Source organism: Trachemys scripta, chromosome 22, assembly GCF_013100865.1.
Source record: "Trachemys scripta elegans isolate TJP31775 chromosome 22, CAS_Tse_1.0, whole genome shotgun sequence".
Taxonomy (NCBI): Eukaryota; Metazoa; Chordata; order Testudines; family Emydidae; genus Trachemys; species Trachemys scripta.
Window position 1 is genome coordinate 149,505 of NC_048319.1, and position 121,896 is coordinate 271,400.

Here is a 121,896-nt window from a genome sequence, read left to right on the forward strand (position 1 = left end):
AGAAAGTTGTGGAAGCTCCATTGTTAGAGACTTTAAAAACTAGACTGCACAAAACACTAGTAAATGCAGCGTAGGGAACAATCCTGAGTATACAGGGAGATGGCTTGGATGATTTACTAAAGGGGTTTCAAACTCATTCTGAGGAAAGAGACAAATTACATTTTAGTTTTGATGCATTGGTTGTATTTACATAGGGTCATGTACTCCTCGCCATCCACCGCAGTTCACCCATTGTCTAAGACCAGAGGAGATTTGCACAAAGATCGAGGGCAGAATATAGGCTTTATGTTGTAACTAATCTTTTACATAGTAACCTTACTGTTACATTCAATATCAATCACTGGGAAAAATAATCCAGGACACTTTTAGGACCACTACTACTTCTGCCCTTTGGAGTTACCAATTTTGAACACACAGCTGAGGTAATTGTGGAAATGAGGAGCACAAACGTGCAAATAAATTGTTTTAAAATGTATCTCTTATAGTGTCGTCATTAGTCTTAAGAATCAACATCCTAATAATGCTACTGTGAGATGCATGCAGCAGCATATAGAGTTGTCAAATCAGGCTGGTTACATACTTGTAAAGACAGCACTTGAATCAGTTGCTCCAAGTTTATGTTTGGAAAGTTTTCTTCACAGCCATAAGTTCTAGAAACATACATTTTAAAAAGTGAAAGTTTGCACTTTGCAGACACTCTATGATGGGGCCAGACAAATACTTTTAAACAGCTGGATCCAGCCCGGGGTGCGGTGCTTGAAACCACTGATATAGCTGGGCGTTTCCATCTCTAACTAATAGAATGCCATGATTCTATGGCTTTCTTGTTGATTTGTAGAAGGTCTTTTGTGATTTTAAGCACTTCCAGACCACATGCCACCTGAGCCAAACCCATTGTGACTTGCTACCTGTCTACCTGAAAACCCACTTCCTCTCTCTCTCTTTGGTACCATTACAAGCAGCTGACTGTTATCTTTCTAAAGTGGTGTGATGCAAGGCACAGTCTGATTAGGAACTACATGCATTTCTTTATCCGGAATTTCTGAAGCCAATTAATTCCATAAAGCACAATTGTAGGCAGGTGCCTTCCCTTCTCATTGACCTCTCCATCCTTGAAATTAAGAGATTATTCTAGTGTACTTCAGTGAGTTCTTGGTGACATTTTAATCCATGTCTTCTGCTTGCCTCTTACAGTAATTACTTTTCATTTCCACAATATTTTTAAAAATATGTACATTTAGTTCATGTTTGTAAAATGCTCTGATGATGAAAAGAAGGCTAGAAATCCTAAATGTTACTATCAGCATTTTCAAGAGATATTTTATTCCATATTATCACAATGAAACATATTGTGGCCTCTGCACATGTTAAAATGGATGGTAAATATAATAAATTGTATATTTTGAGGAGTATCCATCAGGAAACTGAAAATTTAGAGCTTTATGAATATTAAACATTCCAGTATTTCAGACACACTTTCCATGAGGCTATTTTAATTGAATAGTAGACATGGAAAAGACCCATTTGTGCATCCAGTCCACCCCAAATGTGAATAAAGACATGGCTTTTTATCCTAAAAATCTTAAAGCAGGAACCCTTTAATTTAACTGGCAGAAGTTGCATGATAAGTGCCCACAAAGTGGCCAGCCAAGCTGGAATTTTCTCTGAAAGCCCAGACATCAGAGCAGTGAAAACCCAGATATAGGTACATATCTTGATTTTACTTAAGGTGGTGGTATATATATGTGTAAAGAAATCCCCTCTCGCCCCTTCATGGGCCTTATTTCTCCTTTCATGTACACCAGCGTTAATCTGGCATAACTACTGAAACCAGTGGAGTTACACTGGTGTGAGTGGAGAATGAGATCTTGTGTCTAATTTAATGTGCATCGTGGAGGGATCTCACATTCCTAAACACACAAAACCAAATAGAAACTTAAATGATAGATTCCACACCTCTCAATGGGGCCAACAGCAACCTACAGGCAGCTTGTCTCAGTTTCCTCTGATATTGTGGCGATTGGGACCATATAAAGATCTAGAGAGATAGCAACATACCCTGAAAAATCTAAAAAATTTGCCTTACTTAACCTGTCATCATGCATCAAACTATTCAGAAGTTCTCAGGCGGAATTAGGCTGCTTTGGACATTGCTGTTCAGATCTGGATTGTGAAAAGAATGTCTAAGCACCATTACAATTATAACTTTCTGCATAAATCTAGCCACTGTGAAAGCCATTTCTGCACCATAGACGTGCAGTCTTAGAACTCAGGAAAAGGGCAGCAGGAGCAACCTGCAGTCTTATAAAGAAAAATAAGATTTAAAAAACACACCCCTTCAAGTTTTTCTGCAGGTGGCCTCAGTTTCGAAAACCACTTGAGTCCCTGACTACTGAGTGTGTGGCTCTCCACAGCCCATTGAGGTTTACTGATCTACTGTTAAGCTACTGATGGTAATAACAATACTTTATAGAGCAAACACTGAGAATATTGACATTTCAGAGGCATGCACAACATACTTGATGCATTAAAATACTGATTAAAGATTAAATAGTTAAACAGCAACAAACTATACGAGCATTTAGTTTCAGGCTTTGAGATCATATTAAATGTATACCCCAAAATAAAAAGAATAGTAAGAGAGACAAAAAACAAACAAATAAACAAAGCTACTGTGACTAAACCACAGAGTAAAAGAAGACGTTGGACGCAAAAAGGCATCCTTTAAAAACTGGAAGTCAAATACTATTGAGGAAAATAGAAAGGCGCATATACTCTGACAACTCAAATATAAGTATGCAGGCCAAAAAAGAATCTGAAGAGCTACTAGTGTCAGACTCAAAAACTAACAGCAAAAATATTTGTAAGTACAGAAGCTGGAAGCCTGCCAAACAATCAGTGGATGTTTGGAGATGCTAAAGGAGCGCTCAGGGAAGACAAAGCCATTGCAGAGAAGCTAAATGAATTATTTGCATCGCTCTTCACTGCAGAGGCTGTGAGGGAGATTCCCACACTCGAGCCATTCTTTTTAAGTGACAAATCTGAGGAATTGTCCCAGATTGAGGTGGCAATAGCGGAGGTTTTTGGAACAAATTGATAAATTAAATAGTAATAAGTCACCAGGACCAGCTGGGATTTTAGGGTTGGAAGAGACCTCAGGAGGTCATCTAATCCAACCCCCTGCTCAAAGCAGGACCAAGACCAACTAAATCACCCCAGCCAGGGCTTTATCAAGCCAAGCCTTAAAAACCTCTAAGGATGGAGTTTCCACCACCTCCCTAGATAACCCATTCCAGTGCTTCACCACCCTCCTAGGGAAATAGTGTTTCCTAATATCCAACCTAGACCTCCCCCACTGCAACTTGAGACCATTGCTCCTTGTTCCGTCATCTGCCACCACTGAGAACAGCTGAGCTCCAGCTTCTTTGGAACCCCCCTTCAGGTAGTTGAAGGCTGCTATCAAATCCCCCCTCATTCGTCTCTTCTGCAGACTAAACAACCCCAGTTCCCTCAGCCTCTCCTCATAAGTCATGTGCCCCAGCCCCCTGATCATTTTCGTTGCCCTCCACTGGACTCTTCAATTTGTCCACATCCTTTCTGTAGTGGGGGCCCAAAACTGGACGCAATACTCCAGATGTGGCCTCACCAGTTCCAAAGAGGGGAATAATCACTCCCCTCGATCTGCTGGCAATGTTCCTACTAATGCAGCCCAATATGCCGTTGGCCTTTTTGGCATCAAGGGCACACTGTTGACTCATATCAAGCTTCTCATCCACTATAATCCCAAGGTCCTTTTCTGCAGAACTGCTGCTTAGCTAGTCAGTCCCCAGCCTGTAGTGGTGTATGGGATTCTTCCATCCTAAGTGCAGGACTTTGCACTTGTCCTTGTTGAATCTCATCAGATTTCTTTTGGGCCAATCCTCCAATTTGTTTAGGTTACTCTGGACCCTATCTCTACCCACCAGCGTATCTACCTCTCCCCCAAGCTTAGTGTCATCTGCGAACTTGCTGAGGGTGCAATCTATCCCATCGTCCAGATAATTAATAAAGATGTTGAACAAAACAGGCCCCAGGACCGACCCCTGGGGCACTCCACTTCATACCGGCTGCCAACTAGACATCCAGCCATTGATCACTACCCTTTAAGCCTGACAATGTAGTCAGCTTTCTATCCATTTTATAATCCATTCATCCAATCCATATTTTTTTTAACTTGCTGGCAAGAATACTGTGGGAGCCTGTATCAAAAGGTTTGCTAAAGTCAAGATATATCATGTCCACCACTTTCCCCATAGGCACAGAGCCAGTTATCTCATCACAGAAGGCAATCAGGTTGGTCAGGGATGACTTGTCCTTGGTGAATCCATGTTGACTGTTCCTGATCACCTTCCTCTCTGCCAAGTGCTTCAAAATCATTTCCTTGAGGATCTGCTCCATGATTTTTCCAGGGACTGAGGTGAGGCTGACCAGTCTGTAGTTCCCCAGATTCTCCTTCTTCCCTTTTTAAAAGATGGGCACTATATTTGCCTTTTTCCAATCACCCAGGACTTCCCCCGATCACCATGAGTTTTCAAAGATTATCTAGTTGCTCAGGAAGTGAACAAAGCATTCGCTTTCATGTCACTTTAATTAGTCAAAACTGATGCTGTTACATCTAATGTATAGTTTACTGATGGATCATAAAGAGAAAGAACAGACACAGCAGGACAGCTCGTATCTTAATGCCACCTTCCACCAGAACCGTAACGCCAAGATCCCCTTCTCCCCCAGTCAGCTGAAAATCTGGTCAGTTCTGATTTTCACAGGACTGATTACCCCACATCCTGGGAGTTGATCCCTGAACATATTTGTGTCCCTCTACACTGTCGTTACATTGCAAGAGCACCATGATAGGATGGGACAGTGACATCACATCTGGGGCACTGAAAGATGTGACAGTGCAAACAGCAGTTACAATTCAAAGCAGTGGCAGCCCTACCTGAACTCCCTCCTTCTCCAGGAACAAATTCAGGTGTCTCTTGAGCGTATATCTATACTCTGCTTCAGCTGCCTTCCCTTCTAACACACTTCATATGCTTATATATTTCCCTTTGCAGAAAGTAATTCTGTCCAAGTTCCTTACATTTTAGATTACATTCCCTTTTTTTTTTTTTTATCTTTTGCACAAAAAATTGCTCCCATATGAAGCTTAATAATGAGTTCTTAGTCCATCTGCCAGGCTTGTTATTTGGCATATCTAACCTATTAAGGTTCTAAAATTGCTTATTTACTTTCAGTTACATGCCAAAAATACTTTAAAATCAAGACAGTTTTTCGAGGTGTACAGTCAACAGAAATATCTTGCATCCATGCACTTCCATGGTGGTTCAATGCTCAAGCTGAAAATAGTCAAAATAACTTCTACAAAACTATGAAAAGTGTCCTGTCCCAGGCCAGAGCCCTCAGAAGCCCAGATTCAACCTCGGAATGAAAATTTGTGTCTAAAACTGAATAAAGATGCAAAGCGAGCTCAGCTTCCCTATTAGAGCAACAAGGGGGAAAAGGGGCCATTTATTACATTCAGTAAAACAAACTGCTATTTTTTTCTGATAATGTGGATGAGAAATAGGATTTTTCTTCTTGACATTTCTTTTTAATTGATTACTATTAATTTAACAATAGTGACAGCAGACACAATCTGCTTTTTCTCAGAGTGTGGGCAAAAGCCAGATTTCATCATCCCCGGAGCAAGGACCAAAGCCCTTTTTATTCATGGTGCAGAATAATAAAGCCTAATACTTTGTACTTGGATAGTACTGCTCAGCTGAAGAGCTTAAAGCACACCACAATTAAAGGTGTCAGTCCAGATTCCTTTCTCAAGCAAAACTCCCCTATAGATTTTAATGGGGTTTCATGGGCGTAATTCAGCGCAAAAGTTGGCTCTTTTGCCTACCAGCTAATTATATCAGGAAATTTTTCTGAAAAAAATCAGGTGCACATTATGCTACACTTGAAGATTGAGTAGCAAAAAATAAAAGATGATAAAAGCAAAAAGACATTTCCTTTGCAGTAGTAAACACCTAGACAGCAGCAAACATTATGTCCATTAACAGTGGACAGAACAGCCCCAACGTCTTTTTCCTTCTAGCACAGCAGAGGAATATAGTCTGCATTTGTAGGTTTACAGGTTTTTTTGGTAAGGCATATAGATTTAAAATGATATTGCAAGTAGAAATAGCACAATAAACCTTGAAAAGCTGAAATAAAAAAGAATCTGTGTTTTAACTTAGTGTTGAGTATTTATACAGCTGGCACCATTTAGTCCGGCATGTATGAGTGAGTGCAAGTTTGTGGTTGCAGTTGTATATAAAAATATTGTAGCCTGCGCCTGCTTTAGGAACTAAACTTCAGCTCCCAATAGCTCTCTCTGTAATTCTTTTTCCAAATAAAAGGAAGAACTATTCCTGGCTCGTAATGGTGTATTTCTGTGGCTTCTTGAACTATAATGAAGGGAGTCTGGAATGTTAAAAATTACACATTCAATGCCAGTTCTTAACCCAGTGTAATTTGAGCTTTAAATGTTTTTAAGTTTACATTTTGAGTCTGTTATTGTACAACTTTTTAATTAAAATGTTATTATACCTCCGATCACTAACAATGCTTGCTCAGAGATCCATTATTAACCATGCTAAAAATCAGATAAATATAGTAGTGAGGGCTAAACCCATCTGCTAAGAGAATGATTTGATTTTATTTGGCTGATTTCTATCAGTAGAAATGTAGACATACATTGGATGGTTGCTGGATTTCTACAATGATAATGCCAGTTCTTCCTTCACTGTAAATGCTGCCAGTGTTAGTCCATAAAGTGGACTAAACCCGGATGAGATTTAAGAAACAATTTAACCTGCCATGTTTGTCAGCATTTGAAAAAAATCAGCTAATCTGTATATTATAGCACCTCCTATATACCAGACTGATATGCCTATTGTATGTTTCTAACTATGTGTTTTTACATTGTCAAGCACACCAGATCTCAGCTGACACAGCTAGGTGCTATCATAATTCAAATAGAGGGGCACACACTTTGCAATGTGTGTAAGGTAGGTTGATTGCACCCACCAATTCCCTCTGTTCCCCTCTAAAGCGATCCATGTGCCATGCACCCATCCTCCTCTATTTCACAAATTCCCTGTAACTCCCCCAATCTTTGCCCAGCCAGAGGTTCTGTGTGCCACCCCTGCCCCATTCTCCCCTCTGCTCCTACCAGGTTCCTCCATTCCCCAGCCCTCACCGTGTGTTCTGTGTGCCCCCTCATTCTCACCTTCCCCTACCCCGGGGTCCCCAATTCTCCTCCTACACCAGGTGCACTTTCACACCCCTTTCCCATTTTCCCGCCATTAAGAGGCTCTGTATGCTCCCCATTTCCCCCATCACAGTTCAGATCAACTGTCCCAATCTTCCCCCTCTAGGGTCCAGCAAGGGCACCCACTTTTATGCTTCTGGCTCTCCAGCTGTCACTTCTCATGGGTGGAGGTGTTGCTTTCTCTCTCACTCTCTCGCCTGACTAGAGTATTTTCAGGCTGCACAGCTCCCTGCCTACAATGTGTTATTCACAGCAAGCCAGACTGCTTAAGCAGGCCAGCATCTGCACTTTGCTTACTCTTCAAAGGCGCTGAACAGCTGTAATGACCAGCTGTAGCGGGGTGGGCCCCCTACTCCTGCCTGGAAGGGCTTAAAACAGCCCTGGCAGAGGGCTGCAGCTCTAAAAGCTGGGCTGATTGGGGAAGCAGCCACAGTTGGCCTGTATAAAAAGTCTGGGAGCCAGGAGCTCAGCAGTCTCTCTCTGCGTTCAGAGAGAGAAGGGCCTGGCTGTAGGGAGCTAGAGGTAGGGTACCTGAGTGGAGCAGGTCTGGGGAAAGGCAAAGGAGCTGGGGAGCTCCAGCCTGGAAAGCCCCAGGCTGCGGCCTAGCATAAGGCCAACAGGTACTGGGGGCTGCAGAGGGCAGCCCAGGGGTAGGCCAAGGCAGCAGGTCCAAACCCTCCTTGCCAGTGATGAATAGGCTGATACTGCAGTCTGCCCCAGGCGTGGAGCTAGATGATGACTGGCAGTAGCCTGTTACTACAGGTGAGGTGGGGATAGTGGGTGGGGGTTCCCCAGGGAGGGGAGACCCTAAGACTGTGGGGTTACTGCCAGGGGGTACAAGGGCACTGGGGTCCAGGGAGGGAAATGGGGGCCAGAGGACAGGCTGGAAATCAAGATAATTCCCAGAAGAGACTAGCAGGAGGCGCTGCAGGGGTGAGTCCACTCTTCTACACCAGCAGACCCAAGTTTCCACACAGCTCTTTATAAGCAATTACATTTACTCTTAAGGTGAAAGCATTATAGAGCAACTATAACAAAAGAATAAAAGTTCTTATATACATGCTCAAGCACAGAATCACCCATCAGTCTTATGGGGCGTCAGTAGGTCAACATCCTTCCACCCTTCCCAGGAAGGATTGGGGCTCTCTTTCGACAGAAGAGCCTGCAGGTTGCTGCATCAGAAAGCAGGCCCTGTGTCAGTTTAAACTCAAGCTATTTAGCCCAAAGTCCTTTCTTTGGTTGTTGGGCCCTGGTGACTCCAATTTGAACCAATATATGCAAACCTCTGCGGGGTGGGGGAGCGGGGGCCTGTGCAGACACTTGACCTCTGTGAGTTTGAGGGGCAGTAACCAAGTCCACACCAGATCAGATACAAGAAGTTAAAACATGCTGTTCCTCTCAGATTGTGGTACCTGTCCCAGATTCTGAGCATTTGGAGTCTTAAAATGTAGATTTTTGAGCACATTGATGTAACATACTACAGAGTAACAAGCTCCAAACTTGTGTGACATAGTTATTAGAATGTGCTCTGGTTTCATAGTGATTTGATGCTTTTATCCACAATGACTCTCCTGATATGACAGGATTCTTACCCTTCTCGTGCCACAATTTATTTTTAGATACAAATTTTGTTTTGCAAGTTTAAGTAAAATTAAGTCTTTTATTTCCACATAATCAAGGCACAAACAGTTTCACTTTCTTTGAAGCTTTTTATCTCCCTACAACTGGATTTGAATCTCTATTTCACCACCACAACCCTGTAGCCATAACCACAAGGCCACATAGTCCCAGGGTTGTTTTTGGAGGTGGTAGTGATGTGAGCTATTTTAGAAGCTGCAAGATATAATTTCAGTTATATTTGAAGGAGGATTACTTAGCTTTGAAATTCTAAGGGAGCCTTGCCTCCAATGTTTAGGAGGCAATTGCTGAAACCATCAGCAAAATGCTTGAAGTAACAAACTACCCTCAAGTTCTAACATAAACCACTATGTACAAACAGCAGACACTAACTATAGGTGAACCAATTGTCCTTGCTGCTGTTACCTAGCACCTGTCTAGAGCAGAAGAAGATGGGCCATGACACAGAAAGCCAAGCTGTAGAGAGTCACTTTATCATTACAGGGAACACCAAATAGTATAAAACTAAGTTGCTTTTGGACTGCTGTTCTTCTGTGTGATAAATGTAATTCCAAAAATAACAATTTAAAAAAAATCCTCAACATGGCCCTCAGATGCTAACATTACATACCCAGCTCTCTGTTTCATGCCTGCCAGCTACCATCTGTGTCTGCAACTAATGGCAAAATTTCACTTGCAAAATTAGAGGCCATTTGTCAAAAACTAAGCCCTTAATTTACAAATTCTGTTCCCCCTTTAGCTCTGAGTATCAAGAGAAAGGTGCCATATCTCTGACCTTGCCAAGGCTCAAATGTTATTCATGCTGGAAAAGCAAAATGTGGGATTTGTCTTTTTAGTGTGACTAATTCCTATAATTTCAATTTAATGATTCTTTAATTACACCAGAGCTTTTCAACAATAAAAGTGAAGGAACATGAACTCGGGGAGGACCATAGGTAATTTTGGGACTAAAATGAGTGATGTCCCGCAAAATTAGGGTAATTTGAGAGATATAAATCATTACTCATCCCAGGTCCTGCTCCAGGCAGCCAGGCCCCAGAAGTTAATATCACATAATTATTGGCAAGGAGTTGATACAGTAATGATTTTCATTATTAATTCAGATTAATTATATTGATTAACTCAGCACTGGGCTGTCTGGGCAAAAACTCTGATTTCAGGCACAATGACTCAGCTGAAAGGAAAATTTGCAGTAGAACTAATTATTTCTGTCCACTTGACAGGAAAACTGCTGCTGTTGCATCCCAATAACAGCTACTCAGGTTGTCCTGAAAATAAGAGTGCTTTCTTCCTTCTACAAGGCTCAATTTAGTGGAGGGGGAAAAATAGGAGAGAAGTCCACAGGCCTCGCACAAGACCAGCAGGCACAACTGGTCACAACAGAGCTGGGGAAAAAGGAAAGAGCAAGCAGATTAGATTGCTGTTGTGAACCTATTGATTTGAGACACACGCTCCAATGTTTAGGATGGAGGAGGGCACCTAGTGACTAACGTATTATAAGTGGAGTTTATTCACTATGATCAATATATTATAGATAAGGTTTCCCTAGCTAGCAAAATGATGGGCTAGTCTAGAAATGCATCCGATGCAATGAAAATGGTGCTAGCATTTGTATTTTCCTCTTGATCTATTATTATTGTTACTACACACATTTTAAAGATGCTCATCGCCATAGCATTTGGGCATCTTTTTACATAATTTTGATTCGGTGTAAAAAAAAAATCCTCAAATTAGGAATCATACATTCAAGAATAGTCTCCTTTTCGCATACCTGCCACACCAAATCAACTACCCTACAGAGACCAGTGATGGGGAAATACCAACAGATTCCAAAACCTGCAGCTAGTTGCCATTCTAACACAGAGATACAGCTTACTTCCAAGTTAAGTGGCCAAATTCTGACTCAGCCATGTCTTGAATAGGAGCAAATTTCATCTGCAAATGTCCTGTTCCCAGAATATGAAAGTCCTACCCTTGGGAATGGCATCTAAAATGTTCCTGCCAGAGAGGCCAGGTGGTGTGGGCTATGAGACACTGGAACAGGAACTGTACTATTTAGGGCTTTAACCAGAACCTTACATTTCGCACCAAGATAAGCTGGTAGTCAGTGCAGAGTAGAGAACACAGGTATAATTTGCTCTTGCTGGTCTGTCCTGCTCACTTGGAGAGCAGCCACATTCTGTACTGGCTGAAGCACTTGTGTGACATGCAGGGGCAAAGAGGGCACTATAGAAGGGCAAAAAGCTACAAGAAACATTTTTTAATAAATGAAAAATTCCTCAGCTCAAATGTTTTGGGTGATTGTCAACAAATTCCAAAGAATTATTATCAGCCAACACAAAGTGAGGCATCACTTTACTATTTAATAATGATATCAGACAAATGTCTCATTAGGACAAAGCAGCATTTGCATACTCTTTAAGGTCATGCCTATTCTGAGTCTTTAATTTACTTTTTTATTTTTTGGAAACACAATTCTCCTTTTGCTGCAAGTAAAAACATGCCAACAAGAAAAAAAAATGAAAAGAATTACTGCTGAGTGTAAAATTAATGGGCTGAAGAAGCCATTAAATACAACCACCCCATCTCTGCCGTGATTTAACTTGAGACATCAGAATCTCTAAGCCCAGTTATGGTCATTATTACTGTTATTTAATATTTAGACTATGGTAGTGCCGAGTGGCTCAACCCATTCTGCTCAGTGCTATACAAACACAGAACAAGGCACAGGCCCATCACTGAAGAGCTCCCAATGGGCATCAGTTCTGGTTTTCAGTGAAGGCAAAGGTTGCTGTTGCATTCTAAGAAGAATGTCACAAGAAAACTAGAAGAAATATTTTGTCCCTGAAACCCATCTTTGTAAAATATCAAAATATTTTTCCATCCAGTGAAATAGCTATAAATAATGTTTTAAACTATTAAAAAGGTAAATGCAGAAAAAGGGCTATTTACATAGGAGCATTTCGTGTTGTTACAGTTTAATTTGTCACTGATCTAGGAGCCTCATACGTTAGCTGGAGGGAATCCAGAGCTTTCAAAGGTTTTCTGTCAGGGCTTGAAAAGTTGCCAGTATTTTTAATGGAGCCGAGCAGTCTCAGGCCTGTTGTTCTCAGCGATTTTGTGAGCCAGGGCCGCATGTTAGCAGGAAACAGAGCCAAGTGGGCTTCCTGAGCGTCTGAGAGAGGAAACACTGTAATAAGCATGGAGGCTGTGGTTAAAAATAACTCTGGTATATAAAGGCTACAGAGAATCCCCTCTCTCACTCATACACGCCGCGGCCTCTTGGCTGGCTGCTTCATGCTGATTTCATGTGAGTGAGACACTTTGACATCTACACAGAGCAGGTGGTTTTTAAGCAAATGGAGACAGAAAACAATTCTATGGAGAACTGAAGCCCAAGAATTTAGAGTATCAGGCATTTAATAGTTTACATGTTGCCAGAAAGCTGCATCCTAGCTTTTGTTTCAAAACCTTTGTGTGTAAGGATAGGATAAAGCTGTGTGTAGAACTCTTAAACCCCTAAGTTTTCATAGAAATTAAAAAACCTATATGGGAAAGTGACTGTATTGTTTTTCTGTGATCTGAAACTCACGAAAGAGAAGAATAGCCTGAATCACACAAGCCCTCTGTCCCCTCTGAAAGCGAACACAAACCCTGTGAGTGCTAGACCATCACAGCTAACATTGCAGTTGTTGCTTTGGCTTGAATCAGAGCTTTTGTCTTCTCATTCACTTTGAAGAACCTACCAGGAGAAAATACTAAGTTTGTAGGTATTCAACTATATTTGTAATTGAAATGCATGTTTTGCTGCCTAGCATTAGTGCATTATCAAACAGAACACTGTATACATTTTTCAATGGATTTATTTTGTGTACAATTCCATCCTCCTTTTCTTTATTGGAGGGGATGATTTCTCTTGCAATGTAAGACAAATTCATTCTGAGTATTTAGCAAATGAAAGCACCCTTGATACAAGTTGCCAGTAACTTGATACAAACCTGCTGCCTTCCAGTGAGCTCTGGTCTGAAAACATCCTTTGTAACCCACATGATGCCATAACTGGCAAAAACAGCCATCCCAGACTCATAACATTAGTTTTTATTATTACAAGCATTTATTTGGCACCCATCATGGTGGTAAATATAAAAAGTTATCCAAGTGATTTTAAAAGTTGCATTATATCAGACTGCCCCTTTCAAATTAATACTTAAAATGGATGTAATATTTAAAGAGATTTCAACAGAATTGTCTAGGCGAACTGGTATTTATTTACAATGGTACCTTGATATACTATAGTATCATAAATCCATAATCTTGGCTGACAAGGATTGTATTGAAGACTGGCACTCAGTGCCCTTCTAGAGTTCATCAACAGAAGTAGGTTTGATGCTTCTTGTGATTATCTGTCCTGGACACTTTGAAGTAAATTTTCAGGTATATGTAAAGAAGGGAAATTGAGAGTTCTGTACTTTCTACAAATTACTAAGTGGCATTTTTCATCCCAAACTTAACCAGGAATGTATATATGCAAGTGCTCTAAAATAGAGGCACAAATAATTGGAACAAAATGACACTCACAAAAATGGAGAGCAGTGATCTGAAAGAAGTCTGTCCCTAAATATGCTACTGCGCTTTCAAAAGTTTATGTAGTACTGTAATTATTTGTATTATTGGAGAAATCTGTACAATTTTGGATTCTTTAATTATCTAAGTCTGAACAGAACTTCAGGTTCCAGGAAGACAAATGAGATCAGCTACTCTGTATGTAAAGTATAATCTACAACGTAAAGATCCCTGTCTTCCTCTCCCTGGTTAATTCACCAGACTCTGATTCATACTTCCATGTATTCAAGTGGAGAAAGTCATTCCAGGCAGCAGCAGGTTGTGTCAATTAACAGTGTCACAGTTAGTGAAACTCTTTTTTCAACATTTTCCATTACTCAGCTCCAGATATGCAGGACATATGACTAATAAATAATACAGGTACTGTACAAAGATGATATTTTCTAAATGAGAACTAAACATATGTTTATCACTCCATATATGCTTTTCCCTTATGAACTCCATCTCTGTATAATTGGTTAATACACTTGCATCTATCTATTTAGCTAAAAATGTGAAACTATCAAGACTTTTGGACATTAGTGAAGAAACATCTTCACCTCCTAATTCCAGTTGTGGCTCAGTTCCCCACTTCTTTCCCCCCATCCCATCCCGCAAAGTTTGAAATGTTAAATTTCATGCTGACAAAATGATCTACTAAAATAATCAGCAATGCTTCTATGTGGGCTTTGGCTGTATCAAATCGCACAAGCTAAGGAGGCTTGGGTCTAGTTTGTAATTAGGTGGGAAACCCTTAAAGAAAACACTGGGGCTGTAGAGATGGTTTTGTTTTGTTTTGTTTTCAATTGTTGTTTAAGTGCTATACTAGTCTGATTTACACTTTCAGTCCTCAATACACCACAGTTTACACCTTATTCTTTGGGTTGCATGGCTGACAGGGAAAATAAACATTAGGTTTTTACCTGTTCAGTATTATTTATTGCCCCAAATGGCCACAAAAGACACAATCATTTTCCTTCTCACCTTGTCTTCTCACAGGCATTCTGTAACTTTTCTCACAATTCAGATAAAACATAATCTGCAAACAAAAGTTTGGGCAGCATCTGCTCATTAATGTAACAGAATTGAATGGGCTCATTTCCTGTGAAGATTCCGATAATTCTGACATTTGTAGATCTGATGTTTTTTTCCCCAAAGTCTCTAACATCTCTCCAGAGTAATGGAATTGCTTAACTCAGAGCTAAGCTTAGGAATCATAACGTTCAGAGAGAGTCATTGTGCCATATAAACATGTCCAGTCACATCCTCCTTGGTGGCTTGTCAGGCATCCAATTCCCCCCATCTAGCAATGTGACCCACCATCAAGCCCCACTTGCCACACTGACCATTTGATTCCCTCCCTCAAGTTGGATAGCAGGCATGCTTACAAATAGCAGCACTGTGAGTGGGATGTCTCTTTTAAAATCACTTTAATTTAGATACAACTTCCAGGCCAGGGATTATCTCTATCTGCCTTTGAGCTGTGCCCAGCCTAATGAAACCCCAATCCTGATGGATGCTACTGTAATATACATCTTTATAAAGAATAATAGTTATCTTTTTTAATGTAATGACAGAAACACTTTCTGCCCCACTCTATTATCACCCCAATGTACATTTGAATGTTTAACAAATTGCAGATTTCAAAAAGGAGCATTTGGCAAAGTTTGGAAGTCACTAATTGTGATCTGTTCCTTTGACTGTTTCGGTGGTTTCACAGCACAGGTTCCCATTTTGTGGCATTTGAGATTAGAAACTCTGCAGAATTTTTGAAGCTGTGGTCCACCCATTTTTCTATAAGATTAAAAAATGAAATAACTGGCAGAATTGGGTTCTTAATCCTTAATTGACAGATAAACATGAAATGCAGGCTACACACCCTCATGTGAATTCAAAATATATGCTGGCAAATGATGACAGGAACCAAACTGCAAATATCTAAGCAAAGCAGGTAACTAATAAACTGGCATAAGTATTTTTGTGCTGAAAGCTCCCTAAATAGCTTTATGAACAGACTGGTCTGAAAAACATTAAAGATTGCATCCATAGCTGCTTACTCTTCCAAACCAAAATCATCAGAAATCAGTTACTGTAGAAAACATTAATTCTGAATATATCAAATTAAGATTATTTAAAATACAAACTAATTTCCCTTCATGCAAACTTCCATCATGAAGGATTTGATTTACTCATGATAGTAAGATTCATAAACCACTTTAACAGTTAGATCACATTTTTCATACATATTTCTGGGCAACTTAATAATTTTGTTACAGTTAGAACTATTTGTGGAAATGTAGCCTAGTCCCATTTGTCCTCTAGATCAATAGAAGTCATCCTGGCTGGGTCTGTAATAACCAAAGCTGTCACTATCTGGCAGACGTTTGTGAGCCTTTGTGAAATTAGTTAGTAGTGGTCTCAGTGGACAGCACAAAAACCACCATCAGAAATGATGGAAAAGGTAGCACTGTTAATATTGCAGAAAAGGAAAAAAAGTGTTCAATAAATATTTCTGTCCTGTATTTGGGAAAAAAGCCAGATGATGTATTCATACCATATGATTCTGATGCCCCTGATAAAATACATTCCATTTCAACAGTAACTAGAGGATGTTAAATATCAGCTACTAAAATTGGACATTTTAAAATCAGCTAGTCTGAATAACTTGCATTAAAGAGTTTTAAACAACCTGGCCGAGGTACTCTCTGGACCATTCATGCTGATTTTCGGTAAGTCTTGGAACATTGAGGAAGAGTTCCAGAGGAGTGGAAGAAAGTTTGTGTTGTTCCAGTATTTAAAGAGGTAAACAGGATGAGCCAGGTAATTATAGATCTGTCAGCTGACCATCAATCCTGGGTAAAACAATGGAACAGCTGATACAGGACTCAGTTAATAAAGAATTAAAGGGAGTAATATGATTAATGCCAATCAACATGGGTTTAAGGAAAATAGATTTTGTGAAATTAAACTGGATTTTTTAATTAAATTACAGATTTGGTCAATAAAGGTAATCATGTTGATGTAATTTACTCAGACTTCTGTAAGGCATTTGACTTGGTACCACATATGGTTAAGAAATTAGAATGATCCAAAATCAACATGGCACATAGCTGAATTAAAAACTGGCTAATTGATAGGTCTCAAAATATAATTATAAACAAGGAATCATAATTCAGCAGGCATATGTTTCTCGTGGTATCCCAGAGGGATCAGTTCATGGCTTTATACTTTATAACATTTTTATATATGACTTGGAATAAAACATAAAATCATTACTGATAAAGTTTGCAGATGACACAGAGATTGGGAGAGTGATAATTAATGAAGAGGACAGGTCACTGATATAGAGGGATCCAGATCATTTGTTAAACTGGCACAAGCAAACAATAGGTGTTATGTCAATATGTTGTCAATATGGCCAAATATAAGGTCATGCATCTAGGAACAAAGAATATAGGCCATACTTACAAGATAGGGGACTCTATCCTGGGAATCAGTGACTCTGAAAAAGATTTGAGGTCATGATGAATAAGCAGCAGAACATGAGCTCCCAATGTGATGCTGTTGCTAAAAGGGCTAATGCATTCCTTGGATGTATAAAACAGGGGAATACCAAGTAGCAGTAAGGAGATTATTTTACCTCTGTATTTGGCACTGGTCCAACTGCTACTGAATACTGTGTCCAGTTCCGGTATCCACACTTCAAGAAAGATGTTGAAAAATTGGAAAGGATTCAGAGAAAACCTACAAGAATGATTAAAGATTTTAAAGTCATTTATAGTGAATGACTCATGGAGCTCAATCTATTTAGTTTGTCAAATAAAAGCTTAAGGAGTGAGTTGATCATAGTCTATAAGTACCTATACTGGGAACAGAGATCTGATAACAGAGGGCTCTTTAATCTAGCAGATAAATGTATAACAACATCCAATGGCTGGAAGCTGAAGCTAGAAAAATTCATACTAGAAATAAGGTGCAAATTTTTAACAGTGAGGGTAATTAACCATGGGAACAGATTATGAAGGGTTGTGTTGGACTTTGCATCACTGTAAATCTTTTACTCAAGATTGAAGATTTTTCTAAAAGACATGCTCAGTTCAGTGGCAGCTATTGGACATGACACAGCAATTAATCAATCAAAGATTTATGGCCCGTGTTATGCAAGCGGTCAAGCTAGATCAGGGGTCGGCAACCTTTCAGAAGTGATGTGCCGAGTCTTAATTTATTCACTCTAATTTAAGCTTTCGCATGCCAGTCAGTAGCATAGCTAGTGGGGTGCAGGGGAAGCAGCCGCTTCCCCTCAGCACATTTTCCAAAAGCGGCGTGCCTTAGTTAGGGGTTACCATGGTGCCAGCGGGCGGGGCCCACGCTCTGCTCTGAACCTTGGCCTGCCAGCCGGCGCTGAAGTCCTGCAACCAAGGGGGGGGGGCAGGGGCTGGTCCCTGCGGTGGGGCGGGGTGGCGCCGGGCACAGGAAGCAGAAAGCAGCGGGGCTGGTACCAGGAGCAGCATGGAGCAGCCGCGAGAGGTGGATGCGGGAGGCCCAGCTCCCCCTGCCTGGGGCTCCCCTCACCCGCCGCGGGACGCGGGCTCCTCCTCTGCAGCAGTGCCCGCTGCGAGGCTGGGGCTCTCCTGGGGCTCTGCCCTGCACGCGCCCAGCACCCCCGGGGCTGCTCCTGCCTCCCCGGGCTGGCCCCAGATCCTCTCCCCTGGGGGCTGGGGTCCTGCTGCGGCTTGCGACCCTCTGCCTCCTCCACGAGGCAGGCAGCCCCAGGGGGTTAAGGCCGTGCCACCCCTTCCCCAGCTTCTCCCTCCAGCAGCCCCTGCACTGCCCTGCCGGGCCTGTTCAGCCTTCGGCCCCACCGGGTCCTGCCCTGCCTCATGCAACCCGCCCCTACCGTGGGGCGGCCCAGCCCAGGGGGACGGGGGGAGCTGCAGCAAAGCCCCGCCCGGAGCTGGTGCAGGAGACGAGCCTGGATCTCTGCCCAGGTTCTGGCATCAGCCTGCAGCGGGGAGCGGAGCCACCCCCCACTGGCTCGGCTCAGCCCAACCCCACTCTTAAAGGGACATGGACCCCACCGCGGCTCGGCCCAGCCCGGGCCACGTGGGGGTGTCACCTCACCCCCCGCCTGGGGGACCTGGCGGGGGGGGTGCTTGGCACCGTAGAGGCGCAGAGGGGAGGCCAGCGCGGTGTGGACCCCATGAGGGTGGGGGGGCATGGAGCGGTCAGAGGAGGAGCCGGGGGGGGGCGCCTTTTTTATGTTTGCTCCCCCTGCTCTTGTTACAGAATGCCTGCTGTGCCACTGGTGCCAGTAATAATTTTAATGTTTTTAGAAGGTCTCTTCCTATAAGTCTATAATATAGAACTAAACTATTGTTGTATGTAAAGTAAATCAGGTTTTTAAAATGTTTAAGAAGCTTCATTTAAAATTAAATTAAAATGCAGAGCCCCCCGGACTGGTGGCCAGGACCCGGGCAGTGTGAGTGCCACTGAAAATCAGCTTGTGTGCCGCCTTCGGCACGCGTGCCATAGGTTGCCTACCCCTGAGCTAGATGATTACAATGGTCCATTCTGGCCTTAAAAAACAAAATCTATGAATTAGCACAACATGGCCCCCATGTTTTTTCACATTTTATTTTCAAAATGTTAACTATCCAGCTAGCTACCTAGATACCAACCAGAGTCTGTAGAGAAATAAAGAAGTTGTCAGACCCATAAAAGAGAATGGCATGATAATAAAAAGCTAGAGAAGCTGAAGAAGCATCAGTGAGATGTGACTCTAAGAAACTGCTTCAGGTGTGTAAACAATTATCAACACAGTTCCAGATTCACAGTGGTATCGCAAAAGGAAAAGGTGGAAGATTATAACAGTGGAAACAGAACAAAAGGAAAGATGATAGTACATGTTAATTTAGTTCTCAACCAACCAGAGCTAACAATTCCAACCAATTGATCTGAAGAAGATGACGAATTAAACATTTCACTGTTAAAAATTTCAGAAGCAGAAACAGAAAATGCAATTAAGCAGCTAAAAAATGGCAAAGTGCCTTGTGAAAATAAACTCACTGCTGAAATGCTTCAAGGTTGGGAGGATGTGGTAGTACATGAAATACATAAACTTTGCAATATCATTTGGGAGAAAGAACTCTGCCCAGAGGATTGGAAGAAAAGCGTGATCTGAAAACTACCAAAGAAAGGCAACCAACTGATGTGAGATCACTGTTGAGAAACATTACTTTCAGTATTTGGAAAAGTGTTCTGCAGTATACTGTTGAACAGAATCAAACTGGTCGCAGATGAAAAATTGCACAATGAGCAAGCAGGCTTTAGACTAAAAGATCATGTGTAGATCACATCTTTACAATTGATTGAGAAAGGGTCTGCCTACCAGAGAAAATTAGTCTTGAATATCATAGATTTCACCAAAGCTTTTCACTGCATTCATAGACAGTTGCTATGAAAGATTTTGTGACAAAATGGCCTTCCTAGAAAGATAGTGTCACTGGTCAAGATGCTGTATAAAGGTTCAAATGCTGTGTAAGGACAGAAAGTGGAGATATCAATTGGCTTGATATCATCACTGGAGTGTGGCAGAGTTATATGTTATCACTCCTTTTCTGCATTGTGATATATTATGTGATGCAAAGAGTAACATCAAAGGAAGATACAGGAGTTATGTGAAGTAGAGGAAATTTTCCAGATCTTGACTTCTCAGATCACATTGGACACAGATGATGATGCCAGGAATAAGACCACTATCAACATCAAACATGAGGCTGACAAAGTAGGATTAAGAATCAGCCAAAAGAAAACTAAAGTCATGATAATTGAAAGAGGAGTCAGCAATGAGGGTACATATGTTATATCTGGAAAGCACAATCAGTGTGGATGGACAACTTCGTAAGTAGTGAAAGCAAGAATTGGGAAGGCAAGTGGAGTTTTTTTGAGACTGGCAAATACTCGGAAAACTCAGGAGATTCACACAAGAACCAAGATAAAGTTACACAATGTTACTAGTGATACCCACTCTGGTATATGCTTCTGATACTTGGCAAATGTTATAAGCCAACAACAGGAAAACTAATGCACTCCATCAGAGATGCTTGGAGAGAATACTTGGTGTCAACTGGTGGAATAAAGTAACTAATGTTGATGTGTTAAAAGAACTGGCCAACAGATGGCAGGGAAAGTGATTTGAGAAAGAAAGCTGAGGTGGTATGGGCATGTTATACAAATGTCAAAAAAGTACCCTTATATAAGTCCTTGATTGGATACCACTTAGTGGAAGATGGAAAAGAGAAGACCAACAGATGGCACTGTCATGGAAGCAAACTACAATGAAGTAAGAAACATGGCACTTGACAGACAGAAGTGGAAACACTGAGTTGCCTTGCATGACAGTTTCTCGTAATAACAACAGCTACCTATTTGTACTGCACACATAATGTGACATCTGAACACCTTTCACAATAGCCTCTCAGCACCATGTCAACATACCTACATAATATGTATCAACATATACAATGCCCAATAAGACCATAAAGAAAAAACATCTGCCTTGTTGGCTGTTTTAGCAAGGTCTGAATGCAAATGAAAGGTCAAATTCATCTGATGTTGCTCCACTGAAATCAATGGAATTACACTGGGGATTAATTTGGCCCAAGGACAAGAGTTGTCCCTCTGGGACATGCTTGAGACACATTGGGAAGGAAGTTTATATAGTCATTACCTGGGCTTTACCTGGATAGATAAAATACTTTAGTCTTAGCATGGCTAGTCTCGTACCTTCCACAGGCACTAATTCAAGTGTGTAATTCAAAGCTAAATTAAAAAAAAACATATGAATACAAATTAATTAATCTACAATTGTTTGGTATATAGTTGAGGAAAAGTTACATTAATACATGTCTTTCCTGCTTACACAACATGTGAACAGTCAAGATATATTGCTGGTGCTGTAGTTTTGAGCAGAATAATGGTATGTAAAGGTAATGGGCCTGATTCTGATCTCACACCAATGTCAGTCCATGGAACATCAGGCTGAGACCATCTATGAACTGTCCAGTGAGAAAGGAGCGCTCTTGTTTGAATTCTGTGCTGACTAGAATGTTCGATAGACAAGGCATGTCCTTCTGCTGACCCAGGTGCAATCACCAACAGATCCAATTGCAGCCTTTCTGTATTGCTGCATTCCCTTTATACAGCAGTAGGTTTGACCCATTCAATAAAGTTTAGGGTCTTGATTACAATCTATTAAAAAGTTGGTGACAGGTCCCCTTTGATATAAAAAAACAACAACAGAGATCAGCAATAAGTTATAGAAAATCACCCTTGCCAACATAATATGCAGTTTTCCAACTGGAGTATCTTGTGTCCTATTCTAGCTGAAGGCCTCCCAAATCTCACCCATTAGCATTCTATTCACAGCAGATTAAAGAATACACTTTACAATAATTTCTTTCTAATTTCAGATACCCTGCTTTTTACACATTAGTGTAACTCCACTGGCTTCAGTGGCATTATTCCAAAATTACACTGGGGTAAATTAAATCAGTCTCATCTGGTTTTGGATATTTATTAAAAAGACTTCCATAGGGTGAGACACAAAGCAATTTCAACACAATGATAATGAAACAAGAGGAAGATTGTGGCAAATTGTTACAAGGCCCGCACGTAACTAGTGACTCACCACGTAAGTAAACTCTCTTCACATTCAACTCATGGAGTTTAATATACTGAATTTTTTTAGCTTAATGGCTCTACTGAGGACAAAGAGAAACTGGAGGCGGAGAGCTGATCATTTCATGTACTTGGCTTTCATCTTCAGCATCCACTTAATGTTTCTTTTATTCAAAGAAGAAAACACAATATACTTTAGGTGACACAGAGTGACTATGGAGTTGCATATTCATATGTGCTTCCAGCACATAATGGAAAACAGAATCTGACTAGAACTTTATAGTTAAACTTACACTTACAGTTGTCTACCCTAGAAACAAAATATTTTTGTAGCAGTTGTTGAAATCACAAGAATATAAACTGCCACAGACACTCGGCGTGTTATCCAGGGAACATACGCATTCATTCAGAATTCAACAGAGGACACTTTCTTGGCTGACTCATATCACCCTATATACATAGTGTGCACTTACAAATATTTTATTAGAGGAAAAGAGTTTGCATTTAAAGATTACACAAGTGTGACATTACATTGCAGTGAGTCATACATCTTTGTGTACTTTGTTACCATGCATTCAAGTGCATTGATTCTAGTCCATTCACAGGAGATTGACTGTTCCTCCTGGCCATTTTGTAAACTTTTAAATTCAAATGTAAAGATATAAATTATTCAACCAATTTTTTTTTATAATTTGTAGCTATTTCAAAACATCAGTTAATTACCACAGTTATTGTGTTTCCCAGAGACAGATGTCTACATGGACCCACACTTCTGAGATTAAAGCCCCCAGCACACAAACTCAGAATCCTGAGGCCAGTCTATCTTGCTCCCCATCTCTTACAGGGGTCTCAGGGTATAAAAGGGGGAGTTGGGCAGGAAGCATGGATCTGTCTGTGAGGATCATCTCGGAGAACCACAGTTACTGGGGTAAATCACCATTCTTCTCCTTTGAGAATTGCCCATATGGATCCCTGTTCTTGGATGATTGACAAGCAGCAGTGAGTCTCAGCATGACTCTGAGGAGTGTTAGTTAAAGGTGACTGGGAGGTAGCTCCCCCAAACTGGCATCAGATTAAGATGCCAAGGTGAAGACCAAAATGTATGTGATGCCGGTCAAACTACAGAAGTTACTAGGATTATTTTATTTCATAACGTCACTAGGCTTTGGCAATCTTTGTTCAGCCTAGTGAAGAACAGATGGAGACCTGAAATTCCAGTAAGGTAAAGAAAGTCTCTATCTCTTTTCCTTGCAGAGACAGTTATTTGCACAAAATAAATCCCCACTGCTTTTTGTTCATCTGGATGTGTGGTGGAACTGGTGGTATTCCTGGTGTAGGTAATGCTCTAGCAAATTCCCATGTTTTTTACCAGTTTGTTAATTAGGCCTTTCTCACGTGTGGTTCTGACCACATCACCCTCCTCTTTTAGTCGATCCACTGCCTCCTTCTTTTTCTCCATATCAAGATCAAGTTTCATGTCCTCACATTCAAAGCCTTTCACAGATCTGCCTGCCTCTCTCTATGCACCCCTGTATTTTACTAAACCATCCCACCTACTCTACTCAGTTGCTCTGATTGACCCTTCAATAGCTTCACACAAACATCTCTGTTCCTTCCATGCAGTGCCCTCCCTGAGACGTCTCCTCCTTCATGTCCCCTCTCAAGACCCATCTCTCCTGTGATGTCCACAATAAATTGCCAATACATGACTGTTCAGCTCTGAGTTGAGGGGATATATATTTGTACATTTAGGCCTGGTATACACTTAAAATTTAAGTGAAAAATCCACACCCCTCAGCGATGTAGCTATGGTGACCTAACCCCCCGTGTAGATACAGTGACATCAACTGGAGAATAGTTTTGTGAACCTAGCTACCATTACTCAGGGAGGTAATTTACTTACAGCAACCGAAACTCTCCCCTCTGAAAAAAATAACAACAACAAAACTTCAATTGATCTAGGCTGAATCTACACTATGGGTTTATGCTGGCATAGCAATGGTGCTGTAGCTATGCCACTATAGACCCCATGGTGCAGACATGCCTAAAAATTTTATATAACAATTGTGTATATATTGGGTTTCCCTCCCCACCCTCCATCTTCACCTACCCTTTGCAAATCGCTGGTCTAAATTGTGAGTTCTTTGGAGCCAGGACCATGTGTACATCTAGTACAGTGGTCCCCAATCCTGACTGAGACCTCTATACATTATTGCAATATAAGTAACAAACAATTACACTGTTAATTTTTAGACAATTTCAGAGCAAAAGCCCACAAAGGCAACATTCCAGCTGAAACCCTATGGTATGAGTCTTCTCTTACACAGCTGTGTCAGGCATACCTCCAAACATATGTCAAACTAGGGCATGAGTGGAGTCATAGATGTGATCTACGACATATACCTTATGGTTTGGAGGCTGAGGGCCAGCTCCAAGAGCAGCACTCAGCGATATGTAGGGCTGGATGGGAGCTCCAAAGGTCATCTAGTCCAGCCCCTCCTACCCCATGCTGAGGCAAGACCAAGTATACCTAGACCAGGGGTTCTCAAACTGGGGGGTGATACCCCTTAGGGGTTTGCAAGGTTATTACATGGGGGAGGGGGGTCACAAGCTGTCAACCTCCACCCAAAACCCCACTTTGCCTCCAGCATTTAGAATGGTGTTAAATATATTAAAAATATTAAATTATTTTTAATTTATAAGGGGAGGTCGCACTCGGAGGCTTGCTATGTGAAAGGGGTCACAAGTAAAAAGTTTGAGCCACTGACCTAGACCATCCCAGACAGATCTTTCTCCAACCTGTTCTCAAAAAAACTCCCATTAAGATTCCACAACTCCCTTGGTAACCTACTGCAGTACCTAACTATCCTGACCATTAAAAAGTTTTTCCTAAACCTAAACCTCCTTTGGTGCAGATTAAACAGCAGTGTGCATTGATAACTGGAGACAAGGCGGGGAGAATGCCATGCACTGGCCTATGGCAAAGTCCAGCTTGGGCACTCAGCAACCTGCATGCCTGTTTCAAACAAGACAGGCCAATACACGGCTGGGAGCCAGCCGGCTTTGCCCCGGTGAGGATGGACACGTAGCTGGTACAGTTTGGAGCTCAGGGGGTTATGGAATGGGGCCGAGCTGGGGGCTGGAATTCCAGCCCTGTGGAAGTATCTGAGCATTTTCCCCGGAGGGAGGCTCTCCTGTCTGGGGACGGGTTTACACCCAAGCAGATCCTTGTCTCTAGTCCCGGGCCTCAGCCCGGCTGAGAAATAAGAAAGTCAGAAATTAGACACGTATCAGAGGGGTAGCTGTGTTAGTCTGAAGCTGTAAAAAGCAACAGAGGGTCCTGTGGCACCTTTAAGACTAACAGAAGTATTGGGAGCATAAGCTTTTGAGGGTAAGAACCTCACTTCTTCAGATGCAAGAAACTAGACACGTTTGGGTCAAGGTTAGCGGTAAAGAAAGGACCCTGCTGGACACAGCGCTCCTGCCCCGCGGGAAGCCCTGATCCCCCCCCCTCCCCCCCACGCGAAACCCTGACACACCCCCCTCCTGCCCCCTAGGCGCCTCCCCCCCGGGGGGCTCCTCCTGGCCCCGGTGTTGGAGAACTGGTGCTCTCGGGCCCTGCGCGGGGAGGGAACTGTATGGGGGAAACTCGGATCCCGTTTCACTGGCACTCCAGCGGCGGCCCAGGCGGGGGGACCCAGGGGCCGAGGCCGAGAGCCGGCCGCTCCGCCCCGCTCAGGCTGGAGCTGCAGCTGCAGCAGCCGCCGCTGCCTCCTTTTATAGCGGGGCTAAATTTAGGTTGCGCTGGCTCGTTCCCTCCCGCCCCGTCCGGGACGCGTTTCCTCCGCTCCCTGCAATTGGCTTGAGGGCTCTGGCGGCCAGGGCTATAAGGCAGGGAGGGCCCGGGAGCCGCCAGCTCGCAGCCCCTCCAGCCATCGCCCCCCGGAGCAGCCGAGCCGGGACGCACCATGGCGCTGAGCGACACGACCCTGCCCTCGTTCGCCACCTTTGCCAGCCCCTGCAGGGAGAAAACTTTCCACGAAGTGAGTGTCCGCGAAGCGCCCGGGCAGGCCGGGGGCCCCCGCCGTGACGTGCCAGGCAGGGCAAGTCTGAGAGAGTGGGGGGCGCCCTTTTCCCCCAGACCCAAACTCCTCTGGCCGGGGCGGTCCAGAGGGATGCCGCGACCCACTGCTCCTGACAAGGGACAGCTGGATATTAATGACCTGACTTCTACAAAGGCTTGGGTGGGAAATGCTGTGAAGTGTCAGCGTGTGTGTGCAGCGCTTGGGGTCGGGGGTATGTGCAGGGGGAAGCCCCATGCAGTGCTGGGGCATTGCAGCATTTTGAGTAACACTAATTGATGGAGTAAACGCTAGCCCTGGAGGAGATGGGTTAACCCTGTCTATTAGCAGAGATTCCTGGATTCTCTCCCCTGAGCTCTAATCTTTTCTGCTTTGCTTTCTCAGAGATGGAAATGTGACCAGGAGGACAAGGCCCCTGTCAACAGCTGCACCATGCCAGAACTAAGGCCTGGACTGGGCAGCCTCTCTCCTCGCAAAGAGGATGAAGATCTCAACAACGTTTTGGATTTTATCCTTTCCATGGGCAATGACAACTTCAGCCAGAACTCACCTAGTGGGGACTATCCCTCAGCACAGACAGAGCCTAGCAGCTTCTACCAGACAAATCCATCTTCTGGATGCTACAGTTCCCTGGGCCAGAGCAATCCACCTCCTTACAACTCCAGCCTCATGTCAGAGATGATCAGATCTGAAATGGACTCAAACTTCTGTCTCCCTAACCATGTCCAGGGACGATTCTTTGTGACATCCAGCTTTGGGAGCCCACACTTTGTGGACAACATTAAACCAGAACCTGACATGGACAGTTATGGGCCCGTCATGGGTCTCGTCCCTCAGACATGCCCTAAGATCAAGCAAGAAGGCAATGCAACCTGCATGATGGCCTATGAGCAGCCCAGGATGGCCAGCTCACCCCAGATCCCTGGCACAGAGACACCCCCTCTGAGCCCTGATGACCTCATGGTGACTGACTGCCAAGCACAGATGATCTGCCCCTCGTCAATGTCATTCCAACAAAGCTATCACCCTGCCACAGGCTTCCACCATCACCAGACCCACTTCCAGTACCAGAGTGCCTCTCAGTTTGGCTTGTTTGAGGACAGCCTGCCCTTGCAACCCTCAGCTCCAAGAGGCATGCTAACTCCTCCTTCCTCTCCCTTGGAGCTGATAGATTCCAAGCCCAAAAGAGGGCGACGATCCTGGCCCAGGAAGAGGACAGCCACACACACATGCACCTATGCAGGCTGTGGGAAAACCTATACCAAGAGCTCCCACTTGAAGGCACACCTTAGAACACACACAGGTAAATACAACGCAATGCTTAGCTATATGGGGCAACCACAGGGTTTGCCATGTATGTATGCTAAGAAACCCCCTGCCACAGAATTAGTTCTAAGAGCAGAATGTAACCTGAATTGTGTGAGAAGTTCATTAATCCTATAGAGTCTGTAAGCTACATGCATGCATGCCCAGCTATAGTCTGAGAGGTTAATAACCCTGTCGTGGCTGGGAGATGTCTGCATGTGTTTTTGCTAAAGTTTTTCCAACATAACCAGGAGTGATACTTGCAACAATGGCCCTCCGCTCCAATCACCCCCAAAACAAAAACAAAACAAACAAACAAACAAAAAACAACCCTACTCCAAGCAGAGAGCGTCCTCTCTCCAGAGAAGGGAGAAGAGTTGCTACTGCAATTTAATTATCCTGGGAGGCACTTTGATACTATAGTACTGGGCACCAATATAAAATGCTATGCTAAGATAAATGTTAGGAATATGCTGAAACATAGTGAGAGAGTTTACAACCCTTCTGGTGTTTGGGAGCTGCCTTTATGTGGGAGGAATTCACTGAGTCATGGTCTGTCTGATTTTCCCAACAGGTGAGAAACCTTATCACTGTAACTGGGAAGGCTGCGGCTGGAAGTTTGCTCGCTCTGATGAACTGACTCGTCACTATCGCAAGCACACTGGCCACCGGCCCTTCCAGTGCCACCTCTGTGACAGGGCTTTCTCTAGGTCAGACCACCTGGCGCTGCACATGAAAAGGCACATGTAGCTATAGAGACTCTGTACTGCACATCAGACATTATTTAACTGCTCAGGTGCAGAATCGTTCAAAAATCTGTAGCTGGTACTACTTAGAGAGGCAACAAAGCTCTAGCCATGGATGGTAAGGAAGAATTTGACTCAAGGAGGTTTAGCCTGTCATCTCCTGAAGAGAATTTAAAGGGACTGTATCAGTGTGACTGTCCGCTTCACTCAAGAGAATATGGTTTATTTATAGAGCTTCTGTGAAGGGTAAACTCAACAAGACTCCATGCAGATTGTATAGAAGAAGCTGTAAATACTGTATCTCTGATTGTAATTGCCCAATACATAAGCTTTATAAGACAATGTTTGTATGGAAACTGCCTGAAGTCAACCCTAGATGGGATTAAATGAATGTTACTGTCACTGATGATATTTTTAGATTTCAGTTGAAGGCATGGCTAAGAGAAACACTCTGATTGTTAGACTATTTGTTTCATTGGTGCAATAATATTCTTGTCTGCCATGATCTACACTAGAAGTACAGGGCTTGATGTCTTGTAAAAAAAAATAACCTATTTTACTGATTGATTTTTTTTTAATATATTGTAAATAATTTTATAAATTGAGAAATGTTGTAATGTATTATGTAAATAAGACAAATGGGCATTTTGCCTATTTCTGTTTTTATAAAAAAAAGTAGCAATTTTTCAATGTTTTAAAACATTCTCCCTTTTTAATAAAATAAATGTTTAAGAGATGTGATCACACTTTAAATCCTTATTTGAGAGCCAGTCATTATCCTTCCCAACAGCTGGATCAGCAGCCTCCTGGAAATGTTTTAAACAACAACAAATTATAGGAGGACATTAAAAAAAATCAGGTCACTGTTCTAAAAACAGGACAAAATTAGGTGTAAAACTCATGCTCAATTATAGTTGAACTACATAAAATTCAAAGTTCTATCAAATAGGAAAGTGTTTCACATTCAACATGTACTTCCTAAAAATGTTTGTTCAGGTAAAAAGTAAGCAACACTGTAATTTCAGTCTCATTTCTAGTTTATGCTGGACTATTTTAATAGCATCCTTAATGTTTTCCAGATGTAGTCACAGTTTTGCCAGCAGTATGTGGGTTTTTACTATAAATTTAAACACTGCATTTTTGTAATTATGGAGGCTTATTTTAAGGCATCTTTGTACATAAATTACCCTTGCTCTCAAGAGCTGAGTGCAAAAGTCCTACAGAACAGTAGTTAAATGTTTAAACTTTTTTTCTTTTTAACACAATTCTCCCACAGAGTTTGGCTAAAGTTTCTTTTTAATACACTCCTAGAATAAAAGTTAATTGAATGCATTATAAAGATGCACAGATTACAAGAGTTAATAAACACATTTTTGTATTGGAGCTAGATAACCTAGTCAAGAGTCCCAATTACTGTAAACTAATTTAAAACAAACTGAGTATTGTGATTGTAACAGTGCAGAGGTGAATTCAGTCCACTGAAACCATAAGGAGTTACTCCAGACCTACATTGCTGTAAAAAAATATCAGAATCTGGCCCAATTTCTATATTCATGCACTTAGTCTAAAATTTATAGTGGATATACTTCATTTTTACTTTTTAGAGCTAGGATTTCACACTATTGGAGTAAAATTATAATAATTATTAATTAGTATAGTATTATGAAAATGTTTTTCCTAAAATGTGTACACTTGGATATTTTAGTATAAGAAATAGAGTTGGGATTTTTTTTCTGACTTTACAAGTTATACTGCACATGAATGAAATCAACAGGAATGTATTTAAAGTCATTACAAATATAGCTATTCTTCTGTGAAAGCAAAGTCTGGATTTGTTCATGTGGAACAGATGTATTTTGGGCTTCTAATCAGTGACATGGAAGAATGAGTTCCACATTTCACTTTTACAGCTCTTTCAAAGTGAAATTTGAGGTAAAGTAACTTATTTGCCAGAAATAATTGCTCAATATAATTCCAGAAAGTGAGGATGACTTAAGGATGTTCTAAAATTATCACACCCGTTGTTGCAATAGTTCTAGGTATTTCTTCCTCTTTTCTCATAGGCCAAGATTTCATATCTGAGAGTGTCTGTTGGTGTTTATAATGTCCTGAACAGAATTTTAAAATCAAATCTTAATCTAATCTTTCCATATTGAACTGGATACTTCAAGAATTTATCTTTTTAGAGTTTCAGAGTAGCAGCTGTGTTAGTCTGTATCCGCAAAAAGAACAGGAGTACTTGTGGCACCTTAAAGACTAACAAATTTATTAGAGCATAAGCTTTTGTGGACTACAGCCCACTTCTTCGATGCGCTTATGCTCTAATAAAGTTGTTAGTCTTTAAGGTGCCACAAGTACTCCTGTTCTTTTTAGAGTGTTCTCGTATATATTGCAACATAATAACTAGTTCCTAAAATACTCCCTTTGTCTCCATCGACTCACAATTTTTGTGCCTTCTTTTATCTCTCATCTTACACATGGTACAGTCTTCCAAATAACATTCTCTGGGTGAAACCCACCCTTGTACAGAGAACGAGAACAAGGCTTATTGTACCACATGTAAGCTCTGAGAAGCAATATCTTCAGCTCCCTCTGGCCAGGTTGCCTGTGCAGCATAGCTATGCCTACTACTACAGTTTATGGAGAGGAGTAGCAGCCAGAGCCACTGCTCTCTCTTGCCCCTGTGGATTCCCCATCTCACTAGTCCGCTTTCAGTTCCACCCACACACCTTGTAGAGCTCTGCTCCGTGGCATATGTGGGGAGGGGTTCAATACGTCCATGAAGAAACCATCTAATATGCACCATACGTTATTTAAAAGTGAACCGTTCACAATGTTTTTAGCTTTCATTTTGATGTAAACAAATGTTAGACTGTACAAAGCCATCCTGATACATACACAGGCCTCTACAAAGTAGGAGCCAACTAAACGTTAACAACGCCCCCTGACCACTATGATTTGAACTATCTGCTGGTTGCCATCTGTGACAGTTTCTATGTGGTCTTTACTGAGAGATTGCAGGTCCCTGTGTCTCAAGATATTCCTTCAATAAAGAGTAGTGTTGTTTATATTCCCTTCCACTTTATGTTAAGACTAACAGACAATCCTTACGAGATAGCAATGTTTTTAAATTGGTGGATCCATTGATGCACCTCCAGAGGGGTCTTCTAGAATAGAGCACAGCAATTGTGTGCTTTGCCATATGAGTCAATTCTTTCTTCAGTTGGAAGGAGCTCTCTTATGCTAAAACACCATCCCAACAACAGCACAATCACGTCCTATTTCTTTAAGTAATGTTCTTGGTTATGACTAGTACTGATTTCCAAGAATCCTGGCCAGGGGAGACCCCCTACCACTAACCATGCCGGAGAGAGTTAATTCCTCTCCCACATCCCCTCCAGCATGCTAATACCTGCAATCACTGATTTTATCATAATTATAAATACATAAATAAAAATCGGTCTTAGTCAAACTTACTAAGAGGAAATGTAGAGTCCGTTGTAAACAAGATTTTCACACACACACTTAAAAGATACCACAATGATGAGTGCACTATAAATGCAAGATAGATCAGTAGATTAGATAGAGCATGCTTAGAAACAAACAGATCCAGCACAATGTCCCAAGTCAGTTAGCTGTTAACATTTCTGAATATGAGACATTTTCCAGTGTAGTTACTGTTATAATAGCTCGGTTTCAGCCTGCAATATTTCACTCAATTGAAAACAGTCTTCTCTCACCTGTTAACTCAGAAGTGCCAGTTAAAGCCACATGATGGGAACTCAGACTTTAGCAAATACTATCCTAGCCTCAAAGTCTGTTGCTGCTGAAACAGCAACAAGAGCTTCCCTGCCATCCAGAGAAGCAGTTATTAAAGCCCTCCCATACTTCCAGCACTAAAGTGAAAACAATTATCCCAAACAGGCAAAACAATTTAAAATCAAGGGTCTAAAGACTAAAATAGAAGCATGGAAAGGAGCTCTTCCAGATTATCCTGCAGCAATCTGGGGAAGTTTCTAACAACAAAGGAGAGCTTATAACAAACACGGGACTTTGGGGCACCTATTCAGGCTTTAGCCAACCCCATGTAATGATGGGGCTACTAGTATTTCTGAGTGTATAAACCCTTGGTTACTTTCAGTAGTTTACAAGCAGGTTGTACAAATTTGTTCCAGGCTGAAATTCAGTCTCTAGGCATAAGCAGTGCCAAAAATAGTTTGTCAATTTTTAAAATAATAGGATTGTTAAGTTTTGTGGTTTCAACAACTATTTTGTGCACCAATAACACATCACTTTCATAAGCCTTGAGAAGGAGGAAGCGGTTAGAAATAAAACGGACACCATTTAAAATGTGTTTCCATGGATCTAGACTCTGCTGGCTCAATGTGGCAATGAGTGGGGTTTCCACAAATTCCCATGATCTTCTGATCCCAAACAACCAATTCCCTGAACTGGTGCTCCCTACCAAAAATTGTCATCTTGTGGGGGGTGGGAGGGTGCCCTAGTGCCCTGCTTCCTCATCCTGTGGTGTCTTTAGGGAAGGCTGGCAGGCACATTCCCAGCAAACCTTTCCTCCATTTTCTTCCTCAGCAGACATGACAGGCCCATTTGTTTACTTCCATCTGTCCACTGGATAGGTCCCAAGGGCATTTCCTCTCTTTCTTTCTCTTTAGGATATTCCCTGTGTGCCCTTTACCCATGTGGCACTCTCCGACCTCTTGCCCAAAGCTGCAGCATGTGTAACAATAATCCACATACTAAGAGCTACTGACCCCGCCCATGTAACAGGGCACTAACCATTGGAACCGTATCCAGGTCAGGTTTCCGGAACCAGGGAATGAAGTGAAATCGCTTCACAGCCCCCGTGTCACACCTTTATTGCTGCATGTGGTCCCTTTCCCCCTATGTGACACTGACCTTGTCCAGGTGCCTCCTCCCTATGTCCATGCATCCCTTTTTCCCATCTATGGCACCAAGAACCCTTCCTCATATATTTCTCACCTGTCCTTGCATGCGCTTGATGAAATGGTCTGTCCCCATCCTCACTCATTACAGCAAGGGGTGGTGTGCCTATTGACAGTTCCCTGCATGCTCTCATTGCACTTTATCTGCTATTCTCTGGTCCTCCTAGAGATTCTAAGGCAGGGGAGTAGCTGAGGCATGGAGGAAAGGGATCAGGAGCAGCCATCCCTCTCATCTATGCTGGACAATAAGCCTTAATAAGAGGAGGAAAACACACGCCTTGGCCTTCACTAGGCCTGTGAGCACCTGGGACTGGGTTCTCATATCTGGCCACCCCTATGCCCATTAGGCCAGATAGAACAGTACCACAATGAAGTGGTTATACTTCTTGCTTTCTCCACCCTCTGCTATACAAAATTGGGAAGGTGGTATAAAAGGGCTCCTGAGAGACTCTACAGGGTGGTATGCAGTCATGGTGGCTGAGGGTGTGTAGAGCATCTGAAAATGGATTTGTCTGCTCACACTATCCTCAGTTTGAGGTGCAGAGAGGTAGGGGGTGGGGATTTATCCTAAACTCGATGTGCAGGAAACAGGTTTGATTTAATCTCTCATGGTGTGAGTTTCAGCCACAATTATTTGATCTAACAATATTTTATGTGGACTCAAAATGAGTCATGTGCCCAGCTTTACAGAACGAAGTCTGTATGTTCACTTACAGCGTCTCCCCGCCTGCTGTGGCATCAGGGCCAATTGAGGTTTTATGCATTCTGCAAGTTTATTTATCTACCATCTGTTATTGGTGCCTATTGCTTATTTTATAAATTAAAAGTGCCCAGGAACTAGCACAACTTCAGCCTTTCACCTTCAACTCTGGTACCTACCCATCCAAATCCCTACTCTTATATTAGACCAAAAGAGACTTTTACACAGAAAGCTAGTAGCACAGACACTTTCTGCAGCTTTAATTAAGCATGTGACCATTCCTTGAATCAGAATTTTCTTACATTGTGAAGTTTTGGAGGTTGCTTACTGACAACCCAAAATAAAGTGATTAGATATTAATTTAATAGTGCACTTATCTAAAACAACATAAAACGTATAAAAATATTAAAGCAGCCAAACAGCTTTTTGGTGAGGCCATTCCTTTCCCACCTCCCTCTGAAGATCTGCATTGTAAGGGAAAGGGATTGTGCAGAAAAAGCAAAGTGGTGCTTCACTGTGAGGCTTTCACAGCAGCCCAACTGGGTGACCCACTTGCTTCAGAGTCAAGATAGCTGCCTAGAGCATCTTCCTTCAATAGCTATTCTTTGTCATGGTCTGGAATGCCAATGTCCCCAAAAAAACAATACTATATCTGTAGTGCTGTTGGAAAAACTTCTGTCTGCATCTCTTTGTGCCCTGTCTGTCCCTGTCAGACCAGTTCCCACTCACTCCCCTTTGCAGTCTTTCAGCTGAAGGTGTCCCCCCAGCGGCTGTGCAGCATGGGATATTCGGCTTAGTAATACTGACTGCAGCTCCCTATGCTCTCTCGCTACTTCTAGCCACAGTGTTGCTTGTTTTTCAGAGCACACAATACACATCAAATAGAAAAACTTCGAGTGTAATTTAACAGATTTAGCAATTTATTAATGGCAATGGACATCTTACCCAATTGCTTCCTTAGCAGGATTTGCTCCACAAGGCCCAAGAGTGACTGAAGAGTCTTGCTAAACATTTGAGTTGCCTCCCCTGTTCTGTTATGCCTGTTGATTGGTGGAAATAGTTCTTGTGCTTTGTGTGGGACACCAGTATGAAATATGCAGGAATACAGGATCACTCCCCCATCCACTGGAAAAAGGCAGCTAGGACTTTCCATGGAGTCTCAAAAAGCAGATGCGTCATACTCCCCCCACCAATCAAGTTTTATGTGACAGCTGGTGCCTTGGTAATAGTGATGGCTGCTGTACAAATGCCTAAGAGCCACGAGCGAGAACGCAGTTTGTGTGGAGGCCCTCTATTTGAATAGACCATCATTGACATCTTTCAGGGGATCAAGGTCAATATTTATATGCAACTAAATGCATATTTAATGGATATGCCTTTTACATGGCTTATTTATTTAATAGAATAAGGCAAAAAAATGTAAAAAGCTGGGTGCCTCCAGTTAGGTACCTAAGTCCCTATTTGGATACCTGCATCAGCAGCCTGATTTTCAGAGGGTCTGAGCACTCACACCGTTAACTGAAATCAATGGGAACCACAGCCACTGAGCACTTCAGGACACTTAGTGTATTATTTACTTATTTGTCTACCTCCTAAAGGTTTTTTTTTTAAATCAGAAATTAATTTTAAAAGTATGTGACAAAATAGCAATATCTGGACAAAAACCTCGGTTGTTATTTATTTATTTACCTGCTTCAGCCATCATTTGTTTGCAAATTAAAACATGGTATTAATTGGCCTGACCATGAATCCAATACATGTAGAGATTACTGCTGAAGACATTGATCTTTCTGGCGGATTTATGCTTAGATGTGGTATCCCTTTAAGTGGGCTTCACAGTATACTCTTGCAGTTATGTTCTTACACTTCAGAGTGTTCCTAGAGGGTTTGACCTATCACTATATCATCAGGAAACATCTGTAATAGAAGACTGAGTACTCCCTGGGACATTCTTGGTAAATGTAAAGAAATTGTTGCACCTTGAAGGTTTTCCACAGCAGGGCTGGCTCTGGCTTTTTTGCCACCCCAGGCAAAAAAGCCTCTCACTGCCCCCCGGCAGAGAAGTGGCAGGGGAGGGCGCCGAGCCTGGCCGTGGCCTCGGCCCTGCTCTCCCCGGCTGGCTGGAGCGCCAAGGGAGGGCGGTGAGCCCGCCGCGGCTCCGCTCTCCCTGGCAACTGGAGTGCTGGGGGGAGGGCGGCGAGCCCAGCCGGGACCCCACTCTCCCTGACCGGCTGGAGTGCCGGGGGAGAGCGTCCCCGCTCTTCCCGGCCGACTGGCGCACTGGGGGGAGGGCGGCAAGCCCGGCCACGGCCCCACTCTCCCCGGGTGAGCACCTCCCCCCTCCAGGTGCCGCCCCAAGCACATGCTTGGAGGGCTGGTACCTGGAGCCGGCCCTGTTCCACAGACTATTTTAGCACAGATGCATGATGCTGGTATAAATTACAAGTTATTTTTCATAAGTCTATGTTTTTATATACACACACCTCAAACCAAGGGAAGTAGGATACTCATTGCTGAGTAGCTTCAGAAGACCAGAAAATCATTGTTTAATTTATTGATCTGCAGAAGAGCCTCAGAGTTACAGATACCTCGGGAATGGAGTTTGGTATTAACTCTGAAATGTTTGTAATTCTGAGCAAAATGTTATGGTTGTTCTTTCAAAAGTTTACAACTGAACATTGACTTAATACAGCTTTGAAACTGTACTATGCAGAAGAAAAATGCATTTAATCGGCTTAATTTAAATGAAGGAAGCACAGAAACACTTTCCTGACCATCTCAAATCTTTTTTTAAACTTTCCCTTTATATTTAGTAGTTTACATTTAAACACAGTACTGTACAGTGGTTTTTTTGTTTTGTTTTGTCTCTGCTGCCTGATTTCATACTTCCAGTTCCAAATGAAGTGTGTGGTTCGTAACTCTGGTGTTCTATTGTACCTATTAAAAAAAAAAAAAAGTCAAAGCATTCCTAGAATCACTGACAGTCTCATTCACTGAAGAGATGAAGATGAAGCTGGGTGCAGAAACCATTTCCAAGAGTCAAGGGATTATTCCTAAAACAAGGGATGTTTACTGCTCCAGTGTATGGGCTCTTTCTATTGATATGTGGTCAGAAGCAGCTGAAAGACAAAATTGAGGGAGCACATCATCAGGAAAGGCTACAGCCTCTGCAGTCCTCGAATGCCAGATGTGGTCAGGATTTAAAATTGTTCCTGCGTCTTTGGATTGCACTAAACTATTTCCATAAACACTGAAGCTGCATCAAAAGTATGAATGTCCTTAATTTCTTATTCAAACATTAATTTGTTTACCTTCCATATCATTTGCCATGAAGATGGTGACTAGCACAGAGGGAGCGGTTGCAAACATTTTGTTTTGAAGTGATTGACTCAGAACAATGTCTATTGGCCCGGATGCTCAGTGACTGTCTTCTAACAGACTCCTCTGTCATCCATGCACTGCAGCTGTACTATCACTTTGGTATATGCTGGGAGGAAGAAGGGTTAGTGTGGCTTGCAACCACTAAAAACTACTGGACACCAACTAGGGTTAGGATCAGTGGCAAATCAGTATAGGACCTTCCACACACAATACACCATAGTGTTAGGTTGTGTTTGGGGGGGTGGGCAATCAGATTGTGGTGTGTTTTTTTATTAAGTTTTGGGAGCTGGTATTATTTTTACACTTAGTGTCCCACTTATCTTTCCCCCTCACTTCCTGACAACCCTCTTCCTCACTCCTTTATGTAAAGAAACAAAAAGACCTAAATGTCTCTGTACGGGATCACTGGTACAGCACATCCTATTAGATTGTTCATGCCCTGATGCAATGGAGTTTGGGGCATATAATATCATTTGAAGTGTACTTGACTACACTGTACTTCATAGTCCAAATAATTAAATGGAAGGAAGAGAGAGATCTGGGCCCCATGCCTGTAAGATTAAGAGGGGGCATTACAGGACGAGGGGATGTATAGTGGAGAGGATAGGAAGTTAGTTAAACCAGCTAAGGACATTGAAACTAAGACAAAATCTTGGCTTCAATAAAATTAGAAAGCTAAATATATTTCTGGGGAGTAGTTTCAAGAATAACAGATGGGACCTGAAATGGTACTCTATTGTTAACACACCACTATGTACAGACAGAGTAAATGAAACAAGCATATGGCAGAAATAAGGAGTCAGAATCAAAAGGATTAATCCTCTTTCAGGCCAGTGGACAAACACACTTCAGTGTAAGGGGCTGCCTGCAATGCTCTCATAACTCCTCCCTATGCTAATTCCCTGGAAGGTTTTAACATTATGGGACATAGTTTTTGTTGAAGGTGTGGTATAAGATCTTGGGACTGGATGGTATGTACCAAGTGTGGTTTTGGGGAGAGAGGGGAAATAGTGTGGACAGGCCAACAACCAGAAAAAAATATACAACCTAAAAATGTAATTCTAAACAAGATTCACAAGTCTGACCCAAGATAGTTTGTGAAATCAGGGACGCAGAACTCAAAAAAAAAAAAAAAAGTAATCTTTCATTTATTATATTAAACAATAACATTTCTCTTCTTATATTAAACAATAAACACATGGCATAGGTTAAAATTAAAACACCTTTTCCCAATTTGTTATATGATATTAAAAGGATATATATAACTACAGTAATGTACATATTTGGATAGACTAGTGAATTTCTGGTAAATGCTGCAGTTTCCACTTTATGTTTTCACGTTCTTAACCTGTAACTTCCATCAGACTAAACAAAGTCATATTAAGAGGGACATTAAGGAACATATCACTGTCATTATACTAACAGCAGAAGGAACCATTTATGTTTCCCTTTTAAAGTTATTTAGTTTTAAAGGGAAAAGCAGAAGTTGAAAAAAATGAAAATTCTATTTTAAATGACTGAGGCATTTATAACAATTCAGCCTTTTATTTATAAATCTTTCAAGTAAAAAGAACCATAAAATAGCAATTGATAAAACATATGTCAACAATTATTAAAAGTTAACTTGTTCATCCTAAAAAACCCTTAACGTTTCCATCATGTTCAAAGCAGAGTTTGTGACAAAATTTCCTTACTAAGAAAAAGTAAATGGATTTGATTGTGAATGGGGGGTCTGCAGAAAAGGTGTAAATGCTGGACCATAGAGATTTAACTATTACTGTTTGGTAATTTAATTGCATCTGGGACAGGTCAATGCATTTATAAGTACACAGTCTATTAGCACAGATCAAAACAAAACATCTGTTTGACAGAACTTATTTTGGAACATTGGAATTAAATAGAAATGCATTTTCTGAGAGTCGGGAATAAAGACAAATGGAAAATAGGAATGATCCTTATACATGGCGGAAATGATGATTCCTAACACTCAGACCAAAATTCCGTAAGTGCTGAATCTTCAGGACAAATATGGAGAAGTATTACAAAAATAAAATGGTAAACCCCAAAAGGGTTACAAGAAGAACCCTAGAAAAATACAATGTCTTTTAGCACAGCTGAAGTGATGACAAGGTGTCTACCAATAGGATTTCACATAGACCAGAAAGAAAAAAAAGTGCCATACTTTAACAGAAAAAGCTTGGAATTTCCTTGCATTTAAGAACACACTATATAAAACAAAATACATTACAGACTGATCACTTACCCCACCTAAAAATAATTAGGCCAGAGGTTTCATAAGAAAAACTATGCTGATCATATGAAGTCTCATACAAAAGTACAGAAGTACCAGTACATCCCTTAATATGATCTGTTCCTATGGTAGAATGGTTGGCAGACCCTACAAGAATATTTTGTAAAAGCCTAGTTTCAACTGGATAAAAGTCTTCTTCCATTTCTGTCTGAAATGCAGTGTAGTGTTGCTGTGGGGTAATCAATGGTTGCCATGAGTCACCCCAGCAGTGACTGCACTTCATAAATGCAGATGTATATACTAAATACACACATGCTACTATAGAACCTAGCACCTTCTTTGTGATTGTTTTACATTCTGTGGTCTAATGATTTCTCCCTGTAGAAAACTGAATCATCTTAATTCTTTCATTAATGCAATGCATAGTCACATCTCCTAAGGCAAAAATGTAGGTAGAAACTGAGAAACAAACAAAACACAGTTCGAACCCAGAGAAGAGTGACTGTGCAACCAAAATGACAGACAAGAGATTGAGGAAAACGGCATCTTCTACCACATTTCTACCTAACATCCAAATATGAAGATATGTGAAAGATTCTTTAATTCAACAATAAAATATTCAACAATAAACTAGGAGGCAAAGTTTTGTCTAACGCTGAGAGAAGGGAAGGAGATGCCTCCCAACACAGACACATGCCAGCAGACCGGAAATGGACAGCAAGTGCAAGTGGACAAAAGGTGATAATATCCAAACCACATTGTCAAACGTTTCTTTGGCAGATTGTACTCACCTTTGAGACACAAATCCTTCAGGTGTCTCTGACATCTGGCAAAACACACAGCTAGTTGTGCCAATAACAGTATTATTGAACAAAATATTTGGAAGAAGTTTTTTTCTTTTGCCAGAACTTTGAAATTCTAACCACAAAAGTCTCATTTCCCATTTCTATACAAAAAATGCACATAATGCATATAGACATATATACACATTTTTACAGTATATAGTAATATACTATATATTTACAGCATATGCACTTTATAGAGCACATATAATTATATACTACATACAGTTTGTGTGAACGTATACACAGTCTTTGTTATATAACTTATTGTATATTTACATACAGATGTACCTTATTTTTGGGTGCGCGCGCACTGATCTGCCCAAACTGAAGTGAATCTGTGGTTAAGATTTCAATGTTTGGTGGAAGAAGGAAAGATTAATGTGTTAAGATAAATTTTTGCTTTAGGATAAAAAGTGGAGTAATTTCTATAAAAAAATGTTGCTTCCAAGGTTAGGGAAGAATGAAGTCGACTGCTTTCTACAAGGAGAAACTTAGATATTACAGAAAGAAATCAGAGGGAAGTTTCCTAGACTTCAGCTTTCTAAAATTTATCCGTTCTCTTCCCAAATTAAAGCCATCTCAGAACAGTTTAGGGTTATTGCATGTTTGCAATTGTAAATGGATTAACTACATATTTTCTTGGATTCCTGATTGGTTAATTTGCTTGACCTTTTGCTACTGACTCATTCTCAATATTTGGTCACACAAGGCTAGACCCCAGAAGGGACAATCAAAGTTTATACTTGGATATAATACTAAATATATATATTAGATAAATTAACTATTCTGACCTCATACTGTGTCCCAAAAACATTAACTATCATAGAAGTAAGAGAAACAAGGTGGGTGAGGTAATATCATTCTAACTGCATATCACAGAAGTAACACAATTATATTAGAGATTTCAGAGATTTGATAAAGTGGCTGAAATTCTTTCTATGGCACATTAATTTTCTGAGTAATCAGGCACTTTAGCTCATCCACATGCCCCATTTGTGTGCGGAGATCCAGAAGTAGAATTCCTTTATACATTGGTTTAAAGATGCTGTTTAATTTGAGCGGAAGAGAAACAAATTATGTTACTCCCCCGGCCCCCACACTTTTCCACACAGAAACTCAAGCTTGAATGCAATCTTGTAACTTTCACACCTCAGGCCTGGTGTATTCCAGAAGTAATGCTTTTACTCCCTGGGCTGCGGGGGAGGAAAGTGCACCTCCTAAGGATAGGTTATGGAATGGCACTGCCAACTTGGAGAAGGTGGCTTGACCCTGCAGTCAGAGGTGAGTGCAATTGACACAATACATTGGGGGAGAGATGAAAGAGGAAATTACTATAAAAGCAGCATTCACAATAAAAATCAAATCTATTAGCTGTAAAGGGAGAAGAGCGGTGTCCTAATGTGGCTGTAAAAATCAAAGGAATGACCCCTGTGTTCACACTACATTTCGGAAGGGGACTCGTATATTGCAGTTGCTTTGAAACAGCACGAGATTTTTCAGCTGCATGAGGAATGAAATATCCTACAAAGTAGGAACAGTTACTGAAAATGAAAAGAAAAAAAAAATCTAAAAGCTTTATATGCATAGATACAGTTTTTTTAATTTCATCATGCATCCTAATAGCCTATTTTTTCAACGAAGAGCTAGATGTGTAAGAGATACCAAGACAAATGCAAAATATATATGTACACAAGACAGAAAAAATACAAGAGAAGACTAAATAAAATAACAAAACTGCAACAACAGCTCAAAGAACAAAGGGCAACTATCTCTCTGAAGCAATGTGACTGTAGTACAAGGTGGATTGAGAAAAGGCACATACTGTCTCATACAGCTGTTTCTGATTTGATCTGTCTACATAGTTAGGATGACATCTATAGCCCTGCCATGTAAATATATGCTACATTCACCCCCATTTAATGGTAAAAACTTTGTATTGATGTTAGCTACAAGTAGACCTAATTTGCTTTCATGAGCTCAGTGTCGTGGACCAAAGAGGTAATGCTCTCTAATGTGCTTTAGAAATCACACGTCCGTAATATGTTGCACACTAATTGGTCCATGTAGATCTGGCTAGTGCAGCACTGGTTCAAATAGCACTATGTGAATGTTCATTAACATAGTGCTTTTTGACCCAGTACTGTGTTAATTCACACTAGGGGTCAAAGTGGACCAACTAATGCATAACACATTAGTGTGATTTAGAAATCACACCCACCTAGAGTGCATTATACTACCATGTAGACAAGCCCATAAATTCTCCATAATATACTTTGCAGAAAAACAGTTATGGTTGGAAGGGACCACATAGGTCATCAAGTACTGTAAGTATGGCAGGATTATTTCCTACAGTATTCATGGCAGTTTGTTACTTCAATAAAGGACAACACAGAAACATATATGTTTTGTTAATATTTAGGGGTCTCTTCTCCCCTCCTGATACAAATTTAAAAGCCCATAGCATTTGTAATAACATTAAACAGGAGTTATACACACAGGGATCAGCAACTCTGTAGAATGTCTTCTGAGATGATGGGCTTCAGTTTTGTCAAATATATTCTGTCTGAAGACCTTAAAATGGATGTTCTCAATTTAGAGTCGATTTTCAATGCGAATGCAGCATTGTCCTAAGACAACCAATGTTTAATTAGATTTCTAGGTCTGAAAACTAGTCATCAGAAAAAATAATCCCTACTGGGATTCTTATCTCTGTGTAAGGAAAGTATCCAGAATGAGGCAATTAGAATGTAGGGATTGTTTGACTGGAAAAACAGGCACTAACATCATTGTAAAAGGAAAAATAAAAACAAAACAGGGACACACAAAAATGTAAATACATTGCAGAAGATGAAGAAATACAATGCTATCCAACAGAGAATGTTTTACAAGCTGAGGGCTACATTTTGGACATTCAGAATGTTAACTAGCCAATATGCACATGTACAGAATTGGGGATGCAAATACAGGTATCACAAAGAACATTTTGAAAATTTGGCCCTAAATGCCCATTCCATTTACAAACAAAACCAGAGCACAAGGCAAGGACAAATGAAGTACTGAATTCCTGTATATTACCAGAAAAGGCAGTTTCTATAAATGAATAATTCACAGCAAAAAAATACCATAAGTACTCATTTTATATCCGTGACAAATAAAATACATATTGCATTACCTCTATAAAATACATGTAACATCCCCCCTGAATTCTGGAAGTCTATAAAAAAGCTAGACATACTGGCCTAATTAGTGCTATCAGTAGATAGGCTTAAAAAAACAGCCTCTCTGTTCTACAAATATTGCTGTAACTTTTGCATGAATATCCATTTATTCTATCTATCTGGCAAATGAAATCTGTGTGAACTTCGGCTAGTTTAAAATAAAAAACTTTCTAGTCTATACAACTATTGTATAACTTTAAATGAAGGGCAGTGAGATTAATCATCAACCAGAATATTTAAAAATAAGACCACACACTTAATCACTTCCGAGGTAGAGATTGTAACATAGTCAATTGGATAATACAAATAGCAGCCCTATATTCTGCCTGTTAGAGCAAATGAAGGGAAAATACGGTTGCAGGGAAGATTACAGTTCAAAATTAAAATTTAAAAAGTATGAAATTATTCAACATTATGTAGAAAAAGCCTCAAACGCGATAATTCCTGTCTTAATGCTCATTCATGGAATTAATTTGTATTTTATCCCATGATTTAGAACTGAGTCATCATTTGTCTAATTTACTATAATTTGTCTAATTTACTATATCAGGATCACTCCTTTTAATACCACCATGTACAAATACTAAAAAACTCTTATGCAAATAATCATGTTTAAATAATAAAAAGCTATTAATTCTCATAGGCTTTGAATTCAAAATATGATTGACTCTACATGAGTTGTGTCACTATGCATCTAATATATAAATAATCAGAGTTTCTTTCATAAGATAAGCCGTATCTCACTGATGAAAGGGGAACATCTAGGAAAGAATTTGCCCTCAAGTCTTTGAGCTAGGTGGTCATTGGCCTACTATGAGAAATTAAATAAATGTAACAAAAAGAACTGAAAGCTAAGTGATAATTTTATAAACATAACTTTTTTTTTTTTTTTTTTTTTTTTTACAAGTGTCATTTTCTATAATTTTATTATTCATACTGCAGCCTCAAAACAATGACAATGGAATTCAGGTAATAAAAGCCAGATTCACAATTGCAGCTTATTGTATGCAATCACTGTCTGCATTATAAAGAAACTTTGCTTTCAGTACCTTAGGGTCATACATTAAATTTCTTACAAGCAGTAACTTTTATCTAGGAAGTATAATACAATTTTTACAGTGTGTTTCCTGTGCATTATGTACTTGAAAAGCCATGGAAAGCCCAGTTTGATATAACCAGCCAATCTTGTTATGCTTTGACTTAAAGGTGACTACAATTACTTCACAACATAAACCAAGAATTTTACAAAACCTTTTTTTAAAGGGTTTGACTTGGATTGGATGGAGCCCAAAGACTGTATTTAAGAGTCTGGCATATCAGCCTTACTAAGTGCAATAGCCAATTCAAGGTCTTCCTGTTCTTGTCTTCGCAATCGAGCCAGCCTCTCCTGCTCTGCTTTCTCACTCTCTCGCTTTGCCCAGGCCAGCTGCTGCTCCTCATTTCCAAACTAAAAAATAAAAATGGAAACTTGGTTAATAAACAAAAGAAATATACAATAAGACAGCAGAATAAGTATGCAACATGCAGTAGATCTAAATCATTAAGAAATGTGCATCAAGTAACAAGACGTATAAGGCTATCACTTTTAGGTTGAAACCAGAAATAAACTCATTGGTTTCCCCACTCCATTCACTGATCTTTTTACTTAATACCTTCCTCCTCCCACCCAAGGCATAAACTTTTCATGTGGATGTTATCCTGCCTGAATCCAGGTCCCAAATGCATACAAGAAAATGACCAGAAGATCTGGGGATAGAGAGGAACTCCACATCAATGGGCAAAATTACTTGGAAGAGTTTGAGGGTGTAGCAGCCTACATCCATACTAAAGATGCAGAATGATGTTAGCCTCAAGCTCACAAAAATTGGAAGCTATTTACTGATATGCCACTACACTGTGAAGTGTTTTCTGTAAATGGTGATACATGTTAATAATGAACCTGGAGACTGCAGATTTGTGGGAAGTTTCACCATCCGATCAAAAGTAAAATTCTGCTTTTGCAATTGTCTATAAAATAAATGCAGAGTTTTTCAGGCAGTACAGTAGCAAACAATATAACAGAATCCAAATGAATTTTGCAACAAACACTAAAGAAATAAAATACATTTTAATATTCATCTTATATCTTTTTTTAATATTATCAAATAATTTCAGTACATGGAAGCAATGTGCAAAATTATTCCAATAATAATCATCCCTAATATTACACAGAGTTTCACATATTAAAGAAGTGGACATTAAAAACTGATTGCATTGGATTTTGTATAAAATGTGAGAAATATTATTTTCTTATCAAAATAACATTTTATTTTACTTTTAAATAAAATCAGTGATTAGTTTTTACTGTTTATTCTTTAAAGGCGCACTGTCCAGCAAACACGCACACAAGTGTTTGCCGCATTGTAAGTATTTGCAAAACTAGTCCTTAGTTTTGTATTATTTCCACTGTTTAAAAAATTGCTCTGATACTTATTTGAATGTTCAGAAAAATTTAATATTTTGATTTGTTAGAAGGGAAAAGCAGTGCATAGAATTCTAAATTTCACCTTTGGTTGAATCATATCTGTATAAACTGTGAATAGCACCTCCCTGGTCCATAAGACAAGACATATCTTTGAATGCAGCACAATACATAGTTGCACTGGCTTATTTTGCTACAGCATCCATTACAAACTTTGTCTTATCCATATAGGCCTCAATTCAGGAAAGCATATGCTTAACGTTAAATAATAAATATGCACTTATCTAGTTTATTATATGTCTCGTGTACATTTTCCCAAGAATCTACCTGTCCATTACACACTATATCCATGCTTCATATTATTTTTAAACAAACATATAAGATTCACATTATTAATTTGGACCTGCAAGAAATGTAATCTATGTTCAATTCTCTGATCTTTTTAGTTACACTGTATTTTATCTTTATGTTATCCTGGCTCTTGGCAGTTCTTCCTGCTATTACTGCTAAAAAACTAATGTCATGAAACCAAAGCTAGTAATACAAGCGCATTGCATCTTAGAAACTTGACTTTTGAAACCAAGAAACTCAATCCATTCCTACTATAATTTATTTCACTGAAGAGTTGATAAGTAAGGCTTAAAAGCTCACTAAATTGTAAATATATGATTTTCAAGACAATGAGTGAAACCCTGGCCACAATGAAGTCAAACTACGTGGGGCCAGAATTTCACCAAAGTTTCCTAACATTCAAAAGAAAATCCTAGGGATTGGAGTTAGGGTGAAATTATTGTTACTATAAAAGTTTTAAAGATATAATGAACTTCAGCTAATCACTTTTGGTCTCAGATACTTTTTCAAAATGTTGAAAAAATAAGTTTACCAGTGGTGTTCATTCCTTAGGATAAGATGCATATTTCTAAAGACTTTTCTAAAAACAAACATGTTTATTTCATACATATCTGAAATCATGGTGTGTGGTTAGAAAAGCTTACTAAAAGAGTGAAGTGGATTCAAGACAAAGCAAATCTGGATTTCTGACAAGTGTGGAACTCTTGATGCTTGATTGACATTTTTACCTTATCAAAGTGCTAGCATGATCAAACATATCATTTCAAAAGCATACTTTTGTATCTACATAAAGATCCCTATTTATTATGTAAGTATAATTTATAATCACCACCAGATTAAAAGAAGTTATTGTTTTTAGAATTTAAACAACATAAGAACAGCCATACTGGGTCAGACCAAAGGTCCATCTAGCCCAGTATCCTGTCTTCTGACAGTGGCCAATGCCAGGTGCCCCAGGGAGAATGAACAGAACAGGTAATCATCAAGTGATCCATTCCCTGTCGCTCACTCAAATTTTGATTGTACTTCTTAAATACTCAAGTCACATGGGTTCTGAAAGTTCAAGTCTGTCTAAATGAACCTTAAATGTTCAGTGGTGGAACGTATAACCTAACAATTCAATATCATCACTGTTTTATGTGCAGATTGCCCATAAAAATCCATTTTACTGAGCTAAAAATAAATCAGTATAACATTATTATTGCTGTCCAGTTCTCAACAAAAGCTAATGTTGAAAGAAAGTTCTCACATGAAGATTTAATATGCATTATCACAAGGTATCTGAAAACACCATTCAAATAATAAAGTATTGATATATTTTTCAAAATATTAGAACAAGTACATTAATGGCCTAGTATAAGTAGAGGGAAGACAAATCATCTGCAGGAAAAATATGTCTAATATGTGACAAAACTCCATATGCATTGAATAAAGAGCAATCTTTGAGCTTAGTTCTGAATGCTCTGTTCCTTGAAAATGAAAACAGGCTTTCTATCAATTGTTTGCAGTGGTGTTGTAGCCATGTTGGTTCCAAGATATGACACACATAAAGTAAGTGAGGGAATATCTTTTATCGGACAAACTTCTTTTGGTGACAGGGAAAGATTGTCCCTTTGACCAGCTTCTGTTGGTGGAAGGGACAAGTTTTCCCTTCCACCAAAAGAAGCCTCACCTGGCTTGTCTTTTTCTGTTGATTGTAAGATGATTGGAATTTTGCAAAATATCTGAAAAACGAACAAAATGTTTTGTCAGCTCCCAAGACTCACGTTTTATGACAATCCAAAAGTCAAGAATGCAATGGAATCACACTTATTAAATCCAATGGATAAGAACAACTCAGTAATTCAAACAACAACACTAGAATAACAATTAAAAAACTAAAGGAAATCCTCAGCTTCTCTTTGCTTGTAATCATGAAGAATTCCAGCTAATCAACATGGCAATTGCAGATCCTATAGCTCCACACTTCATGTCAGAAAACATACTGTAAATGGAATTGTTTGGAATTTTCATAATTGAGAAGAGGATCCTCCGACCAACAGATAAGCACAATCCTTTCCCTGGTTTATGAGATATCTGGGTTACTTATGACTTCACAAAGCAAGAGATGAAGCATTACTAAGTGTGTCAACGTGATCTTGTGTTGTACACAACCAGAAAGAAAATAATGTTGAATAGAACAGGGAAACAAATAAACCTCTCTCTTTTTAAAGGAGCACTTAGTGAAGAGATTTCTCAGGGCAATAGAGAGCATTTATAAATGCAAGCTTAAATTTGTTTCATCAGACTAAATTCTGTCCAGCTACAAGAGTTAACCTAAGCTATGACCAGCTAAATGATAAATGGTTTTTCAGATCTTATTTTTTCTACTTTCCAAACTTGATCCTATCTCTTACAACCCTGATGGCACAGGGGCATAAACACAAACTTAAATGGAACAAATGACACTGGTTAATCATTTGGTATAAATCACTGATGACTTACTCAAGCCTGCCAACTAAGAAATATTTGTACTCTGTCAATACAATAATCACTGTTGGGTAACAGTCATTCCATTTTTATGCTTAGACATTACATCCTTGTTCCCAAAAACAGAAACTAAGAACCATTAAAAAAAAAACTGCAGATAATGCAAGCTCTGTGTCTGACTTTTATTATGGCACCATTTTGTATACTGTCACAGAATTTAACTGTGTACCAACTTTCAACAGATTTTTGCTAATTATAGTAAAGTTTAATAATATTTTGAGCTTTGATATTTTCAAATAACTAAAGAATTGAGGGCAACTAAAAAAATATGCACAGAGGACCTCAGCTAAACATATATCAGGTAGGAGAATGATATGCATTTTACTGTGAATTGAAATACTGGGGAAAACTATTTAAAATTAATACCACTTGAGATAAAACTTTTTAAATAAAAACCAAACACCTACTTAACAGTGAAATACGCCCACCAGATTTAAAAGAATAGATTGAGTTGGTAATTTTATTGTGTGGCAATGCAACCCAGAACAAAAAACTTAAACACATGAAAGAAAAAAGAAGCTGGAGGCTTTGTGTGGAACATATTTTCTATTCACCACCGGTAGCATTTAGAACAGCCATTCTAATACTACATTTGAAATCATTGTAAATGTATCTGCCAACACTAGAAACAAAGCCAGGCTTTTTGAAAACCTGGTACTTACTCCTGGAAAGGCACTTGGCTTTGCTGTAAGACCTTCTGATCTTTTCTAATGGGGTGCAATATGGATGTTAATATACTGGTTCTACAAAACAGACCTTCGTTTGCTTTCTCTAACAAGGGCTTCTATACATAAGAATGGCCCTACTTGGTCAAACCAAACATCCATCTAGCCCAGTATCCTGTCTTCCGACAGTGGCCAGCACCAGCTGCCCCAGAGGGAATGAACAGAACAGGTAATCATCAAGTGATCCATCCCCCGTCACTCATTCCCAGTTTCTGGCAAACAGAGGCTAGGGACACCATTCCTGCCCATCCTGGCTAATAGCCATTGATAGACCTATCCTCCATGAATTTATCTAGTTCTTTTTTTAACTCTGTTATGGTCTTGGCCTTCACAACATCCTCTGGCAAGGAGTTTCACAGGTTGACTGAGCGCTGTGTGAAGAAATACTTCCTTTTATTTGTTTTAAACCTGCTGCCTATTAATTTCATTTGTTGACCCCTAGTTCTTGTGTTATGAGAAGTAGTAAACAACACTTCCTTATCTACTTTCTCTACACTAGTCATGATTTTATAGACCTCAATCATATCTCCCCTTAGCTGTCTCTTTTTCAAGCTGAAAAGTCTTATTAATCTCTCCTCATACGGAAGCCGTTCCATAGCCCTAATAATTTTTGTTGCCTTTTTCTGAACCTTTTCCAATTCCAATACACCTTTTTTGAGATGGGGCAAACACATCTGCACATAGTATTTGAGATGTAGGCGTACCATGGATTTATATAGAAGCAACATATTTTCTGTCCTATTATCTATCCCTTTCTTAATTATTCCCAGCATTCTGTTTGCTTTTTTGATTGCCGCTGCACACTGAGTGGATGTTTTCAGAGAACTATCCACGACTCCAAGATCTCCTTCTTGAGCGGTAACAGCTAATTTAGACCCCATCATTTTATATGTATTGTTGGGATTATGCTTTCTAATGTGCATTACTTTGCATTTATCATGAAATACATAATCAGTAATTGAAACAAAATTCAACAACTAATAATTTTCACTCTCTCTCTCTCTCGTATATGTCTCTTTATGATTCATATTCCAGTGCATATAGAGAAAACATTGTGACAGGATTGTCAGAACTTTTTCACAAACAGTTACAAATACTATATGGAACCCTTTGTTTTAAGGATTTACTTTTCAGGATATGGTGAAACTGCTATATAAATGTCTTTCAACAATTATTTCTGAACTAACCTCGTTATCTCCATACTGATTTATACCTGCCTCTGGAGATTTCCATTACTTGCATCTGAAGAAGTGAGGTTCTTACCCACGAAAGCTTATGCTCCCAATACTTCTGTTAGTCTTAAAGGTGCCACAGGACCCTCTGTTGCTAATTATTTCTGAGGAATTTTTACATCCTGGCTTCCAAAAATCAATTACAAAACAGCCTCCATGCAACAAAAACAGTACACAGATTCTGCTACAAATATCTTGAGAGTAAAGGCACACTGTACTAAAATAATTTAAAAGAAAACAAACCCTTTTAAAATTGAATATCAAACTCAAAACTCCTTTATTATTGAGAGAAAATGCCTTTTTATACAGAAATATTAATACAGAACTACAATGGGGACAGCATGAAGGTATTAAGACAGAAGCCAGTGGACAGTAGGTTTGCAATTAAAACAAAAAAACTAAGAGTTTGCGGCAAGCAGAGCAGAAAGTGGTTTGCTCAGAGACAATGAATTAACTTACAGAGCTGAAGTCTGCAAACCCCAAGGAAGAGTCTTTAGAAGTTTTACTTGAAGAGGAGGGAGCAAATGGATCTTTTCCACTAAACGGGTCCCCAAACCCCTTTTTAGTTTGAAACGGGTCACTGCTTTCAGCCCCAAATGGCTGGAATGGATCATGGGGCTTGGTAAAATCTGCAGACCCGAGCTGGTTTACAGGAGTACTTTTACCTGGAAAGTTCAGGAGAAGAAAAAACAAGGAGAAAAAGAGAGGTTACCTACCATGGAAAATGCAAATCCCTAAGTAGGAGATTGTCCTTCATGCACTTTTACTGTAATATCATCCTTTCTTCTTGGAATAATCTAAAATTTAACCTGATATCACAGCACCCATTATCCCTGCAAAAGGTCTCAACAGTTGTTTCTCTCTTCATAGATTTTCATAAATGTTATTTATAAACACTGGCAATAAATTAATCTAGATTTATGAAAATACTATTGACAAAATGTAAAAAGATAGAAGACCAATATATAAAGGCATTTGATCACAAATATTTGTCAATTATGACTTGTACTTAACTTCGCTTGATTAAAGGTAGAGACATTTTAGTTTGATTTTGGGTCTTTCGTTAAATAAGAATGAGTACTTAGGGCCAGATTTTAAAGGTATTTAGGGACCTAATGCCTAACAACTTTAAAAATCTGGCCTTTAATGCTTTACATTTCCAAACACTGAACAACTATGTTAAACAATCAGATTTTCATAAACAATTACTATTATCTGTATATATAATTTTTTTTTCTTTTTCTTTTCCAGAACTGGTTCATCCATCCACATTTGCAGTGTACAGTATATGCACAATGAGGAAAATAAGTTGGTGAGGAAACAAAGAATTGTTTAACTGTGTTTGACTGTGTAACCCTTTCCCTTGTTAAGCACTTATTTTTATAAGCATTGTCATTGACTTTAATGAAGTAAATGGGATTACTTGTGTAAGTGCTGTCAAGCCTGGATAAAGGTTCCATATTCTATCCTTGATATTAAATATGCATTAACATTTTTGCAAGGGCAATTTCCTGAGCTAAATAATAAACCAGATAAAAATAAAAACTCACATGGGCTCCTAAGCTATCACTCCTCACAGATGTACAAATAAACCTTAACTCAGCTCCCCTAGAAAACAATATCTGACTTGACACTCCTTGGTATAAAAGTCAAATCAATTACAAAGTGCATGGAGAAATGTAAAGAGAACTCCAGGAAGAGATTCCAAATGATAAAAAACAGTACAAATTAGGGCTCATCAATACAAAACTTAGTTCACAGCAAGCTGGGGTGTAAATATACCCAACACTAGCCTGATGTGCACTGTATTCATGTGGAATCTGCTGCTGTGCACTAAAAGTTCACAGTTTCTGTGCGCTCTGATCTACCTTGCTTTGAAACAGGAGTAGATTATGTTCTTGTCTACACAAGAAAAAAGCGCGCATTAATTCTTGGAGTAGTCCAGGATGGACCTTTTAGTGCATGGTAGGAGAGTCCACATGGATACTTAGGGCTTGCCTACACTCTGAAGTTAATCTGAATGAACGAAAGGTGTGAATTTAACATGAATGAGAGCGTCCACATAGGGGTTTAATGCAGAGTTTACATTAGAGGACTATATTAATATGAACTAGGAACCTTTTAGTTCACATCCACAGCATCCACACGGTGCAGCACTTTAGTCGGAACTGCAGGGCAGTGTAGACAAGCCCCAAGTGTTTGTATAGCCCTTTTTTAATGCCCTTGGTGCATATAAAACTATGAATTCCAGACCTTCTTTATTTTCTTAAAGCTCTTTTATCCAAGTACCACATAGATCAAATTTTCCTTAGTTTATGAAATCTGATGGGAACAGAGACATTTACTATCAGCTACTGCTAAGAAAGATTAAGGAGACTAGAATACCTGGTATTCTCAGATGGTTTGCCCATTCAAAGTAGTAACCAGGCCCACAAGATAAGGTCTATTTTGACTATTAAAATCATTTGTTTGGAATCATCCAGTCCTTTGAATTGTAACTTAATATGAGTTCTGTAATACGTTCACTCCAGGACACCCTTATATAAAAATAAGAATTGAGTTCAAGCTCCAAGTATTTTAGAGGATATAAAAACATGCTTTATGATACGTAGGTGAGGCTGAGAGAGAGTCTTATGCCCTCTCAGAATGGACAGTGACTCAGTAGGAGGTGCTGATGACTATTATTCAGTGCACACAACATTTGGAGAAAATTAATTCAGATAACAACAGAGGCTGTCTCAGCGAAAAAATGTAATTCCACAACAATATAGTACTGTATTGTATGGTTCAGATTAATCTTATTTTCTTTTTACTGTTGACTATGTAAAAAAATGTAAAAATAGATTGTCAAAGCTTTAAAATTAACACATTCCAATGTTTACTTATATCAAAATCAAATATTTTCTAACATGTCACAGTCACTTGCCCTCATTAGCTGTACAATAAGTTCAAACTTTTTAAAAGTGAGGTTTTTTTAGTTATGTGAAGGCAACAAAAAAGAGGATTACAACACTTTTATGCAACCTCCATGCAACAGCAGAGGTTGCAAAAAACATCCCTCCCGGACCCTAGACATATACTGGTTCCTTGAAACTTTCCAAACAAATTAGTATTAGAATAAGTATGAGAAATCTGATCCAAAAGGGAATTTATAAGATGCTAAAAAACATAGGTTAGGATGGAATAGGTTTTATACCCTTAACTACAGAGTTGCTACAGCAACAGTACCATTTTACAATGATTCTACATAAAGAGAACTCTTTTGGTATGCCATTTGAATTTCAGAAAGTTATAGCATTAGAAACTAGTTCCAGTAATTCATAGCCCATTGAAATTTTATTAATCTTTTGCATCTGCATTTCCTAGTAAATAGGGTGGAAAAATTAGCATCTTGACAAAAATACTTATTGACGACTCCTAAATATTCTGAAATTGTTTATAAAGGTATAGAAAGATATTGCTGTTTTAGGCATTTTGAGACAATCAAAATCCCTGTACTGACAAGTGATATCTAATACTTAGTGGCGGTCAAAGAAGCTCATCATCTGCACTTAAAAAACCTGGGTACAATCACTGTTCAGAGAGTCCAGACTGAGGCTGAAAAAGAACATGGATCTCCTGCCCTTCAATTCTTTATAAGTGCCAAGGTATGGCAGAAAAAAATGGATTTGTTTGCAATTTTGCTAGGTTCCTCCTCTGATTCTGCTCATCCAGTTGGACCTTGAGGAAGAGTGCTCATGGCAAGTTCTTTATATTCCCTATGTTGCACTTCTAGTTAATACAACAGATACTGGATGCTGTTTATAAATGTCAACTTCAGGTTTCAGCCTCATGTTGGATATACTGGTCAGCCAATATATTTTTAAAAACAAGGCTGATCGAATCAGCAGATTGTCATCAAGGTAGGGAAATTACACAAAATATACAAGAATTAACAGCAGTATTTGCTTTCCTTACTTCTAATATGGACCTTCTTTCATGACCTTTGCCAGTTTCAGATTGTCTTTGCAATCCCCTAACCCCCACCTCATTATATTCATAACACATCCCACTCTTGGCCACATCTGATGGGAGATCTCTCTCTCACATACACCCATGCAAGTCTATTCATTAAAAAATACAGAACTCTGCATTTGGAATATTACTGTTACGAGACAAAAATTGTCATTTGTTGAGTTCAACAGTCCAGGCTCTACAGACAAGAGGATCTAACATGCAAACACAATTTTATTTTTTAAAAGAATTAGTTTTGGCTACAAACAAAATTGGAATATTTAGGTTTTTGAGATTCAGGCTGTCCTTGAACAAGTCCCCTTAAAAGTGTTGGTTTTAGTTTGCTCTCTAACCCCAAATACTGGATACCATCAGCCAAATTATCCTCAGTTGCACTTGTGCATTTCCATTTAAGTCAGAGGGCTGCAAGGATACACATGAGAGGAGAATTTGATCCTATAGCTTCTAATACCAAACCTCACTGGGCAGATTTGTAAAGAGGGAGCTTGCTCCATTTTAAGTAGTCTTTTCTTAGCTGTTAGATTTTCTGTTGCTGAAGTCACTGTTTGGAATCAATAACTGGAATTGTGGTCCCAGGTCTTGCAACTTATTTGCTCACTAAAACTGTTGTTTCTAAACTGTCTGCTTTAATGTTTTGCATGAAGCCCCATGGTGGTTTCAGAGCACATGTGAAGAGCATTGGGGTTTCTTGTGCTTCATATTTAGCTCAGATCACAAAAGAATGAATCTGCTACAAAAGGAAGTGTCACTATGAATACTATGGAGTTACTGTTAACTCAGAAGTCTTCAATTTCACTTTATGTATGCTGTTTTCTTCAGTTTTTGTATTAAACAAACTGATCTCAAGGCAGTTTTAATTTGGTAATTTATTTTGAAGCAACACATGGCAAAGATGGAAAAGGCCTGCTTCTATCCTGCAACACCCTTTATAGGCAGTGCTCGCCTTGGATAAATCAATCCCAGTGACCACTTACAGGTGATCGATGTTCTCCAAAGAAGGCTCTTCTTGTGAAGGCCCTCCACCTGGCAAATATGCTCTGGTTCTGAAAGCTGGCAAATGTTTGCTTTATTGAATTAGGTCTTTCAATGTACTCGTTTCCTTCTTACCACTGCTCTCCAATTAATAATCTTATCATTGGCACTCAAATGCTTCCCTTTGTAATGCAGCATGTGCTAAATTCTGTATTGATTTATAGACAGTTGCACTAGGTACTTAAGTAAATGAACACACGGGGTGCACAGTATGTCTTTGGCCTTACACGTGTGCAATTACAAGAACCCAGGCTGGTACGAGAAGCATGGTGCAAATTTTTATACTAATACAAACAGACAAACCCCCCTCTCCCCCCAAATTCCCAATAAAATTAACAGAACAAACCAAACAATGTTAACAGAAATATTGGTAAACATATGTTGTTAATGATGATTTAGTAAAGAGGACAGTTTCAACTTTGATTCCTTTGAGATTAAATAAATGTGCAGTTTTACAATCAAATTCATATAAGAAAATGCCTTTTCAGGTTTGGAAGTAGGAAAATGCAAATAAACATTTGCAGTTCTTTTTTATTATGTTAGTATTTTAGCTAACAGTTTCAGGGAAAAAAGCTTTACAAAAAGCAAAACAGGTCCTGTTCTGAAACCACAGCAGTTTCAGCAGTTACCCAAGTGGTGCACCTAAACCACACAGAGGACTCACTTCAGCAAAAAGATGATAAACCATTTTGTTCACCACAGTAAATGCTGTTAACTTAGTAATGAACTCCACCCATACTAAGCGCTTATCTTAATTTCATACCCCAAGACCAGCTTTAAGGCAAGTGACATGGGTGGTTGTTTAGAGGCAACACTGGAGTTCAGGGTGAATATTTATTCTCAGTATCTTACTGAGGCAGCACTGGTGTAGTGTGCTATTATAGAATTTGGCTTATCAATGAAACAGTAGGATGGAGTAGCAACACATTTATGCAGAAGTGAAGACCTTGATCTTTTCTGTTAGATTTTGTTAGATTGTCCATTTAGGGTCTGAGCCTAACATTTCTCTCAGAAATACAAAAACAATAAAAAAGATATTTTACTGTATTACACGATAAAGAGTGTGTGACCATATAATTATAATAATGCATATACACACGCGCACACGGGGTAGAGAATTAAGATTACACATATCACATTAAATTTAGCAGAGCCTGATTTAAGCGCTTATATATGCAACTTTAAATGTACCCGAAGTAGCTTTTTGAGTGAAACTTTCTAGGGTGGAAAAAATAATAAAGAGTAGAAGGTTCACTATCCAGGATTTCAGATTTCTGCTAGTTTGTAGAAAAATTGGCAGTAATGAGTGTAAAATCCATAATTTGGACACTACTTGCGACAGTACCTGGATTCCTGTCTCATACAACTCAGATATGCAAGAGGAAGCCCCATTCATGCAAGCCTTGGGGACTATAGAGTTTGTAAAGTGCATCACAGCATGGCTCCTCCCTAGCACTTTACCAACTGCTCAGTAGTCCGTCCTAACTTGTTTCTAAGCAGCTAAATTATCCATCCAGTCCACAGACGTGGAATACATCTTTCCTTAGCTGGCCACTTTACAAGCTTATAGAAAAAGGAGTACAAATGGACTACACATTTTCAGTATGTGATCATAACTCAGTAAAACCAAAACTAATTTTTTCAGAACACTCAGACATTTCTCCTCAGCAAAGGCTATTTCCTTGACATATTTCAGACTCTCAACTATTTTGGCTGTAGAGCTGTTCATAAAATGAAAAAAGTATATATACACGTTTCCCTCCCTCTCCTTGTATTCAAAATTTTTGTAACCGCTTTTACTTAAACTTAACAAAACAAAACAGGCACCCCTTTGAAAGACATTAGACTTGAAAAAAATTATCTGGAAAAGTGAAAATTTCCAAAAGTTATGAACCTTTGAAAAGAGGAGGTTAGAACAGAAATCATTATGCAACCTTGACTGCAAGTTGTTACTGCTGTATCATTTTGTTATGATAGGGAAAAATGAACAGGTAAATTATCTTCTGAACAACTTGCTTCATCAATTAGTACTGAACTATCATCTTCAGTGTAAGAGATCACCATAAACAACAGAATCAAAACGTGAATGGAATTTCTAGTTTGTGGCTGGGCCAGCTGCTCCACACATGAGTCACTTATCCTACACAACAAGGGATGCCTGTATTGTAACCTAACTGTCAGGTCTTCTGGAAGTCATGAAAAAAATATGCCTTCCTGTCAGTCACCAACTCTAAAGCTGAGGTTCCTGCTCACAGCCACAAAGGAGGAGGAATTGAGATGACTGGGCACCACCTTTTTATAATCATAGGCACCAACTTACAGAGCCATGAGCAGGCATCCATGCTATTCCAAACATGCATCCAGAAGGTTCCAAAGCTCTGCAAAACCAGAGGTACTTAGCTATGAGTGGGAATAAGGTCAATACTTTTTTTGGTTGAGGACCTAATTAAATAAAGCTATTTTATATTCTTCCTGCCTCCCAAAGGAAGCCATCCATCCATGTGGTTTGAATAAACACAAGTAAATAAAGTACTGCTGCAAGTAAAGAGGAACATAAAATTTTAGTATTTGCTTTTGTCTTGTTAATTTGCTCAGTGTAAATTCTTTATTTCAACTATACTACATAATTAATAATTAATTGTTTCACATCGAAAACAAGTATTGTCTTCTTAAAAGTAATCTGAAGAAATACATAGGCCAAATCCTGTGCCGAGTGATATTGCATTGGATGCAAGTCAGCAAAGAATTTAGCCTAAATAATAAAAATCTGATAAGAGCTCAGATAAGCCTTTTGTATTAAGTGTTCAGGCAATTAAGATTTTTATTAAAAATATGGCTAATTTTTAAGTACATTAGGCTAATGTATCCACAGGACATATAGCATTCAACCTTGGTTTTCAATATTTTACCAAGAAAGTCAACAAAATTTTGTCCTAATTTCCATCCAATTGAGAGAGATAGGAGAGGAAAAAACACTACTAAAAGTGTTCTTGTGCAAGGCAAAAGGCAGTGCTGACCTAAGGTCCTTACCCCTTTTGTACACTGAGAGTACTAAATCCTGAACTATTTTTACAGGTTTAAAAGATTTAGAAGATGTTAAATAGTCAAACCATAAAATACCTTAGATTTAGAGAAGTGACATTTGAAAAATAGCTATATTTATCATTAACATAAAGGAGGAGGAAGCTGCAAATATAGAAGAGAGCAACCAATGTCAGAATGGTCTAGATAAACCTGATATGTATATACACCTCTATCCTGATATAACATGACCTGATAGAACACTAATTTGGATATAACGCGGTAAAGCAGCGCTCCAGGGGGGCGGGGCTGCGCACTCCAGCAGATCAAGGCAAGTTTGATATAATGCGGTTTCACCTATAATGCGGTAAGATTTTTTGGCTCCTGAGGACAGCGTTATATTGGGGTAGAGGTGTATATACATATACATATATAGCTCCTGTGTTCACATTTTCTCTCAAGAGAAATTCACACTTGGGATGTTAAAACTGGTATATCTGCCCCCTAAACAGCCCATAAGAGCCATGTAGCATATGAACTGAACAATAATGGAAACAGCTGATCCTAGGGACTGACTATCTTCCCACACCTCCAGCTCTTGGGAGCTCTTTTCTGTGGTTGACATAACCTGTTCCAACTAACTTACATGTGCAGAAGCTACGGCAAAGCCCCTGTCTTCAGTGTTAGGGAAGTATCTTTCCTGCAGATGATGGAATAATGTACACAACTGAATTTGGAGTTTGCAGAATAGTCTGATAAAAATGTGGTTTAAATTGTATTTAAAAGATTCTTGACACATTTTTTACACATTGCAAAGTTCAGATACCATCTGCATTCATCTGCCAGCTCAAGAGGTGAGGAAAAGGTCACATAGGACCTGATCCAGATGCTACTGAAATCAATGGGAGACTTTACTGCCTTTATTGGTAGTAGGATAGGGTCTTAATGCTTTGAAATTGAAAGAAATGTAAAAGAGTCTCAGAATCAAATATGTTTAATAAATCTGCTTTGGAAAGGTCAATTATTTATTTTATTGTCCTTGTAAGCTCTGGTCCTGAAAAGGGATGCGCTTATGTAGACCTTAATGCTGTCACTGAATCCTGTTGAAGCCAACAGAGCGCCAACAAGTTGATCCCTTTGAAGGATCAAGGTCATACCTAGTTGAAGCCAGCTCAGCGGGAGGTTCACAGTTTTTGTCTTCTCAGGATTTCTTGTGATATTTTGACAGCTCAGAAATAATACTAATTATAAGAACAACGTGGGAACGGAATTAAAGTCCTTCACTCAAAGGCAGAGGTGCTAACCACTAACCTTTGAGATACCAGTTTATAAATACAGTTTCCATAGTAGACAAGACTCACAGATACAGAATGAAAAAAAATCTAAAATCTTGGCTAATTTCTCTGGCTACGGTGCGAGTCTATAGTTTTAAATTTTACCAAGCATATATAAAAGTAAACAAAAATATATGGCATCAACTAGTCCACGCGAATGGGAAGTCCCACTTAATATTTATTTAAATATCTATATTTTTAAACAAATGATAGCCAAGCAACTTGTATTTAACACTGAGTTTAACACTTACTCCCTTGAATTCTAAAATATTATGTGATTATTTTCCAGCTATTTGTTACTTTGTTAGTGTTCCAATAAAACATGGAAGCGTGGCATACTAATGTCAAATACATTATCGCTGCAGATGTCAACAGTTAGTACATATAAAAAATAGATTAGTTATTGAGACACAAGACATTTAATTCAAATTCCAAATTTACAAAGGAGAGAAAACTAGAGAGATCAGAAATTATTTTAAAAAATTAATATTACAGGCATTAATTTATACTGCATGCTATATCAATAGCCATTTGTAAGTAGAAGGCACATTTATAAATAGATTACATTTTTATTTCAAAATGTTATGATTTTTATATTCTTTCAAGGTTAAAAAAGTCACAATCACTATAAGCAAGCAATAAAAATGTAGAAGAGGTTGAAGGTTACACACTGGTTAGTGGTGAAGGTTCTTCCACTAATATCACTGGTTAGAAGTACTGTTAAAACCACAATGTGGAATGCATGGTGCTGCATTTAAAGGAAGTGGGTAAGGGTGGGGTGAATGCAGCAGGTCCCACGATCAAAGCACTAGAGTATTGAATTTTACTTATAACCCAATCACTGACACCCACACAGGAACTTCCTGTACTTTAAAAAAAATCTGTTTCTCTCTTTTTTGCAATCAACAACTTTTACCTAGAAACTAGTTAGCGGTGAACTCTGACTGATTTCAATCTGCAGTTCATTGCAGAAAACATGTAATTGTTAATCTGTGAGAACCTGCAGACAGCACATTTTAACTGACAGGTTTCAGTGGATCAGCTTTTAATTTCCTCCTTTTTTAATTACAGGTAAGTTCTACAGGATCCAGTACTAGCATAAGAAATACACAATGCCTTAAAGTTTGTAGCACTCAGTGTTACTAATCAAAGAGCTACTTACAACAGGAGAATAAAAGATAAAATTAAGTATATTTGTGAATCTACAAATGATATCAAGATAGTAGAAGGATGTTCTAAAAGCATTTACAATACAGTTCAAATTGCTCACCTATGGCACCTTTCATCCAAAATATCAATGTAATTTACTGTTTATTAGTCAACAATGAACACAACCCTGATTTGCATTGAACAGGCAAAAAACTAACTCTGATAGCCCCTTAAACTAGGCTCAGCGACAGGTCCTCCTTTTATGTGTGTGGGATAAAAATAAGGCTAATAAAGGACAGTCTAAGAAACAACTTTAGGGAAACAATTTAAAGAGGTTCTTTTAAAAAGTGGGGAGGGATGAAATTATATGGATTTCGGGGACCTGCACTATAGGGCCCATGACAGTATGCTGTGTTTGCCTGCCCTTGCCTGCCCTTTTCAGATGCAAGAGCAGTGACCCCAAACAATGGACTATATATGAGCAGAAATACCTGCCAGTACAGTGGGAAGCAGTGAATTTTAAAAAGATTTGGGGGTCATGGTGAATAATCAGCTGAACATGAGCTCCCAGTGTGACGCTGTGACCAAAAAAGCTAATATGATCCTGGGATGGATAAACTGAAATCTCAAGGAGGAGGAGAGAGGATATTTGACACTGGTGCCACTGCTGCTGAATACTGTGTCCAATTCTGGTGTCCACACTTCTAGAAGGATGTTAATAAATTGGAGAGGGTTCAGAAAAGAGTCTTGAGAATGATTAAAGGCGTAGAAAACATGCCTTATAGCAAAAGACTCAAAGAGGTCAATCTATTTAGCTTAATAAAGAGAAGATTAAATGGTGACTTGATTACAGTCTAAGTATCTACATGGGGAACAAATATTTAATAATGGGCTCTTTAATCTAGCAGAGAAAGGTATAACACGATCCAATGGCTGGAAGCTGAAGCTAGACAAATTCAGACTCAAAATAAGGCATACATTTTTATTGTGTAACAATAAATATGGCCTGTGTTATACAGGACACCATACTAGATGATCACAATAGTCCCTTCTGGTCTTGGAATCTAATTATCCATTTACATGTATAAATATGTCTTTTTACAGGTGCATTTCTGGAGACCCCTTTGAAATCCCTTACCAAAGACAGAAGATCAAGGAGAGTCTAGTGACAGTACTCACGTATCACAGTGACAGAGAGCATTCCAGTTTCAAAGTAATTTATGTTTAATGAGATATAATGGGAAATTAATACAAGGGGCGTGATTAAATATAACTAGTTGAACACAGGCTATGGATTCGTTATAGCAGAAAGTTCACCAAGAACAAGATACAGTCTGAGGGGGCACGTCAGGTGATTCTGAGCCAGCCAGCACAGATCCAAAAGTGGATATCAGACCAGGCTAGATAAAAGACGGTTACTCACCGTTGTAACTGTTGTTCTTCGAGATGTGTTGCTCATATCCATTCCATTAGGTGTGTGCGCGCCGCGTGCACGATCGTCGGAAGATTTTCTACCCTAGCAACACCGGCGGGTCGGCTGTGGAGCCCCCTAGAGTGGCGCCTTCATGGCGCTGAATATATACCCCAGCCGACCCGGCGCCCCCTCAGTTCCTTCTTGCCGGCTACTCTGACAGTGGGGACGGGGGACGGGTTTGGAATGGATATGAGCAACACATCTCGAAGAACAACAGTTACAACGGTGAGTAACCGTCTTTTCTTCTTCGAGTGCTTGCTCATATCCATTCCATTAGGTGACTCCCAAGCCCAACTTAGGTGGTGGGGTCGGAGTGAGACATTGCTGTGTGCAAAACCGCTGATCCGAATGCAGCATCGTCCCTGGACTGTTGCACTAGTGCATAGTGAGCTGTAAACGTGTGGACTGATGACCAAACTGCCGCTCTACAAATGTCCTGTATCGGAACATGTGCCAGGAAAGCAGTCGAGGAGGCTTGGGCCCTCGTGGAGTGAGCGGTGAGGTGCGGTGCTGAGACACCTGCCAGGTCATAGCAAGTCCGGATGCAAGACGTAATCCAGGAGGATAGGCGTTGTGAGGAGACCGGTGAGCCTTTCATTCGGTCGGCCACTGCAACGAAGAGTTGCGTCGTCTTTCTAAAGTGCTTTGTGCGGTCAATATAGAAGGCCAGGGCCCTTCGCACGTCCAGGGAATGCAAACGTTGATCCTGGCGAGTGGCATGTGGTTTGGGATAAAAGACCGGGAGAAATATGTCCTGGTTGATATGAAATGGAGAAACCACCTTAGGGAGAAAGGCAGGATGTGGACGAAGCTGCACTTTATCCTTATGGAAAACGGTATAAGGGGGCTCGGATGTAAGCGCCCTGAGTTCAGAAACGCGCCTTGCTGAGGTGATGGCTACGAGGAAGGCTGTCTTCCAGGATAGGTACAGAAGTGAACAGGTGGCCAGTGGCTCGAACGGAGGACCTGTGAGTTTGGAGAGAACCAGATTGAGATCCCACGTCGGGACGAGATGACGCTGTTGTGGGTACGTCCGGTCTAAGCCCTTGAGGAATCTAACAACCATCGGGTTAGAGAATACCGAGGACGCGAGTTCCCCCGGGTGAAAGGCTGATATAGCAGCCAGGTGAACTCTGATTGAAGATATCGCCAACCCTTGCTGTTTTAGGGAGAGGAGATATTCCAATATGAGAGGAATGGGTGCCTGCAACGGGGACGTGGCTCGTTGTTCGCACCAACAGGAGAACCGTTTCCACTTGGCCAAGTACGTGGTCCGTGTTGAGGGCTTCCTACTGCTCAGCAGGATCTGTTGGACAGAGTGCGAGCATTGCCGCTCTGCCTGGGTGAACCATGAAGCAGCCACGCCGTGAGGTGGAGTGATTGCAGGTCGGGGTGACGCAGCCGACCGTGGTCCTGAGATATGAGATCCGGACATAATGGAAGCGGGATCGGTGTCTGAACCGAGAGTTCCAACAGTGTGGTGTACCAATGTTGTCTCGGCCACGCTGGAGCGACCAGAATTACCTGTGCCTGGTCTCTGCGCAATTTGAGCAGTACCTTGTGGACCAGGGGAAACGGAGGGAAGGCATAAAACAGGTGGTCTTTCCAGGGAAGGAGAAACGCATCCGAGAGGGAGCCCGGAGCTCGACCTTGTAGGGAGCAGAACATGTGGCACTTCCTGTTGTCTCGGGATGCAAACAGGTCTATCTGGGGAAACCCCCACTTCTGGAAGACGGAATGTATGATGTCCGGACGGATAGACCACTCGTGCGTCTGGAAGGACCTGCTGAGTCGGTCCACTAGAGTGTTCTGGACTCCAGGGAGGAACGATGCCGTGAGATGGATTGAGTGGGCGATGCAGAAGTCCCACAGGCGAATGGCCTCTTGGCATAGAATTGACGAACGTGCTCCTCCTTGCTTGTTGATGTAAAACATGGCCGTGGTGTTGTCGATGAGAACTAACACACAACGGCCACGTAGGAGATTGAGGAATGCCTGGCACGCCAGGCGCACCGCCATCAATTCCCGAACATTGATATGCAGGGCTAGCTGGGGTGCAGTCCACAGGCCCTGGGTATGGTGTTCGTTGAGATGGGCGCCCCAACCCAGAGATGACGCGTCCGTGACCAGGTGCAGAGAAGGTTGTGGGGCGTGAAATGGCATCCCCTCGCAGACCACATTGTGATCTAGCCACCAGGTGAGGGAGGCCAGGACCGAGTTCGGGACCGTGACCACCATGTTCAGGCTGTCCCGATGTGGACGGTATATTGATGACACCCAGGTCTGGAGTGGGCGAAGCCGAAGTCTGGCATGCCTGGTTACGTACGTGCAGGAAGCCATGTGACCCAGCAGGGTAAGGCACGACCTCACCGTGGTAGTTGAGAAGGCCTGTAGCCCTTGAATGAGGTTCGTGATGGTGCCAAAGCGGTTGTCTGGCAGGATGGCTTGTGCACGTTTGGAGTCGAGAACTGCTCCGATGAATTCTATTCTCTGGGTAGGTTCTAGAGTGGATTTGTCCTTGTTGAGTAGGATGCCCAACTCGTTGAATGTGTGCACTATTGTGTGGACGTGAGCTTGAACTTGCTCCTTGGTGCGACCGCGTACCAGCCAGTCGTCTAGGTACGGGAACACCTGTATCCCCTGTCGACGAAGGTACGCTGCCACGACAGCCATACATTTCGTGAACACTCTTGGGGCCGAGGATAGGCCGAAGGGAAGGACTGCAAACTGGTAGTGCACCGTGTTTACCACGAATCGCAGGAAGCGTCTGTGAGGTGGGTAAATTGTGATGTGAAAGTATGCGTCTTTCATGTCGAGGGCGGCGAACCAGTCTCCAGGATCGAGGGAAGGGATAATGGCCCCCAAAGAGACCATGCGGAACTTCAACTTTACTACGAATTTGTTGAGTTCGCGCAAGTCCAAGATGGGCCGCAGACCTCCTTTGGACTTGGGGATCAGGAAGTAACGGGAATAGAATCCCCTGCCCCTTAACTCTATCGGAACCTCCTCTATGGCCCCCAAGGCCAGGAGCGTAGAGACCTCCTGTATAAGAAGTTGCTCGTGAGAAGGGTCCCTGAAGAGGGACGGGGAAGGGGGGTGGGAGGGGGGGATAGAAGAAAACTGGATAGCATATCCCCTCTCCACCGTGCAGAGGACCCAACGGTCCGAAGTTATAAGGGACCAGGCACGGTGGAAGTGGGAGAGGCGATCCCGAAAGTAGGGGGCTGGATCCTGGTGGATGACTGGGGCGCCGTCCTCGACCGCACCTTCAAAAGTTCTGCCTGGGTCCTGAAGGTGGTCTAGGTGGCCCTTGGTTCTGGCCGGGTTGAGGGCCGGTCCACCTTCTCCTACCACCTCGCCCTCGCCTCCGGGCCGAGTCTTGTCTCTGGCGAGGCGGGGGGGGGTAGAAGCGCTGAGGCTGCGGCCTAAATGGCCTGCGCTGAGGGCCCACAACATGCATCCCGAGGGAGCGCATGATTGTTCTCGAGTCCTTGAGGCTCTGCAGGCGAGAGTCCGTTTTGTCCGAGAACAATCCATGTCCCTCAAAGGGCAGATCCTGTAGGGTTTGCTGCAGCTCCGGAGGCAAACCCGAGACCTGGAGCCAGGAGATCCTCCGCATAGCGATACCCGAAGCCAGGGTCCGCGCAGCCGAGTCTGCTATGTCCAAGGAGGCCTGCAAGGAGGTTCGAGCCACCTTCTTACCTTCCTCTACCATGGCTCCAAACTCTTCCCTGGACTCTTGGGGAATCAACTCCTTAAACTTCCCCATAGAGTTCCAGGAGTTAAAATTGTAGCGGCTCAGTAGCGCCTGTTGGTTCGCCGCTCTAAGTTGCAGCCCTCCGGCTGAGTAAACCTTACGGCCAAACAAATCGAGCCGCTTAGCCTCTTTTGATTTAGGCGCTGCAGCCTGCTGGCCGTGTCGCTCTCGTGCGTTCACTGATGCCACCACCAGTGAACACGGTTGGGGGTGGGTATACAAGTACCCGTAGTCCTTAGATGGGACAAAGTATTTCCTTTCCACCCCTCTCGCTGTGGGTGGGATAGAGGCAGGAGTTTGCCATATCGTATCCGCATTAGATTGTATCGTGCGGATCAGGGGTAACGCTACCCTCGATGGGGCATCCGCTCCGAGGATATTCACTATTGGGTCGTGCACCTCCACTACCTCCTCCGCCTGCAGGTCCATATTACGGGCCATCCTGCGCAGAAGATCCTGGTGAGCCCGAAGATCTATTGGAGGTGGGCCCGTGCACGATGTGCCCGCCACTGCCTCGTCCGGCGAAGAAGAGGAAGATGCCTCCGGTGGAACAGGATCCAAAGGCTGGTCCTGGTCTCCCTGTTCCTGGGCCGGAGCATCACCTGCGCCTGGGTCCAGGGCGTCAGGCGGTGCGGACACGGAAGCCTCCATGTCCCCTGGTGGAGGCCGAGAGATGGTGGACTCCGGGGCCCTTCTGACGGAGTGACTCGAGCGAGAGGTCGAGGGTATTGGAGCCCCTTGCTCCTGATGGTACGCCCACGGGGTCCAGAACGACCAGTGAGATGGGCCATGAGAATGGTCCTCTGTCATCTCCCGCCAATGGCCCAAGTCCTGTTCCTCGGCTTGCCCTTGAGGGGGATATGCCGATCTCGAGAGGTCCTCCGAGGAGTGGGACACCGATCTCGATGGCCACGGCGGTGCCGAGAGCGTCGAGACGATTCCCGTGGGCTGCGGTGCCGCACGGTGCCGGTCCGGAGATGATCTATCTCTACGCGGTGCCGGCGATCGGTGCCGGGACCGCGACCGGTGCCGATGACCTCGTCGGTGCCGGGAGTCAGATCTGGACCTCGACGAGGACCTGGAGTATGCCCGGTGCCGGGAGCGGCCTCTCGACGTCGAGCGTCGACCGTAGCGGTGCCGAGAACTACGTCTCGACGTTGATCGGTGCCGACGATCATAGCGGTGCCGAGACGTAGAGCGGTGCCGCGAAGAAGATCTTGGCCGCGAGTACGACCGGTGCCGAGGCGATATTCGGTGCCGGGACTGCGAGCGGCGTGGGGACCTGCTTCGGGACCTGGATCGGTGCCGAGGTTCCAGCCCTTGCGATGGAGGGCGCATCAAGGCAGGTTTCCCCCTCGACTGGACCGGGCGAGTCAACGGTGCCTTCGGTGCCGGTGGTTGGGGCGGTGCCGGCTCTGTGAGAGCTATTAAGTCTCTCGCCGCCTTGAAGGTCTCCGGAGTCGACGGGAGGCACTGTATAACCGCCGGTCTCGGTGGAGACCCTATCTGCACCGGACTCAACGGCTTCGGCGCCGGAGTCGACGGTGCTGGAGGCACCTGTTTCCGGTGCTCCACCGGCGGACGCGGCTCTACCCCCGGCACTGGGGGAGCCGGCGTCTTCGGCACGGAGGCCCCCGTCTTATGGGCTTTTTTATGCCCTGGGGATAATGAACGGCGCCTAGGCACTTGCTGTGCTTGCGGTGCCGACAAGGTCCGGTGCCGGGGAGGCTTGTCCGACGCCACTCGCGTGGTCGTCGTGGCCGGTGCCGCCGGGGCACTGCGCACCGAGGCGCTAGGTGCTGGGGCCTGACTTGTAGATGGAGCGTCAGGACTAAGTGCCGCCTCCATCAGAAGTTGCCGGAGCCGAAAGTCCCGCTCCTTCTTGGTCCTTGGTCTGAAGGCCTTACAGATCTTGCACTTATCTGTTTGATGGGACTCTCCCAGGCACTTCAGACAGGAGTCGTGCGGGTCGCTCGTGGGCATATGTTTAGCGCAGGAGGCGCACTGCTTGAAGCCGGGAGCTTTGGGCATGAGCCCGGACCCGCGGCCGGGGGAGAAAGGGGGAGACGACCCCCTTAATCCCCTAAACTAGTATAACAACTAAACAACTTCTATGAACTATTTTAACTATTTAACACTAAAACTGTAACTAACTATAACTGCTAATAACGAACGAAGCTAGGGAGAGTGGAGATCAGCTATGCCGCGCTCCACAGTTCCAACGACCGTCAGGGGCGGTAAGAAGGAACTGAGGGGGCGCCGGGTCGGCTGGGGTATATATTCAGCGCCATGAAGGCGCCACTCTAGGGGGCTCCACAGCCGACCCGCCGGTGTTGCTAGGGTAGAAAATCTTCCGACGATCGTGCACGCGGCGCGCACACACCTAATGGAATGGATATGAGCAAGCACTCGAAGAAGAATGAATGTGCTGATTCACTGCATTTCTAGGGCAGCCTCCACAAGATGGGCTCCAACACTCCTTAGACAGAAACCAGTGGGGAAGGCAGTAGTGACATTGCTGCTGGCCTCTGCTGGGATGAATCACAGGGACAGGGGCAAGCCAATGCATATCACCCCTGTGCCTGCAGAGGTGAATCTGGCACAAGACCAATTTTGCACAAATCAGTTCAGTTCAAGTAGAAATCATAGTGTTTGTGTCCTCTAGCTAAGGATAGCTAGAGACCTTTTATTGGTACTTTATTTTTTCTGAATAACGAAGGGATAAGGTACATACAAACCACGTAAGTACTTTTCACACAATGTTTGTGTGTTTGTTTTATCAACTACATGATAAAGGAAGAGTATAAACTGACAGTAATAAGACCAAGTTTTAGATTTGTCTGATCTGAACTGATATTTGTTCACCTCTTAGAAAGATCTTTACCACATACATGTTTTTGAATTAAACGGACTAACGAGCAAGGTAAGAAACAACGGAAGTTCCTCTTCTGTTACTTGTTTTGTGAACAGGATTTCCATCATAACACTCATTTGTATCTCTTGCAAGCATCACAGAACATTACTATGTAATTTCTCATGTTTTAAGAAACCACTGATGATTGCCAGTGTGGAAGGAAGGGAGGAGTTTAACTGTGCATTAGTACGTGAGGCTCATTTGCTTTCCAAAAGAACAACTTTATTTCCTCTATAGTCTAACAGAAGAGCATTGCTCCTGGTAAATTTTCTGTATTCACATAACAGGAGAAATTCAGATACTTAAGATGCTACTCTTTCAAAAAGCTAAATAAAAGCAATGTTCTCTTGTCTAAATTCAAAATAAATTCAAATTAATGTAGCCTATTACAGCTGAAAATATAGGAAAAATAGGCAGTACTCTAAGTCAACCACCTTCTAAGGTAGTCTGCATAAAAACTTTCTTTGTGGAGGAGGAGATACAAATCAAGGTAATATCTTTGACTGCCATTCCCTGTCTTTGTTAGAATTACACTGTATTTACTAGGAATAATCAAGTTTAGGCAAGGAAGACATGGAAAGAAGCCACACTTAAAAAAAACACTAAATACGCCTCATCTGTATTATCTGTTGGCCTCATTCCACTTTACAGATCCCTTTTAAATTTTGAATTATTTTGTTCAGACCCTTTTCCAGAAAGAAAGATCAAATACAATATTCTCTAATCAATAACATACTTCCTATGAAAATTGACAAAAAAATACAACACTTCACCACACGCAGCATTCTAGATGGCAAAGAGATTACCTTTTGTTGCACAGTATATTCTCTCTCACTGCTCATCAGTGTTCTGGTGGTCTATTTTATTATATATGTAATGTATTATTATTTCTATTTTAAATTCTTGGAAGGCTCTTAGATACTATGGTGATAGAGACCCTATAAGTAGATAGTTATGGGACTAACTGCTTCAAGGACCTTGCTAAAAATTACTCAATCCTTTTTGATGGTCAGTATTAATCAATACTCAGACCTGCAATGCTCCAAAATGCCTTATCAATTGGAAACCAATTTTTTTAAGTATCTAACAGATCTTTCTGAGCAGTAAAACCAAAATGGCAGCTGAAAACTAGTGTTAGAAGATTTAATGGCTGCTTTAATGCAGGATTCCATAAAGGTGGCAAGAATTAAATTTATTCCACTGTTTGCACAAAGATTTTGCTTTATTAAATAATACTTCCCGAACACTGATTTCAGTCTGGGGATACAGGCATGGTTTACAACAAATGAGAACCTACAGTACCATCTGGAGTACATCCATAAGGGTGCTGCCTCTTTTTAAGTGGGGAGGTAGAGATTAGCTAACCTGCAGTGCCAACCAAATAAGCAATTCTGCTTTGTAAGTTGAATAGGTGTGAGAACTGCAAAGAAAAAGTGTCAGACAAGACCAAAATGTAATGTAAGGGAACTGTATGACCCACACTTAAAACGTATGGGGGTTACTGTGGCAGACTGACAATTTCCTGCAATATCCTAAATGAAATTTATTGAATTAAGTGAAATCTTACTGAATGAGGTTTAATATCTCTGGGTTGATTATTTAAAAATGTAATTGTGTATGTGCTATTGTGGAATTGTATGCAACTCCTCTAAGAAGAAGGGGATGCTAATATAATTCCTCCAGTTATCAGCTGTTTGAAGCCAGCCCCTGGAGAGATATATGCATATACCAATTAAACTGGATTCTCCAAGGACCAACAGACAAAGAAAAGCTTTTTGGATAAACAGCCTTATCTTAAACAGGCTCAGGGCTGCCTTCTTGATCCAGCAAATGGATAGAACCTCTCATGGAGGGCCCCAATCCTTATGGAAATATTAGAAGGACCTGGCCTACCAAGGCCCCTTAAGGAATACCGTAGCTGAAGTCGACATATCTTATTCCGACTTACCTCCCATCCCGGGATTGACGGCCGCGGCTCCCCCGTCGACTCCGCTACCGCCGCTAGCTCCGGTGGAGTTCCGGAGTCGACAGGGAGCGCGTTTGGGGATCGATATATTGCGTCTTAACGAGACGAGATATATCGATTCCCAATAAATCGATCGCTATCCGCCAATACAGCTGGTAGTCTGGACGTACCCAAGTGCTTACTCTGAGCTGAAGCAATGATGAACTTGAAACCATAAATTTCAAGGTGAGGTGTTGAAGGACTGGTCTTGCCAGAGCCCATGTTAGAATTAGTGTGATCTCTGGTAAGCTTATTAGCATGCAGATAGGACCTTTTATTGTTTTTAATATGTTTCCTCTGTAGTGCTTTTATTTTAAGAATAATATAGCGTGCTTAAAAAGAGCTGTGTGGTATCTATAATTGTGAGGAATCATACTCTTAACCATCTCTGAAGAGAAAGCAAACTAGTGTGTTTGGGCACCTGATCTCTGCTGGGAACAACACAGTAAAGGCAGGGAACAGTGCAGCCTGGAAATACCATGGTCAGAAGGGAGTCAGACGCAGGTCTCTGCCGAAGAAAGGCAATGGCTGGGGAGCTAGAACCCTGAGAGTGGGTGCCTTGCTGGACTATTGAGGGGAAATACACATTCAGTTGTCCTGAACTGTGACAGTTACAATATCTATCTTGATCTTGTAAAATGCTCGTTACCATAGTAAAAAAAAGTATTTCTAGAAATTCTGGATGCTTGACCCATACATTTTTATGTTACAGAAAATCTGGTGCCAGAGTTTAGAGACCAAACTGGAAGCATGTTTGTGTCAGGATTATGCTTTTTTCTGTGAGCTAACCAAAAATGAAATATACCACAGCTTGATAAAAGTGGACTTGAAACTAACAGCTATGAAGTGTCTCCCATTTGTAAAACAATTTCACCAGCATCTGAATGGCTTAGAAAATGAAATCTTGGGACAGCAAATGACCTGAAGCGGAACAACATACTAAAACAAGGTTTATAGTTTTAGCTCAACCTATTCAGTAGATTCATTCGCATTTAGGTATCTCTCAAACAGAAACTGACCCATACTCTCAGAAGCACCTCTGAACTGAACTAATGCAAAAATGTGTAGACACATCTTGCCATTTACTGAAAATCTGATATTTAGTCCCAAGTACTGCAGGTCTGAATCAGCTACTGATCTTCTTAGAATTTGGGCTGACCGAGGTCAACAAGACAGAAAATCGTAAATTCCTCTTTATCTTGACAAAGAAGATGGGAAAACTGGGGGAATTGGCTACTAGGAAAAAAATGTACTTACCACTAGGTGGCTTGGGTCGTGGAGGAACATTTTTCTTCGGTGGGAGAGCTGGAGTGTCTGGCTTACTTTTAAAAGGGTCATCTGAGAATCCCATCCCTCCAAAAGAGGAGGTGAAAGGGTCTGAAGCTGTGGGCTACGAGATAAAGGAAAGGTAAACATATGCAGATAGTGAAGATGACCTGTTAACTTTATAGAAAGTAACTGAAAATTATTAACTCCTGTTTGAATTGACTCAGAAAAATGATAAGGACTAAAATTCACAAAAGCACCTTAGAATCATAGAATATCAGGGTTGGAAGGGACCTCAGGAGATCATCTAGTCCAATTCCCTGCTCAAAGCAGGACCAATCCCCAACTACATCATCCCAGCCATGGCTTTGTCAAGCCTGACCTTAAAAACCTCTAAGTGACTAGGGAGTCTGAGTTCCATTTTCAAAAACACCTAACTCCTAATAATTTTCATTGGTACTTAGACCTTAAGTCACCTAAGGCACTTTTTACAATTTTTATCCCTAGAAAAATCCTGACAAGAGAGAAAGGGCACTTGGGGAATAATAAGGAGAAAGAATGGGAAATAAAACTGTATTTTAATCCGATTTTTATCTTATCCTTCTGTACAGAAACAGTAACTAATCTGGTATTTGGAGTAACCTCTACCTGTTCTCGGGAGCCAAAAAATCTTCCCGCGTTATATTGAACTTGCTTTGATCCACCGGAGTGTGCAGCCCTGCCCCCCCCAGAGCACTGCTTTACTGCGTTCTATCCGAATTCGTGTTATATTGGGATAGAGGTGTACTGAATGCAGTAAAATGTACTCAATGTGTACATACCAATTGAAAATTTCATATATAAAAAAAGGACTATTTCACAGCTGTCACATCACAGCTTTTATACACCACAGCTTTTATGCAGCAAAGAGTCCTGAGGCACCTTATAGACTAACAGACGTATAGGAGCATGAGCTTTCATGGGTGAATACCCACGAAAGCTCATGCTCCTATACGTCTGTTAGTCTGTAAGGTGCCACAGGACTCTTTGCTGCTTTTACAGATCCAGACTAACACGGCTACCCCTTTGATACTTGACACTTCTTTTATGTTCACATACACACACACTTGTTCCTAAGGGTTTGTCTATACATAGAGTTAGTACATGGCAAGCTGGGGTGTAAATCTCTAGTGCACTAACTGACCCCATGGACCCTTCTACTGCACACTAAAAGATCTGTAGCATACAACCCTGCCAGAACAAGAGATGCAAAACCTGCAGACATATTTCCACTGCTACAATGATCATCCCAAACACACCTCTCAAGATCCATGAATCCTACACATGCCTATCACAACTTGTGGTGTACCTCATCCAGTGCACTAAATGCCCCAACTACTATGGGGGTGAAACAAGACAATCACTATGCTCTCAAATGAACTCACACAAGAAAATGATAAAAGAGAAGAACACCCTATCATCTGTGGGTGAACACTTTTCACAAAATGATCACTCTATATCTGACCTATCAGTCCGCATCCTGAAAGGAAACCTGCATTGCCGTTTCAAAAGAAGAGCCTGAGAGCTTAAATTCATTACTCTGCTAGACACTAAAAATCATGGACTAAACAGTGACACTGGATTTATGACTTATTACAACTATCTGTAACCCACTAACCCCCCCTTTTTGTCCTATGACTGCAGAGGCGTTAACAGGCCATTCTACCTTGAGTGGTCCCTTATAATATGTGCTAACTACTTATGCTAAACAATCTGTTCCACCTTTCCTAGGCCTGAAGACGACCTCAGTAAGTTTGTCTACACAGCAAACAGACACCAGCAGCTGAGCAGTGCCAGCAGACTCTGGGTTGCGGGCAGGGGCGGCGAGTTGTATGGGCCCGTGCTCCACCAATATGAGATCACGGGGCCCGGCTCTCAAAGTTCGGAGCCGGGTCTCTCCCCTGGCCCCACCTACCACCCCCAAGCAATGTAAAAGGGCCCAGGGCCCCCGCTGCCACCACTGGCAGACGGCATATCCCTGTGGCCCGTGGGGGCGGGGGGAGAAGAAGGTGTGTCTGCGCGCTACCCCCACCCCAAGCTACGGCCAAATGGGAGCTGCAGGGGTGGTGCCTGTGGGCAGCGGTGTGTGGAGACCTCTCTGACCCTCTGCCTAGGAGCTGCTGCAAGAGGGGTGTGCGTGTTGCTTTCGGGAGCCGCCCAAGGTAAATGCTGCACCCCTCATCCTCTCCCGCCCCCCCAATCTCCTGCCCCCAAAATCCCTCCCAGAGCCTGCACCCTAACCCCCTATCCCAGCCCACACCCCACAACCAAACTCCCTCCCAGAGCCCACCCCCGTAAAGGACCCTGCCAACCATTTAAAAATAAATATATAAAAAATGATTCCACACTGATTTATTCATTGTTATACTGCATAAGAACATAAGAAAGGCCGTACCGGGTCAGACCAAAGGTCCATCTAGCCCAGTATCCTGTCTACCGACAGTGGCCAATGCCAGGTGCCCCAGAGGGAGTGAACCTAACAGGCACTGATCAAGTGATCTCTCTCCTGCCATCCATCTCCATCCTCTGACAGAGGGAGGCTAGGGACACCATTCCTTACCGTCCTGGCTAATAGCCATTAATGGACTTAACCTCCATGAATTTATCCAGTTCTCTTTTAAACGCTGTTATAGTCCTAGCCTTCACAACTTTCTCAGGTAAGGAGTTCCACAAGTTGACTGTGCGCTGTGTGAAGAACTTCTTCCTTTGATTTGTTTTAAACCTGCTGCCTATTAATTTCATTTGATGACCCCTAGTTCTTGTATTATGGGAATAAGTAAATAACTTTTCCTTATCCACTTTCTCCACATCACTGATGATTTTATTTACCTCTATCATATCCCCCCTTAGTCTCCTCTTTTCCAAGCTGAAAAGTCCTAGCCTCTAATCTCTCCTCATATGGGACCCGTTCCAAACCCTTAATAATTTTAGTTGCCCTTTTCTGGCCCTTTTCTAGTGCCAGTACATCTTTTTTGAGATGAGGAGACCACATCTGTACGCAGTATTCGAGATGAGGGTGTACCATCGATTTATAGAAGGGCAATAATATATTCTCCGTCTTATTCTCTATCCCCTTTTTAATGGTTCCCAACATCCTGTTTGCTTTTTTGACCGCCTCTGCACACCGCGTGGACATTTTCAGAGAACTATCCACGATGACTCCAAGATCTTTTTCCTGATTTGTTGTAGCTAAATTAGCCCCCTTCATATTGTATGTATAGTTGGGGTTATTTTTCCCAATGTGCATTACTTTACATTTATCCACATTAAATTTCATTTGCCATTTTGTTGCCCAATCACTTAGTTTTGTGAGATCTTTTTGAAGTTCTTAACAGTCTGCTTTGGTCTTAACTAGTTTAGTATCAGCTGCAAACTTTGCCACCTCACTGTTTACCCCTTTCTCCAGATCATTTATGAATAAGTTGAATAGGATCGGTCCAAGGACTGACCCTTGGGGAACACCACTAGTTACCCCTCTCCATTCTGAGAATTTACCATTTAGTCCTACCCTTTGTTCCCTGTCTTTTAACCAGTTCTCAATCCATGAAAGGACCTTCCCTTTTATCCCATGGCAGCTTAATTTACATAAGAGCTTTTGGTGAGGGACCTTGTCAAAGGCTTTCTGGAAATCTAAGTACACTATGTCCACTGGATCCCCCTTGTCCACATGTTTGTTGACCCCTTCAAAGAATTCTAATTGATTAGTAAGACACGATTTCCCTTTACAGAAACCATGTTGACTATTGCTCAACAGTTTATGTTTTTCTATGTGTCGGACAATTTTATTCTTAACTATTGTTTCGACTAATTTGCCCGGTACAGACGTTAGACTTACCGGTCTGTAATTGCCGGGATCACCTCTAGTTTTATCATGTTTTGAAACGTATGTTAAATTTTGATTCTGCAACAAAAAAGGAGTTCTGTAGGTAAAGCACTGGAAGGCTCAAGCTCCCAGGGAGACCCTTCTGAGAGTTCTGCTATTTAAAACCAAACATCCTGCTATTTGTAGAGGCTGCTGCCACCCAGTGGAGGAAAAAAGCTTTATAAGCAAAACAAGACACAAAGGAATTATTATTTTGGCCACAAAGACATTCTGATTTTAAAATTGCTTGAAAATGTATCTTTAAATGTTTTCTTTTCTTTCCCTATTTATGAAAATCCCTTAGAAAATAAAATCTATTCCTACCCAATATTTTCTCTAAAGTGCACACACATTCAACTTGTCATTGTAAGGCTGACAGTAAAGGTTGGGTGACTGACATTCATTTTAACTCTCCAAAAAGAATCTTGGAAAAAATGACATGGACTTTGTGAAGTTTTAATTTGTGATGTCTGTTTAAGTACAGGAGTCCCCCTCAAAAGTTGGACTTTCTGGAGAAATTTCAAGAAATGTTCACTTTTAAATGTTTCCTCTGGAAAAAAAAGTTAGCAAATTTTTGACCAAATCAGTAACAAAGTTATGTTATGTTAAAATTTGGAGAGTAAATTCAAATACAGAAAGTCAAATGAAGGGATATGAATCCTGTTTTCCATGTAAATCTCAACGCAACCTTAACTACGGAACCACCAGAGTAACTCAATAATAATCATTTGGTCATCTAAATTACACTAGAACACTGACACGCCCTTCTATCACTCCCCCCAAAAAATCTAGAGATTTTGGTGGGACAAACAAGTTATTAAAAGCCTACTGTGTCCAAAATAATTATATCATTAGTCCCTTTCAGAGGGTTTTTCCAAATGTGACTGCAAGATTTTGCTTGTTTCAATATAATGCTATTTTTTTCTTCACACAAATGAAGAATTAAATTAAAAATAAAAATGAAAAAATGTTTATAGAGAAGGACTGATGCGTCCTTTGGTAACATTTACCTTTGACATCTGGCTAAAATCTGCAAAGCCCTCATTGCTACTGAAGGCACCACTTCCAAACGGGTCTAATGTTCCAAAAGGATCTGCAACAAGTATAGAACAAAGCTATATGGTTTTTATTTTGTTTAATATAATACCTAGACAGAGGAAAAATCTACTGTCACTAAAGTAGATCACCAGACAAATTAAAAAAGGAGACCAACATTAAAAAGCCCTCTTAATACTAGTGCCAATAGCACAAATTATTTAATAAATTCACAGGAGTCATGTTTTTCTTTATGACGCAGTCAAAATCATGACAAAGTCTCTTTAAATATGAGCTGACACCTACAACATGGTTTCATAAAACATTTGCTATAAAATACTATCAAGTCAGCAATCATGACTTTAGTGAACTAAAAGAATGATAATTTTTTTTCCCTTGGGTGAAAAATTTGGCAGTAACAAGACATGAACTGTTACCAAGAGGGAAAGATATAAGGAGAGAAGCTCAATTAGTTGAACTTCCATCTGTTCACTCCATTCAAGCTCTCTTTTGTAGGCCACAGTTTCTTTTTAATGCTGTTCATTCAGACTTCGTCTGTTACTTAAAGGCTTGTTTACATGGAGAACCCAGGAAAATTAATCTGAATTACCAGAAGGTATGAATTTGAAGCTGAATTTAAACCACATTAAACCTCTGTGTGAACACCCTCATTCAGAATTAAAGTGGCCTTAATTTGGTTTAGTTAAGATAAATCAAATTCAGACTCCTTTAATTCTGAAAGATGGTGTTCACACAGGGGTTTAAATAATCCACTTTAAAGTCATACCTTTAATTAATTTGGATTAATTTTCCTGGGTTTCCCCATGTAGACAAGCCCAAGACTACTCAGACCACATTCCAACTCTCTCAAACATTCCTTTCTCAAGCATTGTTTTTCCAAAGGATAGAAAATAGTATCTCTAAATTCCTGTTTATTTCTAGTATCCTAGTTTTTAAATTCTGTTCCTCAATTAAATTGTTCATATTGGTTATGGACTCATCAACTTTAGCAAACTCTTCCATGATCTTGAAAACTTCTATAAGTCACCCTGAAATCTTTTTTACCCATGAGAATCAGACATGCTCAAATGACACACGTTCTTAATGAAGGTGTCACATCCAGAGGAGAAGGGGAGAAAAAGGGGTAGCACATGAAAATTCTCCCCTCATGGAGGATTTTTCCATATTCTGCCACTGGGTGAGGTGTGTGGTTTTCCTACCTGAGGAGGTCCAGGTAGTTTGGTCCTCAGAAGCTATGGATGTTGAGAGACCTGCTAGAAGGACAGAGCCGTCTGCATCCAGACCCTCTGCACTAGCTGTATATCTCCCGGCTCCCTGGTTCCACTGGAGTCACATTGCCAGGGACTGCCCTGCCCATAGGCTGCCCTTGGAATTCCCCACTTAAAGAGGAATTCCCCAAAAGAGTTAATGTTGCCTCAGGTTGGATTAATTTATCTCCTGTTTCTTCACTGCTTGCTTAGAAGAAAGGTTAGGAGCAATGCATAGCGCAATGTGTGGAGGATCCCTCGATAGTCTGTAATAAGTACACTGTGATGATGTATCCCATAGAATTGCAGTCTGCTTTTGCTATTCCGAGGCTTGAGGGTGAACTCTGTACGATTTCCAGTGCTGGTGCGAGCCCATTGGGGGTTCTAAGGAGGAATATTTTTGGGGGCCCCCCACAACACATACTAATAATTAATAGGGGGTCCCCTTGAGCTGCTCAGGGCCCCAAGCAATTGCTTGGTCTGCTTATGCTTACGCACTGGCTCTAGCAATCTCCAAATTTTAACTGATATACTTGTGTTTCAAAAAGGCAGCAGAATTTACAGTGCATTTTACAGGAAGAAAATACTTCCCTCTTACCTGGGCCTTTTGAAGAGATACTTGAAGATGTGAAAGGATCACGACTGTCAAAGGGGTCAGGCTAAATGAGGAGGAAAGAAGAAATGGCTTGTTAATAATTTTAATGTATTCTGCACTTACCTTTCTGTGTATACCAAAATCTTCAATACATTATGAAAACTGCTATTCTAGGCCAAATTAATCTCTAGTACAGTTCTCATTAAAGAAACAGTAGCTATAGGTACTCATCAGCTCTGAAAATCTGGCCACTTATTTAGCTGCATATCTTTAGGCACTGAAGTTTGAAAATGTTGCCCTATGCTTGTAAATAGAAAGGAATTCTCTGAAACACATTTTCACCATAAGGATACCATTATTCTGCTATTAGTAGGGCCCTACCAAATTCACAGCTGTGAAAAACGTGTCATGGACTCTGAAATCTGGTCTTTTGTGTACTTTTACCATATAATATACAGATTTCACAGGGGAGACCAGAGTTTCTCAAACTGTGGGTCCTGACCCAAAACAGGATGTGTGTGTTGGGGGGAGGGGGGACTGCAAGGCTATTGTAGGGGAGGGATCATGCTATTGCCACCCTTACTTCTACACTGCCTTCAGAGCTGGGCGGCCAGAAAGCAGCGTCTGCTCACCGGACGCCCAGTTCTGAAGGCAGCATTGCCAGCAGCAGCACAGAAGTAAGTGTAGCAATGGGAGGCCAGAGAGTGGCAGCTGCTGGCTGAGGGCCCAGCTCTGAAGGCAGCAGCACAGAAGTAAGGGTAGCAATACCATACCATGCCGTCCTTACTTCTGCACTGCTGCTGTCAGTGGCACTGCCTTCAGAGCTGCGCTCCTGGACAGCACCTGCTGCTCTCCAGCTCTGAAGGCAGCACCACTGCCAGTAGCAGCACAGAAGTAAGGGTAGAAATACCGCAACCCCCCCTACAATAACCTTGCGATGTCCCCACTAACCCCTTTTGGGTCAGGGCCCCTACAATTACAACACTGTGAAATTTCAGATTTAAATATCTGAAATAATGAAATTTATGATTTTTAAAATCCCATGACCGTGAAATTGACCAAAATGGACCATGAATTTGGTGAAGCCTTAGCTATAAGACAAGTACAAAATCCTGACTCTGAACTACTCTTTATTCAAATCCATTATGAATTATGTTACACCAACACAACTTTGCCAAATACCCAAATAATTACCTACCAAGAATACTCATATAAAGTTGGTATTGTCTGACTTATGTTGTGCCACTAAGTATGTCAGTTACAGAATGATGGATGTTTGGCAATGCATACTATTTCACATTGATGGTAGTGTGGTACAGGACAAAAAAATCCATAAAATGGAGACAAGGCAAAGGGGGTTAATTTAATTTCTAGTATAAGAGCTCATGATGAGCTGCTGTAACAGCTGTAAGTCATCAGTTCCAATGGAAATGAGCAGAACTGCTCCTGGACTTGGTAATTCACACCCACTATTCAAAAATGTAATTAGTCACCTATATAAAAGACTTAAAAAGAAAATCTCCAGACACCTTTCTCCTGTTTTGCCTTTTAGGCAAGGTACCTGCATAACAGTAGAAAAGTTTATTATAGTGCAACATACACAAATTTAAAAATTACCTACCTTTGAGGGCAGTGTGGGTTTTTTTGTGAATGGATCTGAGGTAAATGGATCATTCTTCACCTGTTTCTTAAAAAAATCCTCAGAGACAGAACTACGAAATGGGTCACTTTCTTTAAATGGATCCCCTCCAAATGGGTCTAGCAAAAAAGAGTTAAGGGATGTAAACAAAATGTACTGCTTTACAGGTAAAACACTAAACAATGTGCTATAGGGAACAATCATGCATTAGCAAGGAGTCAGAACAAATATGCCTTTATCTCAAACTTATTTATCAAATAATAAATGATTGATATATTTTACTCTAAAAAAGAAGAAAACTATTATGATTATTTTAAATTCCAATTAAATTGATGTTTTATGGAGTTTATATTACAGTTATGAACTACATTTAATAAAAGTGTATATACCTTAATAAACTTCTTCCTGAGCTCACCTCACACGCACACACATATTCTAGGCTCCCCAGTTTAAACTAAAAAACAAACACACACACACTCTCTCTCTCGGCTCCCCAGTTTAAACTGAATATCTGAAGTTTTGGAAGGCCAGCTCTATACTGGGCATATCTATATTTGGCTACAAATTATATCCCACCTGTCTCAAAGAAAAAGCTTTTACCTGTTGAAACAGGTGGTTGTTCTGAAAAAGGATCATTCTGGAATGGATCATCTAGGTAAAAAAAAAAAAAAAAAAAAGAAAAGTATCTTGTTTAGTCACCTACTTAGAGAATGTCTCCACTGCCCTATAGTTTGGATTAATGGGGTATGAACAGCAGGCACACCAAAGTGCTGCACTGCAACTCCCCTGTATAGATGTTGCGGGAGCAAACTTAAAAGAGTAAACTCTGGACCTTTAAGTTTGTACCCCGAGCATCCACACAGGGAAGTTACAGTGCAGCATTTCAGTGAGAATTGCTCTTCACACCCCTTAGTCCAAACTGCAGGGCACTGTAGACATACACTCAGTTAATAAGATTAGCACAGTTTGTAAAAATACATTTATAGTACAATATGGTCTTCTGGTTCTTATATTAGCCATCAGTTACTTACTGCCTTTGAAAGGGTCTGCTCCTTTAAAAGGATCAGATCTGAATGGATCTTCGGCCTGGAATGGGTCTGTATGCAATTCTTGTGTATTATTACTAAACAATAAAGCTTTATTCTTGAAGGGATCATCCTAGAATTAAGAAGAGAAATATTACAAAGATGTTATCAATATTAAAATGATTAATCATCCAGTTAGAATACTGATGCATCTTATTCCTGTTCAATGTTATTTTAAATTTAAGAAGCTCCTTATTGAAACCAGTCATGCCCTTTAAACTGAAGCAAATGTCATAAATACATTGCTTGAGGCTACACAGATCATCAATAACTGCATACAGCACACAAAAACGTGTTATTTCTGATTTTTCCATATTAATTTCTGAAATGCCTTCACGAACTTTCTAAAATTCCACCCATCTAGATTTTGCAAAAGCCCCAACTCCATGTAAAACATCTTAATTTCCAAGATAAATATATTTTTCCACAAATCTTTGGCTATTGATTGCTGTCTAGACTACAGTGGAGCAGGAACAATTATACCAAAACTGTTTCGAATAGATCTACCCCAGTCCATTTGACAAGCAAGAACAGGGATGGATTTCCTTCTAAAAACATGCTACCCTAGCCATGCTGGAAACGAACTCTCCTACACAGATGTAATCCATAGCATAGTTTTCAGGTTAACTATGGTTATTGCTAGCACAGTTGAAGCCAATGTTGCTAAACTAAAAAAAACAAGCCACAACCACAACACATGAACTGACAAAGTTGTGTCAATTCTTCATCATATGCATTTGTTTGTATGATATATTCTTATACCCTAGTCTTTGCCTATTTTGTGTCTTTTAGACTGTAAACCCTCTGGAGTAGGGATTGTCGCTTATGTTTGTACAGCACTCAGTACAATGGAGCTCCAATCCTGACTGATGCCTTTTGACCGTAATAAATGTTTACTAACAACAACAGACAAGGCCTTGGAGTTTACACAGCTAAAGGATCTCTCCTCAGTATAGAAGACACAAATGAAGAAGTCTAAAATTAAATTTTTTAACAGCAAAAGAAAAAATACAGAGGAGGCAGGAAGGATTAAGAAACAGAAAAGAAACAAATGCTTTACAAACTTTTCTATTTGAACATAGAGTTTTCTTCTAATAAGTGGTTCTCAGTCTTTACCAATAAAAGCCACATTCCAGAGACTTCCACTTGAAATTAAGTTTGACAATAACCATTCAAGCACAAAGACTGAGCAGCAAAGTATTAAAAAACAACAAGTCTGTGAGAACAACACTGTTCTGAGATAATCCCTTTCTTTCGCAAGTGTTTTCCTTTTGTTGCTTGAGCAGAGACAAAGTAATGCAAGGCAGAAAGGTACAGTACTTTCTGAATGCTTATTAGGCCAGTGTACTAAATATACTATATACAATATAGTGGTATTCTATAAGTATTTGCATGTTGTTAATGCTATCACATTTCACTTAAATGTTTATTTTGAAATAGATCAAAGTGCTTTGGATACCTAAAAACAGAAACACTATCTAGAAAGCTATTCTACTTTCACTTTTATATAACCAAGACTTCTAAAATAGCAAAATAAAATCTGATTTCTACAAAAAATAAAAACAAAACCAATAAATATGGAAAAATAAAATTTTCTTGAAACTCCCTGCAAACTGGGTATTTTGTAGACAGCGTTCATAACTTTTTAATTTTACAAAATATTTTAAATGACAATTATTTAAAAGAGCAAACAGGTTGTATTGCTGAAATGTGTAAGTGTACAACTCACATCCTACAGAAAAGCAGAAATCGTACATGACTGAAGGACTCCAAGAGAACAGCTGGACTGGAATTTAAAAGAAATTTTCCCCTGTTTTGCTCAGCCCAAAAGTCAGACAGGCAACACATTACAGTCTGGTCTACATTTAAAACTTTTACCTGCATAACTATGTCACATAGGAGTATGGGGTGGGGGTGGGGGGGGAAAAATCACAACCATAACCAATAGCTATGCCAGGAAAAGCTCTTGCGTTCATGCAGTTATACTGGCAACATTTCCTTTGGCCAATATAGCTTATTTAGTTTGAAGAACTGCTATAAGTTATACCAACAAAAAGACCTTTTTTGCTGGAATAAGTTGCATCTCCAGTAGGAGAGTTTGACAGTACAGCTATACCAGCAAAACTATTTCTAGAATAGATAAGACATAAGAATTAATCGTCACGAGAACTAAAATGTTCTAAGCCTATGGATGGAGGCTGCCATCTTGCAGAGATTACAGTGCCTTTTAAAGGTCACACAGTCAAGTAAATAAAAATCTTTTTACAATTTGAGTTTAGGTGCAAGTTACAAATCTAATGATTGTAAAATGTATTTTACACTGCATTGAATCATAAATCCACTTGTTACTTTAATTCAGTCTTTACCATAGCTCCAAAATTGCCTCTTTCTTTCTGTGCAATTCCTTCACTTATGTCCGCTAAATTCGTCATACTACCACCATGAATCCCATTCAGAGCTTCATTATTTTGTTCAATACTTTTACTGATTTCCTGGTGATTCTCTTGAAGTTGAGAAAGTTTACTTCTTGCCTAAATAATGAAAAATATTTCAGTATCATGCAGGATTAGACATACACTCATATGAGCAAGCAACTAGCTACTCTGAGAATGAAAACTAGTACTCATCGACAAATCTGAACATTGCATTCACTCTGGAATTTGGTTACTGCAGGGCTCGAGAGATATGGGAGTAATTCTGCATGAGGTTAAAAACAATTGTCAAAGTGTCATAGTATTGTCCTATTTTTTTTTTTTTTTTTTTTTTTTTTTTAACATGAACTGGCAATCAAACTACTAGTCTGCAGTCACAAACCCCTATGCAATTATAGCAGTCTATTTTTTTTCTGCAGGATTCACTTTGTAGGTGCAGTTCATCCCTTCCTAAACTACTGGGCTTTAAAAGAGGGAGAAAGATGTGTATAAGACTACAGAGAATACCTGATTAATTTCTTCCTGTGTTGATTTTAAAGATTTAATTATTGTTTCAAGTTGCACTTTTCCTGCTTGGATACTCTGTTCTAGCTGAGTCTCTTCTTGCTGGAGACGATTCAGCTCTGCTTTTGCTCTATTCAGATCATCTTCCTGTGATTTTAAATCTGATTCCTGAGACTGAATCTCCATTTTCAATGATGAAATCTGAAAAAGATTGCCATGCAGTGCCAACTTTAGAGTGCAAATTGAAATTAGAGTAACATTATTATTAATTGTGATAATTAATATTTCATTATATTCCAGATACTCAAGATAGTTAAGTCCCAGACAGACTGCAAAGAGCTGTAAAAGGATCTCTCAAAACTGGGTGACTGGGTAACAAAATGGCAGATTAAATTAAATGTTGATAAATGCAAAGTAATGAACATTGGATCCCAACTATACATAGAAAATGATGGGGTCTAAATCATAGGCACAGACTTCCCCTCTTTCCCCTGGGTGCTCAACACCCCCTCTGCCCCTGGCCCCGCCCCCACTCCACCCCTTCTATTAGGCCCCGCCCCTTCCCCAAAGTCCCTGCCCCAACTCCACCCCCTCCCTGCCAATATTCCAGCTCCTTCCCCAAATCCCTGCCCCGGCCCTGTATCTTCCCCGCCTCCTTCTCCTCTCTCCCCCCCCAGCGTGCTAATGCTGCCAAACAGCTGTTTGGTGGCGGCTGGGAGGTAGGCGGAGGAGTGGGGACGTGGCACGCTCGGGGCATAGGCGCCGACTCTGTGGGTGCTCTGGGGCTGGAGCACCCACGGGGAAAAATTGGTGGCCCCGCCCACAGCTCACCTCCGCCTCCTCCGTGAGCGCGCCGCTGCATCCTGCTTCTCCCCACTCCCTCCCAGCGCTTATGCCGCAAAACAGCTGATTCGCGCAAGCCTGGCAGGGAGGAGGGAGGAGGAATGCGGCCTGTGCCTCCTTTGCCTGTGACTTTTTTTTTTTTTTTTTAAATACATTGAATACATTTATTAAAAAGTGGTCAGCTTTCAGCAGAACCAAATTTATAAGGGTTATACCAATTTCCTGTTTCTTATGTACCCATATGACCAGTGTGACGGGATCCTCAGGGTGCATCCTGGGAATGTGGGACTGTTGTGCCTCCTTAACTCTCCATGCTGGGCTGTCTCTCACAATAGCTTGCTAGTGACAAGCAGCAAACCCCTCCAAGCACTGTTATCACTCAGCACAACTGCATGTGGAGTCCTTCACCCAGCTAGATTGCATGAATGTTCCCAGAGCCACTCATGAATCACACAGAATAAGGCACCAGCCAAATCTCCCTAGCTCCCCGCCTTGTACCTCAGGAATATACAGTCTTGCATTGCTCAAGACAAGCAGTGAAACTTTATTCATTGGTTCCCCACTTCATCAATGGGAAGTGGATATACACCAGCTTTTGTAAATCTGAGCAGATTTACCAAACACTTCAGGCAAACTCACTGGTAAAGATAAACAGTAAAACAAGTTTATTGATTACAAAAGATAGATTTTAAGTGATTATAAGTGGTAAGTCAGAGTTAGTTACCAAAAGAAAAGAAAATATAAGCATGCAGTCTAAACTCTCAACCTTACTAGATTGGGCAACATCTAGATTAAGCAGTTTCTCACCCCACTGGATATTGCAGTTCACACTTGATCTTAGCCATCACAAGTAAAAGAACAACAAAATAGCTGTATACACGCTAACACCTTACAGCAGCACCCAAGAACAATACAAATGACTAGGCAAAGAGTTAAATAAGCTACTAAGATGGAAATAAAGATCACAAGTGACTACTACATAAACTGATGGGAATGTGATAGGGAGGTGTGCACCATCAGTACCACCTTTAGGTTTTTGTTTTTAAACACTGTATCATTAAAAGATCACATGTTCACCTAAAGGACCCTAAACTTTATACATTAATGAGAGTTCATATTCTTCTGGAAGGGTCTCTTCTCCCAGAATATGGAGATAGAGTATGCTGGACTCCTCAGATAGCCAGATACTCTATTCAGATATTTCAAAAAAATAATCAATGCAACGTTATCAGCCAAAAATATATTGAATAGGCATATGATGACACTGCCTCAATGGAACAGCCAGCCTGTTTTAAGAAGAGAGAAAACTAATTTTTAAAGCAATTCCTACAGTGCACAGAACAAGGTAGTTACCCCTGGATTATCCACTTCCACAGACTGATGCCATCTCTGTGTTGATGACATCCCAATCCACTTCTCTATCACAATTTATACCCATCACCTGTGACTTTCTAACATCTCCTCTTGCAGATGGACTGCCACAACTCAAGCTCAACATGGCAAAAACTGATCTTCTCAACTTGTCTAATATTCTTCATTTGTCTACATCTTGGTCACTGCCTTGACTTCTCCTCCTCTTTGGCTCATAAGACCATAAGAACGGCCATATTGGGTTAGACCAAAGGTCCATCCTGCCCAGTATCCTGTCTACCGACAGTGACCAATGCCAGGTGCCCCAGAGGAAGTGAACCTAACAGGTAATGATCAAGTGATCTCTCTCCTGCCATCCATCTCCACCCTCTGACAATCAGAGACTAGGGACCCCATTCCTTACCCATCCTGGCTAATAGCCATTAATGGACTTAACCTCCATGAATTTATCTAGTTCTCTTTCAAACCTTATAGTCCTAGTCTTCACAACCTCCTCAGGCAAGGAGTTCCACAGGTTGACTGTGTGCTGTGTGAAGAACTTCCTTTTTATTTGTTTTAAATCTGCTGCCCATTAATTTCATTTGGTGGCCCCTAGTTCTTATATTACGGGAACAAGTAAATAACTTTTCCTTATTCACTTTCTCCACGCCACTCATCATATCCCCCCTTAGTCTCCTCTTTTCCAAGCTGAAAAGTCCTAGCTTCTTTAATCTCCCTTTTCCAAAACCCTAATCATTTCAGTTACCCTTCTCTGAACCTTTTCTAATGCCAGTATATCTTTTATGAGATGAGGAGACCACATCTGTACGCAATATTCAAGATGTGGGTGTACCATAGATTTATATAAAGGCCATAAGATATTCTCTGTCTTATTCTCTAGCCCTTTTTGAATGATTCCTAACATCCTGTTTGCTTTTTTGACTGCCGCTGCACACTGCATGGACATCTTTAGAGAATGATCCATGATGACTCCAAGATATCTTTCCTGATTAGTTGTAGCTAAATTAGCCCCCATCATATTGTATGTATAGTTGAGGTTATTTTTTCCAATGTGCATTTTCCGCCCAGCACCTTGTCTCAGCCACTCACCCTTCAGACTATCCAAAATGCTTCTGCTAAAATATTCATTCTCCGGATCACAGACTAGATCACTCGCCACTTTCAGTCTCTTCAATGGCTTCCTCTTGTCTTTGGGCTTTTCTACACAAACATTTAGCTTTCAGCAAGCTGGGGTGTGAAGCAACTCCCACTAGCCTGGCATGAATTAACTGTCCATGGGAACCCGTCTTCCAACAGTGGCTAGTGCCAGATACTTCAGAGAGAATGAACAGAACAGGGCTATTATAGTGATCCATATTCTGACATTCAGTCCCACCTGCTGGCAGTGAGAGTTTTAGGGACACCCAGAACATGGAGTTTTGTCCCTGACCATCTTGGCTAACAGCTTCCATGCACTGATCTAATTCTTTTTTTTAACCCAGTTATACTTTTGGCTTTCACAACACCCCCGGCAACGAGTTCCACAGGTTGATTGTGTGTTATGTGAAGAAGTACTTCCTTATGTTTGTATTAAACCTGCTGCCTATTAATTTCCTTGGGTGCCCCTGGTTCTTGTATTATGTGAAGGGGTGAATAATACTTCCTTATTCACTTTCTCCACACCATTCATGATTTTAAACACCTCTCTCATATCCTCCCTTCAGTCATCTCTTTTCCAAGCTGAACATTCCCATATGAGGAGAGATTAAAAAGCTGGAAGCTTCTCCATACCCCTAATCATTTTTGTTTCCTTTCTCTGTACTTTTTCCATTTCTAATATATATTTTTTGAGAAGGGGTGACCAGAATTGCACCCAGTTTTCAAGGTGTGGGCATATCATGGATTTATTAAGTGGCATTATGATATTTTCTGCCTTATTATCTATCCCCTGTGTAATGGTTCCTAACATTCTGTTAGCTCTTTAGTCTGTTGCTCGACATTGAGTGGATGTTTTCAGGGAACTATCCACAATGAGTCCAAGATCTCTTTCTTGAGTGGTAACAGCTAATTTAGAACCTATCATTTGAAATGTATAGTTGGGTTTATTTTTCAGAGTAACAGCTGTGTTAGTCTGTATCCGCAAAAAGAAGAACAGGAGTACTTGTGGCACCTTAGAGACTAACAAATTTATTAGAGCATAAGCTTTCGTGGACTACAGCCCACTTCTTCGGAGTCCACGAAAGCTTATGCTCTAATAAATTTGTTAGTCTCTAAGGTGCCACAAGTACTCCTGTTCTTCTTTTTTAGTTGGGTTTATGTTTTCCAATGTGCATTTCTTTGCGTTTATCAAAGTTGAAATTACTCTGCCATTTTCTTGCCCAGTCACCCCGTTTAGTGAGATCCCTTTGTCATTCTCTGCAGTCATCTTTGGGCATAACTATCTTGAGTAATTTTGTATCATCTGCAAACTTTGCCATTTCACTGTTTACCCCCTTTTTCCAGATCATTTATGAATATGTTGAACAGCACCGGTCCCAGTACAGATCCCTTCCCTCCCTTTGTTTCCTTCCTATCTTTTAACCAGTTAGTGATCATGAGAGGGCCTTCACTCTGATTCCAGGATTGCTTACTTTGCTTAAGAGCCTGCAGTGAGGGACCTTATTAAAGGCTTTCTGAAAATCCAAGCACACTATATCCACTGGATCACCCTTATCCATATGCTTGTTAACAGTGTGACGCTGACAGATCAGCTCAAATCAAAACCACAGGCCAATTCACTTATGTGTGGATATGAAAAAAATTTTAATGTTATTGTCTTCACATACTTGTTACCTGTAGTTTACTATCACATTACATTAAGCATACCTCGTATTTAATTAACCCTAGATCAAAAAGTTAGTGAGAATTTACTTGATGTGAAAATTGCATGAAAACTAATGAAAGGCTGTTTGGATTGTTGTAACTAAATGCACTGTGTATATCTTTGTAATTGGATTGCCCATCAAACAGGACTGGCACCTCGGAACTGTAATGAAGAAGCATGCTAACTTCAAAGCATGGATCATTATGTGCAACAATGGGAAATCCACAGACTCAGTCTGCATTTAGTCAACAAAGAAAAAGCCTATGCTATGATGGAGATTGCTTACCAGATTGCTTTCTGGGGGAAACCGCTATAAGAATGGATTTAGAGAATAATCAGGTATCTCTGAACTGCTTTGGATTAAAATGGGATGGAATACTGAACAAGTGGACAGAGATCCCCAGAACTACATTTGGAATGCCTGAGGAACTTTTGGAAATCTAGCAGATTACAACAACTCTGTTAACATTTTGGACTTACAAACTTGGAATCACCTGTTAATGTACTTAACCTCTCAATAACTCTCATCCTTTTTTCCTTAGCTAATAAACCTTTAGTTAGTTTACTAGAGAAATTGGCTTCAGCTTTGTTTCTGGTCAGATCCAGAGTACCAATTTGATCTGAGGTAAGTGACAAATTCTTTTGGATTAGGAGTAACCTAATGTGAGGTGATTTTTGGTTTTAATAAACTTTCATCACAAAGTCCAGTTTGTCTGGGTGGCAAGATTGGCGGAAAGCCTAAGAGGACTGTCTGTCTCTCCATGGTAAGGCTAATATAGTGATCAGGAGTTCACATTTGTTACTGGCTTCATGAAATCTAATAATAGAATATACCACCAGTTTGAGGTGTCTGCCCTGTTTTCTGACAGTCTGACCTGAGTTCAGCACTCGCAGCGGTGAGCCACTTAAGACAGTGTGACAGATGCCCTCTGAGAATTCTAATAGATTGATGAGGCATGACTCTTCTCCAACATATTCCATTCATCTACCTGTCTGAGAATACTGTGTTTTACTATAGTTACAACCAATTTGTTTGGTACTGAAGTTAGGCTTACCAGCCTGTAACTGCCAGGATTGCCTCTGAAGCCTTTTTAAAAAATAGACGGTACATTAACTACCTCCAGTCATCTGGTCCAGAAGCTGATTTAAGCAATATGTTACATACCACAGTTAGTAGTTCTGCAATTTCATGGTTGAGTTCCTTTAGAACTCTTGAGTGAATACTATCTGGGCCTGGCAACTTATTTCTGTTTATCAATTTAATTAAATTAATTTAATCAAAGCCACCTCTACTGACACCTCAATCTGGGACAGTTCCTCAGATTGGTCGCCTAAAAAGAATGGTTCAGGTGTGGGAATCTCCCTTACATCCTCTGCAGGGAAGACTGATGCAAAGAACTCAATTAGCATCTCTCATTCCCTTCAACTTCCCCTCCCTTTGCTCCATCCTACCCTTTCTCCTAATCCCTCCCTTTGAACCATTTTCCTCTCTCCTCTTAACTTTTTGTACCTTCTTCCATGCTGCTCCCCTATGTTGGAACTTCAACCCCACACATCTCTTTCGTGCACCAAAAAAGTAACTTCTCTTTACTGTATCCCTCCTCAAAACATATTTCTCTCCTGAAACACTGGTGTGATAATCTTTCATAAACATTGCCACTACCTGTACCACTGCCCAATGATGGTAGCTCCTGTGAGGAAGGAGCATGCTTTTCATGTACTGTATGGCGCTCAATAAATATTCATGACTGTTAGAAAAGCTATTCAAGTTAATAAAGCCCTTTTCTGCACCTGTGTATATTTGTATAGTATAGGTGATTAAGAGCAACATTAGCAGGCAAAACAAGAGTTATTTATTATATTGATAAACTGTTTTTCCCCCCAGTAAAAGATGCAATATGCATGATCACTTCCAGAATTAACACACACTCACCATCTGTGTTTCTTCCTCACATTTCTGCCTCACATCATTTAGCATATCTTTCAGTTTGGCTTTCTGCTGGTCCATTTCATCTAGGCGGTCTTGAGCATCTTGTTTCTGAGCTTCCAGCTCTTGCAAGTTACTTGTTTCTCTGTCTAAATCATTTTGCAGCTCCTGAAAAAAGTTCCACAACATTATAGACTACACTTAACCGATGTCTTGTGACAAGCGGTTAAGCTTAAAGAGACATACTGAAGTAGGCAAACCCCAAATTCAACCTGCCTGTGTTGCCTATAGAATTTCCCCCATTCAAAGGTTTCAGTGCTTTTTGTAAACAGATTAAAAAACAAAACAAACAAAAAACTGCCAGCACTTTAGCACTCATGAATAATCTTCTATAAGAAATCAATGTCCATGCGACGGGAGAAGAGTCTCAGAAGACAAGGATTTCAGCTATTCTAAGCCTATTATAAATGATTTTTAGAACATGAATTTCAGAATTTAGATGGGATATCTTCACAAAGTTGTTTAAACAGTATTAACGAAGCATTAACAAAGAGAAACATTTTCTATTATATTCAATACTATCTGCATTTTACACTAACCAGCATCAAAACAAAATATTTTCTACAGTGCACAGAAAAATGAAATCATTCCTCCAAGTTATTCTCCCAGTGCCAGAATAAATATACCCAGATGAATTCATAAAGGAAGTAGTGTGTGTGTGGGGGGGGGGGGGGGGGGGGCGGGGGGAACGAACTGTTCAAAACATGGATGGTGCTTCCTGTAGAATTTTAAAGAAATGTCATTAATAATAATCCAGAGTTTTTACCTGAACTTCATTGGTTTTCTGTCTAATTGAGTCCTCCTTTTCTCTAATGTCCTGCTCTAGTGAATACTTTTCTCTGTAGGGAAAACATTCACATGACTGATACAATTAAAATAAGACAATATTTTACAAAAAGTCAATTAAATGTTCTTTTGTAAACAATGCACAGATGAAAAAGCAATCCTACATTTGTGTCATACTTTCAAGAAGTAATTAAGAAATAGGCTTTTTCATATTTAAAGACTGATTTGCCCCACATTTCATGCACTAGGCTCCAAGTAACCTTCCAGGCACTGCTCCTGATCTCAGTGTAATCAGTGGGAGTTATTATTAACTTCAAAGACAGCCAGATAAGGCTCCTGAACTGTAGCATTCAAGAGACAATATAGGACCAATGGAAGTAATGATCACCAGTAACCAAAGCGAAGTAATACTGAAACTGTTCTACTAATCAGGGATTCAACTATTCCATTTAAATGAAAAGGAAGGTTTTAGTTTGTGCAAAATTTATTTTACTTACCTCAGAGTGACATTTCAGAATGAACTACTCTGGCTATAAATAAAAAAATACAGTGAACAATTGGGTTCAACTATATAAAAGGTGATGGGATCCTATTTTTGATCGTACCATATATACACACACACACTTTTTTTAAAAAACAAGAATCTATGGAACCAATAAATGTACTGCTCCCTAATGAACTGGACTAAGAAAGGTTTCCTCTTTTTTGGAGGGCACAGCGGTTAGAAAAACTGTTATGCAATTTGTTAAGAGCCATCATTAGTGAGGAAAATCCTCCATTTCACAGGTTCAGAATTCTTAACTTTAACAGTACACTATATTTACCTCTGCAGATGTGCAATCTCTTGACTAATATCATCGAGTTCTTTCACGCCTGTAAATTCTCCTGATCCGACAGAACTTGAACTATCCTGTAAGAAATCAAAATATTCCATTATAAAGCAAGCCAAATGAAGAACAGGAACGTATTCTGGGCAAAGATTGAAGACACAGGATCCACCCCTCACTTTACACTTGGCCAATGTACATGGCAGAGGGGCATTGCTGGCACATGATGGCATACATCACATTGGTAGATGTGCAGCTGAATGAGCCCCTGATGGTGTGGCTGATGTGATTAGTTCCTATGATGGTGTCCCTTAAATAGATATGTGGACAGGGTAGGCACCGGAGTTTGTTGCAGGGTTTGGTTCCTAGGTTGGTGTTTTTGTTGTGTGGTGTGTAGTTGCTGGTGAGTATTTGCTTCAGGTTGGGGGGGGGGGGGTGTCTGTAAATGAGGACTGGCCTGTTCCCCAAGGTCTGTGAGAGTGAGGGATCGTCCTTCAGGATAGGTTGTAGATCCTTGATGATGCGCTAGAGATGCCACTAGCCGTCACCTACAGTTCCCAACTAAAACCTCTCCAGCGCTTCATCAAGGATCTACAGTCCTCGCTTACAGACAGCCCAAGCCCCCCCCCAACCTGAAGCAAATACTCACCACACAACAAAAACACCGACCCAAGAACCAAATCCTGCAACAAACGCCGGAGTCTACTCTGTCCACATATCTATTCAAGGGACACCATCATAGGATCTAACCACATCAGCCACACCATCAGGGGCTCGTTCACCTGCACATCTACCAATGGGATATATGCCATCATGTGCCAGCAATGCCCCTCTGCCATGTACATTGGCCAAACCGGACAGTCTCTACACAAAAGAATAAATGGACACAAATTTGACATCAGGAATCATAACATTCAAAAACCAGTAGAACACTTCAATCTCCCTGGTCAGTCAATAACAGACCTAAAAGTAGCAATTCTTCAACAACAACAAAAAAAAAAAAACTTCAAAAACAGACTCCGATGTGAAACTGCAGACCTGGAATTAATTTGCAAACTGGACACCATCACACTAGGCCTGAATAAAGCCTGGGAGTGGTTGGGTGATTACAAAACCTAAACCTGATTTCCCCAATACAAAATTTCCCCCTACTGTTACTCACACCTTCTTGTCAACTGTCTGAAATGGGCCACTCTCATTACCACTTCAAAAGTTATTTTTCCTCCTTTGGTATCCTGCTGTCAATTGAATTAGACTGACCTCATACTTGGTAAGGCAACTCACATCTTTTCATGTATTTATACCTGCTCCTGTATTTTCCACTCCATGCATCTGATGAAGTGGGTTCTAGCCCACAAAAGCTTATGCCCAAATAAAATTGTTAGTCTCTAAGGTGCCACAAGGTGCACAAGGTTGTTTTTGCTGATACAGACTAACACAGTTACCACTCTGAAACCTGTACAAGCTATAGTGACAGGCATTCATCACCAAACACAGAGTATGCTGGAAGTTAAGGGGCCAGATTCAAAGGTTCTCTCTCACTTCTTAAGCAGGGAAATGCTCATTAAAATGATCACTGAGGAAGGACTTCAAGATTTGGCCTTAAGTATAATTAAAATCAGCATTTCTATTCCCCTGAAAAGTGACAGTATTTGAGAGAGAACTGTAAACCGAATCCTCTCAGCTTTCATTGTCTGTTTGACAATCAGGACATCTACAGTATTTAACTATATTTTTAAACAATACACTGCAAAAGGCTTCTTACTATTATGATGAAAAAAAATGGGCTTTTTTTCTTGTTAAGCACAAAATATGTGTTTTTTTTTTTTTTTTTTTTTTTAGCAGAAACTAGCAACTCAGAATGAAGGAATAGGGGACCTGAGTTCCCAACTTACATGATTTAACATCTTAAGACCCTACTTTGGGAAGATGAGGGATCCTTTGGCTTGTATGTTTAGTTGGGGTCAGGTAAGCATAAGGAAAACCTAGATACTAATTCTTAGATTTACTGGACAACAGCTCCCTGTTGTCTAACACTACTCATATTTTATAAGTACAAACAAACAATCACTAGAAACAGAATATGCATTTCAACTTGCTTGCAAATATATAGTTAAAAATATGAGCCGCCATGTTAGTCTCTTAGGGTATGTCTACACAGCGCGACAGCGCTTTAACGTGGCTGTGTAGTTGCGCTCCAGTGCTGGGAGAGAGCTCTAAGGCACTCTCCCAGCGCTGTAATAAAACCACCTCTGAGAGGGGAATAGCTCCCAGCACTGGAGTATTATCTACACTGCCACTTTACTGCGCTGAAACCTGCATCGCTCAGGGGGGTGTTTTTTCACACCCTTGAGCGAAGAAAGTTTCAGCGCTGTAAGTGGCAGTGTAGACAATGCCTTAGACAAATACAGCCCACTAATCAAAATGAACAAAAAGTTCATAAACTACACTCAGATAAGGTGCCATTTTTTTCATCAGATAAGGTGCCATTTTTTTATGCTACATTTAACTATAAACATAGTAAATCAAAAATATGAAGCAATGAATTAAAGAATGAGTGGGAAGTTTAAGGATCTTGCACCAGGGTATATTTATTGGCAGCAATTTAATGTAAGTTACGGACCTAGTAATTTAATATGCCAACATTGAGCTACCTGTCAAAACAAGTGCTTGAAAAATTAATGGATCTCAGATTGTTGAAGGAGCTCATACCACTGGCTAAACAGCCAGAAGCGGCAGGCTCACATTGTAATGACATCACCACACTGTTAGGTGTCATAGGACACTAGTGCTGAAGAAATGGGGAAAGACACAGAAATAAAGAACTCAAAGTTACAACTGGACTACACAAACAAAATTTGCATTCTTTGGAGTGTTCCAATTACTCACACGACGCATTTCTGTTAGCGCTGAGATCTCAGTTCCTACAGGGGTCAAGTAACCTGACAGAGTCTACAGAGAAAGGATATAGGAGAAATAGAAGAGCTTCAGAGAATGGCAACAAAAATGGTCACAGGCCTGGAAAGATTTCCATTTGGGGAGAGAATGAAAAGATTAAGACTATTTCATTTACAGACAAAATTATAAGAAGTGATATGACAAGTGCATTGTATGCATTGAACGAGGGCAATGTGAGTGTCAAGGAGGCCCATAGATGAAGGGTGAAATACATTTGAAATAGATAAAAGGAAATTCTCCCCCTACAATCCTGGAAACACACAATGAATGCTTTGACCACCTGTAGAACTCACTGCTACAAGCTATTGAGGTAAAAAGCATAGTAGGAGTTAGAAAAGAATTAGACATTTATGTGACTAATGTAGAGTATTATTAATTCAGCTAATTACACTAATATTAAAAAGGTATACGGGTTACCCTCATGCTTCAGGGAATAAACTGTTAATTGCCAGGAATTAGGAAGTCATTTCCCCCATTATGAGGATTTTATACTTTCAAGGGAAGCATCTAGTACTGCCACAGTCAGATCAATCATTGATCTAATCTGCTTTGGCAATTCCTATGTTATTTTCATTGTCTTGCCAGGTCCATCTATTTCATATTGCTTCTAATGTCAACTTCTCAAATTCCCTTATTTTCTTTAGTGATCTTCTAATTTCTTAAGACAAGACTTAACATTTTTCTGGTTTCTTCATCCCAGCTGTTTCTATGGGTAGGTCCACACTACCCGCCCGATTCGGCGGGTAGAGATCGATCTTCTGGGATCGATTTATCGCGTCCAGATGAGACGCGATAAATCGATCCCAGAAGCACTCCCCCATCGACTGCGGAACTCCTGCTCGCCGAGAGGAGGAAGCGCTGTCGACGGGGGAGCTTGCCTGCGCCGCGTGGACCCGCAGTAAGTAAACTTAGTTCGATCTAGGAAACGTCTACTTCAGCTACGCTATACTCGTAGCTGAAGTTGCGTTTCCTAGATCAATCCCCCGCCCCAGTATGGACTAGCCCTATGAGTTTTCTGTTAATCTTGTAGGACTTCTTCCTTTGTGGCATCTCTGCAAAATTCTTAATCTCAGACTTCATTCAGAGCTATAATTCACTTTTAGATTATTAGCTCTACAAGACCTTCAAATTCAGTATTCACTCCTCCTTTCTAAATTTGCTGAGTTTTTCCTCCTTTCTCTCTCACTCAGCACAGCCACTTCCTACATTTCAGGTCAACTCATTAGGAAGTCTCTCTCATTCAAACCAGTTAAAAAAGGGAAAGGTTCTCTAATAAGATTTCTTTTTTAAATATTTATTTAACTATTATGATGTAAGATGAGCATGCAGACAGAAAAATATACCCTATTTCAGAGCTCTTCTGAGCTGTACTATAATGTAAAAAAGTGAGCTGTTTATTTGATGCCTAGTCATTCATTAATGATTTCCTAGAGATGTGTGTCAGTCATATCTTCCTGACATCTTGTCCTCCTATAGCATCTGCGATGCTGACCTCTCCTCATACACCAAGAAAGATCCAGAGAAGTAGGAGGATCTCTTTTGGGATCCTTCTCTCATTTCCCATTTTCTGTAGGACTCCCAGAAGCAATGTTGACTCTACATTTTGTTTTGTTTTTTTAACAAGCTACCACCTCCATGAAGCACTATATTTTTGGCCTCGGGCAAGCTTATACTTTTTTTATTTTTAAAGTGAGTAGTGTATATGGGGGTGGGTGGGTGGAATTGTGTTTGTGTGTGTATGTATGTATGTAAGTAAGTAAAGGTGTGTTGGGGCAGTGAAGGGTGTGCCGGGGGAGGGGGCTGGCTACTCCATGGTGGCTCATCCCCAGTAGCACACACTAGTAGTTCCTGTCCCTGGGATTCACTCTGAAGCAGCCTTAGGAGCCTGGCCAGGCATGTGGGATGGGCAGGCAGTGGTGTCAGATGGAACTCCCCTGGGTTGGGGGTTTCAGACACCCCTCTCCCCGGGCACTCGCATAAAAGGGCCCAGTCTGCAGCTCCCTCCTCTGCTGCCTTTTGGCAGCAGCAATGACTACATTCCTGGAAACCAACTGCCAGGCAAAGTGGGTGAGGGTGGGGGTATGTGCACTTTGACCACGTCAGACCACAGCTCCAGAACCTCCACTGACCTGGGCTGGCGCTGCAGAGCCTGGCCAGGCCCCTTACCTGAGCTCACCCGTAATGAGAGTCCTGGAGTGTGTCCCCAAGACCTGAAGGGCTTCCATTCCTCTTGCAGGGAAGAAGTGGGGCTGTATGCACCCAGTCATCAAGACAGGGGGAAAGAGCAGAGTGGGTTCTTAAAGGGCCGCACCACATCCCTGCTGAAGCTGCACAGAGGAGACGTGAGCAGCATGGCTGCACAGCTTACACAGAGAACATTGCCACAAGGCTCTGTCCTTAGCTCACTCTCTCACCCTTTATTCCCTACTTCTGGGTGACCTCATCCACTTACATGGATTTCATATACATCCATTTCAATTACAGTACAATCCCTATTTTACAAACTAACTGCGGATTGAGGAGTTCATAATATTGAAAAATTCAACATCTGAAAATTATAGTAGATGTGGTGCATAAGTACACTATGATACAGTGCATTGCCGTCTTTTTGTCTTTCAAACCATAGCAAAGCAATTTCCAGTGCACTGAAGGCATTGGGATGTGAAGGGCTGTCAACTTGTTCTTCATCGACATTCATTTACATTATGTGGGATTTTTTTCCTCCCTCTCAGGAAAAATGGTTTGTATCACTGTTGCTGGTATGATTAGTGTTCATAAAATTGAAGTTCTACTGTACCATCTTTTCACCAGTCACTCCACTCCCCCTCACTTGTTTATTTTTTCCACCTATTGGCTCTCATTGTATGCTAAGATTGTAAGCTTTTTTGGGAAAGGGGCTATCTTTATATTGTGTGTGTGTACAGTGCCTAGCAAAACCGGGCCAAGGTCCCTGGCTGGAGCTTGAAGGTGTTACTGCAACACAAATAATAAATAAGTCTACCTCCACTTCAGATACGCCTTCCTCCAATCCCATCTCTCAGTCTCTATCTCATGACACCTGCCAGATGTCTCACTGTTAAATTTTATGTAGCCAAAATTGAATTTTTTCACTCCAAAGCACTTCCCCCAGTCCTCCCTTCTCTCTCACTGTTTGACAACATCACTATCATTCCTGTGCTTAGGCTCGCACCCTGGTAGACATCTTTAACTTCTCTTTCTCTGAGTCTGCAAAATCTAGGCTGTGTCCAAATCATGCCACTTCTTCCTCCACAATGTCTAGAAGATATACTCTTTTCTCTCTGCCCTGACAGAAAAACCTTTGCCCTTGTCTACTTGCTTGACTGTGTATTTCATTTTGCTCCTGCTCCCACTCCCTCTCCCCTTCTTCCTTCTTGTTACCCGGTTTATCAGAGTCTTCAAAGTTTATCAAAGAAACGCCAGAAATCCTAAAATGTTTTCTGAAGTAAACAAAAATATTAAATTACTTAAATAAGAACGTTGTCCAGTTCATAAGTTAATCATCTGTTTGTAGAAGATATAGCTGACACAGAAGTCAAACACTAAAAATGTTAAAAGCACCTGAGTGATTTAGGGACCTACATCCTATTTCCAAAAGTGACTTGGGCACTTAGGAGCTTAAGTCTCAAGTTTCAATTACACTTAAGCACCTAAGTCACGTTTGAAAATGTTACTCATTATCTATCTAATAGTACAAGGATCAATGACAACAACAGTGAATGAAAAGTGTAAGCTTGGAAATAAGGTTAAGAGAGAAAGGGAGAGAGATACTTTACTAAGAGCAACTCCCATTCACTCACCTGAACTTGTTAAGTATGGCAGGGTTCTAGTCTAACCTATCATCGTCATGCTGGAAAAGTTTTCCCTTAATGTGAGAATGATTAATAAATAAGACAAAATATCACCACCACTTTTGTGATGAAGATATATTTTTTAATAAAAAATTTAAACTGGAATTTTTCCAGGCACAAGGTAGGATTCCCTCTGGTAATTGTGAAACTGGCGTCATATTTTTGAAAACTACCAAGGTAACGGACAACTCATTTAATATGATTTTTTGCAATTTATAACCAATTCATGAAACATTTTTTGAAATCTGAAACCCAGTTATAAACAGAAGATAGACAAACATTCTTGTAAGTTAAAGATTCAACAATTCAATGGGTACAAAATATAAATAAAAAATTAACAGCTCTCAAAGCTAGTTCCTTTCAAATCACATATTGGTCCAGTAGAGCAATATATTTATTAATAACCAATTACTTACTTGTATGGGAGTATTCCTCTCTGCAGGAGGGATCATATCTGGGGACAACACCTGCGGAGGATCAATCCCTTTACTGACCTTCTGTTGAATGAAATACATGGCTAGTGCAAACTGATCTTTGCTTAGCTTTCCCATCTGTCTTGTGTCTGCCAATGCCCTGTTAAAAATTGGTTATTCTTATTGTAAGTCAAAATGTGTTATAAACCAAACAACTATTATTACAATGAAATCTGAGATACAAATACATATAATTTTATTGTTGTTTTGGCCTCATCAGAGCCCATTTCCTCACTGGAAAAGTTCTACATGCTGAGCTATGAATGTTTTATTAGATACACTTAACTGAATGAAACATCATCGTTTTCTTGGGAAAATGCTTTTGACTTTTTAGCCAGTTGAGTGACAGGACTGCTAAAATGTTCCCCATTCATGGAATAGTCTATATAATATGAGTACTGATTGCAAGTTATACCACTATTACAGAGACATGATAAGGAGGGGTATGTTTTCAAAGTTTCATAGATCTCTCCAATGCCTTCCAAGTAGAATCATAGTATCATTGAAATGTAGAATTGGAAGGGACCTTGAAAGGACATCTAGTCCAGTCCCCTGCCTTCACAGCAGGACCAAGTACTGTTCCTGTCAGACTGTTTTTCCCCAGATCCCTAAATGGCCCTCTCAACGACTGAACTCACAATCCTGGGTTTAGCAGGCCAATGCTCAAACCACTGAGCTATCCCCCAGGTGTTTGTCTAACTAGTTCTTAAAACCTCCAATAACAGAGAGTTCATAACTCCCTGGATAATTTGCTCAAGCGCTTAACTACCCTTACAGTTAGGAAGTTTTTCCTAATGTCTAACCTAAATCTCTTTTGCTGCAATTTAAGCTCATTGCTTCTTGTCCTGTCCTCAGTGGTTAAGAACAATTTATCACCCTCCTCTTATAACAACCTTTTTTACGTGAAGACTGTTATGTCCTTCCCTCAATCTTCTCTTTTCCAGACTAAACAAACCCAATTTTTTCAATCTTTTCTTGTACACCATGTTTTCTAAACCTTTAATAATTTTTGTTGCTCTCCTCTGGACTTTCTCCAATCTGTCCACATCCTTCCCAAAGTGTGGTTTTCAGAACTGGACACAATACTCCAGTTGAAGCCTTATCAATGCTAAGTACTGTGGAAGAATTACTTCTCATGTCTTGCTTATAACACTCCTAATACATCTCAGAATGACTTTTGCTTTTTTTTGCAACAGTATTTCATTGTTGACTCATATTAGTTTGTGACCCACTATAACCCCACATTTTTTTCTGCAGTACTCCTTCCAAGCCAGTCATTTCCCATTTTGTATTTGTGCAGTTGATTATTCCTTCCTAAGTGTAGTAGTTTCCATTTCTCCTTACGGAATTCATCCTATTTGATTCAGACCATTTATCCAGTTTGTTAAAATCATTTTTAATTCTAATCCTGTCTTCCAAAGCATCTGGAACCCCATCCCAGCTTGGTACTGTTCACAAATTTAACAAGTGTACTCTCTTTGCCATTATCCAAATCCTTTATGAAGATAGTGAATAGAACTGGACACAGGACAGATCCCTCTGGGACCCTACTCAATATGCCCTTCCAGCTGGATTGTGAACCATTGATAACTACTCTGAGTATGGTTTTCCAGCCACTTGTGCACCCACCTTATAGTAGGTTCATCCAAGCTACATTTCTCTAGTTTATGAGAAGGTTATGTGAGATAGTATCAAAAGCCTTACTAAAGTCAAGATATATCACATCTGATCCCCCCATCCATAAGGCTTGTTACCCCATCAAATAAACAGCTTTAATCTGAATATGAGAGGAAGGGAAGAAAATTGATTTGGTTGTTCTCCTTGAGAGAATTTATCCTTACTTATAAATGTATGCAATGTTGTTGAGATAGTATGGTAAAAGAAGCCCTACAGCTATGAAGAAGAATAGCAGTGGCAGTCAACAAGGTAATTGCTAGTAGCATTTTTCATCCAGAAATGTGATATTTCCTCGAGTCAACTAGCTGGAAAAAAAAAAAAAAAAAAAAAAAAAAAAATCAAACCAAAATTTCCCATACCCAGAATATACACTTCATAGACTCTCTCTTTTACACACCTATAGATGTATAAAAGACAGGGAAAAAAGGGGACGGCGATGTCATGTGCANGAAAAAAAAAAAAAAAAAAAAAAAAAAAAATCAAACCAAAGCAAAATCAAAACAACTAATGATGAAGTCTTACCATATATGTGCTAGAAGATTCTGAGACAGGCCTGAGTGTATAAAAATATCCTTCACTTCTTGGCCGCTCACATAGCCATCCATGTCCATATCGGTTTTTAAGAAAATTTCATCGTATCGCACCTTATCAGACATTGGTACCACCCAATTCACAGATGGCTGAAAAACAAAAAGGTTTGTTATGTTAGCCAAAACCAAATACAACGTTTATTAATACACTGAGGACTCATCTGTGCATAATGCTGCACAACATATTGTAGGATCAAGCCTATAAACAGTCCACTGACATTTTCCTTCCCTTCAGTAATGTATCAAGATTAATACTGTATGTGAGCATCTCACAAATACTGAGAAACAGAATGTTCATAAACTGGTTACATTCTTCCTACTTATAGACAGACTTACTAACACCCCAGACTGGTGTGCTTATTGACAGTGCTCTGCCCTGCAACTCAAGAGATCCATACTGGAGTCCTGGGCGCAGATTCATCCCTACACTGCTGCTAGGGCTGATGCAGGGACAAGCTCCCTCTCTCGTGAGCTCACGCTACTGATCATGCCATTAAGATTCGTGCTAAAAGAGAATTCACCCTTTAACATTCAGCTCTCCCCACACTCTGTGACATCATTTGTTTTCAAAACATAAAATACTTTCTCTCAAAAAAGTGCTTTCCTTGGGAAGAAAAGTGATCCAGCAAAAAGTCATTTCATTATTTTGCACAGTTCATTGCAAAAGATATAAAAATTAACATGAGACTTGTACCTGTGTTTGCTTGATGCTGTGTTTGGGTGACAAACTTCCTGTGCTATTCAGGCTGTTTACACTACCATGGGATGGGGTAGAACGAAGGCTATCTTTAGGTGGAGGACTTGCAGGAAGAACAGGAACTGCACCAGGAAAAACTGGCGTCTTCTTTCTTTTGGAAGGTGGTATAAGTGGGGGGGGTAATACTGAGGGAACTGGCTCCTTCTCAAGAGCTCTATATACCAAATGCATTGCCTGCAAAGGCAAAAGTTAAAAACATCTGTAATACACCAATGAAGAGAGGAACACACAACAAAAAGTTTCCAATGGTAAGTGTCCAAAATACTAGGGAGAAGGAGGTAAACATGATAAGAGACAAGATCAGAGATATAGGTCAGAGCAGAGCTGTACACGACTTTGAATGCAGGACAAAATGTTTAAACTTGATACTCTGGGCAAGAGAGGGCCAGAGGAGGGTTTCAAGGAAGACCATTTTAGTGGCTGTAATTTGAATGATCTTGAGTAGGGCGCAGTGTGGATAATGAGCGGCCAGAAAGGAGGAGTTTGCAATGCTTAAGACTAAGTTCAAGGAAGCAATAATACCTACACATTGCTTTGTCAAACTTTTAATGAATTCAGAATTTAAAACCTACCACAGCAAATTCATCCTTGTCCAGGTGTCCATCTTTGTCAATATCACTGAGATCCCAGACCTACAGTATTTAGGCAAAAATTAAAGTTGAAGAACGTTACAACAAATTTTATTAGTTAGAATATAAGTTAATAAGTAGGTTAGAAAATATTAATTGTATTAAGAATGTTAATGCCCTCTAGAAATTTGAGGTGCATTTTCTGAAGATCATATTAGTTATGGTAATATACACAGAAGCATATGTTTAGGGCTGACAAGAGACGTAAAGGGATACAAAGTCTCATCTGCTCTAGCACTTATACTTCAGCCTATGTTATCATAACTAATATGATTATGATGGAGGGGCTGAGTGGTACAGTGGATAGGAGACAGGATGGCGATGCAGGGCTCTATTTCCTAGCTCTGGCATAGATTGCAGTGTGACTTTAAGCAAAACTTCTTATCTTCTTGTGGCTGTTTCCTTTCCCGCACTTTATCTGTCTTGTCTATTTAAACTGTAAGCTATCTGGGGCAGGACTGTTTCATGTATGTAGACCCTAGACATCACCAAAACAGAAATAATAATAATACAGAGTCTGAAGCCTTTTAACACCAAGTGCAGCATAATGTTCAAGTGCAAGATTAAACAATTACTTTTTCATTCACATCAAGGCAAAGAAGGAAGTGGTCTTTCATGGTCAGAATAAAAGCATATTTCAGGAGAGATAGGGCTCATGTTGAACTAGTTGGAACCCAAACTTGGCCCTGGCACAGAACACACAGAAGGGTGTATATAGTCAAGAATATGGTTTTAAAAAAAAAAGAAAGAAAAGAAAAACTGTTTAAGGATATTTACTGCATGGATTACATATTTATGAGGGGAGCCCCAGAGGTTCAAAGCTATTGCTCAAAAACAATACAGAATGTGTAACAAAAGTACAATGCAACACTATTTAAAACCCCTGGTTTACTGATGCTTTCACAGGACAACCTGTTCCAGAGTATATGCATGATAGTTGGAGTTTATATTTAAAGTTGGTTTAATAACTCCTAGTTAGGAAAAAAAAGCTAGTAGAATATAATGCCCTAAAAGGCATTATTGCTTAGGTCAGGACAGCTTTTCTAACTAAGAGGCATTCATTTTCCTTTTAAACTGACTTGTTTTTCAATTTAGTAATTTTTGAACTAAAGTTTTTGTTCTTAAAAGAATACAAGACAAATTAAGCTGATCCAGCTTAGGGCCAAGTTTTTTGTTGTTGTTTTGCTTTTAAATTGACTACTTATTTAAGTGTCTAAATAATGGTTTAGAGAGAGTAACTTTAGGCAGCCATTTTTTAAAAATCTTGGCCTAGATCTGAACTATTGCTTCCATTTAAAGTAATGCTGTTATGATCAGTTACATTACATATTTAATTTCATTAGCAAGAGAAGTTACATTAAAGAATGGTTAGGAAAATTTGCCGCACACTTACCCTTCCTAGGATATCAAGAGGTAGCTTTGAGTTCATCAGTACTGGTTTTACTTTGTCTCCTGAAAGTAAACCGTTTACTGGCAAAAGGCTTTCAAAAATACCATCAAACTTTGCTTTTTCTTCCACCTAGTTGGTAAGAAATAGCCTGAATAAGTAAAAAAGTGTGCCTGTGTGAGTGTCGAAAATTAAATCTTGCAAGAAACTAAGTGACTGGTCAGTAATTTATCATTTTAACTTCCTAGTTTCCAAACGCACAACTGTATGCTATATCCTAAACAGTGTGCTGTATTTAGATGTAAAACTCATGGAACAGGCTTTAGGACCTTATTTTTCTCTGCATGAAAACAAGCTTTCTGGAAATTACAGGACTGGGGTTACAATATGCATTTCTCTAAGTGTTCTAGAAAGACAAAGCATTTTGATTCACACACTAGTGCCCAGATTTTAAGTTACGAAACTTTCAGAGATCATTTACACTACTAAGAAGTGTTACTTTCAAAGATTTTGCTTCCTACATTATAATATAATGTACAAACTAGAAACCTCTATTTAAATGATTTGATAATTTAAATTTTCCACAAGCAGAAATTTTATTTTACGTTTATAACATAAAATTAGAAAATTAAGTTATAAAATACAGGATCTGTAGCAAAAATTACTGTTTTCATTAGACCATACAGCAGGCACGAAAGAAATCATAATCTTAGAAGGTTGTGGGTTCAAGTTCCAAACTAATACTTGGGTATGGGATTGGTGAAGTGCTTCATTGTTCTTTAGATCAAACATTAACTCAAAGTGCCTTATGCTCTGGCAGCTAGGCAGAAGATAAAAACCTTAGAGCACAACCCTCATGTCCTGGACAATGCTTCTTACAAATATTATACCAAATGCTGACAGAGGCTTGTTACAATACTTATATTAAATATAGAAATATATAAATATCCATATTCAGTACTGTGTAACGTTCACATGTCTGCTTCAATAAAGGAAGGTGTTCCAAAGTGGGAAGTATGTTCTCTTGGTAAAATTAATCTATCAAACACAGCTGCCAGAAACAGAATTTACATTTAAAGAATGGATTCAAATGTATTGTCTTGTACACTTACCCTAACGGCCCAGTGAGCCTCTGTTGAAGGAGGTGTGATCAATAAGGGACTGCTAGTGTCATGCTAAAATGAAAAAAGTAAATATGTTTATGCACATGTAGCTTTCTCTTTAATATTTAAATGTTTTACAGATGGCTATTGATATGAAGTATTTCATTTGTTATACTGAAAAGAGAAAAAATAAACTCTTGCATATCTTATCCAAATAGAAAAAACTTTAAATGTCATATTATTATTATTTATTTGTATTATTGTAGCATCTAAGGGCCTAGTCACTGACCAGAACCCCATTGTGCTAGGTGCTATACAATCACAGAACAAAAAGACAATCCCTGACCCAAAGAGCTTACAATCTATGTCCTGTAACTATCAGGAGACTAATTTGTAAAGTAGAAAAGATTTCCCCATTTTTCATTTTAAGCTTCAGTTCTGAACTTAAAAATATCACTTACAAATTTAGGAGGTGGTATAGTCAAGTTTAGATTGCTCAAGTTAACATCATGGCCATTCTGTGCACATGCTACGAGTCGCAATGCAACATAGAAACCCTACAAATTCAAACACAAGAAGTAAATGCAGGGCATTCTGTTAATAAAAACAAGCAATCTAACTCACTGTTTTTAAGCAGGATAATCTGTATATTGTTTTTTATGATACTATGCAGATACCATTGCTTAAATGATGAAACCACATTTCATAGAATCATAGAATATCAGGGTTGGAAGGGACCTCAGGAGGTCATCTAGTCCAACCCTCTGCTCAAAGCAGGACCAATCCCCAACTAAATCATATGGGGAGATGTTAAATTAATTGCTCTCACACTCCCACCCCTTCCATTTATTTCTATCTTTATATATTTCTACAGCTGATTTTTTAAAGAAAAGAAAAGGAGACTTTGCAACAACTTTGTGTACAGCCTTTTTGGCTTAAGGAAAGAAACCCAATCAATAGTATACATTCTAAACAATGCTTTCCCACAATTAAGCCATTGTTGCCAAACACTTTTTCTTAAAAATGAACTAAGTTTTAACAAATCCAAACCCCACAACCTGCAAAAGCTATTTAATATCCCAAAACATTAACAACAATATATGGGTAGACTTAGCCATTACATTTTAAAACAAAATTTGAAACGCCGTTCTTCATTCATTTATTTGCCAAATCCTGAGTTCAGGTTTTGTAACTCTCTTCCAAAAACTGATTCCATTACAAACACCCACAGGAGCTGCCAGCATAGTTGCATTCCCTGTTCTGCGTTTGCAATGGAAACACACAATCCTGAACTCAAGATCTGGCAAGTAAGCGAAAGAGAAATTGCTTTCTAAATATATTTTAATGTATGTATTTGTAATTTAAGCTTAAATGGTCTGTTGGTGATTTGTGATATTAAATAATCTTTAAAATGTTTTCTTAATATTTGGAAGTTCACCTTCAATTTTTTTTAAATTTCTTGGACTTTAAGCATATCAAAATATTGTCAAATGCCCATATTTGCTACAGTATTTGATTAGTTTATTTTCATAATTTTTGTTAACCACAAATACCTAGAGTATTTTTAACAAGTTGCGACACAGTGCTGAGAATCAGCAGCCGAACCAGCACTTTAGTCACTGTAAGTCCAATTTGTTTTTCCCAGTGAAGGGCCTGATTGAGGGAAGCAGGGGCTAATTACTAGATCAGTCTGAGCCAGGGCTGCCCCGGGGGGGGTGTGTGTGTGTAAGTGGAGCAATTTGCCCCAGGCCCCCACAGGGGCCCCCATGAGAATAGAGTATTCTACAGTATTGCAACTATTTTTTATGTAAGGGGCCCCCCAAAAATTGCTTTGCCCCAGGCCCCCTGAATCCTCTGGGCAGTCCTGGTCTGAGCTCAGGGAGCTAAGGAGCTAGTTATTCACTAACTGGAAAAGTAGAAAGGCACAGGAAAGAAGTGTAAGGAGGAAATGAGAGAAAGGGGGGAAAGGATAGGCAGGGCCAGGGTAAAGGGAGATCTCTATGTGGATGATGTTTGTATATCACTGTAAACAGAGCTGCTGCATGGGACTGTAAATGGGTGGTTGCGGAGATAAACCCAAATAAACTACATGTTGGTGTTTACAAACTGGAGGTATTCGAGCCATTTGAATGAGAAGACAGTAGAAAAGGACTGTGCCCTGTCACACGTGCATTTATTTTTTCAAATGACAGAAAAATATAACTAACTAACTAACTAACTAACGGGAATATCTCCAGATTATCCATATTAAATCATTTTAATTAAATTAGTTTAGAATAGTAGATACATATTGGTGTACGAAGAGCACTAAAAAGGCAGTAAAGCATGTAAGCACATGCGTAACGTCAATGGAACTTAAGTACTATCCTGAATCGGGATGCTTTCCTGAATCAAGGCCAAAGTGTGCAGGGTTATAGGATAGATTTATGTTCATGTTCACTGCACATTTTATATACCTGTTTATCCAAGTACCCTTTACCCTCGGGGTCAGCCAAATCCCATATCTGTTGAAATAAAAATAAATTATGAAATTACTTACAAAATACATGTATATTGGAAAGCTCAAATAGAAAACATTAGTACTTGAATTGTTTATTTTTTAAATATACTTTAACAATTTGAGGTTTAAAATTTTTAAAGCAAATTTTGCAGTTCAAATTTTGAAATATAAAACAAAGTGCTCTTTATTTTAAAATCAAATCCTTCTTCACACAAAACCAGATGCAAACTCTATTGAAGTCAATGGGAGTCTGTCCATTACCTTTAATGACCTTTGGATCGGGTCCTTACATCCTACAATCTGAATTTCTCTTGCATTAGAGATCACATCACAACCAACATACATAGAACAGTGATCTAGCATTTTCCTGCACTCCCTAGCCCGCAGTTATAGAGAGGAGCCCCCACTCCCTCCCAATAATCCTGAACTCATGACCCAGCAGGTAAGTGAAGGAGGAACAGATTTTCTAATATTTTGTTTTAAAATTAGTAATTTAAAATCTACTCACTTTATTGTGTAATCTCTAATCAATGTCATCTTTAACTCATTTCTCATCACAGCTAGTCTCTTTCTTTCTCAACAGGTTCTTATATCACCCTTATCACCACGGTATCTAAGCACCTTCCAGCAGTCCAATAAATTATGTGATTAACTGGTTACTTCTCTTTTACACTTTCTTCAAAGCCTCCACCATTAAAACTTTTATCCAAACCCTGGCCATCTCCCACCTTGATTACTGTAACAATCTCTTGTCTGGCCTCACAGAATAACACCTCTCCCAGCCCCTGTCTGTCCACATTTTCCTCCTCCACATCTCCCCCTCTTTGGATCCCTCCATTGGTGGATTCCTGTCTCTTCCCTTCATTTTCAGTTTCCTTTTCCTCATCCATCTATCTCAATATCTCTGTTCCCAGTTCCCCTTACTGCTACCTACACTCTTCTCAGTCATCTTGTCTGACTGCTTACTCACTTTGTCTCCTCTTCCCACTCTTACCTTTGTGCCTTCTAAGATGCTGTCTCATGAGCATAGAACAGTCTCATTGACAAGGTGCTCCCTCTTCAAGCAATTCTTTATATGACTTTATTATTAACTATCCCCTCATCTTCCTTTTACTGAACTGTTTTTTCTTGTGTGTTATAAACTTAAAATATCCACAGGAGCAGAGCTTTAGTCAGTGCAACCAAGGGAGTAACAACCAATCTACAGGTAATCTGGAGTTCAGAAAAATCAGAAGCGCACTGTATTGCACACGCTTTCTAGCAAACCACATTCACTCAATACCAGCTGTGATCATAATGCACAGGAAAAATACTGTATAATGTATGTGTGTCTCCATATAAACGCACACATACTTAACTTACTTTTCCAAGGATAATGTCTGGAAGACCTGATTTTTTAAGGAACAGTGCAGCTTCACTAGCCCCAACTCTCCCTGTGTATGTTGGATCTACCTGGAAAACAAAAATTAACTGACTTAAGTATGTCAGCTACAAAAGCAAAAGTAGAGATTGGAGATTCTCCTGTCCCTTAACCACCCAATAATAGAGCAATATTAGTACACAGTTACCACACAACAGAGGGAACACTACAAGAAACTAGACTTAGAAAGGGGAAAAACAATTAAAAAAAATTATTAAAAACATACCTGTTTGTAATAAGTCTCATACAATGGATTCCCAGTGGAAAGCTAAAAAACAAAAAGGGTTGGTGGGTGGGATAAAAAAAAAATGAGAAAAGCAAGAATGGACCATGATCAAATATATTCCACTTTCATGGAATGCCAAAAAAGGACTTCCTGATATGAAACAAATTAATTCAAATTATTATTTCTGTATCACTAATATTACATATTTAAAATACAAAAACATATATTATGATAGTTACAAATTTAACACCTTAAAGTTCTGAATCTAAAAATTAGGGTTCTGGCTGTATTGTTAATTGGACACATACATGCTTACAGAATGCTCTCAACAATAAAGTTTAATATTCATATTTAACCCTGATCCTGAGTTACAGAAGTCTTCCTGCACGGACCCATTTTGCAGGATTGGGGTACAGAAACATAAGTTTAGGATAAATATTATATGCAATATAACCAAATTAACACTACTATGAGAACTGTAACACCAGTGACTTGAGAGTTTGGATTTTTTTTAACATTAAAGTTGTTATTCAAAAGCAATAGACAGTATTAAACTGTGTATAGCTTCTCCCCCTCCATAGCCTTCCTGACACTTAAAGTCATTGTGATGGGGTGGGGTGGACGAGGCCTTATGGGCCTGCCACACCCTGCCCCAGAAAAGGGCAGTAGAGAGGTCTAGAGCGGCTGTGTGGGAAGTAGCCAATCAGGGCCAACCAGGTTAGTATAAGAGCTGCAGGACCAGAGCTGGAGGAGAGTGGATGGTGCTCCAGGTTGGCTGCTAGGATTCCACAAGGCCAAGGCCCTGAGATAAGGATGAAGAATGTGTGGGAACCAGGGAAAGTAGCCCAGGGAATTATAGCAATAACCCAGTCTATTTAAAGGGACATTCTGAATGACTGCTAGCTATAGAATCCTTGGGCTGGGACCTGGAGTAGAGGCTGGTGTTGTCTCTCCCCGCACGGCAAGTAGCCTGGACTTTGAGGCACCCCAGAAGGGGAACTGTAGTGGCCCAGCTGAAGAGCTGGGGCCAGAAAGGCCCTGAGAGGGTGAAGACACTGCCTCCAGGGAAGAAGTCCTGAGGCACTGCTCTATTCCGGAGCAAGGACAAACAGAGACATCACAGAAGGCTCTGAGAGAGGCTGCCGCTGGACTTGTACCCTGAAAGGAGTTTGCGTTGCTTTTCTCTCTCAGAAAGACTGTGTATGACTTGGCTGGAGGGCTGAATCACCGAAGACCACCACAAATAGAGAGTGCAGGCAAGTGCACTTGGCCCAGGGGTGCTCACGAGCGGTGAGTGTGACCCTGTTACAGTCAAATAACTGGGGAATAATTGTCTAGTTTCCCAGACTTCTGGCTAAATAGATCAAAACAATAAAAATGCCTGTTTCACAGCCTCCCACACAAGAGATGGAACATTTTATTTGGGCCGAAGTTTGTAGAGGTTACAATGAATAGAGCACAATATAGAAACTGAGGGGAAATTGTGTCTGGAGCAAAACAGCCCCAGCCCCTGGGTACATTAACCATTTAAAAATGAAAACACTCAATGCATGCAAAATTTTAAAATAGCAATTTTATGTAGAGAAATTCCCACACACTTAAATTATGCAATGTTTAAAATGCTATCATTCAAATCAGATCTATGGTGTGTTGTGCCTTTTCTCTTTAAACTATATCTGCTTTCTCCAAACAGCCTGTCCAGTGACATTTGTAGACAAGTTTCCACCACAACACCAACATTTCACCAGAGCAAAATGTAATAGTGCATGCTGACATGTTCAAAGTGATTAAATTCACTGCTGCATATTTCTTGATTATGCAGTCCCTATTTTATTTGTATGTTGTACATACACATCATACACAAACTACATGTTTGATATCATATACTCAAAAGTTAGGAAAAGCCAGAATTAAATTACCTCTGCAATCTTAATTCAGCCCCCCTGTGGATATGCATGTGTTTGTAATTATGTAGGTGTTTAAAAAAAGCAAACTGAAAAACCAGAAATTCCATCATGTGGAATCATAACTAGCACCCTCACGGATCACCAGTAGGGCTGAAACTTGAGATTCATACCACAGACCTCTGCCATTTAAGCTAACAGAGAAAGTGATAGCATTAATATAATAAGTTGACACCCTCTTCATGGATCTGTCACTAGTAGAGGATGAGACCCCTTTTGCAAAGGGGTTTCCACAAAAATTTATGACCGCAGAGGAACAGTAAGACTCACAATCTTTGGTTTATTCCAAATTGTGGAGAGGACTGACCCTTCTGTTCCCATTCCCCCAAGCCTAACACATTCTGTCACATCCTCTCCACCCTGTCCCTGTACTGTCTCTCCCATCAGCTTCTTGTCCCAGTCTCCATGCTAGTCCACATTTCCCCTCTGGGCTGTCCTAGTGAGTCTTCCCTCCCCAGGCTCATTGCCCAGACAGTGCCAGTCTCCCTCTCCACTGGCACGCAGTGCCAGGCTCCTTGCCCTCACAGTCCCAGTCCAACTCAGCTCCCAGTTCTCCTCCCCTTAGGTTACAATCCTAAATCTTCCCCTTGCCAGGCTCTTTGTCCCAGTGTGCTCCCTCTGCCACACCTGTCCTCCTCCCTAGGTCTGGCTTATTCTCTCTGTATTCTAATCAAACCGTTTCCTCCTCCATGCTGCCTGGGTGCCTGTTCCTCAGAGGGAACATTGAGAGAACGAGAGAGTCTCCATATTCTCGGTTCTGTGACATAGTGACCTGCAACAATTGGCAGGAAAGTCCTGCTCAGCCCATGTAGTCCTGGGTTGGAGCATGCTCGGTACAGACAGACTCTTCAGAGAATCTAGAGGCCAATCTCTACTGAACATGTGCAAACTTAGATTTTTTCCCCCAGTCTTATAAGATGGCCAAACTTGGGTTTTTATTTCCCGCCATGAGAATAGCAAAAGGTTCATCCCTGACACAAAGGCAACCTCCTGCCAAAATTTCAAGTTCCTGCTCTAAAACACGGAGGCACACTAGCACTACAGCTTCTCAAGAAAACAGCTAAGATTGTGGGGTTTGTTTTTTTTAATATAATCATGGGCAAAATGACATCTCCTCCCCCCCCACCCCAATATTTTCCTCAGAAATGGATGGACCATTTTTGTTAAAACTTTATTAAAATATGAAGGCTGAGACAGATACTTGACTTGGGAAATTCTAAGCCAAATAGTTAAAAATTGGCAAAGATATAGGCAACTGAAAACAGGGTCTTACAAGGGGAAATGTCAGGCAACGTAATATTTACGTGAGTGGGCGTGTGCACGTGCACATACGTCTTGTGTCTTAACAGAATTAGAAGCATGTGCTTAATGTGCCACTAGGAAGGGAAGAATCCTGGCTTTCCAATAATACACGGTTCCCTTTGTGAGTTCTGATTGGTACCCAACTGAATATTGCTCATCCTTCACTTTGACCATTTTTGGGGGTGTCTGTGCATATTTGGGGAAAGATGGAAATGGTCTGTGTCATGTTGATTTTTATCTTTGGAAAGCTAGTAGAAATCCCAGGGAGATGAAATAGCTGGTAGAGCGCTGGTGTGGTAAAATATACATAATTAAATTTATCAAAGGGTATCACCACCACTTCCTATTTTGATATAGCATTGAGATTTGATTTTATATGCATGCTTTTAGGCCCTGATCCTATGAATACTCATGGACGTGCTTAACTTTAAACCACAAACAAGTCCTGCTGATTTAAAATTAATGCAATTATTCACATGCTTAAAATTAAGCACATGTTGATTTGCAGAACTGGAACCTTAGACTGTATAAAACAGAAGGTACAATGGAACAAACCTTCATTTATTGGGAACATTACTGATATATTACAAGCACCTCACATTTTTGCATTCTGTATAAACAAAAATAATACAGCCCATTTGAGTTATTATTTAAATGTTTACAATCACTTATGTCCAGTCTTATTCTGGATGCCTCCATGTAAAGATACTTAAATTATATTACATCTGTTTTTTTTCCCCCCTATTCTTTTGTATTCCATTTTGGTGGATTTTTACACACTCTCTCTGACAGTTCTGTATAGTCAAAAAATCTTTCCCAAGGAAACTACACAACACTGCTAACTAATTATTTAGAAAATGTATCAATGTTGAAAGAAAGAACAACATCCTGTCCACAGCAAGACGACCTAGTCTTTCAGTAGCACATACAAATTGCATAAAAATAGATAATACCAAAAGAACTTGGAACAACAATCTCCCAAACATCAAAGGAGACATGTGCAACTAACGATATAAAAGCAGGATTTCTAGTATGGTAAATATCTGAGACTTGCCATATGGGGTACATTTAATCAATCCACTGTAAAACTGTTTTACCTACTTTATTAGATGAGTCTTTAGCAAGCACTATAACTACCAAGTTCTATGAAAGAAAAAATGTTCCCCTCTGAAGTCTAAGATACCACAAATGGTAGCTTGATATGAAAGGCCAGAGTCTAATCACAAATTTAAATTGTAAACATCCGTATATATCATGAAAACATCTAGTATGATATTTATACACTTGTGGGTTTTCTTTCAGATGCTTGTCAGCCATACTGTTTATCAGATCAGAAATGCTTTCTATCACAAAATTAGGGTAATTATTTAAAAAAATTCTACCCTAAAGTTTAAGCAAAATCATGAAAGCAAAGTGCATCCCCAAAGACAGTCCTTTGCTTCCTTTGTATATTTTGTTTAGAATTAATAAATAAAAGACAGAATGCTTGCCATCTTTCACTTAAAAATTCTATTTTATCCATCGGGGGTATGTGTGACTACAGCCTCGTTGCAACCACAGCCAACTTTGGAATTCTTTCTTTGCTAGAAACTTAGCAAGAATACAAATTAGCAACAGTGAAAAACGTATTTGGGGCCAATCAAGGCTCTGATCTGTGCCCAAAAAAAGGGCTAGAAAGCAACACTCTCCCATAATGAGGCACTTGGCAAATTGTGTTGTATAACAAATTATATCAAACACTGTGGAAACATAACTCCTCAGAGTGTGACAAAGCTTTTTCTTTTTAAAAAGACCCACCTTATTTCCTCAGAGCGATAAAATGTGTCTAAAGTAATTATTCTGAGCATGCTGATACTTACTTTTTGAAGACAAGTCCACTGGAGTTTCACTCTGGCATTCTTAAAAGCAGTGCAAAATATGGTGGGTTTTTTAAAATTTATTACTCATGGTCAGTACATGGAACATTAAGTTTCTATGGCACAGTAAGTTGAGTAAAAACAATAACTATTTTGCAAAAGTCTGACTTCTGAACAGATTCATCCAGGTAACTAGATCTGTTTCTCCCATAATGATCATTACACACAACTTGTCAAAGTCTTCAAGAGAGCAAGGAGTTACTTGACTTTATATCAGAAACCCAATTCAGCAAGTTGCTTGAGCTTTTAAAGCTCTATACAAGAGAACATGCATTTCAGGGGTGAAATTTAAAAGTGAAATAGAAAGCTTTTAATATTTTCTAAAATGTATGTGAAGCCGGAGGGTCTTATGTTGCAAAGACAGCATGGATCTATGTATCCAAGTGAAGTCCCACAAACTGTAAGAGAAGATAGAACCCTGAGCTCGGGACTTGGGGGAAAAGAGACTTAGTTATATATTTATTACTATAAAGTGGAAACATTTTATTAGTTACTTATTTGGGTTCTGGAGCTCCCCACTTAACTGTAAACCTTCTTGCTGACAAATACCAGGAATGCGTAATGTCATTAGTAATATCTAGTGCCTTCCTCATTTGAAATCTAGATCAGATTTGCCTATAAATATTCAAATACACTTGGAAGACTGACAGTTGTCTTTCTAAATACATGATTGATCTATTGCAAGTGGTGAAGAGAGGGTTTCACTTTAAAGACATTGGGTAGATTTATCCCCTCATAGGAAATCAGTTAGATAATGTCTGCAAAGCACTTTGCAGAGGTAAAGGACTATGTAAGCACCAAGTATTGCTGCCATTATTCAAGATTTTAGGTAAGCATATAATGGCAAGTGTCATGGTAGGGGTCTACTACAGACCATCAAATCAAAAGAGGAGGTGGATGAGGCATTTATAAAACAAATCAATATCCAAAGCACAAGACTGGGAAGTAATGGGGGCCTTTAACCAGACATCTGTTAGAAAAGTAATACAGTTGTTGGAATGTATTGGAGACAGATTTTTGTTTCAGAAAGAGGTGGAAGTAACCAGGGGACAGCCCTTTTGGACTTGATTTTGACCAACATGGAGAAATTGGTAGAAAATCTGAAGGTGAAAGGCAATTTGGGTGAAAGTGATCATGAAATAGACTTCAGGATTCTAAGGAAAGGAAGGAGTGAGAGCAGTGGAATAGGGTCATGGAACTTAAAAAAACTCCTCCCACTTTAATAAACTCAGAGAACTGGTAGGTAAGGTCCAGGGGGTGGGGGTGGGGGGAAGGGATTCAGGATGGCTGGCAGTTTCTCAAGGAGAAAATATTAAAGGCATAACTGCAAACTAGTCTGAGGCAAAGGAAAGATAGGAACACTAGTGAGTGGCCAATATGGCTCTCAGGAACACTTTAATGATCTGACAATCAAAAAGGAATCCTACATAAAGTTGAAACATGGACAAATTACTAAGGAGGAGTACAAAGGAACAGCACAAGCATGTAGGAACAAAATTAGAAAGGCTAAGGCACAAAATGAGTTACATGTAGCAAGGGACATAAAAGGCAGTCAGAAGAGGATTCTTTAAATACATAAGGAACAAGAGAAAGATTAATCAAAAGCATAGGTTCTCAATTTTGCACTAATAGGTTAAAAATGATGACAAGAAAGCTGAGGTGTTTGATGTCTATTTAACTTTTGTCTTTATTAAAAAAAGCTAATGGTGACCAGATACTCAACATAATTAATATTAACAATAAGGGGGAAGGAATGCAATCCAAAATAGGGAAACAACAGGTTAAAGAATATTTAGATAAGTGTGATGTACTCAAGTCAGCAGGGCCTGATGAAATTCATCCTAGGATACTTAAGAAACCAGCTGATACAATATTGGAACTGTTACCAGTTATCTTTGAGAACTCCAGGAGCATGGGTGAGGATCTGGAGTTTTAGTGGATCACAAACAGAATATGAATCAACCATGTGATGCAGTTTCAAAAAAGGTTAACTATTCTTGGATGTATTTACAGGAGTGTCATGTAAGACCTGAGAGACAACTGTCCCCTCTATTGGGCCTCAGTGGAGTACTGTGTCCCATTCTAGGTACTGCACCTTAGAATAGACATGAACAAAACTGAGCGAGTACAGAGGAGAAAGCAACAATTATAAAAGACTGAGAACCTGTCCTATGAGGAAAGGTTTTTAAAAAACAAAAAACTGGGCATGGTTAGTCTTTAGAAAAGAAGGGGGGAAGAGAAGGAAACCAGATGGGTTTCAAATATGTTCAGGGCTATTATAAAGAGGATGGTGATCAACTGTTCCCTATGTCCACCAGAGGTAGTGACAAAAGTAATGGGCTTCATTTGAAGCAACGGAGATTTTAGTTAGATTATAAAGGTTTTCCCAATAAGGGAGTTAAGATCTGGAATAGCCTTCCACGGGAGTTTGTAGAATTCCCCTCATTGCAAGTTTTTTAAAAACAGGTTGAATAAACACGTGTCAGGGATTGTCTAGGTTTAGTTGGTCCTGTCACAGCACAGGGGGTTGTACTTGATGACTTCTAGAGGTCCCTTCTGGCTATATATTCCTATGATAATGACAAGAGTTAAAAATAAAATGTGTCCAAATTGTTAAATTATACCCTGTAACACAACCCTGCCTTTCAAAAGAGCTCAGGGTCTTTCTCTCCACTGCAGAATCCTGAGTATCCCACTCCCCTCACTCACTCTTTGCTAATAAGGAGTGAGAAGAAATGAGCCTTTCAACAGTGTGTCATCAGCGTCCATCAACTACAATAAAGTAGAACCTCAGTTAATGAACATCTTAGGAATGGAGATTGCTGGTAACACTGAACAAAACATTATGGTGGTTCTTTCAAAAGTTTACAACTGAACATTGAGCTTTACTATGCAAAAGAAAAAGGCTACTTTCCCTGGTTTTTTAGTAGTTTACATTTAACACAGTACTGGGGAGGTTTTTGTGTGTGTCTCCACTGCTGCCTGATTGTGTACTTTGAGTTCCAAATGAAGCATGTGGTTGACTGTCAGTTTATAACTCAGAGGTTCTACTGTATTTATGACCCCCACATTTCCATCACAACAGTATGCAAGCATCTCTCCAAGATTAAAAAAAAAACAAAAAAACTTTTCACAACATCCCTGTGCACTAGGCAGTATTAGCTCCATTTTACAAATGGGGAAACCAATCCATAGAGAAATGAACTGACTTAAGTAAGATTACACCAGGAGTCTACAACAGAGCTGAGAACTGAATCAAAGTGTCCTGAGGCCTAGTCCAGGGCCTTCACCACAAGATTATGCTGCCCTTTCCACTACAGTGGTTCAATACCAGGCCCTACAGCTGGGGTGGGAAAAAAGGGAACATCAACGATCTTCATCCCAACGAGGAAGCGAGCGTCCGTCCTCCGTCCCTGAGATTCCACCTCAGAGCCTGCTGCTGGGAAAGGGGCTCAAAGACCCCCCGGCAACCCAGCGACCGGCTCCCTCCCCAAATGCTCAACCCGGCCCCGGCTGCTGAGGGCTCCGAGCACTGACCCGCTAGCACCGGATGGGGCCCAGCTTCCCACACCCAGCTTCTGCTCTCCCGCCATAAGCCGGTTTAATTCGCCGGTTCCAGGCCGCCACCCAGAGGCCTGTGCCCCTGGCCCGGGTTTTCCCCCGGCGGGGTCCAACCCCCGACCACAATTAGTGGGGCCTCTGGGCCAAGCCAGGCCAGGCCGGTTACCTGCTGGCTGTGAGGAATGAGCGCCGCCATCTTCCTCCCACTGACTGACTCCGGCGGGGCGGGGGGAAGGCGGAGCGATCGCCGCCGAGGGCAGTGGGGAGGGATCAGCGGGCCCCGCCAGGCACCGCAGGGAAGGGGCCCGGCCTGTTCCTGCTTCACCGGGAGACGAGTCCTGAGGCCGGACTCGAGGTGCAGGTGAGAGGACTAGGAGGTCCCGCTACAATGCTGTGCAACTCCGTAACAATGAGACCGTAGCTGCTTTTATCTGAGGGTGTCAAAACATTTTACAATAGCCCCTCATTATCCCCATTTGTACAGACCATTGGGGAAACGGGCTTGCCCAAGGTCAATTGCAGAGCCAAGTAACGGGCAGGAATCGTGATTTGCAGTCTCCACCTTCAGTTCCCAGAGAATATATTTACATCATGGAATACGCTAGGGCAGAGTTAACTTAACTAAATAAACAGGTGGCTGTGCTAACAGTAAATTGGCATGTTTGTTAAAATATATTTCCACGGATAACATGAAATTCACACACAAAAGCTAAATTTGTTAATGTGTCACTGGAGGCACTTTTCAAAAATATGTTAGGGTAGGTTAAGCCTCTTTACACTTCTAAATTTTAGCTTAATCAGGTTCTACAAATCACATAAAACTGGGGTGTTAGTAACTGTTTATTCATATATTAACTGATGAGATTTTTTTTTTTAATTCAAGGGTTTTTATGTACTAGAGATTCCTCTCGATCAGCTCTTTCTTCTCCAGTCACTTTTAAACACTTTAAAAGGCAATGTAGTCTAATGGACAGAACAGGTGACTGGGTGTTAAGACTCCTGACTCTGGGAGGGACTCCAGGGCTTGTCTAAAGACACTTGTCACTATAGTCAAGGTATAGTAAAACAAGTTAATGGTCACTGCAGAGACTTCTGTTTTTCTGGTCATTGTGTCAGCAACATACTGAAGGCAAACAAACAAACAAAAAAGGAGAGAGACAGCCAAACATCCTTGGGTTATTTTATCTCTCTCACACACACAAAGATTAAAAGAACATTAAGATTGCATCTATTTCCCACCCCCCTCAGGAACTTGGCTGAGTGCTGCCACCTCATTCCCATGACTGTCTCCTTGCCTAGCCAGTCCCTGTCTCCATCCCTCAGTCCTCATCATAGTCCCTTGGCCAGCTAGACCTAGTCCCCTACTCTGCTCTCCTCATCGAAATCACAGTCATCCCCCCCCACTCCGCTTCTCAATCCCTGTCTCCTT

At 40.5% G+C, this 121,896-nt stretch overlaps 2 protein-coding genes across 5 annotated transcripts; one reads left to right on the forward strand and one right to left on the reverse strand.

Moving 5' to 3' along the window:
- Positions 1–26,130: 26,130 nt before the first annotated feature.
- Positions 26,131–30,057, forward strand: KLF2 (Kruppel like factor 2). The gene is made up of 3 exons (XM_034755456.1): positions 26,131–26,307; positions 26,731–27,649; positions 28,226–30,057. Exons 1-3 carry the CDS (start codon positions 26,233–26,235, stop codon positions 28,399–28,401), a joined length of 1,170 nt encoding a protein of 389 aa, XP_034611347.1. The 5' UTR covers positions 26,131–26,232; the 3' UTR covers positions 28,402–30,057.
- A 12,061-nt stretch (positions 30,058–42,118) lies between these two features.
- Positions 42,119–120,689, reverse strand: EPS15L1 (epidermal growth factor receptor pathway substrate 15 like 1). Of its 4 annotated transcripts, XM_034755088.1 has the most exons (25): positions 120,634–120,689; positions 111,725–111,766; positions 111,441–111,530; positions 110,035–110,082; positions 108,040–108,135; positions 107,588–107,650; positions 106,482–106,607; positions 105,032–105,091; positions 104,397–104,633; positions 103,635–103,792; positions 101,379–101,535; positions 97,025–97,087; positions 94,133–94,218; positions 93,289–93,361; positions 92,469–92,630; positions 85,483–85,680; positions 84,910–85,074; positions 82,490–82,616; positions 82,059–82,109; positions 81,441–81,577; positions 79,823–79,883; positions 77,932–78,014; positions 73,012–73,144; positions 51,514–51,719; positions 42,119–45,203 (listed from the first exon to the last, which is right to left on the reverse strand). In XM_034755088.1, the coding sequence occupies exons 1-25, from the start codon at positions 120,661–120,663 to the stop codon at positions 45,057–45,059; spliced, it is 2,799 nt and encodes a 932-aa protein (XP_034610979.1). In that variant the 5' UTR covers positions 120,664–120,689; the 3' UTR covers positions 42,119–45,056. The 4 variants fall into 4 exon arrangements, with proteins under 4 accessions (XP_034610979.1, XP_034610980.1, XP_034610982.1 ...); XM_034755089.1 differs by lacking the exon at positions 97,025–97,087; XM_034755091.1 differs by lacking the exons at positions 108,040–108,135; positions 110,035–110,082; positions 111,441–111,530; positions 111,725–111,766; positions 120,634–120,689 and having other exon boundaries at positions 106,482–106,540.
- Positions 120,690–121,896: the final 1,207 nt, after the last annotated feature.

Coding starts and splice junctions, on each gene's coding strand:
- KLF2 (XM_034755456.1), top strand. CDS start 26,233: ATGGCGCTGAGCGACACGACCCTGCCCTCGTTCGCCACCTTTGCCAGC. Junction 26,308..26,730: donor GGGAGAAAACTTTCCACGAA/GTGAGTGTCCGC, acceptor TTGCTTTCTCAG/AGATGGAAATGTGACCAGGA. Junction 27,650..28,225: donor ACACCTTAGAACACACACAG/GTAAATACAACG, acceptor TTTTCCCAACAG/GTGAGAAACCTTATCACTGT.
- EPS15L1 (XM_034755088.1), bottom strand. CDS start 120,663: ATGGCGGCGCTCATTCCTCACAGCCAGCAG. Junction 97,088..101,378: donor AGAGGAATACTCCCATACAA/GTAAGTAATTGG, acceptor CTTTCTCTGTAG/ACTCTGTCAGGTTACTTGAC. Junction 73,145..77,931: donor ATTTTAGCCAGATGTCAAAG/GTAAATGTTACC, acceptor TTTATCTCGTAG/CCCACAGCTTCAGACCCTTT.